Here is a 144,179-nt window from a genome sequence, read left to right as displayed (position 1 = left end):
GGCCGCAACACATTATCCCAACACCGATCCCGATTGGAACGTAAATGGTGCTGATATGGCTCAACTCAGAGCCTATAGAGACGCTATAATTGCTGGCATGAAAGCCGGAGGAAAGAAAGCTATTAACATGTCGAAGACAGTTGAGGTGATTCAGAAAAGCGATGAAGCGCCCAGTGTCTTTTATGACCGATTATTGGAGGCATACCGCTTGTATACCCCCTTTAATCCGGAAGACGCAGATAATTCCCGAATGGTGAACTCCGCCTTTGTCAGCCAAGCTTACGGAGATATTAAGCGCAAGCTACAAAAGTTAGAAGGGTTTGCAGGTATGTCAATCACCCAACTAATGGAGGTAGCGAATAAGGTTTATATGAATAGGGAAACAGAAAGTAAGAAAGAGGAAGAGCGCAAGATGCGTAAAAAGGCTGATATGCTGGCGGTAGCGATCGCAGGCGTAGATAGACGGGGCCCAGATAGAGGCGATAGTAGATGGAATGAGGAACCTCTAAGTAGAAATCAGTGCGCATACTGTAGGGAAGAAGGGCATTGGAGAAATGAGTGTCCTCGAAGAGAACAGTGTGAGAGAGACAGACCTAGGACAGGTTACGGAAACTTTAGAGGCAGAGCGAGAGGTAGAGGAGGCCCCGGAGGGAGTAATGGTAATAGAGGGAGTAATGGGAACAGAGGAAGTGTTAGGGAAGACAGGTATATTCCAGCAGCGCAAAGGTCCCGCGATAGAGAAGGTAGGGACTTTGTAGGATTGGCTGACACGGTCATGGAGGACTATTGATACCGACCGGGCTCCATCCCCCTTGGTCGAGCGGAGCCTATGGTCGATGTATCAATAGGGGGGAAAAGGAGTGCGTTCATGATCGACACTGGTGCTGAACATTCAGTGGTGACTAATCTAGTTGCTCCTCCATCTGGAAGGACTATTACTGTGATAGGAGCAACTGGAAGAAGTGCTGAAAAACCGGTTCTTAAAAGTCGACTCTGTACATTGGGAGGCCACGTAGTAAAACATCAATTCCTTTATATGCCTGAATGTCCAGTCCAATTGCTGGGACGTGATATGCTATAAAAATTACAAGCGCAGATTACGTTCCTACCAAATGGAACAACATCCTTAAAGTTTAATGGACCTTCAGGTATCATGACATTATCCGTACCAAAGGAAGAAGAGTGGCGACTTTATACAGCGTTGACTAGCCAAAACCCTAGGAGTGATGAGACATTATTTAACATACCAGGAGTTTGGGCAGAGAACAACCCACCAGGACTGGCCCGCAATATTCCACCTATAAAAATTGAACTAAAACTTGGGGTTTATCCAGTGAGCCTAAGACAATACCACATCCCGCAGAAGGCTAAGAAGAACATCCAATCCTATCTGGATAAGTTCATACGGTATGGTATCCTAAAATTCTGTACTTCCCCCTGGAACACCCCATTGCTGCCTGTTCAAAAGCCCGGTACAGATGAGTATCGACCTGTGCAGGACTTGAGAGCAGTCAATGATGCGGTTGTTAGTATACATCCAGTTGTACCCAATCCATATAACCTGCTTGCTTTAATTCCGGGCGGGGCTACTTACTTCACAGTCTTAGATCTCAAAGATGCCTTCTTTTGCCTCCGAATTGCCGCAGAAAGTCAATGTATTTTCGCTTTCCAATGGGAGAACGCTGTAACGGGCTCAAAACGCCAGATGACTTGGACAAGACTGCCCCAAGGGTTTAAAAATTCACCTACCCTATTTGGTTCAGCCCTAAGTCAAGATCTACTGGATTTCGAGTCCATCCCAGGAGAGTGTGTATTGTTACAATATGTATATGACTTGTTGATAGCAGCAGTTACAAAAGAAATCTGTCAGCAAGCAACGCACGATCTACTACACATTCTCTGGAAGGCAGGATACAAGGTGTCTAGAAAGAAGGCTCAGTTGTGTTTGCCAACTGTCAAATATCTGGGATTCCATATCTCTGAAGGTCAAAGAATTATGGGGCCAGAGAGAAAAGAAGCTGTCTGCCAAATACCAATACCCAAGAATAGAAGACAAGTGCGAGAATTCTTGGGGGCAGCAGGCTTCTGTAGGATATGGATTCCCAGCTATGCGATACTGGCAAAACCTCTGTACGCAGCTATCAAAGGTACAGAGCACGACCCCTTCTTATGGACCCAAGAACAGCAAACGGCATTTGAAGATGTGAAGAAGGCTTTGATGAGTGCCCCAGCATTAGGTCTACCTGATCACACACGACCATTCTACCTGTATGTACACGAGCAAAGAAGAATGGCTGTGGGAGTATTGACACAGTACTTGGGATCATGGCAAAGACCTGTTGCCTACATGTCTAAGCAATTGGATGCAGTGGCCAGCGGACTTCCACCTTGTCTAAGAGCCGTAGCTGCAGCCGCCCTGCTAGTAGCTGAAGCCGATAAACTCACTCTGGGTCAAGAACTTTATGTACGAGTCCCACATGCAGTACAGACGTTGTTGGATTACAAAGGAAATCATTGGTTTAGTAACAGCCGTATGACCAAGTATCAAGCAATGTTGTGTGAAAACCCAAGAGTGCATTTAGAGACTGTAAACACCTTAAATCCAGCTACCCTTTTGCCACAACCTACTGAAAGTCAACATGATTGTTTGGAAGTAATGGATGAAGTATTCTCAAGTAGACCAGATCTTCGTGATTTTCCCATCCAGAACCCCGATGTTCAATATTATACCGACGGCAGTAGTTATGTGAAAGAAGGGATCCGCTATGCAGGATATGCAGTAACAACAATAGACAAGGTGATAGAAGCTCGGCCACTGGCGAAAGGAACATCAGCACAAAAGGCAGAATTAATAGCACTAACACGAGCGTTACAATTGGCTGAAGGTTTAAGAGTGAATATCTATACGGACTCTAAGTATGCGTTTTTGACCACTCATGCCCACGGAGCTTTGTATAAAGAAAGAGGACTACTGAATTCAGAAGGAAAAGAAATCAAATACGCAGCTGAAATCCTACAACTATTGGAAGCAGTGTGGGAGCCGAAAGAAGTCGGTATCATACATTGTCGAGCGCATCTGAGAGGAGATGGTGATGTAACCAAGGGAAATCGGATGGCAGATAGTGCAGCTAAGCGTGCTGCTGAATCAGGAAGACAGGAGTATGTGGGGCATATAGCTGCTCTTATACCAACTCCACTGTCCCAATGGACTCCAGTTTATACAGCTCAAGAAGAGGAGTGGTTAAAGACTGAACCGGGAAAGTATTTGGAGAACAAGTGGTATCAGCTAGAAGATGGAAGAATAGTCATACCAGCATCACTAGCGGTAGAAATTGTCCAAAATTATCATAACGGGACACATTCTGGGAGAGACAGTACTGAAGAATCTCTCAGAAAACATTTCTACATACCAAGATTGTCCAACTTGACTCAGGCCATTGTACGAAGATGTGTAACATGTGCTAAAAATAATGCAAGACAAGGACCATTAAAGCCACCAGGAGTCCAGTTTATGGGGGGACTCCCCATGTCCGATCTACAAATAGACTTTACAGTGATGCCTAAATCGGGTGGACATCGTTACCTGTTGGTAATTGTGTGCACCTATTCAGGCTGGGTAGAAGCATGTCCTACTCGTACAGAGAAAGCAGGAGAAGTTGTAAGATTCCTGCTACGAGAAATAATACCCCGATATGGACTACCCTGTTCTATAGGATCGGACAATGGTCCAGCTTTTGTTCATCAGTGCCTACAACAACTGACTCATATGCTTGGTATAAAGTGGAGGCTTCATACTGCATATAGACCCCAGAGTTCTGGTAAGGTAGAGAGAATGAATAGAACTATTAAGAACCAGTTGGCTAAAATGTGTCAGGAAACCCAACTTAAGTGGAACGTTCTCTTACCCATAGCTCTATTGCGAATCCGCAGTACCCCTACCAGAAGGATGGGCCTCTCTCCTTTTGAAATCATGTATGGGCGACCACCTCCCGTACTTGGTAACTTAAGGGGGGATTTGAGTCAGTTGGGAGAAGGAATTACCCGGCAGCAGGTTGTAGAGTTGGGTAAGACTATGGAGGAGGTACAGAAATGGGTACAAGATAGATTACCTGTGAATATTTATCCCCCTGTTCATAGTTATCATCCAGGAGATCAAGTGTGGATTAAAGAGTGGAATAATGTACCGTTAGGGCCCAAGTGGAGAGGTCCTTATGTTGTTCTTTTGTCTACCCCTACAGCGATAAAAGTAGCCGAAGTGACTCCGTGGATACATCACTCCAGGGTTAAACCAGCAGCAGTCGATTCTTGGCAAGTTACAGCAGATCCAGAGAATCCCTGCAAGATCCGGTTAAAACGCACTACTCAGTCGGAGTAACGAGGAATCGTGTGGATTACAAATTTTATTGTTACAGGGATTTGGTGCGTGAGTGAGAAGGCCATAATAAAGCCTGTCCGCTTACCAACACATAGTATATAAGCCAGGAAAGTCTCGAAGGGACACCTGTGAAGACGAGCAGAACTCCATTCCCTGCAGCCCTCACATCCTGGAAGCTGAGGCGCCTTCGCACGGACGAAGACTGAGGATGACGGCGAAAGATGTGCTTTTGATAGTGTTTATTTATATGTGTTTTTATATTCAGGAAGGTAGAGGTACCGACACTCCTAGCTGTGAGGTATGCATTAAGACTACGAGAACAGGTAACCATATTTCCCAAACCCTAATTTGGCATTCACAATACGAGTGTAAAGGAGATGTATCGAGATGTAGATACTTAAATATAGACTATAGTGTGTGCCATTTAGGAGTAGGAGAACCTAAGTGCTTCAGTCCGGAGTATCAACCTCGTACAATTTGGTTGACTCTCAGGAATGGAGATCCTCAGGGGACCCTAATTAATAAGACGGTGTTAGAATCCGTACATTCTTCGGGTGTTCTGCTATTTGATGCGTGTAAAGCGATATCGAGTGGTAGAAAGCCGTGGAATGTATGTGGGGATTTTAGATGGGAGAGGACGTATGGGTCTAATGATAAATATATTTGTCCCAGTAGTAAAAATAAATATGTAAGTCCTAGATGCCCAAATAAAGACTATAACTTTTGCCCATATTGGTCTTGTGTGGGGTGGGCGACTTGGGGACAGACAGTAGATAAAGACATGATAGTGACTAAGTTGCCGACTAGCCCATATTGTAAGTCTATGGAATGTAATCCCATCCATATACTTATAAATAACCCCGATAAGTTCCTAGACAAATATGGCAATTTATTTGGGTTTCAGATATACGGGACGGGTTTAGATCCTGGGACATTATTGTTTATAGGGATAGAGACTTATACGGTATCCTCCCAAACTCATCAAGTATACCATTCCTTTTATGAAGAGATGAGTATAGATAATAAGATCCCCCATAATGCTAAAAACCTGTTCATCGATTTAGCCGAAAGTATTGCCGGTAGTCTTAATGTTACCAACTGCTATGTGTGTGGAGGTACTAACATGGGAGACCAATGGCCTTGGGAAGCAAAGGAGGTAATGTCCGGTTCTGAGGCAGTTGACCAATTAATATCTACACAAGCCGATTATCATATGAGTGTTAGAGGTAAATCTGAGTGGAGATTAAAGACCTCCATCATAGGTTATGTTTGCATAGCAAGGAAAGGAATAATGTATAACACTTCTGTAGGAGAATTAACTTGTCTAGGGCAAAAAGCTTATGATGATGATACAAAGAATACAACTTGGTGGTCGGCTTCAAATGTCTCAGAACCATCTAACCCGTTTGCTAGATACGCCAATTTAAAGGATGTGTGGTTTGATCTATCCATCACATCTACCTGGAGAGCCCCAGCAAATTTGTACTGGATCTGTGGTAAGAAAGCCTATTCGGAGTTGCCACAGGACTGGGAAGGGGCATGTGTGTTGGGTATGCTCAAACCATCCTTCTTCTTGTTACCGATTGAAACAGGTGAGACTTTAGGTGTTAAAGTGTATGATGTGAATCATAGGAAGAAAAGGGGACCCATAGAGATAGGCACCTGGGAAGATAATGAATGGCCTCCCCAGCGTATCATAGATTATTATGGGCCAGCCACGTGGGCTGAGGATGGTACCTTTGGTTACAGAACCCCTATTTATATGCTCAACCGTATTATAAGATTACAGGCGGTGGTTGAGATTATCACTAACGAAACATCACAAGCGCTCAATCTTCTAGCGAAGCATAACACCAGGATGAGGACAGCAGTCTACCAAAATAGATTAGCCTTGGATTACCTTTTGGCAGTAGAGGGAGGTGTATGTGGGAAGTTTAACCTAAGCAATTGCTGTCTTCAAATAGATGACGAAGGGCAAGCAATAGCTGAGCTTACTAGCCATATGGTTAAACTAGCGCATGTGCCTACTCAGGTATGGAAAGGGTACAATCCAAGTAGTTGGTTTGGTAGCTGGTATGAGTGGTTTGGAGGGCTTAAGGCAGTGGTAGGTGGAGTCCTACTAATTTTAATGTTGTGTCTACTCCTGCCGTGTCTTATACCCTTAGTAGTTAGGTCTGTGCAAAGCCTGATAGGAAATATAGCAGAGAGGAAGGCTGCTGCACAGATAATGGCGATTTATAAGTATAAGGCTTTAGATCAGGGAGAACCAATGCAGGAAGATGAGTGTTAAAAGATTCACATCATAAGATAAGTCTGGTCTGGTTCAAAGTAACTTGCGGTGTATGCAAACCAAGGTTAAGTGATGCCTCAAGTAATTGTGAAATATCAAGAGGCATCAAAGGGGGGAATGTGGTGGAATCTCGGTAAAAATAAATTTAGTAGGCCGAGATTACCACGTGGCATGTGTACGTGCATATGCTGACGTATCGATCAGTTGGTTGCACGAGGCAAGATACGATCAGTAGTGTACGGAGCATGTGCAAGAATACAGGATGTAGTATTCCCCCTCCTCCATTGTGCTGGACAAGCCATGCGGTCAAACAGGAAGTTAATTCTTATTTGTGTTGATTGGTTAAGAGAATGTGCGGGTGGAGCTTAATATGGGAGGAGTTATGTGCCTATATAAGGAGCCTGCACTATTGTCCGGGGCTCAGAATTTGCTGTATTTTGGTGACGCTAGTCCCTCTGAGTCCCGATCGGTGATCCAATAAAGAATCTCTTCCTTCCTGAAGAAACCTGTGTCCATCTCTCTGTGCTTGGCTTCCGTCAGTTTCTCCGGTATCACCTATACAACCAAGCATTCTGCTAGCATTTCCTGCTGCTCTAGTACATTGTCTTCCTGCCCAGTGCAGGTATATATTTTGTGAAATTTCCCTGAACATACATTAGAGGGATTCCTTGATCTGGTGCGTATGTCTATGTTCAGGGACATTTCCCCGAACATAGACGGGCACAGCAGAGCAGGGAATCCCTCAAATCTATGTTTGAGGAACGTTCCTGAGTTCCCCGAATTGTGAGTTTTCATAATTTTATATATCTACAGATAATGTTGAGGGTTTTGTAGGTTAGTGTTAGCATTTTTAATTGGATCTTGAAGGTTACATAAAGCCAAAGTAATATGGCAAAGGACTTATATGTAAGAGTAGCGGTCGGTCAGGAAAATGAGCATGGCAGCAGCATTTATTAAGGACTGAAGAGGAGCATTGTGGGTGAGTTGTATTGGTCAAATTGGGAAATGATGAATGCATGAACAGGTGTCTTAGTTGTAGCTTAAGTTTGAAAGGGTGTAATCGAGCAATATATTTAAGGTGCAAGTTACAGGATTTGGAGACAGACTGGATGCGAGAAAAAAGGTAAGACCTGAATCAAAAGTAACTTCAAGGCAGAAGGCATGAGAAATTGGGGTCATAGATGTCCCATTGATGTGCAGTTAGATAGATGGAGAAGCACTATTAAGGGGGTGATGAGGAGTTCCGTTTTAGATAACAGTAAGGCATGGAGATGGAATAGAGGCAGTTTGTGAAGTTTTCTAGGAGGACAGGAGAGTAGAGGTAAATCTGAGTAACATCTGCATATATATGGTATTCAAATCCAAGAGTTAATCAGGTTACAGAGGGAGGCAGTGTAAAAGAACAGAGCCCTGGGGAACACCAACTGAGACAGGCAGTGGAGAGGACATAGATACGGAAAAGTAGGCACTAATAAGCATTCAGAAAGATAGCATGAAAACCAGGAATATACAGTGTCACAGAGTATGTGGGATGCATTTCCTACAAACCTCACCCAGCTATTTGGCTGAATAGTAAAATAACCCTAAACTCCATTTTCCAGGACTTGGAGGTGGTTTAGCCCAGACTATTTACCCAAGAGTCTTTCATTGTCTCGTGGTACGTATAGTGCAAAGGAAGTGATAATATTGTAAATTCATGCTTATTTAGAGCTGGATTAGGAGTTTATTTGCGTACCATACTGTGTCCATCTTGTGCTTTGACAGTCACCATTTCTTTCATGACCATTGTCTATTCTGCTAATTGTATTTGTATGAATGACCAGAGTTTAAACATAGCCATAGTCAGGGCCGCCACCAGAAATTTTGGGGCCCCTGACAAAGCACAAGCTCTATCAGTAGATGTAAATGGAATTCATGGTGCTCTATCAATAGATGTACATGTAATTTTGTGGTGCTCTACCACTAGATGTACATGGAATTTGTGGTGCTCTATCAATAGATGAACATGGTATTCATGGTGCTCTATCAATAGATGAACATGGTATTCATGGTGCTCTATCAATAGATGAACATGGTTTTCGTGGTGCTCTATCAATAGATGAACATGGTATTCGTGGTGCTCTATCAGTTAATGTACATGAACGGTAAACTATTGTTTTTCTATCGATAGATGTAAATTAAATTTGTGGTGTTCTGTCAGTTGATAAACATGGAATTCGTGGTGCTCTGTCAATAGATGAACATGAACTCATGGTGCTCTATCAATAGATGAACATGGTATTCATGGTGCTCTATCAATAGATGAACATTGTATTCGTGGTGCTCTATCAATAGATGAACATGGTATTCGTGGTGCTCTATCAATAGATGAACATGGTATTCATGGTGCTCTATCAACAGATGAACATGGTATTCGTGGTGCTCTATCAATAGATGAACATGGTATTCGTGGTGCTCTATCAATAGATGAACATGGTATTCATGGTGCTCTATCAATAGATGAACATGGTATTCATGGTGCTCTATCAATAGATGAACATTGTATTCGTGGTGCTCTATCAATAGATGAACATGGTATTCGTGGTGCTCTATCAACAGATGAACATGGTATTCGTGGTGCTCTATCAACAGATGAACATGGTATTCGTGGTGCTCTATCAATAGATGAACATGGTATTCGTGGTGCTCTATCAATAGATGAACATTGTATTCGTGGTGCTCTATCAATAGATGAACATGGTATTCGTGGTGCTCTATCAATAGATGAACATGGTATTCGTGGTGCTCTATCAGTTAATGTACATGAACGGTAAACTATTGTTTTCTAGGGGTTGATGTATATGGAAAGACGCTGACTCTATAACAGTGAATGTTGGTTTATTCTTTCTACTCAGAATGAGTACATTTGTGGACAATTTCAGAGTGACATAAGGCTGACTAGTCCTGGGCTTAAAGAGGTAGGATATAGGCTGATATAGGCTGAAAGAAGGCAAAATATCCAGTTAAAGTGCTTCCAATTTTGCAACAAACTAGGAAAAAATTCCCTCTTGACCCTAGAGTGGAACAAACTAGGAAAAAATTCCCTCTTGACCCCAGAATGGCAGTCAGAACTCTCCTTGGACCAAGAAGCTATTATCCCACAAATTAAAAATGATATCCTTGAATATTATGATTTTGCAAATATTCATCCAATTGTGTACAGTGTCACGAACGCACCCTACTCCAAGAGTGTGCGTGACGTAGTTGTGGTGGTGAAAGGGTTAAAGTACACTATTTGTCTGCACTAGACCGGAAATAATGACAAAATCCCCCTTTTAACACCACCCACACTTAAACATAATAATATAACTATTACTATCTTAACGCTGCCACCACCAAGACAATTTATAAATGGGGTGCCTTGGTCCCCCAGGTAAATCAATAATAAAACCCACCAAATATTACTTAGCACAATATCTATGTAATTACGAAAATACTAACTAGTCTCTTCAGGTAACGTGATTCTTAACCAGACAAAGGTAGAACTTAATAAATGAATGTTTATTATGAGCAAAAATAGTCACAGTGCATATAACAATATATGATAAACAAGTTATTTACACCAACAACAGATAAAAACAAAAAGGATAAAATACAGAAGTCCTAATTACTCACTTAGGTTTTTCAAAGTACAACTTCTGTCCAGGGGGTCTCTGGCAAGGAAAGATGGTGACTCACTCAAAATTAGATCTTGGCCCCAAGCAAGTACAAACCACCCTTCAGGTTCACAGGAGATATACCCTGTGGAATTATCACACCCCACCCAGGGGCGTACCTATAGTGATTCCAAGTGACCACCTCCTTTGTTCCAGAAACAGCAAGCCAAATATAAACTTTTTGGTTTTATCTCCTCTACTGTACCTGCCACAGAAATAATAATTGCCTCTATGAATTTGTTATTGTTTTCCCATTCCATAGACATGTTGCACGCCCCACCTGCGATCCAATAGGACAGACCTCACAATTCCTGTCACACGGTTTAAGTTGTGCAACTCATGTTTAGGCTTAATTAAAAGACTGGGCTTGTCCCATTCCAAATATAATACAAATTAGGCTTTATTATTATTCTGTGGGGTAAATATGAATGTTTTTGTCCTTCCTTTGGGTATGATACTGGAGCAAAGCTAAAATGGTATTTACATTTCAAAGAGTTTCACTCAGCACTTAATGGTACAGGCCAAATGGATGAAGAGACATTCAGACTTTTCCCAAGTGTAGAACCTCACACCTTGCAGAGCCTTGATTACTTCACATCCATATTAGTAAAACCCTTTCAACCTTGCCATGCCATCCACACTTCCCCTTCTGTCATCCAACCTCTGTGGGGGTCCCAGCTTCAAAAGATGTAACCCCTGTTGACCTCAGCAATAGCATCCTTTTGTGCCATTTACTACACAAATGGCATTAAAGGATTATATTTCATAATGTAATACTAAATTATGCACCCTTGCCGTGACACCTCCCCCAAATAAGAGAAGCAATGGGAGGAGGCTCCTATGCCTCGACCTTGCGCATTAGGTGGAGTCTTCCCCCTGGCGGGACAAACCATCAGCATTGCCATGTGTACTTCCCTTCTTGTGCTGTATGGTAAACTCATATTGCTGGAGAACCAGACTCCACCTGAGGAGTTTCCCATTTGTCCCAGCCACCCTATGTAACCAGTGTAGGGGGTTGTGATCGGTAATCACGGTAAACTGGCGCCCGTACAGGTATGGTTGCAGTTTTTGCAAGGCCCAAACTATGGCCAAACACTCTTTTTCTACAGTGGCATAGGCCACTTCCCTAGGTAGCAGCTTCCGGCTGAGATACACAATAGGATGCTCATCCCCCTTCTCATCCACCTGACTCAGCACTGCTCCCAGGCCATAATTAGAGGCATCGGTCTGTACTAAGAACCGTCTGTGGAAATTAGGGGCCTGTAGTATGGGAGAATCAGTAAGGGCCTGTTTTAAGGAGTTGAAGGCCACTTCACACTCAGGTGTCCACTTAATCACTCGTGGAAGTGCTTTCTTAGTGAGATCGGTTAGGGGTTTGGCCAGGGTACTATAATGTGGTACAAACTTCCTATAGTACCCAGCAGTACCCAGGAATGACATCACCTGCTTTTTGGTCTGGGGGGCAGGCCAGGCCATTATAGCCTCTACCTTACTGGGCTCAGGGCGAAGCGTCCCCCCTCCCACTCTATGCCCCAGGTACTGAACCTCTGTCATGCCCAGTTGGCACTTATCCGGTTTTATAGTGAGCCCAGCTGCTGCTATGCGGTCCACAACTTGTGTTAAATGGAGCAGGTGTTCCTCCCAAGTATCACTGAACACCGCAATATCATCCAGATATGCTACCGCATGCCCCTCCTGTCCCTCTAGCAGGTGATTAACTAGACGTTGGAAGGTGGCAGGGGCATTTTTCATCCCAAAGGGCATCACCTGGAACTCATATAGCCCAAAGGGAGTGATAAAGGCCGATCTCTCTTGCGCTTCAGGGGTCATGGGGATCTGCCAGTACCCTCGGCTGAGATCCATAATGCTAAGGAACTTAGCTCCAGCTAGTTGGTCTAGCAATGCATCAATGCGTGGCATAGGATATGCATCAAATGCAGTTACCAGGTTCAACCGCCGGTAGTCCACACAGAATCTAGTGGTCTTGTCCTTCTTGGGGACCAGTACCACTGGGGAGGCCCAGGGGCTGTGAGACTTCCGGATTACACCCAGCTCCATCATTTCCTCTATTTCCCTCCTAATGTCTGCCTTCACTTCTAAGGATACTCTATAGGCAGCCTGTCTGAGGGGATGGTGATCCCCAGTGTCCACGTTATGGGTTACTAGGCGTGTCCTGCCAGGCTTCCCTGTGAAGAAACTATGGTAAGGTCTAAGGTCCTCAAATAGCTGACTCCTCTGTCCCTCTGTTAGGTGGGTATTAACCTGGGCTACCTCAATGCCCTCTAGATCCCGGGTTGCAGCCAGTAGATCCACAAGGGGATCAGGTTCTTGCTCGTCCCCAGGCAGACTACATACGGTTAACACCGTAGTCTCCCTGTCATAATAGGCTTTAATCATATTTACGTGATACACCTTTTTCCTCCTTCCCCCCTCATCCAGGGATACCACATAGTTCACATCATTGATCCGCTGCAGAATAGTAAATGGACCCTCCCATGCTGCCTGCAATTTGTTCTGCTTTGTGGGTATCAGCACAAGAACCTTTTGACCCACTCCATACACTCTTTCTCGGGCATCCCGATCATACCACCCCTTCTGCTTGGTTTGGGCAGCCCTCAGATTCTCACACACCTCCCCCATGAAAGTCTGCATTTTGTCCCTAAACCGGAGTACATAATCTACAATAGAGGTTTTTGGGGCCCCCAACTCTCCTTCCCACCCCTCTCGGATCAGAGCTAGGGGGCCGCGCACTCTACGTCCATAGAGGAGCTCAAATGGGGAAAAGCCTGTGGATTCCTGTGGCACCTCCCTGTAAGCGAACAGGAGGTGTGGCAGGTATCGCTCCCAATCCTTCCCCTGTGACTCTACAAAGGTCCTCAGCATCTGCTTGAGGGTCCCATTAAACCTCTCACACAAGCCATTGGTTTGGGGGTGGTAGGGGCTGGTCACTAGATGTTCTACCTGCACAATTTTGCAGAGAGACTGCATCAGATCAGAGGTGAACTGGGGGCCTTGATCGGTTAGCATTTCTCTGGGAAATCCCACACGGGAGAATATGCTTAACAGAGCATCAGCCACCTTGTCAGCCCTGATGGATGATAGGGCTACTGCCTCTGGGTAGCGAGTGGCGTAATCTACCACGGTTAATATATATTGCTTGCCCGAACTACTGGGAATGGCAAGGGGACCGACAATATCCACAGCTATTCTCTCAAATGGTTCCCCAACTATAGGAAGGGGTATTAGGGGGGCCTTACCTACTTCCCCAGGCTTTCCCACCCTCTGACACTCAGGGCAGGAACGACAATAATTTGCCACATCTGTGCCCATACCAGGCCAATAAAAATGGTGGGACAAGCGAGACTTAGTCCGCGCCACCCCTAGGTGCCCAGCCATGGGGATGGCGTGAGCTACCTTCAGCAGCTGGTCCCGGTACCTCTGAGGTACCACCAGCTGCCTTTCTGTTACCCAATGCTCCTGCCCCATAGTAGGAATGGTTTCTCTGTATAACCTCTCATTATCCCAGTACACTCTCTCCCTATCCCTGTCTGTGAGTGGCTGCCTAGCACGTTCCCTCAATACCTCTAACGTGGGATCTGTCTGTTGGGCCTGCTGGAACTCAGGACACCGCGCCTCGGTCTCAGAGTCAATAGGGGGCTCGGACACAGATTCCTGCCCCTGGACTACAGGAAGGGATGGTAACAAGGTGCGAGACTCCCTGGTTCCCCCATATGGGTGCCCTCCTGTTGACATACGCCCTGAGTCTGCAGGCTGCGGCAGGCCCTGCTCCCTACTCGGGTAAGACCGCTGCCGGGTTACCACAGCTACAGTGGAAACCTCTGTCTCCCCCTCCTCATGATTTGCACTTGGCACATCCTCACAGGGTACCACAGACAAGTTTGGTTCTGGCACAGACTGATACACACACTCACTCTGCCCTCCCTCCCAATGACTCTGTCTTGGCACACTCTCACATCGTATTGCAGACATATCTGGTTCTGGCACAGACTGGCACACATGCTCGCTCTGCCCTCCCTCCCAGCACAATTGTCTACATACCTTGTTACACAATTCCACAGACACCCTGGGCTCTGGCACAGACTGACATACCTTCTGACCTCCCTCCAAGCACAGTAATTTACATAAACATGTGAACCCTGTCCTTTCCACAGCAGGGCCCCTACAGGGCCTTGGTTGGTAACACAGATCACTCTCAGGCACATACTGGGATAACAACCTACCTAAGTCGGTACCAAGCAATACATTTGTAGGAATATTATCCGATACCCCCACATTTCTGAAACCCTTCCCCGCTCCCCAATCCAAATATACGCGTGCCATTGGCACTGCAGGACGTATTCCCCCAATCCCTTTTACGGCTAAAGTCCTGCCAGGAATGAAGTCCTCAGAGCGCACTAGCTCTGGACGCACAAGAGTCACATCTGCCCCAGTGTCCCTGAGTCCCACAGTTACCTTCTCTCCCACTGTAACAGGCTGCAGGTTCACATTATTGTTGCCCTCTGACTTGGTCACGAACAACACAGAAGATGGGGCTCTTGCAGGTTGAACCCCTCCGGATGAGGGTGCTGGCCTCCTTTTCTCTGGGCAGGTATTACTCAAGTGCCCCATTCGGTTGCAAATAAAACATCTGCGACTATCTCCTTGCGCAGACATGACACTAGCTCCCCCTCTCCCTGAGGTAGGAGCTGAAACAAAAGATGGCCCGCTAGGCCTGGTGATGGGGAGTCGTGGTGGTGTGGTCCTCCAGTTGGATGTTCCCTTGGCAAAACCTCTGCTCCGGTCCACTGTTGCTCGATTGGCAGTGTGGACATCCGCCAGCTTACCCGCTTCCAATGCTGTTTTGGGGTTCCGGTCCAGCAGCCATTCCTGTACATCGGCTGGGCAGAGCTGCAAAAACTGTTCTTTTATTAGCAGATCTTGCAAACCTTCTAAAGTGGTAATTTCCAGCCCTGTAGTCCACTGTCGGAATGCTGTCGCCAGGTGCCCCACAACTGCTGCATAACTTTCTGTAGGATGCTTTTGCAAAGTCCTGAATTTCTTTCGGTACACCTCAGGAGTGAGGTTGTACCGTTCCTGCAAGGCAGTCTTAATCGAATCATAGTCCTGGTCAAATTCTGCTGGAAGCGCAGCAAATGCTTCCAGGGCAGGACCTCTGAGACCAGGGGTGAGGTATTTTGCCCACTGGTCCTTTGGTAGCTGGTACTGCCTGCAAACCTTTTCAAAACTGCGCAGGAAAACATCCAGATCGCCATCTTTGTCCAAAGTTGGAAAATTCTCTGCACGTGGTTTGGGTGCAGAAGAGTCTCTGGAATTTATACTTATAGGGGAGGCAGTCAACCTCTCCAACTCAGCCATTTTTAGTTCATGCTCTCTGGCAGCTTGTCGCTCAGAGGCCTCTCTCTCAGCCTGCCGCTCAGCAGCCTCTCTCTCCCTCTCAGCTTGGCGCTCTCTTTCAGCTTGGCGCTCAGCAGCCTCCTGATATTTAAGGATAAGCTGTAGTCTTTGGTTTGTATCTGCTGAGTCCACATATTTCAACACAGTTTGTAAGTAAGCATCCAAAGGATCTCCAGATCTCGGTACATCATTGACAAAAGCTGCAGGTATCTCCTCTGCAGTGTTTGAGGCATCATTTTGCACCGCTTGTTGCATATCATAGTCCACCAGTGCTTGTAATAGTTCCTCTTTTGATTTTCCCCGACAGGGAATAGATCTCTCCCGGCAAAGCTGGTCTAGCGCTGCCTTGGACTGTGCCTGGTACTCCATTTAGTAAATAAAAGATAGCAAAGAAAAAACAGAGAAGGGGGGGGGGGACTGTTGAGGTGTAAATATATTATATATGCACTGAGTTCAGCCTTTGGAAATTGAGACACAATTTCTTTTAGTGCCTGGATTAACCAACAAATCCAGCAACGCTAAAATCTGGTATAAAAAGATGAAAAATCTTTCTAATTATCCCACCGCTATGCCACCAATTTGTCACGAACGCACCCTACTCCAAGAGTGTGCGTGACGTAGTTGTGGTGGTGAAAGGGTTAAAGTACACTATTTGTCTGCACTAGACCGGAAATAATGACAAAATCCCCCTTTTAACACCACCCACACTTAAACATAATAATATAACTATTACTATCTTAACGCTGCCACCACCAAGACAATTTATAAATGGGGTGCCTTGGTCCCCCAGGTAAATCAATAATAAAACCCACCAAATATTACTTAGCACAATATCTATGTAATTACGAAAATACTAACTAGTCTCTTCAGGTAACGTGATTCTTAACCAGACAAAGGTAGAACTTAATAAATGAATGTTTATTATGAGCAAAAATAGTCACAGTGCATATAACAATATATGATAAACAAGTTATTTACACCAACAACAGATAAAAACAAAAAGGATAAAATACAGAAGTCCTAATTACTCACTTAGGTTTTTCAAAGTACAACTTCTGTCCAGGGGGTCTCTGGCAAGGAAAGATGGTGACTCACTCAAAATTAGATCTTGGCCCCAAGCAAGTACAAACCACCCTTCAGGTTCACAGGAGATATACCCTGTGGAATTATCACACCCCACCCAGGGGCGTACCTATAGTGATTCCAAGTGACCACCTCCTTTGTTCCAGAAACAGCAAGCCAAATATAAACTTTTTGGTTTTATCTCCTCTACTGTACCTGCCACAGAAATAATAATTGCCTCTATGAATTTGTTATTGTTTTCCCATTCCATAGACATGTTGCACGCCCCACCTGCGATCCAATAGGACAGACCTCACAATTCCTGTCACACGGTTTAAGTTGTGCAACTCATGTTTAGGCTTAATTAAAAGACTGGGCTTGTCCCATTCCAAATATAATACAAATTAGGCTTTATTATTATTCTGTGGGGTAAATATGAATGTTTTTGTCCTTCCTTTGGGTATGATACTGGAGCAAAGCTAAAATGGTATTTACATTTCAAAGAGTTTCACTCAGCACTTAATGGTACAGGCCAAATGGATGAAGAGACATTCAGACTTTTCCCAAGTGTAGAACCTCACACCTTGCAGAGCCTTGATTACTTCACATCCATATTAGTAAAACCCTTTCAACCTTGCCATGCCATCCACACTTCCCCTTCTGTCATCCAACCTCTGTGGGGGTCCCAGCTTCAAAAGATGTAACCCCTGTTGACCTCAGCAATAGCATCCTTTTGTGCCATTTACTACACAAATGGCATTAAAGGATTATATTTCATAATGTAATACTAAATTATGCACCCTTGCCGTGACATACAGTTTCTGATAAAACCACCTCTTCAGGCAGAGAATTCAACATCCTTATTGTTCTTACTGTAAAAACCTCTTGACTTTGCCTTAGACAAAATCTTCTTTCTTTTAGTCTAAATGCATGACCTTGTATCCTATGTATAGTGCTGTTTATGAATAGATTTCCAGACAATGGTTTGCATTGGCCCCAAATATATTTGTATAATTCTATCATATCCCCTCTAAGACTCCAGTTTTCTAAGCTGGACAGGATTGAAATGTGTTAACCTTTCTTCATAACTAAAATGTTCTATTCCTTTTATTAATTTTGTAGCCCACCTCTCCACTTTTTCTAGTGCCATAATATCCTTCTTTAGCACAGAATGTGAAAATTGCACAGCATTTTCAAGGTATGGTCTTACCAGTTATTTATAAAGAGGTAACACATGGCTTGCATGATTAAATTTTGTCTCTGTATTTTGTAATTTTTCAGCTGCTTTTTATTACAGCTACTCCTTCCAAATACATATTTTCTGCTCATTAAAAAGAGCCACCTGTGACCGTGCGACCTACCCGCTCATAGACTCATCATGTTATAGAGTACATGTTTATTCCACCGCCGCTCTGTCTCCGCAGACATAGTTCAAACCACTCTGTTGGTGCTTGGCCTACTTGTGCATTCAGTATCCTGTAAACCCAAAATATGTAGAGCAAGCATGTAAAACTCGTGGCCTAGCAAAGATTTTCATTACTAATAGGGGACAGAGAAAATCACTCCTGAGGAAGTGGGGGGGTGCCACGAGGTGCTTATTGATGGAGTGTAACAGTGGACTGAAGTGGTGGCCAGCTAGCCACCTAGGGGCACCCCCAGAGCAGTCCTTACTGTTAAGGCAGAGTAGGCACCTGCTTTTCCCACATTGTAGGTGAATACGCTAGTGAAATTTACCAGGCCAGGGGGAGATGAAGTCTGTTCTTCCTGCTCCCTCGCGCGTCCTCTGTGGTGATGCTGGGCGCCGGACTATGACATAATTCTGGCCTGGCATCACTAAAGTGTGCATGTGAGGGAGCAGTGAGGAGCAGGAAGGGAGACCTCCAGAGAGAAAATCCCCACTTGACCACAGGGAGAGGCCCTACACCAGCTCCCAAAGGTAGGGAGGCTGGATGCGCCTCAAAAAATAAATCAGCAATAAATTAAATGATTTGTGAGTGTGTTTGCAAGAATGTGTAAATGTGTGTGTTTGTATGTCAGTAAGTGTGTGTGTGTGTCTGTCAGTGAGTGTATGTGTGTCTGTCAGTGAGTGTGTCTTTCAGTGAGTATGTGTGTCTGTCAGTGAGTGTGAATGTGTCTGTCAGTGAGTGTGTTTGTCAGTAAGTGTGTCTATCAGTGTGTTTGTTTGTGAGTGTCAGTGAGCGTCTCTGTCAGTGTGTTTCTGTCAGTGAGTGTCTGTCAGTGTGTGTTAGTCAGTGTGTGTCGGTCAGTGTATCAGTCAGTAAGTGTGTCTGTCAGTGTGTGTTTGTGACTGTCAGTGAGTGTGTCTGCCAGTGTGTTTCTGTCAGTGATTGTCTGTCAGTGTGTGTCAGTCAGTGTGTGTCGGTCAGTGTATCAGTCAGTGAGTGTGTCTGCCAGTGTGTGTTTGTGACTGTCAGTGAGTGTCTGTCAGTGTGTTAGTCAGTGTGTGTCGGTCAGTGTATCAGTCAGTAAGTGTGTCTGTCAGTGTGTGTTTGTGACTGTCAGTGAGCGTCTCTGTCAGTGTGTTTCTGTCAGTGATTGTCTGTCAGTGTGTGTCAGTCAGTGTGTGTCGGTCAGTGTATCAGTCAGTAAGTGTGTCTGTCAGTGTGTGTTTGTGACTGTCAGTGAGTGTGTCTGCCAGTGTGTGTTTGTGACTGTCAGTGAGCATCTCTGTCAGTGTGTTTCTGTCAGTGATTGTCTGTCAGTGTGTGTCGGTCAGTGTATCAGTCAGTGAGTGTGTCTGCCAGTGTGTGTTTGTGACTGTCAGTGAGCGTGTCTGTCAGTAAGTGTCCGTCTGTGTGTGTCAGTCAGTGTTACCGGCTCAGTGTTTGTCAGTGTGTGTCGGTAAATGATTCAGTCAGTGAGTGTATTATTCCAAAATGTGTCAGCTTGATAACTTGAGGTACATTTTAAACTTCAACACCATAAGCACACAGAAGAAAATAGATACTTATTTGAGCCATATAAAATATTGCATTTTGATCGACTGCAAATAATAGATTAGTTAACAAATTAATTGCATCCCCGAATGTTACATAATGATCAGTTTCTGGTGCAATTCAGCAAAAACATGCATCTCCCATAAAATTTGCACATACAGAGTTTTCAGAGAAGAAATAAACAAAAATAAATATTTCCCCAATTCGCTCTCAAATTTATTTTAATATCAGCTTTCTTAATGTACAGCTGGCAAATCTTGCTGTCAATCCATTTACAAACATACACTTCACATTAGTATTGCTAACATAAATGTGTACACATATATACAGAAATAGTAACTATTTATATCAAAGTACACTTGTCTGAATGACATAGCAGCTTATCAAATAGAAATTCAATTCTAACTTAGGAATCATTTCACATACTTAAAACTGCCAGTGATTTCTCTCTTTACACTTTAATAAGTTCTTGCTTATTTGCTTCACTCTAACCTTAACCTTCTGAGTGTCAGTCAGGGCTGAGTGACCCATGCACCAGCACTAAAAGGGTTAATGGTCAAACGAACACCAGCAATAAATAAAATACACAATAGCATATGGCATGGTATTCAAAGGTGAAACATTCAACAGCAAATTGAGTGATATGGTTTAACACCTTGTCACCAGGAAAGCACTGACAATAAATAAAGTAGTTGTTTTTTCTTTATATATATATATATATATATTTAATCTTTTTTTTTTTTTAACAGCAGCGACTACAAAATTAAAAGAACAGAAAATAGGCTTTTCACAGATATTATTCTCTCATAAACATCCTGTGTTTTTCTTTTTTTGTTATTCGCAATTTTCATATAAAATTAAATATGTACAATTATTTGTCTGCTTATAGAATAATTTTGTCTCTTTATAAGTTTTGTGCATGCACACACAGGCGGCTGGACACATGCGCACACATACACACTCTCGCGCACACACACACCTTATTGCAAACTTCCTTGATGCTCTGTGCCAGGGGTAGCCAATGAGTAGCCCATCGTCAGGTACTATCTGGCTATTTTACAAATGCTCCTGCCATATTAATCCTTTGCTAAAACAGGCTCTCTCCAGCTGTTTTGCATATACCTATTCCATTAGGCTTTTCCAGCCAAAAAGGTAAGCACAAGTCCCAAATGTTCTAGAAATACCCGTTACAAAATTATTTGCCAGCTAACAGGTTACCATCCAGCTGTTTATAAATAGTCCTTCCAAAATCCAGCTGTTTTGAGCATACCCCTGCTCTGTGCAGTCAACTCTGAATAACTCTTTTGGATGCAATACACTTAAAGTGAAGGAATTACAAAAGGGACTTTTATGATCCAGGCTTCCCCAAACCTCCGGCCCCCCAGATGTTGCTGAATTACAACTCCCATGATTCTCAGCTCTCTATTTCATTCATAGAATCATGGGAGTTGTAGTTCAGCAACATCTGGAGGGCCGGAGTTTGGAGAAGCCTGTTAAAAGTTAAAAAAAAAAAATGTAAATATAACATACTGCACCCCTTTTAACTGGATTGTCACTTCTCGAACAAATTATACCCTTGAGCAAAACCATTGAAAATCATTAATAGCTCACGTTAACATTATTTTATGTGATGCTTCTTTTTCTTTTAAAATGTATATTAAGGATTAAGCAAGTGATATCACACTCCTGTTCAGCCCAGGCACAGCCAGGGATAAACCTGACTCCAATAACTGAAGAGCAATTCTTCTATTGAGACAATTAGAAATATTCTTATCTCTTATATTGGCTCATCTAGCCCTATACGTAGATTTCATTTGGGTTGTAATTATTGGTTTACTGTTTGCTTTTAGTTTTTGTACTATATTATTAAGCAACTTAGTGCTTTTTGCTGTCATGTATGACATCACACCTACTTTGCAAGAAAGAGGCATGTGCTGTGTGTAGGATATATACTGTTCCTGTTCAGGGTTCTGATTGGTTATTGCAATGTTCTATTTATGAAGTTAATGTCATGTTTGTTTATGTTTGTTTTCTTTGCTGCAATGAAAGCAAGCAAATAAAGTTTAAACGGACACTACATTCACCAGAACAACTACAGCTTAATGCCGTTGTTTTGGTGTGTATAGCCTGTCCCTGCAGTCATTTTAATGTAAACACTGTCTTTTCAGAGAAAAAAGGCAGTGTTTATTTTCTGCCCAGGGACAGCTCCAGTGGCAGTCACTCAGACGGCCACTAGAGGTGCTTCCTGGATGCAGCACTGATGTTCAGCATCTCCACACTCTGCATGGACCTGCTGAATGAGTCAATGCTCTCAATGAGGAGATGCTGGTTGATGCCAAGCGGCAGTTTGCCGAGCATACGCGGAAGCCTTCTGGATTGGCTGAGATCATCAAGTTCATTGATCTGCAATTAGGCTTAGAACACTCTGATTGGTTGGTTTAAGCCAATCAGAGTGCTCTGTGTCATTTTACACAGCGTGGGAAAATTCCAAAGAACTTTCCCACGCTGTGTAAAATGACACGGAGCACTCTGATTGGGTGGCTTGATATCCACCCAATCAGAGTGCTCTGTGTCATTTTACACAGTGTTGGAAATTCCAAAGAACTTTCCCACGCTGTGTAAAATGACACAGAGCACTCTGATTGGCTTAAACCAACCAATCAGAGTGTTCTAAGCCTAATTGCAGGGCGTGGCAAGGCTTTATAAGCCTTGACCCGCCCTGCGGAGCTCAGTACGCGGCGTGCCCTCGAAGGGTGAAGAAGGATTAATTTTTTTTGCGCTCGTTTTTTTTTTTTTTTAAGTGCGACGGTTATATTGGCTTTTTATTTGGCCTTTTTGGGGGCTGAAGAAAGAAGATTTTAGAAAAAAGAAGACATCTAATGGTAAGTTTATTTTTATTTATTTACAGGTTTTTAGCTTTATTGACTCCCCCCTCATTATTTTTAGGGTGAGGGGGGTAGGTAGGGGGACCATTTTTTTGGGGGGTGGAGGGGGTGACTAGGGGTTTGGGGGCCCCTAGTCACCTGGGAGGGGACATTTTTTTTAGGGCCCCCACCCGCCACTCAGGGGTGGGGGCCGGGGGGGAGGACATTAGGTGCCCCCCTATTGGTATTTAGGGCCCCCACCCGCCGATCAGGGGTGGGGGCCAGGGGGGAGGACATAAGGTCCCCCCCCCTTATTCTTGTTTAGGGCCACCGCTCAAGTGGGTGGGGGTCCATCACTATTGTGGCCAGAAAGAGTCCCTGTGGGTTTTAAAATTCGCCTGCCTATTGAAGTCTATGGCGGTTCACCGGGTTCGCCCGTTCGCGAACATTTGCGATAGTTCACGTTCGCCGTTCGCGAACAGCAAATTTCATGTTCGCGACATCACTAGTGACATGTCATGATTCCCTTTTATTCCAGAAGTTTAGTCCTTAAGGGGTTAAATGCCTTTAGTGACTATCATACTGTCAGAAAGCCTCTAGAGACACTTCTACAGTTTACAGAAGAATGAAACTTGGCTATCTCAGTCAGATCGTCTCATAAAGACCATCTGATTGGCGCGTTTTGCTACGCATGCGCACTAACCGGCCAATGGAAAAGCATTGAATTGGCTGAGATCATTAACATTGATAAACTCAGTCAAGGAGGCATGGCCAGCCTGGAGCGTTGGATAAGAGGTAAGTAGAGTATCTTTTAAATCCTTGTGAGAAGGGGGGCGGCCACCTAAACGGTGACTAGGACACTATAGCACGTTTCTATTCCTAACGCTATAGTTTTCCTTTAAGATCTAAATAGCCAAATTGGAAACATAGGAAGAAGGCCAGAATAGTTATGTTTTTGGTACTAGACACTGTGCTAGCTATAGTGTACCCTTAACATTAGACAAAGTTTCTTGAATTGAATGGCTGGCAGAGGATTCTGGGATTTGTATTCCAATAACAGCTAGTGTGCCATGCTGTATAGCCCTATGCTATACATTGAAAATTAAATCAAATAGCTCCTGCATTTATCTCTGGAAATGTTTCTCCGATCACTAATTAATCTGTAATGGACAAATAATATGTAATAATATGAACAAAGGGCAGTAATACATAATTTAAAAGGTTAATAATGATGTGCAAATGATAAGATGATACCCCAGTGAGGTATGGAGCATAAATATCTCAATTTTCTATACAGCCAAAAATAAGATAGATATGTAGATAGAGAGAAATATTTTTTTTAAATTGTCTCCACTTATTCTAAATTGTGACATCAAAGTGCAGTGTGTGTGTGTTAACTCGCACACCCTGATTCTGGTAGAACATTCTAGAATATGGACCGAGTGACTGGCATCATGACATGCACACATGGAATGTCATGCCCTTTAGAATTATATGTCTTATAACCCCATGGTCCCCATGTTGAATATTAGGAGGTGTATTGTGAGCCGATAGGGGCGCTATATGATGATGTCATAAACAAGGCACAGGAACAGCAAATAGAATACCCCTAATTATTGATCTACCCACTGTTAACATATCTCAGCATTCACACTGGTTAGGTGAATGAGTCTCTTAATCTACCACATTTATTAGGACCAAACATTTACCTCTAAATTAGTGCTACATGCAGCAAGACCATTTTGTGCATTTCCCAAAGTGTTTTTAATTCATGATACAATGCTGCCAACAGGGTATTTCAGTGCTAACAGTATGTGTTATGTGTTTTTGAAGTGGAATGATGCATTTACCAATTTTTGATGATAGATGATGCTTTTGAAGAGCTACACACATCAAACTGTACTCCAGCACAGAGATAACCTGTTATTTCCTGTGATAGCTTCATGGGTTGTCTGTGATGGGCATATTTAACATGACAATGGCCATCTTTACAGTGTATGTTTCATGCCAAACATGACAAGTGCCCCTTTCTATAGTTCAATTGTTTGTACACAAGCATACTGTTCTAGGGTTTTTCAATGTTCACATTCTCTCTTTAAAGGACCACTTTAGTGCCAGGAAAACAAACTTGTTTTCCTTGCACTATAGGGTTATTAGGTACCCCCCACCCTCAGGGCCCCCCCTCCCGCTGGGCTGAATGGGTTAAAACCCCTTCAGGCACTTACCTTTCTCCAGCGCCGGGCTCCCTCGGTGCTGGGGAACTGTCCTCCCTCTGCCGATGTCAGCTCTGAATGCGCATACGCAGCAAGAGCCACGAGCGCATTCAAACAGCCCATATGAAAGCATTACTCAATGCTTTCCTATGGACGTCCAGCGTCTTCTCACTGTGATTTTCACAGTGAGAAATGTGGAAGCGCCTCTAGTGGTTGTCAGTGAGATAGCCACTAGAGGCTGGATTAACCATCAGTGAACCATAGCAGTTACTTTGAAACTGCTAAGTTTACATCTGCAAGGTGAAAACCTGGGGAACCTGACACCCAGACCACTTCATTGAGCTGAAGTGGTCTGGGTGCCTAAAGTGGTCCTTTAATCATGGGACCCATCTGGATACTGTTTAACACCAAAGTCAATTTAACAACAAGACACAGAAGGCAGTTCCCTTTCAAAGAGACAGTTGCCTAGGGCTCCATAGTTTTGAGGACATGACAAAAGCTTAGTAAGAATAATCCATCTCACCCATGATTACTTAAGGATTTCCATTTTTGTGTTTGTAGTTGAAAATGCTTTCTATTATAGTTGAATGCCAGTTGAGGTTTGGCATGTAAATAGTACAGTCCTAAGCCATAATACATATCACTCAGCACTTCCCATACATCTTGTGCCACATGAATCTCGTCGAGTGTCTATAAGTTCAGCACTGTCCAGAAAGTATTCATTAACATTTACACAAAATATTCCTATCTATATTTTGCTAGCTTTTAGAGCATCAAGGACTCTCTTTGACGCTGGTTTAGTAAACAAGCACACTCACAATTCAATGCAGCATGGTTTGTGAAGTCAAATCTAGCCACCACACCTCTATTCACTGTGCACTGTGGACTAGTCCCAATAGCAGAGCCATTTCACTGCGCAGATTAAATAGATGCATTGCAGATGCCAGGACATGTTGCAATGCGGCATCGGCTATTCAATCTCGTATACTTCATTTTATAGTCTGGGAGTTACATTGGTATTCACTGAAGGAGGTTTAAGCATGAAACTCCTCAAGTAGCAAATGTGGGCAAGATTTCAAAACGCTGGAAGAATCTCCATGGAAACCAATGGAATGTTCCTACTAATTATCCCACACTTATAACGTTTATCCATGGTTGTCCTTTATATGTGTGGCTCCCAGGGTCATAAAAAGGCAGGATAACTCTTGAAATATATGGCCTTAAAATATACGGACCAGCCACCAACAGTAGCTAGTGGAGTGTAGCTCTCCAGCTCTCTCTAAAGTAGTCATGTGGTGATATAATCTCTCCCAGCAAATAATAGTCTTAGAAATATTATTTTACATAGGGGTTTAAGTTGCACAAGGAAACCTGCAAGAACCCATTAAACAATGGGAGCTGTTGTCAAAAGTCTACATTAGAGTTATCCCAAATTTAAATGAAACACTTTATTTAACTGAATTTTGTCCCTCCGTAGACTAGTGAACCATTTTCATGGTATGATATATAAACTAGAACAACATTTAGCAACTCAGATCCTATGGGAGTAAAGACCTCTCCTAAGAAGCCACAACGCCTTTTACCACCTTTTGGTTAACAATTGGATAAAGTGAACTGCGGGACATCAGTGAAAAGTATTTTGATCCTAGATAAACTGAGATATGGGTGTTTATTAACCAAGCAAATTCATAGGTCATTTTGACCTTGTATGTAGAGAGCTTTCACATGAATATAGAGATTTCTATATGTTCTACTGCATCAGTTGTATTCACAGTAAACAGTGATTAGAATTCTTCAAAGTGTGCTAGATTTCATATCACATCAGAGCTTCCCTCCGCTAGCCAATATGGCTAAAATAACCCAGGATCCAAGTCACTTTGACCTTTTCCCATAAGTTCACCCCTACCACCCCCAAAACAAAATAAAACAGTAACAGTCACATAGCTGTATCCCGAAAGGGCTGCACAGTGTACTGACAATACCGGTAAACAGGACACTGAGAATGCCAATCGCACAGGGCAGTACCAGCGGGACAGGGCACCATATGTACTGTTAGTACAGGAGACTGGCAGTACCAGTAGGGAAGGGCACTGAGAGTGCTAAGCGTACATGGCAGTACCAGCAGTGACATATATTCATAAAACGCACAGGGTTGTACCCCAATTTCAGGGCGCACGAGCACAGGGCACTGCAAGTACTGACAGTACAGGCACTGGCAGCACCAGGCATCAGCAGTACAGGACATCGGCAGTACTGGCAATACAAGGCACCAGCAGTAGAGGTTACTGCCATTACCGGACGTTTAGAGCACCGGTACTGCATTGGCACCATAAAAACTACCAGTACAGGGCACCGGCAATACACTGCACTATGCAATGTGCTGTTCGCCTGGTAGGTAGAGAAAGGTGCAGTCAGAAGGGAGAACAGACAGAGAGCATTATCAGCGGCATAACAAACAGTATACCATTTTTCAACTGCAGTTGGATTACAGCAAGCACTCGTTCCTCAGCTCATACATCTCCTGAGTACTCAAAGGGCCTGCCAATTGCAGAACCCTTCAGTACAAAGAGATTCCTTTGAAGATTCTTCTCTGGCTAACCGTGAGCTGGAGTAGGTAGCACATGCACAGTGAGAAACTAGCTGTGTAGAGTAGGTCCATTTGTATTAGATCTCTGTGGACTCTATTCTCTCTAACCTTGAAGGTGTCCAGGGTTTTTTATCTTCAGCTGGTGGTGTAGTGACTTTATTGGTTATTTCATTGATCTTTTGCTCCAACTGTTGATTTTTCTGATACATCTCTACATAGTTGAGTTGTAGCTGTTTCTGATACTTAATCACTCTCTCTTTTTCTTCTTGCCAAGTACGCCTCTCATCTTCAAACTCTACCACCTGATGATCCCTTTGCTGTCTCTCTAACGACAACTCCACCTGAAGACTTTCTATATCCCTTTTCATGGAAATTACGCAGTCTTCACTTTGACGTTTCATCTTTGCCTCATCACTCTCACACGCAAGAGTGAGCTTCTCGTTCATTTCTGTGTTATATGGGTTTTGACCAAAGTTTGAGAGGGCTTCCTTCAAACCAGCGATTTCCTGTTCACATTGACTTAACTTTTCCTTCATTTGTTGGGCTTCACTTTGCTTCCTCTGCATCTCATTCTCGCAGATCTCCAGGCTGACACTCTTTGAGCTATAAGAATCCTTGATGGAAGCAATCTGTTCCTCCTTTTCCCTCAGGAAAGCCTTAGCTTCCTTAAGCTGAGTTCTCAGTCCTACTATCTCATTTAGTTTTTGAGAGACATCTGATTGAGAGTCCTTAAGCTGCTGCTTCAATAGGGATATTTCACCAGCTTTCTGGCATACCTGTGGTGGTGAAAAGCAAATGATAAAAAAAATTATTTAATACAAAATTTGTTCACTACCCAGCATAATCTAGAACCACCTTCCAACATGTTTATACCTAATGATTTACATGATTTAGAGTCTATATATGTTTCTTTGGTCTGAACTCTGACTGTTGATGGTCAATGGTTTAGTCTAAATTTTAGACTAAACCATTGACCATCAACAGTCAGAGTTCAGACCAAAGAAACATATATAGAACACTGATAGTTTACTTGATTAGAGATTGGCTAGAGCAGACTGGGCAAATGATAGATTACCAGGTGTTGAAGAACAGTAATTGTCATGCTTTGCCAGTTTAGATACTGTTCTATATCTGCTGGAGAGTATAGGGGAGACTTGCCAAAGAATGGTCATAGTGATTTGCACTTTAAATTGGCAATTGAAGCTCCGCCATCAGGGAAGAGGCTGCATCCCGCAGTGTCAATCACCTTGGCTACATCTTAAAGTCAACTCATAATCACCTTTCAGGTCTGCTATGTGGTCTGTGTTCCACAGGTTTCCCTCTTCTGTACCTCAAAGGGTTCCTCTCACATCATTGACTTTTATTACAACCTGCCGTATAGTTCTGTGAACTAATTCTGTGATCTGGATGGGGACAGCCTTTCTCTCATAACTAATATATATGCCCCTTAGTGAACATATGTAAAACCATGCAGATTTCTCTTTAATATGGCTCTGTCATGAGAATATCATGTATCAAAGTTGCAAAACTTGCACCATCATACAGCAAAAGAATATGTACAGCTAGCATCAGTCGGTTCAGATGTCGTGTTTCTATTTACATTGTACATTTAAAATTTACAGCTATCCTTCAGGAACAGGGGAGTTTGCGCATGATCAACAAGTTCAACACTGCATTCCCTCAACTGAGGAAATGACTGGGTCTGATTAAATGCTTATATGACATGCTCACAGCAGCATAACTGCAAGCAGGTAAAAGATAGTCACAACCCCTAATTACAGCTAACCGCATATGGCCTGTTTAAAAGTAAATAATAATCTGTTCGGAACATGGTTTTGAATCGATTTTGTAAAGAAGATCTCAAGTGATAGAACTAGTTTGATATGATTTAGTTTGTGGGATTATGCAAGGACCATATTTTATATTTATAGCTCCTGCATGGAAATCTAGCCCTACTGTTGAATAAAAAAAAATCGTAATATAAAAAAAACTATGGTTTTGATTTTTAAACAAGTATAGGAAGGAGTTGATAAGTGAATATATTTTGGCCTGACACTCAATAATTCTATGTTCCTAAGCTTTGATACATTACTCATTACAGTTCCTTGCATAAGTATTCAACCCCCATGGATATTTCCACATTTCCTAGTTTTACAACCTTAAAATAAAATTTAGAAATGAAAAATAATTAAAATTAGTTTGTTCCATAAACATTCACCTTCATTAATATGAAGTCATAAATAAATGTGTGTGCAACCAATAACGTTCATAGTCAGTGGCGTCTCCAGGATTCATATTTAGGGGGGGGGCACATGGTGGGCCAGGGACAAAGGTAGGGGGGCGGTTATAAAGTAAGTAAGAGAGAGAGAGAGAGAGTGTGTGTGTGTGTGTGTGTGTGTGTGTGTGTGTGTGTGCATGCGTGTGTGTGTGCGTGTGTGTGTGTGTTGTGGTGGGGAAAAAAGTGTGGATGAAAACCCTTTCCACCTGAAGTAAGTACTACTGCAAGGGATTCTGGGTAGGCATATGCAAGTGAGCTCAACAAAGAACTCCAATGAATCCATGTATAAAGTGGAATTATGAGACAAAATTGTTGTTCTTTGTTGAGCTCATTTCCATACTCCTACCCAGAATTCCGTGCAGTAGTGAGAGCACTGTTAAAGTGAGATTTCTGTGGCAAAAAGCATGTCTTATGGCTTGACTTGTGTGTGTATTTGTGTTTTGCAATGTATTTGCACATACACACACAATCCCTTAATCCCTCGGAGAAAGTGCAGTCTCAGCCAGGTAGGTAATGTGTCACACCTTAGATGTAGCATGTTCTGTTCAGCTCGCATCTACCCCATGGATTGAAGAATCCATGTCTTTTCTGCCCCCCCCCATCCCATTCCATTTATGTCTTTTCTTCCCCCTTCTTCCATGTCATGGATGATGTAGTGTGTATTGTAGGCAGTGTGTGTATGTGTGTGTGTAGTGGATGCAGTGTCTGTGTTTGTGTAGTGAATGCAGTGTGTGTAGTATATCTAGTGTTTTTTGTGGTGGATGCAGTGTCCGTAGCAGTGTCTGTGTAGCGCATGCAGTGTTTGATAAGTGCTGGGGGAGGAGCCGTTTAAATTAAATTGAGCTTATCCCCCCTCCCTGCCTCTTACCTGTGGGCTGTAAGGTGGAGACAGTGTGTAGGAAGGTGACAGTATATGGGAGCTGTGTGTAGGAGGGTGACAGTATAGGGGAGCTGTGTGTAGGAAGGTGACAGTATAGCGGGGCAGTGTGTAGGAAGGTGACATTGTAGGGGCAGTGTGTAGAAAGGTGACAGTATAGGGGGGCAGTGTCTAGGAAGGTGACAGTATGCAGGGGAAGTGTCTAAGAAGGTGACAGTGTGGCAGCAGTGGCGTACATACCGGGGTCGCAGGGGTCGCGGCTGCGACCGGGCCCGGCCCACCAGGGGGCCCGGCCGCCCTGCGACCCGGTATGTATGTCACTGGGCCAGCCTCTTCTTCTGGGGGGCCCAGGAGCCGGCCACCTCCGGGCCCCCCGAGGCTGGCCCTGCTGTCATCCGGCTGGCCGGTACTGCGGGCGCGCGAGGGAGCACTGTCTCCTGGGTGCTTCCTCTTCAGCTCCCTCGCGCACCGCACTGATACCGGAGCCGGAAGATGACGTCATCTTCCGGCTCCGGCATCAGTACGCGGCGCGCGAGGGAGCTGAAGAGGAAGCACCCAGGAGACAGTGCTCCCTCGCGCGCCCGCCATCCTGCCTGCCCACCGGGTGACCGGCCCCCCAGGAGCCCAGCAGCACCACTGGACCCCAGGGAATCCCCTCAGCTCTCCCACAGGTAAGGAGGCTGGGGGGATTTAAAAAAAAAAGTGTTTGTGAGTGTTAGTGTTAGTGAGTGTGTGTTAGAGTGTGAGTGTATGTTAGTGTGTGTTTGTGAGTGTATGTTAGTGTGTGTTTGTGAGTGTATGTTAGTGTTAGTGAGTGTGTGTTAGAGTGTGAGTGTGTGTTTGTGAGTGTGAGTGTATGTTAGTGTTAGTGAGTGTGTGAGTGTGTGTGTGTTTGTGAGTGTGAGTGTATGTTAGTGAGTGTGTGTTTGTGAGTGTGAGTGTATGTTAGTGAGTGTGTGTTTGTGAGTGTATGTTAGTGTTAGTGAGTGTATGTTAGTGTGTGTTTGTGAGTGTTAGTGTGTGAGTGTATGTTAGTGTGTGAGTGTGTGTTAGAGTGTGAGTGTGTGTTAGTGAGTGTGTGAGTGTATGTTAGTGTGTGAGTGTGAGTGTGTGTGAGCGTGTGTGTGTTAGTCTTAGAGTGTGTGTGTGAGTGTATGTTAGTGTGTGTGTGTGTGTGTGTGTTAGAGTGTGTGTTAGTGTGTGTGTCTGTTACTGAGTATGTTTGTGTGCATCTGTTAGTGAGTGTGTATGTATGTCTGTCACTGAGTGTGTGTCTGTCAGTAAATGTGTGCGTCTGTTCATGAGAGTCTGTGTGTGTGTGTCTTAAGCACTTACCTTTCTCCAGCGCCGGACTCCCTTGGCGCTGGGAATCTCTCCGCCTCTCAGCTCCGAATACGCATGCGTGGCAAGAGCCACGCGCGCATTCAAACCGCCCATAGGAAAGCATTATTCAATGCTTTCCTATGGACGTTCAGCGTCTTCTCACTGTGATTTTCACAGTGAGAATCGCAGAAAATCCTCTAGCGGCTGTCAATGAGACAGCCACTAGAGGCTGGATTAACCCTCAGTGAAACATAGCCGTTTCTCTGAAACGGCTATGTTTTCAGCTGCAGGGTTAAAACTAGAGACCTGGCACCCAGACCACTTCATTGAGCTGATGTGATCTGGGTGTCTGTAGTGGTCCTTAAAGTGTATGTGTTTATGCATGCACTGGCGTACATACTGCGGTCACACAGGTTGCAGCCCTGCGACCCGGTGCCCGCCGCCATGTGTTGCGGCCCCTGCCCGCGCAGCGTAAGCGCGCGCGCGGGGGGGCCCACGGATCAGTTTTCGCACCGGGGCCCCATGGGTTGTGTGTACGCCACTGTGTGGCAGTATGACAGTATGGGGGGCAGAGTGTGGGGTTAGTAGTGTGGATAGGCAGACTGAAGAACAACATGCCCTCAGACAACTTGAATGGGGTGTGTGTATAGTGGATGTAGAGTTAGAATGTGTGTAATGGATGCAGAGTGTGTGTATAACGAATGCAGTGTGTATAGTGGTAACAGATTTTACATTTGTGTAATGGGTGTAGTGTTTGTATTAGATGCAGTATGTGCAGCAGATGCAGTGTGTGTGTTTGTGTAGTGTATGTAGTGTGTGTATAGGGAATACAGAGTGTGTTTGTGTAGTGGATGTAGTATGTCTTTGTGTAATGGATGTAGTGTGTGTAGTGGATGCAGTGTCTGTGTTTGTGTAGTGGATGTACTGTGTGTATTAGATGCAGTGTCTGCGTATAATGAATGCAGAGTGTGTGTTGTACTAGTGTATGCAGAGTGTGTATAAAACTAGTGTATGCAGAGTGTGTGTTGTACACACACTGCCAAAGCAGTCCGAGCCCTCCAGGACCGCCGGGCCTGTGCCAACTATCATGGTTGTTACCCCCTGATGGTGGCCCTGCACACACTCACTGACAGACACACACACACATTCACTGACACACTCACTGACAGACACACACCTACTGGCAGATACACACTGACCATCACACACACATTCAATGACAAACACACAGACGTCAATGACAGACATAGACTCTCACTGATTTGTCATACATACATTAACTGACAGATACACTCTGTCACGATTCTGGGAACCCAACACGCGAACACACACACACACAGAAAAGGTGCAGTACCGGACGCAGGTACAATAGGTTCAGGAGTCGGGCTAACAAATTCTAACGGTTCATGCTGTTGAGAGATAGCGTCAGCTTTGGCATTACGGCAACCAGGTCTATAGGTAATAACGTATTGGAAGCGTGAAAGAAATAGAGACCATCTAGCCTGCCGGGCAGATAACCTTCTAGCATCATCTATATAATCTTATAACCATAACTTTGTGTCTAGAACCCTCTAATAAGTACCTCCATTCCTTAAAAGCTAACACAATAGCTAATAGTTCCCTGTTCCCAACATCGTAATACTTTTCTGGATCAGACAACCTTTTAGAAAAATAACAACAGGGATAAGGGGTTTGTCATACGACAACCTCTGTGACAGCACTGCTCCCACACACGACTCAGAAGCGTCCACTTCCATTCCATAACAAAGGGAAGAGAAGGATTAGGGTGGTGCAGTACTGGAGCAGAGGCAAATGCCTTCTTGAGAGTTTCGAAGGCCTTAAGGGCTTCAGGAGTCCAAACCCTAGGGTGTAGACCTTTTTTAGTCAGCTTCGTTATAGGAGGGATAAGTGGTGAAAAGTTTTTTATACATTTCCTATAATAGTTGGCAAATCCTATAAAACGCTGGATAGCCTTCAATCCTTGGGGAAGTTGCCAGGACAGTATGGCTTCCAATTTAGCAGGATCCATACTGAAACCCTGTTATATCCTAGGAATTACACAGAGGTCTGATCGAATAAACATTTTTCTAACTTACAATAGAGTCCGTTCTGTAATAACTTTTTAAGCACCATCCTAACATGGTTATGGTGTGACTTCAAATCAGGAGAATACACAAGTATGTCGTCAAGATACACCACGGCACAGACATGCAATAGATCCCTAAGGACATCATTTCTGAGGTCCTGAAACACAGCAGGAGCATTACACAGTCCAAAAGGCATGACCAGATATTCGTAATGCCCACTGCGCGTATTGAACGCTGTCTTCCACTCGTCATTCTCCTTTATACGGACAAGGTTATAAGCCCCCCTGAGGTCTAATTTAGTGAAGAACTTAGAACCTTTAACACGATCAAACAACTCAGTGATGAGGGGGATAGGGTAGGCGTTTTTATATTGTTCAGACCCCTGTAGTCTATACATGGCCTCAAATCGCCCTCCTTCTTTGCCACAAAGAAGAAACCAGCACCAGCAGGGGAGGAGGACCTTCTAATAAAACCTTTACTTAAGGATTCCCGTATGTACTCCTCCATGATCTGGTTTTCTTTCTCAGAAAGAGGGTAGACCTTACCCCTAGGAGGCATAGTACCCGGTAACAGGTTTATGGCACAGTCATACTCACGATGTGGAGGTAGCTTATCTGCCTCCCTTTTTTCAAAAACCAAGGCAAGGTCTGCATTTACAGAAGGGACATAAACCGAAAGTGGTTTAGCCGTGGGCACGTTGAGTAAACAAACAGGACATACATGAGCCATACAGTCTCGTTGACAAGATTCCCCCCAGGAGAGTATATCTAAACAACCCCAATCAAGTACAGGGTTGTGTTTAACCCCTTAAGGACCAAAATTCTGGAATAAAAGGGAATCATGACATGTCACACATGTCATGTGTCCTTAAGGGGTTAACTAACCAGGGAAAACCCAGAACGATGGAGGCAGTAGGAGAGTCAATTATTTGGAAGGTTAACCTTTTCTTGTGCAAAGCACCCACAGACATAGCTATTTCCTGGGTTTCATGGGTCACCAGAGGTTTCTCAAGTGGTCTACCATCTATGGCCTCAACGGCCAAGGATGTGGCCTTTCGGATCAAAGTCAGGGCTGCGGTTTTGGCAAAGTTCTCATCCATAAGGTTGTCTGCCCTGCCTGAATCGATCAAGGCTTTGGTTGTTATAGTGGTTTTATTGACCAAAAGAGAAACCGTAATAAACGGTCTGGAGATGGACACATGAGGGGACAAATTCATAACACCCGAGGCCGACCCCTCTCTAGGCCTTAGGTGCTGCAGTTTCCCTGTACTTTAGGGCAGGCATTACAGTGGTGCCCCCTCTTCCCACAATAAAGGCATAACCCCTCCCTTCTACGGTACGCTCTTTCGGCCTGAGTTAACCCCGTAGCACCCAATTGCATGGGTTCAGGGGATGGTTGCCTAGGAGCGGGTAACGCTAGTAGTGCAGTACTGGGTAGAGCAGGTAACACCCGTGTATCCAGCCGTCTTTGACTACGCCTCTCTCTAATACGGTTATCAATAAGAATCATATAGTCTATAACATCCTCTAGAAGAACAGGCAATTCCCTGGATGCTATTTCATCCAGTATATAAGCGGCCAAACCCTCCTGAAAGGCTGTTACGAGGGCGTCATTATTCCAAACCACTTCAGCTGCTAGAGTGCGGAATTCGATAGTGTAATCCGTTACAGATCTGTTACCCTGTTGGACCCTAAGCAGAGCTTTGCCAGCAGAAGCAACCCTACCGGGTTGATCAAACGTGCGTTTGAATGCTGTCAGAAAATTTGCAAAGGACATAGGAGACGTATTCTCCCACATGGGGTTGGCCCATGCTAAAGCTCTCCCGGACAAGTGGTTTATCAAAAAGGCAATTTTAGATCTGTCAGTGGGATAGGAACGTGGATTCATCACCAAATGGATGTCGATTTGGTTGAGGAAAACACGACACAATGCTGGGTCACCGCTGTAGCGCTGTGGCGGCGTCATATGAACTACATGAGCAGGAACGGGTACTGGAGTGGGAATGGGTTCGGGCACAGCAGCAGTAGTCTCCTGAACGGCAGGCTGTAAGTGTGCAGTACGAGCCAGTATGGTTTGCAAAGCTTGAGCAAACTGATCCATCCGGTGGTCCAAGCCATCCATTCTAGCCTCCTGATTAACTAGCAGCTGTGGTATGTCAGCAGGTTCCATTACGGCCCTGTTGTAATGTCACGATTCTGGGAACCCAACACGCTAACACACACACACAGAAAAGGTGCAGTACCGGACCTTAGAGTGGCCGGGCTAAGCACACAAAGAATAGTCAGGAGACAAGCCGAGTAAGGGGAACCAGAAGACAGAATAACGAGAAACAAGCCGAGGTCAAAGGGTAGGAGAAAGTCACAAAGTCAGATAAACAAGCCAGAGAGTAGTTCAGTAGCAATACTAGCAAGCAAAGACCACAACAGGGCAGGGAGGAACAGGAAAGGTAAGTATTTAAACCATAAGGTTAATTCTGATTGGATAATTTCCAATAAGAATTAACAATCACACGTGGGAGATATCTAAACCTCCCACTGTGATTGAGGCACTGTGCCTTTAACGCCGGGTCAGGTGACTGACCCCGGCATGTAATATATTGGGCGGTCTCCCACCGTGCAGCGTCATGCATGCTGCCACTGGGGGACGTGGAGGAAGACGCGGACGGCATCCGAGGCTGGAAGGATGCCGCTCGCCGAGCCCACGAGGAGGAGGGAACCGCGGACGGCTGGAGGGTGAGTACCGCAAGCGGAGTGCAGCCTCCCCTCGCAACCGCCCGCGGGATCCCGACACACTCAATGACACACACACATTCACTGACAGGCACACAAACATTCAATGACAAACACAGACTCTCACTAATGTGAAAGACACTAACAGACAGACACATACATATTAACTGACAGACAAATACACACACACACACACTCACTGACAGACACACACACACACATTCACTAACAGACACACACACACATTCTCTGACACACCTTCACAAATTATTAATATTATTATTTTAATTTGTCCACCCAGCCTACTTTTGGGAGAACTGGAGTGGATCTGTCCCTGGGGTCTACTGGGGCAGCTGTGAGGCAGGCAGCTGTAGGCACATCAGAGGCAGTGAGGGAGCTGTAATCCTCCTGCTATGCTACCTCGCACGCCGTCTACTGATGCAGGGAGACGTAATAGGATGTCCTATTCCGGCTCCCGGCATTAGTAGATGGCGTGTGCGAGGGAGTAGAGCAGGGGGATTACAGCTCCCTCGGAGCCTCTGAGGTTCTTACAGCCGCCCGCCTCAGGGGTCCATAAACAGCTTCCTCCATGACAGGAGGGAGCACTGGGGATGTCCATGTGGTCATTTTGGGATAGATACAGCCAGGGCTAGCCTTAGGCCATTAGGGGCCCTGTGCGAAAAATAACACACAAAGGCTTACAGTTGATATTGTTTTGATAGCTCCATGATCTTTTCTTGAAGCCATTTGTTTAGACCAGGGGTGCCCAAAAGGAAGATCCCCAGATGTTTTAAAACTACAGCTTCTGTGTTTTCCTTTATCATTGGCATTCTAAAGATATGCAAAGCATTATGGAATTTGTACTTCTACCACATCTGGGGATCTACCTTTTGGGCACCCCTGATCTAAACAAATGGCTTCACGAAAAGATCATGGAGCTATCAAAACAATATCAGTATAAAATTCTAGAGAAGCACTAGTCAGGGTTAGGTTATAGTAAATGTGCCAATTCTTCCTAGCAATACCTCTAAATACTTATTAAAACAAGGAAAGACTATGGCACAATTGCATCTCTACAAATCCCATTTCTAGTTTGACCTAAGGTATGTAGAAGACACCACAAAGCCTAGATCTCAATCAAGAGAGCTGCGAGGCCAGAGGTAACTGTAGTGTAAGGAATACAACTTTGTCTTCCTAACACAATAGTGTCTGCGTATAATGCGTATAACTTTAACTAGTTGTAAATTACATATAGTTGTGTTTCTCACCTCCCACTTTGTTTCTTCTATCTTAGGGAGGAATTCAGCCTGTTCTTTCTTGAAAACCATGCACTTCTTCTCCATTTCCTCCCTTTGTTGAAGGAGCTGTGCAACATCTTCTTGAAATTTTTTCTTTTCCTGTTGAAGTTTAAATACCTGCAACTGTAAAGCTTGCTGGGCCCTTTGTGCTTTCTTCGAGACCTGTTGAAGTTTGTTGGCATAATTCTGTCTCAAGTCCTCCATTTCACGTTCCCAAATTTTCTGCTTCTCCTCGAAGACTTGGAAAATGGCCGCCTCACTTTTGTCCAAGTTCCTCTTCATCTGAATGACTTCCTGTTCCTTCTCCCACAGTCGATCTTCCAAGTCTTGAATAATGTCATCGCTTGAAGGCGAGTGAAAACGCAATGTTTCATTGAGATGATTTATTCTGCTGAAAGAGGAAGTGCTTTTACTGGAAGATCGTACACTTTCTGAGGTAGATATGCCGTTATAACCCACTATATTCTTTTCAACATAGTTAGTCCCAATACGATTTATATGGCTTGTTGACGCACTCATTGGGCCAACATGTTGGCTGTAGCCAGTCCCATAAGTTGGTAAGCTTGTTAGTGAATTTCGACCAGAATCTGACAGACCCCCTACTTGGTTGGATGACCGATTGTGGCTACTCTTCTCGTGTCCACTTTTCATTGCAGCTGCACTGTTGCTGTTTCCGTGGTTAGAACTTTTACTGTTATCAGTTGCTGAATTGTTCAGGGGTGGACACAGATTTTGCATGGAGTGAAAGTTTTTTGGAACCACAGGTTTAAAAGCAGAAGGTCTTACCAAAGTCTCATTGCTCTGTAAAAGACAAAATACTCAATTAACATATAGTAGCCCAGTGACAAGAACACATTCTTCTACATATACTTCCATATACGTTACCTGTGATTATCAAATAATATTTTAATCTTTGTATCATGATTTTTTATTTTTGCAAAAGACAATAAAAGTCAATTAAGGGTCTCCTTGTCAAAAATACATAAAGACTCTAAAAATTGTTCTGCTGGTGCAAAGCTTTGGAATCAGAAAAAAAGGTCCTACCAAAAATTGTTTACGTTTAAGTTAAAGGAACAACACTCTGAGCTCCATAGCAGCTTCATCAAAATTAACTTGTTATGGTGCCAGGAGGCCCTTGGCTTTACCTTAAGTAGCTAAACCATTCCCAAATGGTTTAACTCCAAAGTTTTTGTTCCTGCTTAAAATGTCTTTGCCTCTCTGACTTTCTGTTTTCTAAAATTCTCTAAACCGGAAAACTGTTGCAGAATCAGGCAGCGGCACCGCTTATTGGTTGAGAGCGGTCCGCTGACACGGTCAGTGAATCCCCATTCATAAAACTGGCTTTTAAAAAGTAAGTTTCTTTTCAAGACAGTTTTATGAATATAGATTCACTGATTGGCTGGGTGCTGACCGCTCTTAGTCAATCAACATCACCACTGCCTAATTCTGCAAGTGTCTTCAATTTTCGAGAATTTTAGAAAACAGAAGGGCAGAGAGACAGGGAGAGTTGGCGCTGGAACATGGGCTTTGGGGTTAAACTGTTTGAGAAAGGTTTAACCCCTTAATGTGAGCCAGCACCAGGGACCTCAAGGCACCATAACAACTTAATTTTGAAGTGTCTAAGCTGTCCCTCTCATGCTAACAAAGAAGACAAAAACAAACTGACTGCAGACCTCCACGCAATGAAGAGCCAGAGCCGAAGAGGGGTTTATTCACAACTAGTAGAAAAAGTATAGTGTTGAATTGACAACACAACTGAACATTTTTGGCCGAAGTAGCCAAACTGGAAAGAAATAATTTTGTTCTGTTTTTTTTAGATATTTTAGCTTAAAACGTTGCAAACATTTTGTCAATTATCCAGTGTAGTGAAGACACCCTTTAGAAATGCTATAAACAGTCAGTGAATGCTATTTTTACCTGACAAATTTGTAACTGGAAAAATATTAACTTTGTTTGTGCACTTTATGTTCTGGAAAGTAAACTGAGACAGTTTTGCAGCTTTTTGGGTAATATGAAAGCAAGTTTTTTTTGTATCTGTCAGCATTCATTGACACTTGTTCATTCTTTTAAACAATGCAATATGACAAGTTTATAATACCTGCTGTAGAAGCATTTCTGCTGGCTTTTGTCCTGTCCTTTTCTTTTATAAAATTTGATGAAAACAAACAAATGTCTAAATGATGAAACACCATTGAAGGGTTCTTTGTGTACAATTTCCTGTGTAGAATTCTACATGTAGGGCAATTATTCCACCTCTAACATCCCACCCCTCAGCGCTCTTATGTCTAATAAAACCATACATTATGCTTCTCGCAGAGGAGATCTATGTGGCTGAGCTGCAGTGCGTCGTTGGTCTGTGCAGGCTACCGAGCTGGCAAGAGCTCCTGACAAAAGCTCCAAGCACACAACCTCCTGCCCCTCCTTATAATCTGACTGTATCTCTCACATCTCCTGACTGCTGCTAACATAGCACTGCCTCTCATAGAGTTATAAACTATTTAAACAAGGGTCACCAGCCTGATTTTTCTTCTTTCCTATTCTTCATGTACTCTTTACTTCATTACTGTATCACTCTCTGACTATGAATTCTATTTCCATTCCCAATCTAAAAGCGTTACGTCATAGCTATAGGGCAGCGATGGGGCAAACTAACCATGATAAAGCTAGCTGAGTATCACATCAAACACGGGGTCTCCTGGTGCTGAAACTGACCTGGTCGTGGAGATGTATTTATTCGGAAAGATAGAAGCTGGCAACATCTGTGTTACGTTTTACTGCAGTCATAAATGACCACTAACCACCTGCGCAGTCTTATGACGTAGCACTTCTTCACGTTTCTCAAGGGATGCTTAAGGAATGAGTAAATAAAGGAGTTTTATTAAAGGAATATCTACTCTGCATGATCCATGCTTCATAGGCATTCCTAACTGAATAGGGGTCATACCCTATAAAAAATGTAGATCGGAGATACAGTATCTCACAAAAGTGAGTACACCTCTCACATTTTTGTAAATATGTTACTATATCTTTTCATGTGACAACACTGAAGAAATTACACTCTGCTATAATGTAAAGTAGTAAGTGTACCGCCTGTATAACAGTGTAAATTTGCTGTCCCCTCAAAATAACTCAAGACACACCCAATAATGTCTAAACCGTTGGCAACAAAAGTGAGTACACCCCTAAGTGGAAATGTCCAAATTGGGCCCAAAGTGTCAATATTTTGTGTGGCCACCATTATTTTCCAGCACTGCCTTAACCCTCATGGGCATGGAGTTCACCAGAGCTTCACAGGTTGACACTGGAGTCCTCTTTCACTCCTCCATGATGACATCACGGAGCTGGTGGATGTTAGAGACCTTGCGCTCCCACACCTTCAAGGATGCCCCACAGATGCTCAATAGGGTTTAGCTCTGGAGACATGCTTGGCCAGTCCATCACCTTTACCTTCAGCTTCTTTAGCAAGGCAGTGGTTGTCTTGGAGGTGTGTTTGGGGTCGTTATTGGGGCCCAGTCTCGAAGGGAGGGGATCATGCTCTGCTTCCATATGTCACAGTACATGTTGACATTCATAGTTCCCTCAATGAACTGTAGCTCCCCAGTGCCGGCAGCACTCATGCAGGCCCAGACCATGACACTCCCACCACCATGCTTGACTGTAGGCAAGACACACTTGTCTTTATACCTGGTTGCCCATCTGAACCAAATACGATTATCTATGTCTCATCGGACCACAGGACATGGTACCAGTAATCCATGTCCTTAGTCTGCTTGTCTTCAGCAAACTGTTTGCGGGCTTTCTTGTGCATCATCTTTAGAAGAGGCTTCCTCCTGGGACGACAACCATGCAGACCAATTTGATGCAGTGTTTGGTCTAAGCACTGACAGGCTGCCCTTCCCCCCCTTGAACCTCTGCAGCCATGCTGGCAGCACTCATACGTCTATTTCCCAAAGACAACCTCTGGATATGACGCTGAGCATGTGCACTCAACTTCTTTGGTCGACCATGGCAAGGCCTGTTATGAGTGGAACCTGTCCTGTGAGACCACTATATGGTCTTGCCCACCGTGCTGCAGCTCAGTTTCAGGGTCTTGGCAATCTTCTTATAGCCTAGGCCAGGCATAGGCAACCTTCGGCACTCCAGATGTTTTGGACTACACATCCCATGATGCTTTGCCAGCATTATGGGTGTAAGAGCATTATGGGGGATGTAGTCCACAACATCTGGAGTGCCGAAGGTTGCCTATACCTGGCTTAGGCCATCTTTATGTAGAGTAACAATTATTTTGTTCAGATCCTTAGAGAGTTCTTTGCCATGATGTGCCATGTTGAACTTCCAGTGACCAGTATGAGAGAGTATGAGATCGATTACACCAAATTTAACACACCTGCTCCCCATTCACACCTGAGACCTCGTAACACTAATGAGTCACATGACACCGGTGAAGGAAAATGGCTAATTGGGCCCAATTTGGACTTCTCCACATTGGGGTGTACTCACTTTAGTTGCCAACGGTTTTTAGACATTAATGGCTGTGTGTTAAGTTATTTTGATGGGACAGCAAATGTACATTATTATACAGGCTGTACACTTACTACTTTACATTGTAGCAGAGTGTCATCTCTTCAGTGTTGTCACATGAAAAGATATAATAAAAGATTTACAAAAATGTGAGGGGTGTACTCACTTTTGTGAGCTACTGTACCTTTTTAGCTTTTTCAGCAATTAATTAAAACGGGAGAAATATATTGATTGTGCATGGGAGTCCATGTAAGAATAATTGCAAAATGAACTAAGGTTCTGAGAAATATATAGATCTCTAAATACGTTTGAATCACAACTCCCTGGATTCTTGGCTGATCTTTCACTGAGGTTCATGGGAGCTGTACTTGAAATTCATTTGAAAAAAATCTGAGTTTAACAAATATCCCTGTAGGTTACCACCACTGATCCTCTCCTATTGCTCTTCCTTTGTCTTCTTGCATTACCAGCAAGTCTTCCAGAAACATACAATAAGAGTAATTGTAGCTTCCCATCTGGGAATCAGATGTTCCTATTCCAGCTTTACACAGAGTGGCTACTGGGGTTAAAGACTCTAAACTGAGAATGGACTCTAAACTGTTCTCACTCACATTCCCACACATGTCAGCTTTCATCTTCTCATTCTTGCGCTGCTCTCCGTTGATGTACATGGAACTGGAGTTCTTCTCTGTCTTGTAAGTTTTTTCTTCCCCCGAGTAGCGGTTGGAGTACCCATTCCTGGAGCTGTCATTCTGCTTCAAGCTGTTCTGAGTCCTGGTTCCTACACTCTTCATTGCAAACTCTTGGTCATTGGCTACGCCGCTGCCGACACTTCCCATAGTGCCCTGGGATGGAGAGTCAGATGATCTACTGGCGAAAGAGTGGAAGGACTCTTGGCTCTGGAAGGCTGTGTCACTGTGGACGGATCTTGCCTCTAGCTTTGCCATGGCTGCACCGATGGAGAGATATGATGTGAACCAGTGGCACTAAAAATAAAAAAGACACAAATACGAGTCTCATTACTTATTTGTTTTAGGAAATTGTTGCAGCAAATGACCATTACCAACAATTCCACTGGAAATAATTCTAGCTTAATACTAGGATACAGGACCAAGTTTAATTTTTAGCATAAATAGGTGTGAACGTTACATTAAGATGTATTTTTTTTTCCGTCTGTCTTCTGTGTCTATCAAAGTACTATTGGAGTTTGTGAATCATTAAAGATGTTAATGATTTGCAGAATGTTCAATGTTAATTCCCACATCTGTTAATCATTTGTTGGCTGAGAGGAACACTGGTCACTCAATACAGTGTCAGAAATTCAAAGGAAATTCAAAGCTATTTTTCCTAAAATTTAAAAATCAACTTGAATTCACACTTTTGTGAATAATCATGCAGGCGATTAAAGCAGCCAAAAACCAGACATAAACAGCTTATTGTACAGCTTTCTTCCAAGCAATTATAGATCAATATTTCAATATACACAAGAGCAGCCATAATTCAGTGATAGAACACCAATAATTATCGCCAGGGGCGTTGTTAGGTGTCAGAAAGATCTGACTTGCTAGATATCAGAAAAAGTTCATTTGTTGTTTCCTCCCACATATATTGACTTAAAATCCCCCCAAACCAGCCATTTACTATGCCCTAAGTTCATCCTGAAAATGTAATGTGTTCTATGAATCACATTTTTTATTGAATTCAGAGCAGTACATGACATATTTATATACTGCACACCTGTAATAACCACACACAATGCTGTATTGACCCTTCAACCTACTGTATTAAAACCCTGCATTCACAGTAATACCTCCACATTGTGCTGTTTAGTTAAAGGGTAATCAGTATTCCAAATACAGTATAGTGCCCTCTGGTGTGTGTCCCCGTTGCATCCCACCCATCTCCGCCATACAAAGGTTTCAAAAACTATTTTGTCACCTAGTTTTGGGTTGGCGCTGCGCCTCTTCCAACATTATCCGACAGGGTACCTAATGTACATGGGCGGCGAGCGCATTAGGTCATCCCCATAGATAATTGCCTTAATGCTTTCCTATAGGGATTTCACTGATACTGGGTGTCCACATGCAGAGTGTGAGGAAGTCCAGCGTCGCTTACAAGGCTCAAAGTTCATTAGAATGCTGGAAGCACTTCTAGTGGCTGTCTGACTGACAACCACTGCAGGCAGTATTAGTCCTCCAAAGTAATCAATGCAGTTTCTCAAAACTGCAACGCTTAACATTCCAAGACTAAGTGGGGCAGGGATACTGCACCTAGACCACTTCAATGAAATGAAGTGATATCAGTGCCTATAGTAAAATTTAACTCCAAATCTCTCCAAATCGAAGACTCTCTGAGTATTACAGGAGACTCGGGGCTAACAATGATTTGGTGCCAAAATTCAACTCAGGGCTTTTCGAGACCCCACTCAGTGCTCCAGCCCCTGTCAGTCCACTGCCCTGCAATGCTCCTAATTATCACTTAGCGTCTAAACTCATCTGGTTACTTTGGTTTCATTTAAAATATGTGAAATCTGTAAGTGCTAAAGAAATGCAGTGTTGGACTAATTATAACGCACTAATGAAATGCAAAGATTTTGAGGTTTATTAACAATGTACTCAGCACAGTGTAATAATTTTAATGCTGTATTTACTAAGAATATTCAGTGCTAGAATGATTTATTACAGTGTACTTTGCAAATACAGCACTACAATTATTAATAGATGGTTATAGGCTGTAATAAGTGGGGGGATGTAGTAAGTGGGGGGACTGATTAACAGCCAAACTGTATGCTAATGAAGTGTTATTGTGTTCTAATACAGGTATTCAAGACCCATTCTACCCATAGGCAATAATGGAGTCCACTGTGAAGCACATGGCCTTTCACCAGGCAAAACCAGTTGGGTTGTTGATTGTAACAGATACCCTGTGCCTGGTCATTAGATTTATAACATTGTTACAGTTGAACTCTCAGTACTATACCCCAAACATACGAATTTGGAAACTACCAGCTATGTTAATTTGTTCATATAACCGAACAAACAACCGAACAAACGGTCGAACGAGAGACCACCCAGACCAGTCATTTGCCGCCAATTGACTCACTGACTCTGTGTCAAACCGCAACTTCAACATTCTAAGTGGTTCACTGGGTGGCCGTCGATTCGTATGTACGAACACGTGGCGGCGGCCATCTTGTTTTGCCGAACGCGTCCAGTGGGATTTGGTCGTCGAGTATCTGGAACTGTTTCCAGGCACTTGAACTCCCGAACACCGCTGAGACTTCCAGGACCATTTATATTTGTGCTAATTCATCTGAAGGAGGCAGCGTTCGGTAAAAACACTATACGAAGGAGGCGGCACACGACCATCAAACTCATGAACACTGTGAATGGTTGTTCTGTATTTTTAAACATACGAAAAGGGACCAGCCGCACCAACTGAATGCATGGAACTATTTTGGGCAGGAGCCTCGTGTGCGGCCGGGCATAAATGGGACTTCCACCTATCTCCCGAACCCTTGAACCAAATCGTATGATTTTTCAATATGTTGGTCCCATAATTATGCCCTATCAGAAAATATAGGTTTTATGGGTATTGAATGTATGTTTATAATATTTCAGAAAATGTGTAAAAAGTTTAATTTTTTCGCTTGGAGATGATTGATTTGATACAGTAATTAACTCAATTACAGTTGCAAGAAAAAGTATGTGAACCCTTTGGAATGATATGGATTTCTGCACAAATTGGTCATAAAATGTGATCTGATCATCATCTAAGTCAGAACAATAGACAATCACAGTCTGCTTAAACTAATAACACACAAAGAATGAAATGTTGCCATGTTTTTATTGAACACACCATGTAAACATTCACAGTGCAGGTGAAAAAAGTATGTGAACCCTTGGATTTAATAACTGGTTGAACCTCCTTTGGCAGCAATAACTTCAACCAAACGTTTCCTGTAGTTGCACATCAGATGTGCACAACGGTCAGGAGTAATTCTTGACCATTCCTCTTTACAGAACTGTTTCAGTTCAGCAATATCGGGTTTAGGTCGGGACTCTCACTGGGCCACTTCAGAAGGCGTATTTTCTTCTGTTTAAGCCATTCTGTTGTTGATTTACTTCTATGCTTTGGGTCATTGTCCTTTTGCAACACCCATCTTCTGTTGAGCTTCAGGTGGTAGACAGATGGCCTTCAGTTCTCCTGCAAAATGTCTTGATAAACTTGGGAATTCATTTTTCCTTCGATGATAGCAATCCATCCAGGCTCTGACGCAGCAAAGCAGCCCCAAACCATGATGCCCCCACCACCATACTTCACAGTTGGGATGAGGTTTTGATGTTGGTGTGCGGTGCCTCTTTTTCGCCACACATAGTGTTGTTTGTTTCTTCCAAACAACTCAACTTTGGTTTCATCTGTCCACAGAATATTTTGCCAGTACTGCTGTGGAATATCCAGGTGCTCTTGTGCAAACTGTAAACGTGCAGCAATGTTTTGTTTGTACAGCAGTGGCTTCCTCTGTGGTATCCTCCCATTAAATCCATTCTTGTTTAGTGTTTTACGTATTGTAGATTTGCTAACAGGGATGTTAGCATTTGCCAGTGACTTTTGTAAGTCGTTAGCTGACACTCTAGGATTCTTCTTCACCTCATTGAGCAGTCTGCGCTGTGCTCTTGCAGTCATCTTTACCGGGACGGCCACTCCTAGGGAGAGTAACAGCAGTGCTGAACTTTCTCCATTTATAGACAATTTGTCTCACCATGGACTGATGAACAGCAAGGCTTTTGGAGATACTTTTATAACCCTTTCCAGCTTTATGCAAGTCAACAATTCTTAATCGTAGGTCTTCTGAGAGCTCTTTTTTGCGAGGCATCATTCACATCAGGCAATGCTTCTTGTGAAAAGCAAACCCAGAACTGGTGTGTGTTTTTTATAGGGCAAGGCAGCTGTAACCAACACCTCCAATCTCATCTCATTGATTGAACTCCAGTTTGCTGACATCTCACTCCAATTAGCTTTTGGAGATGTCATTAGTCTAGGGGTTCACATACTTTTTCCACCTGCACTGTGAATGTTTACATAGTGTGTTCAATAAAAACATGGCAACATTTCATTCTTTGTGTGTTATTAGTTTAAGCAGACTGTGAGTGTCTATTGTTGTGACTTAGATGATGATCAGATCACATTTTATGACCAATTTGTGCAAAAATCCATATCATTCCAAAGGGTTCACATACTTTTTCTTGCAACTGTATCTCCTAAGCAGAGGGGAGGAATTTTATGTAATAAATGGAAGTGTTTAACTTTGTACACTATTGGCTGTTAAGTGTATTTTTCGGTGCCCCACAAGGTCCAGTAACCTTGTGGGAAAAGTTGCATAAAAGGCCAGCCTAGCATATTAAACTCTCAGATCTGCTTAACCCTCAATACGTAGCCTCGTCTCATGTTTGTAGGGAACCTGCTTCCAGCTAAACACTAGCTCTTGTAAGAGCTCTGCTATTCTTTCTCTACTGCAGCACAGTCTCTCGCAAGGGAAAAGGACGTCTCCAACGGCATACACCCTTCTGATACACAGGGTGGCCGTTACATTGATAAACTCCTCCTCCATTCCCTTCCAGTGCAATCACCCTTCCCCCAGGAGGCACTCTGGTTCTGTTACATCCTAAGGGATTGACTGAGGGAAGTGTGTCCGGCAGAAGGAAGGGCTAACCTGTTAAAAGCCCTGTGAATAGCACATTCTCTCTCTCTTTGAATTCACCCTCCTCACTCTCTCTCTATTCCCTCCCCCCACTATACACACCCTCTCTCTCTTACTCTCAGCTGATGATCAATGGAGTGGTAACTGTATCACGTGTCTATGCCTGTTTTCTATGTTAATTTAGTTTACTTTCCATTCAATCAATGACTAGTTTTGGTAGCAGCATTTACTAGCCTAATTCAAATGTATATGTATTGTTTGCTCTGTTGATTAGCCTCTTAATAAATATTATTAAATTGCCTAAAGCAAGGAGTGTGGACTCTGACTTTACACTCGGTTTTTAAGTTATTATTTTTTGTTAATAATGTTATTATTAATTCCAAATTTACTCCAACTTACGTATTACAGTTTATTTCATAGGCTGCAATGTAAACACTAGCATTTCTCAGAAAAGGTAGTGATTACAGTGCTGAACTTGCAGAGTTGACATATTTTATAAGGAAAAACAAACTGGAAGAAGGATCTCTTAACATTATTTAAGAATCCAGTAGAACAGTAGAAACCAGTAGTTTACAAAACTTCTGTAAATATCCACTTAAAGAATTTAAAAGGTAGAGGCAAACACCTTTTGTAAACGCAAACCTTTTAAGGGCAAAACAGCTTCCAAATGGATTAAAAAGTTCAAAATGGGGGCGGGGCCAAGCAGCCGAGCTGAATGGCCGCAAATTCTCTGAACTCCTACCAAGGAACCCACAAATATACCTCACAAGACCCTAAAACCGAGCAATCCACAACTGGGGAACCCCCCATGAGACAGTGAACACACCATGGGTCGCAAATCTAAAAAGATTAAGCCTGATAAGCCTCGGATGGGCTTTGATATCATCGACATGCTGCGGCAGGCAAGTGGAACGACAAGGCCAAAGATGGCCGACTACCCAGTAACGTACTCTGACCTCTCCCACGATATGTCCCCTGATGAGGAAAACGAGAATTCCCCTACGAACCCAAGGGTAGTACAAAAGCACAACAAACAAGACGGTGCACCAGTAACGGCGGCAGTGCTGAAGGCACTCCTGGCTGATGTCCAGAAGAGCATCCAAACAGACGTCGCTTTACTCCGCACAGACTAGCAGACTAGCGGTAGTAGAGGCCACGTCCGATAGCCAAGCCCAACAGATTGCCACACTTCAAGAGGCGGTCAAGGGGCTCCAGCGACACAGCGAGCAGACTGAACGCCGCTTCTCCGCCTTAGAAGACTGGAGGCGGAAAAATAATATTAAAATTAGGGGCATCTTGGCCGAAGTGCAGACAGCGGAATTACCGCACTTCCTAAGGCGCCTTTTGGGCACTATCCTCGCCCCACGGCAAGGCAAACTAGTGGGAATAGATGGATTCTTCCAGGTGCCAAAATCCCCACGAGCACCGGAAAAGGTACCAAGGGACCTGGTTCTCCAGCTGATGAGCGGGAAAGACAAAGCAGCGGTGATGGCGGCGGTCAGAAACCACGCGCCATACAAATTTGAAGATATGTCTCTTACCTTCTTCCCAGACCTGTCGGGGAGCACGCTGGCTTGGAGAAGATCGCTCCGACCGTTTACATCACTCCGTTTACATCACTTCCGTACCTTAATGTTCCAGCATAGGGGAATCAAGCTCCAGATAAGGGACCTCGAGGAGGCAAAGGCCACACTGCCCACCCTTAACTTGCCCCCTGATGCCCTGGCACCGGCCGGGGCAGGAGAGGCAGCCCGCACTCCACACCAGTGGAACCCGGAAACAGTGATCCCCTTCTCCCCCCGACGGCTAAAAAAGGGAGGATACACAGCAGCCACCACTTGAGGACACTATGGGGACGGACAGTTATCTGATACCAAGTCCTCAAACACTGCCTAGGGCAGCAGTTAACATTACTGATTTCTCTGTTAATTTTTTTTTACACATTTTGGTTCCAGCATAGCTAAAGCACACACATATGAGAGCTCACATACAAATAGCTCACCCAAAGCTCGACAGCCTACCTTGAGCCGCACACATCCCCCCCCCTCCCCCCCCCCTCCCCCACATGCCTCTGGTAACCGGTGTACACAAAATATCAACTTGATTAGTGCTGGAGGCACACATCAGTGAACCACTAACCCACTCCGGAACAAACACTAGCCGAGACGGATACTATAATGCGAATGACAACACCTCTGCAACCTAGTTAGACCCAGGTCACAGCACACCAGTGATAATTACTAGAGTCCGGAGATAGACAGCCAACTCTTAATCATCACACATAGCCTGCTACACATAATACTCCACCACAGCGACAACACCTAACAATTAAAAATGTGCTATTCATATGCATTCCATGCTACCGTTGTTCTTTGAATGTTCTTAAAACGTTTGGTATAGCTATTGTGGCATACCGAATTTGTCTGTTAATATGTGCACAACATAAATAAAGAATAAAAAAAAAAAAGAAAAGTTCAACTTGCATTATCAAAAATATTTTCAATCACCATAATACTTATGATAAAAAATATTCCTTCCTGGATACAGACAAGCCTGATACCTCACGTAGTCAAAGCAGCTGAAGCACCTGTTATAGAAGATCCCTGATTAAATGGGATGATCTTCTTGTGGTTTTGCTATAAGGAGTTTAAAACTTTAATTGTCAAAGGGGCCAGGGTATGCCGCTGTTGACTTCTTAATTAAACCCTCCTGGGTGGCTAGTACTTGGCAAGCCACTAGACTCCCCTAAAATATTACCCTACCAAACCCTGAAACTCTGAAAGTCTCATGTGAAGCAAGACTTGCTAGTTAGAGCACTTTGATTGGGTGGTTTTGATGCCAACCAATCACAAGGCTCTTTATGATCATTGGGTGCGGTGGGGGGTGCTTTATAAAGGCTTTTTTTTTTCCTTGAGAGCTCAGTCTGCATTGAGCCTTCAGCCAATCAGGTGTGAAGGTGAGAAGATTGTTTCTTTTTCAGAATTGTTTTTCAAATTGTGTAGATTCTGTTTTTTAATTAGTTGAGTTAGGATATTTAAAGGGTTACTCCAACCCTTTGCCATTATATATACACAAGATCCGGCGCACTCACTTATCCACTAAACAGCAACTTCAAAGCGCACATATTGCATTCGTTTTTTTTTGTTTTGTTTTTTTAAACACCTAATCTAGGCAAAAATAATGGGAGTTTAATTACAGCATATGATCACACATTGCATAAGCCTGCCACAACGTCAATGTACCCCATCTTTGGCAGGGCATAATACTGCAGGGCATGATCTATACATAAGCTCAAGTTGTTTTGGTGACTATAATGTACCTTTAACTAATTAATTTGTCTGTTAACAATTGTGTAACCTTGTAACATCATAATGTTCTTTTAGCATCCCCAGAAATCTTTATAAATGTAAAAGATGGAAAACAGATCACACTACAGCTTAGTTTCAAGCTGACATTCCCATTGAGTTTTTCTTTTCACAGAAAGTTACTCCAGACATTTTTTCGCTTTAATAACTTTCCAAGTGCGCAAAGTTTAGAGTCTTTTTAGGTTTTTCACAGCTATGAACTTTTGGCTTCCCTTCTCGTACACCTCCCTGCCATGTACCAGTCTCTGTGCTGTCAGAATCAATTTCTCTGACTCGAGATTCCTCCAGTTAAATGTCTTGAGAAATTGCTGTGGATGAAAGCGAGTTGAAGAAAAGGTTATGTTTGCTCCTGTTGAGAGATTTCTCATCTCGCTTGAAGGTGGGGGATTTTGTCAGAACTTAAAATGTGCTGATGTTGAACATCGCCATTACCCAATCTCTGCCAAAATTAACAGGCTCTTCTGAGAGAAAGTAGGTTAAAAATGCAGTCTAGTGTATAGATAATTGCATCCATTTTTCATTATTTCAAGGCAAATATAATCCCACTTGGCTCACAGCAAAGACAGACGGCAAATCAATTGAAGACAGGAAAAAAAAATAACAACAAAAAAAAAACAATAAAGTAAGCAAAATTAACACAGTTGTTTAAAATTCAATTGTAACAATAGATTTGGACATTCTGTATTTACTAAGACAAATGAAATAGGAAGAGTTTCTTTGTGGACCTAAGGCTGGCCAATGTGCTTTGTGGAGTAAAGGCTAGCCAACGTGCTAACACATCTACAGATTTAAAAAAAAAAAAAAAAAAACTGTCAAAATATCCACAGCCATAGGCTGCATGTGGGACCTAGTACATTAGTATTCATGTCTCAATACTGTCGTTTATCTGGATAAACTATATGAAACATCCAACAAAAGTAAATTAAATTTTACAGACATATCTTTACAATGACCAAATAAGGACCCCACCAATGGACATTTCAAGTCTGTATCACCACTGGCTGCAAGTGGGAAATAGTATATTGCTGTTCAAGCCTCATTAGCCTTTTTCTGGATAAACTACATGGAAAATCCAAAAAAGTCAAATGCAATATGTGACCGAATACCCCTGTCACTTGTGCCCGTACCAGAAACAACAACCTGCATGCTTGTCACTTGTTTTATTTCCCCATTGTCGTCCAAAGACTATTGTCATTACCCCTGGCACACATCACCTTCCCCTCCTGGCCAACGGACTAACAGTACTCTTTTCCTAACTATAACCGGAGTCCAGACACCGAAAATACTTCAGCGAGACCTAGGTACAACTCCTCTGGAACTCCGGTCCGGCCGCGGTTAGCCCCAAATCCCGGTTAACTTCCAGTCTAGTTTATCCCCACTTTCCTTGCAGCCACAAGAGTGTTTTTTGGAGGGAAGGTGCCTCAGACTATGTATTAGAATTGCTCCTTGGGTTGGGAGCCAGAGGGAGCACCCCTTACTTCATCCGCAGGAGCTACTGACATTTGACAGGCCACAGCCTTATTTATTACGGAACTCTTTTGGGCATGGATCACGTGTGCGGTCATTTCAAAACTTTACCCCGGTGGCGTTTTGTTATTTCTTCATGGATCTGGGTGCTGTTTGGTCAAAAAGGGCGCTTAGACCAGGGCTATCCAGGGACATATAATGTGTGCATGTTTTATTATGTTTTGGGGGCATTTTTGTATGAGGCTCTCAATATTTTTTACAATTACTCAATAAGCTCCACACCAGCTTTCAAATGTATTGAGGACTTTGCTTTGTTTTCATTGCATGTCCTATTTCCTGGGGCAGTGGGCTTTTAAATTTGAGTATGTTTTTAAAGGTTTCTTCAGGATCAATTTTTTTAAAGTGACAAGATAGATTTATTACCATTTTATGCATTTTAAGGAAAATATATTTCACAGAATGCCACCTGTCCAACAAGCCCCATGTGAGCCACAAAGCAGTAGGTCACAAAACCTCAGAGAACATGCTAGTGTTGCAACATGCGTCAAACTACCGGTACATCTGGAAGCAATATCAGAACAAGAACTGTTTGATTGCGAACTTAATGAAATTGGTTTCCATGGTCAAATAAACACACGTGACCCCAATTTCACTGCTGAACCCTGCCATATGCATAATTATTGGCAGTGAAGTTCAGTAGATAGCTTTTTTTTTATTATTATTTTTTGGGCAAAGCTGGTTAATTAATACAGAGAATGAATAACCCTAATTTGTTGACCTGGGGAAGGAACGAACTCCAAGGAAATCAGGGAAAACTAGAAGTTGCTTAACAGATTTTTATTTTATCTCTGAATGCTGAGCACATTAAATACTACAATGGGACTATGAATAGCAGGGACCTTTGGAAGATAGATATTCATAATAACCCAATTTACACAGTCATTAGTTTTCAACCAAGTGTCCAATACAGTTACAATAACACACACTAATATTCACAACTAAATTGACCACTGAATTTCAAATCTGGCACGGAATCTGTAGCACTTGTGGAGCCAGAGCAAAGCAATGCAGAGGCTTCTTCCCAACTTTCCAGTTTATCGACCAACAGAAGAGTTAAAGTATGAAAAATATTTTGTACGTTACCTGCCATCCAATGCCACTGGAATCAAGATATCATTAAAGAGGCAAAATCTTAAAGAACAGAACTCTTAAAGGAACACTATAGGTACAGGAACACAAACATGTATTTCTGACCATATAGTGCAAAACCCACCATTTAGGTTGCTTACCCCCACTTAGCCCCATTAAAAGTTAATACAACTCACTTTATTTCCAGCGCGCATCCGCTGGTGCTGGCCCCGCCCCTTTGGTGACATCATCAGCATTGCCGGTTTTTAGCCAATCCAATGCTTTCCCATGGGAAAGGGGGCAGGGCCAAATATCATTTCACTGAAAAGACAGTGTTTGCATGAAAATGCCTGCATAAAATGATTATACTCACGAGAACAACTACATTAAGCTGTAGTTGTTCTGGTGACTATAGTGTCCCTTTAACATATGTTAGCAAAGTTTGCCACTAGAAAAATAGAAATCACATTATAAAGACATGCTACATGCAGTAACACTGAACTACGAGTTTAAATACATTTCAATATTTTCTTCTTAAAATGGAGTTGGAACTGAAAGGCAAATATTTTATGATCCTGGAACAGTCATACACAACAAATATAACATGGGGCAAGGGGTAAATGGAAAAAAAAGGTTTTGTCCAGGGAAATACAGAGGAATTGGCAACAATGATAATCATTGCATTACTAGTTAAAGGAACACTATAGGCACCAAGATGACTTCATCTCATTGAAGTGGTCTAGGTGCAGTGTCCCTGTCCTCCTGAACCCTCACTTCCTCAAGTCGCCCAAAGTCACACTGGTCTATGCCAATTCTGCTGACTGCACTGGTGGACATCTTATAATTTTGAATTGAAGCAAGTATGTACCTTTCATCTACAGCACTTGGCTGACCACTGCGTCTACGTTCCTCAACCTTACCCCTTTCTTGTGGTTCTTCAGAAGATCATTACAGTGCAGTGTTAAGACTGTCTCTAGTGGCTGTCTACCAGACACCAGACACATCATGGTTTGTTAGGATTAAGATACAATATGCAGTCATTTCTGGAGAGTGGATTAGCCATAGTGCTTGTGTCCCTCTCTCCAATTTAACTACAGACACAAATGTAGAATGTGCAAAAAGATTCTTAGTCGATAAAACATTTTCTTAATGTTCCAATTTAAAAATGTTGCAATTAGGAAGTTAACGTCCTCAATAAACATTTTTTGTAAACAAAAAAAAATTACAAATGTTGAAACTTGGATTCTTTCGCCAGCACAGTTAATGTGTAAACCATTCATGCCTAACACATTGATCTGGGAAGAAACTCGTTTTTCCAGCTTGACACACGAACACATCAAACAGATTTAGAGTAACCGAGAAAAACTGAGCTAGTTTGTTCTAAACGAGGCAAGCTAATAAAATGGCAGACATGCCCCCAATGAGGACATAGATTCAGTATATATTTTTTTTATAATTATCTATTTTATGTCTGGCACAATATACAGAGAAATGCACATCTCATAATTATAGATTATTGCTATAACGGTTTTATAGTCTGACAAATTGTTGTGAAAGAGGATTAGTATTATAAATTGTGAGGAGCAGATAAGGCTGCAAATTAAAGAGGGAATAACAGAAAAAGGAATGGTGGGGAGAGAGAGAGATAAACCTTACTTCTGGAATAGGGCTTTCATTAGGAGACACTAAAGGAAGTGTTACGCTATTCTGAAATATCAACTGTGGTAAAGCTCACAAAATAAAATGAACATCAACTGTCAAAGACAATATCACCTCCTCAATTATTAGATAATACAAAACATGAACTGACAAAGACAATTCTTTACATATTTTGCCATTTATTTTGTTTAATGTTTAAAGTGGTAGCAACTACCCTTTTATATGCGGATCAGAACACTCTGATAAATCACCTTTTTCTGTGTCCATAAATGTAACATACCGCGATTAAAGGGTTACTCCAACCACCATGAGCACTTCTGCTTTTAGCCGGTACAAGAGTAGTTGTACACCTCAGCCTCCATCTCAAAACTCAACATCTAAAGTCTGCAATACAACACAGAGGTCTTTTGGAACCAAGTGCTTTGGTCTGATGAAGTAAAAGTCAACTCTTTAGTTACAGTCATCAATGGTACATTTAGGGGAAAAAAGAGGAGAAACATTACCAAGTGGAAGGATCTTTAAGGATGTTGTGACTTCTGGTGGCACAGGAATATCGTGGCGGTGGATGGAGGAAAGGATTATACTAAATAGCAACAAACCCTTTAAGCTAATGTCCCAGGGAAGAAACCGAAGCTAAAAAGGGTTGGATATTCCAACCAGACAATGATCCAAAACATATGTCAAAATCAAACATGAACCATTTCAAGATATAAAAGATAACTGTTTTAAATTGGTGTTCGCAGATTTGAATGTTATAAAATATTTCTGAGTTGATTTCAAAATACAGTGAATGAGAGACATCCTAATGATATTTCTGACCTAGTATTCTGTAAAGTTGAATGGGGATATATTTTTAAAAGCCATCTCTTTAGAAGTAACTTCTATGTCACAAACCTATCTCTTGCTTTCTCTTAAAGGGACACTACAGGCACCCAGACCACTTCATCTCATTGAAGTGGTCTGGGTGCAATGTCCCCGTCCCCCTTAACGCTGCAATGTTATTTATTGCAGTTTCTGATAAACTGCAATAATTACATTGCAGGGTTACGACTACCTCTGGTGGCTGTCAATCACCCACTTGAGGCACTTCCTACTTGTTAAGCAACGTTAGGTACGCTGGACATCCTCGCACACCATTGCAGCACCTCCACCACCTCCCTGTCAGAATGCAGTCATTAAGTTCGATCAACAAAATTTGCTGTAGAGTGTACGCGGAACAATTTACAGTTCTAATGCAGAGATGCCAAGAGACAGAATGGAAGATGATTACGTTTCTGTGCAGGGTAACAACCAATATCCAATCAAATTAAACTTTATATTTCATTGCTCAGTCCAGAAAAAAGCAGGTTGTTGGGGACTTATAGACAGCACTGTCTCGCAATGTACAACACATCCATTTGTTTATCTGTCTTATCCATCTGTCTTTCTGCCATCCTAGCTAATTAAATCCATTATCTAAATTTAACGAGCATATACTTTAATTACATACAATAATATAAAGTAGATTTTAAGTATTTCAAGTATCAATGATTGCTCCCTGTTCCTTCAACCTGTATTTAGGATATCTGGAATAGCCCACATCTGTACATAATGTCTTGCATTCTTTTTTTTTTCTTCCAAAAGTTGCTATGCCAGAACAGTACTGTTCTCTGGTTACACTAATCCCCTGGGTACCTACCTGCCTGCACAGGAGATCTCTGCTGGTTAAACCCCGTAAGAGCAGGTGGTCCTTCCTACTGCTTCCTTCAGATGTTCTGTACTGGAGGGGTCTACGTTAGGCACTAACTGGACCTGTAATATTTTTACATTGTGCTCATGTACATACCACACATTCTTTGGGCCTCAGAAGGGTCACGTGTCTGGCACAACTGAGAAAAAAAAATTCAACGCTAAACAAAACTAGAATAAACAAGAATCAAGGTGATGAGCACAGATAACAAAAATACACACATGGAGTGTTATTTTTCCCAGGGCTAGTTCAAGTAGGAGTTCAACGTTCTAAACAGAAATACACGAATTTCAGAAACATTTCTGCTTAGAGTAAAACAGTAGCAGAAAGCAGAATTCTGTGATCGTATAGTAAGCAGATAAGGGTGAGGACTCAAGGGTAGCACTGTACAAACATTTAAGATTAACTATTAAAAAGGCTCACAGTGGGAGCATGTACCAATCTACATTCAGTTTATGACATAACAGTCATTATTATCAGCATATACCGCAACACCTTACTATTATAGAGAGGGGATATTAGAGGTAAAGAAGAACCTGATGAAACAAGCTTATAATCTATGAGAAAGGGAGATACATTATTATTATTTATAAAGCGCCAACAAATTCCGCAGAGCTGTAAATGGTTAAATAAATATATATTATATCTTGCCCAAGACTCTTACTGGGATTCAAAGATAGATTTTCCAGTTCGAAGGCAGTGATGTTACGAGTGACCTAACCAGTGAGCTGCCGGTAAGTGCTTAGAAGTTTATTTTTATCTGCATGACTGCAGTTTATTTGTACACCCCAGATGTGTTTGACTCACACAGCCCCATGGGAGTCATTGCATAGTGTTTTAAGACTTATGTTAACCTGTATGTCTCTGTCACCATGGTGAAATAATTATTATGGATGTGGTTAAAAGAGATTAGAACACTGAGGTACCTTGTCCATCTACTTCAAAACAAGCAGAACACATGCCAATACTGATCCAATACAGACTCAAGAAACATGCTAATATTCCTCTCCTGTTGTATTTAGATTGGGAATACCATATATACTGTTGTTTTGTACTACATTGCATAGTAGCTTTGCACCTGTATTTTTATAAATAATGGTTCATAGTTCATAAATTACTATTATGGTATCTGGAAATGTGGTGAAACACACGGCTTGTTATGCACGAATTGTGGAATATTTATAGCACTCCAATTGGTTGTACAGTGGGGCATTTTTTGTATTATGTATTTCTTTTTACATTCTTAATTTTTCTAGTGCAGTGATAAACAGACAAGCTTGTATTGACAAAAACAGACAAGCTTTACTAAAAACAAGTTTATGTCAAACATGCCGCTCTTTGTTGTTTTTTTAAATTAAATAAAAATAAAATAGAATCAAGCAAAATAAACAACTTGTTAGAGAGCATAAGAAGTAAATGTATAACATATTGTAACGTTGGTTGGGTGTCGAGAACACAGCTAGATAAAGTAGACAATTATTTCAATTATTCCCACAAGGCCCTGTAGAGCATTATATGAAAAAGAGGAACTGTGTCGATAGACCAAATTATTACTTGATGCTAAAAGGAATTTATGCAAATAAAGTGCCCCAGCAATACTATCCTGTCGGGAAAGGATCAGAGGCCAGGGAAGTGGAGAGTTCGTAAAGAGATACCCATTGTGTCCCCATCACTGGGCCCAGAATCTCTCAACATTGAAGGACAGGGCTGCCCAACTCCTAGGACTGCTCCCATTTTGCGGTGTTCCAGGCAACACCCTTGAGCCATAGCTGTGTCTGCTTGATGGTTTGTTGCGGTATTCCTTCCGTTTCTTTAGGGCTGTCTTGGTGCAGGTGAACCCACATGCCTGAAGCCTGCAGAAAATCAGCCCTTTTGTGCCTTTGCATCCCACGCCAGCTAGCAACGGGGCACTGGAATCCTCCCCGACTCCTGAATTGGTAAGTTGGTAAGAGGCATGAGCGGTTGTTGGACATTTGTCTTAGGGTGAGATAGCCTAGATCTTGTGGCCATTCTCTGTCAGAATGCTCACATAGGCAATAAAAGGTACTCAGCAAGTCTCAGTCAGTATGAACATGGATGGCAGCCATCTTGGGATCGCCAGGTAAGTGCCTTATCAGGCAGCGATTAGAGAGGTGACTAAACTGTGGCAGACCTTGTGGTTTGCTGGTCTTGGTCAGCTAGGCCAGGATCACCCCCACCGGCCCAAAGTTGGGGGGTGGGGTGGAGCCAAGGCAATTACTGGAGATCTGTGGAATGTGGAATGAGGAATTGGCTGTCTCCCCCACCTTGGTCACCCAACAGACTTCAAAGAATCTCACTGTGGATTGCACCTGGCTGATAAATAAAGATCAGTGTTGAGCACTGGTAAACACTTAGTGGACCTATTTAAGTCAGTAAGCTGCAGAGAACAGACATATATTGTGTCTTTTAGGCTTAAAGTCCCCAAGAATTTGAGGCACTCCACCACCATGCGATTGCTCAGTCAACAGCCAGGCACCGCCCCTCTATTTTTTCATTAATATTCTCAATAATTATTAAACTGTGGTAAATTCCTGCTTGTAATTTTCCTTTAATCTTGAGCAGATGTTTGATCACAGCTGCAGTATAGGCATGTAAGTAAAGAACTGGTATACGCGAGGCACAATCAAGGCAATCTGACTTGACAGAACCGCAGTAACAAAGATAGGGAAAGTAGGAGAAATATGTGAACTTCAGAAGATCCATAGAAGCAGAAATGACTCGCAGTATGTAAAATATTTGCATACCATCATTGTACATAACATAGCACCAGAATTATTATTTTTATTTTTTTAAATGGCAATGAGAATCCAGAAAGTATAGCTAAGGATACATTAAGCATTTTAAACTTTCAAACATATTCTGATCAGAAAAAAAAAATCACTTGATTGGAACACGATCATGTTTACTTCTAGGTTTTGAGGTCTGTTCAGTAAGCTGTGTTGATACACTGACATTTTTCAGGCATTCTCTCCATCTCAGTTGCTGTGCAGGTGGTTTTGACGATAGGGAAGATATGGCTACATCCCAGAATTGAAAACTCTCATATTGAAAAGCTGTTTACTGCTACCCATTATGTTAATCATTCTGTTAGATCTCCCACGGAAAGCGCAAAATGCATTTATTTTAGGGATCTTGTTTTCCGTCGGATTCCCTCCTACTCTGTGTTCCATGCAGTTAATCGTCTTTGGGGTGTAATATTTGGTCAATGTTGCTGTTTTCCCACTAATCACTTATTATAAAAACCGAAGCTGCTTTATTCACACCACAACCAAGTAGTGTCAGAGCCTTGTCTGGAGCTGCTAACAAGTGTTGGCCAGGCCAAGATGGTCCCTGACTGCGAAGGCACCGAGAGAGCATGGGCGTAGGAACCGGGGGGGATGGGGGGGACGCATCCCCCCCAGCAAATCATGCGGGGGGGGACAGGTAATGGGGAAATCCCCCCCAGCTCCGCCGGCCCCCCTTTTGCTGCAGCCGCCCGAGCGCTCTGCAGAGCGCCTCAGGCGGCTGCAGCTTTGCCCGGGCTGGTGCGTCCTTGAGGGCGCACCGCCCGGGCGCAGCCAGAGGAGAGGGGCTGACAGGAGGGAAGCGCTCAGCGCTCCCTCCTGTCACTCCGTCAATGTAGCGTGGCCTAGCCCTGTATAGTCCGCCGGTACAGGGAGCATCTGTCTCCTGTACCCGGCCGTACTAAAAGGAAGTGAACACTGAGTGTGCACTTCCTGTTAGTCGGCCGGGTACAGGAAACAAAAGCTCCCTGTACCCGTGGACAGTACAGAGCTCGGCCACGCTACAGCACAGGTAGGGGAGGGGGGAAGAAAGAAACCGGGAGGGAGGGGGGGGATAAAGAAACAGGAAGGGAGGGGGGGGGATAAAGAAACAGGGAGGGAGGGGGGGGGATAAAGAAACAGGGAGGGAGGGGGGATAAAGAAACAGGGAGGGAGGGGGGATAAAGAAACAGGGAGGGAGGGGGGGATAAAGAAACAGGGAGGGAGGGGGGGATAAAGAAACAGGGAGGGGGGGATAAAGAAACAGGGAGGGAGGGGGGATAAAGAAACAGGGAGGGGGGATAAAGAAAGAGGGAGAGGGGGATAAAGAAACAGGGAGGGGGGATAAAGAAACAGGGAGGGAGGGGGATAAAGAAACAGGGAGGGAGGAGGGGGTAAAGAAACAAGGAGGGAGGGGGGATAAAGGAACAGGGTGGGAGGGGGGGATAAAGAAACAGGGAGAGAGGGGGGATAAAGAAACAGGGAGGGAGGGGGGGATAAAGAAACAGGGAGGGAGGGGGGATAAAGAAACAGGGAGGGAGGGGGAGAAAGAAACAGGGAGGGAGGGGGAGAAAGAAACAGGGAGGGGGGAGAAAGAAACAGGGGGGAGAAAGAAACAGGGGGGGGAAGAAACAGGGGGAGAAAGAAACAGGGAGGGGGGAGAAAGAAACAGGGGGGGGGAAGAAACAGGGAGGGGGGAGAAAGAAACAGGGAGGGGGGAGAAAGAAACAGGGAGGGGGGGAGAAAGAAACAGGGAGGGGGGAGAAAGAAACAGGGAGGGGGGGAGAAAGAAACAGGGAGGGGGGAGAAAGAAACAGGGAGGGGGAGAAAGAAACAGGGGGGGAGAAAGAAACAGGGGGGAGAAAGAAACAGGAGGGAGAAAGAAACAGGGAGGGGGAGAAAGAAACAGGGAGGGGGGAGAAAGAAACAGGGAGGGGGAAGAAAGAAACACGGAGGGGGGAGAAAGAGTGAGGGGGAGAGAAAGAAACAGGGGGGGAGAAAGAAACAGGGAGGGAGGGGGGGAGAAAGAGTGACATCCATCACACACTCACACAATCATGCCACCCTTACACACACAGAACACACAATGCACCCCGTGCACACACACACACAATCACACAATCATGCAATCCTTACACACACAGAAACACACAATGCATTCCTTACACACACTCAATGCACCCCGTACACACACTCAATGCACCCCTTACAGACGCACACACTGCATCCCGTACATACACAGAATCACACCTTGCAGCCCTTACACACATATCAGGACATCCCCTACACAGGGGCGTATTAGCCGCGAGGCAAACAAGGCATTTGCCTTGGGCGGCATTTTCCAGGGGGCGGCAAAAAAAGCCGCCCCCCAAATGCCCAAGGCAAATGTCTTGTTAGCCTTGCGGCTAACAGACATGCTGGGCTGCTGCTGGGCAGTCGGGCGGCGCTGCTGGGCAGGCGGCGAGGGAGCACTTCCTTTGAGCTGTCTGCTCAGCTCCCTCGCGCGCCGCACAGTGAGGGTGGGAGCCGGAATATGACGTCATATTCCGGCTCCGCCTCCCAGCCTCACTGTGCGGCGCGCGAGGGAGCTGAGCAGACAGCTCAAAGGAAGTGCTCCCTCGCCGCCCGCCCAGCAGCGTCGCCCGACCGCCCAGCAGCCACTGGACCACCAGGGAAAAAAGAAGGCCCCCCCCTCAGCATTCCCAAAGGTAAGGAGGCTGGCGGGGTTAAAGTAAAAAAAAAAAAGCCACTGGACCACCAGGGAAAAAAGAAGCCCCCCAGCATTCCCAAAGGTAAGGAGGCTGGGGGGTTAAAGTAAAAAAAAAAAAAGCCACTGGACCACCAGGGAAAAAAGAAGCCCCCCCCCCCCCCCAGCATTCCCAAAGGTAAGGAGGCTGGGGGGGTTAAAGTAAAAAAAAAAAGCCACTGGACCACCAGGGAAAAAAGAAGCCCCCCCAGCATTCCCAAAGGTAAGGAGGCTGGGGGGGTAAAAGTAAAAAAAAAAAGCCACTGGACCACCAGGGAAAAAAGAAGCCCCCCCCCCCGCATTCCCAAAGGTAAGGAGGCTGGGGGGGTTAAAGTAAAAAAAAAAAAAAAGTGTTAATGTGAGTGTCTGTTAGTGAGTGTGAGTGTGTGTGTGTGTGTCTGTTAGTGAGTGTGAGTGTGTGTGTCTGTTAGTGAGTGTGAGTGTGTGTGTGTGTGTGTGTGTGTCTGTTAGTGAGTGTGAGTGTGTGTGTCTGCTAGTGAGTGCGAGTGTGTGTGTGTCTGTTAGTGAGTGTGTGTGTGTCTGTTAGAGAGTGTGTGTGTGTCTGTTAGTGAGTGAGTGTGTCTGTGAGTGAGTGTGTCTGTTAGTGAGTGAGTGTGTGTCTGTTAGTGAGTGTGTGTGTGTCTGTTAGTGTGTGTGTGTGTCTGTTAGTGTGTGTGTCTGTTAGTGTGTTTGCCTGTGAGTGTGTGTGTGTGTCTGATTGTGTGTGCCTGTGAGTGTGTGTATATGTTAGTGAGTGTGTGTGTCTGCTAGTTTGTGTCTGCTAGTGAGTGAGTGTGTGTCTGTTAGTGTGTGTCGGTTAGTGAGTGTCTGTTAGTGAGTGTGTTTGTCTGTTACTGAGTGTGAGTTTGTCTGTTACTGAGTGTGAGTTTGTCTATTAGTGTGTGTGTTTCTGTTAGCGAGTGTGTGTTTCTGTTCGCTAGTGTATGTGTATCTGTCAGTGAATGTGTGTGTGTGCAGGGCCGGCCTTAGGGGTGTGCGAGCTGTGCGGCCGCACAGGGCGCCATGTAGCAGGGGGCGCCGTGCGGCCGCACAGCCGATTTAAAAAAAAAAAAAAAAAAAAATTTTTTTTTTTTTTTTTAAATTTGCAGCGGGGGCGGAGCTTACCGTGCGGCGGGGGCGGAGCTAAAAGCGCCGGAAAACTGCTGCAGGGGAAGCAGGAAGGAGTCCCTGCAAGGAGTCCCTGCTTCCCCACCAGTCACCAGGAGCTGCACTGCCTCCACAATTAACTCCACAGGTAACTGTGTGATTGTCATGTGAGTGTGACTCTCTGCCTATGTGTATGACTGTCTGCCTCTGTGTGTGTGTGTGTGTGTGTGTGTTACTGTCTGTGTGTGTGTGTGTGTATGACTGTCTGCCTCTGTGTGTCTGTGTGTATGACTGTCTGCCTCTGTGTGTGTGTCTGTGTGTATGACTGTCTGCCTCTGTGTGTATGACTATCTGCCTGTGTGTGTCTGTGTGTGTGTGTATGACTGTCTGCGTGTGTGTGTGTGTATAACTGTCTGCCTCTGTGTGTATTACTGTCTGCCTCTGTGTGTTTGTCTGTGTGTATTACTGTCTGCCTCTGTGTGTGTGACTATCTGCCTGTGTGTTTTTCTGTGTGTGTGTGTATGACTGTCTGCGTGTGTGTGTATATGACTGTCTGCCACTGTGTGTCTGTGTGTATTACTGTCTGCCACTGTGTGTCTGTGTGTATTACTGTATGCCTCTGTGTGTTTGTCTGTGTGTATTACTGTCTGCCTCTGTGTGTGACTGTGTATGACTGCCTCTGTGTGTATGACTGTCTGCCTCTGTGTGTATGACTGTCTGCCTCTGTGTGTATGACTGTCTGCCTCTGTGTGTCTGTGTGTATGACTGTCTGCCTCTGTGTGTGTGTCTGTGTGTATGACTGTCTGCCTCTGTGTGTATGACTATCTGCCTGTGTGTGTCTGTGTGTGTGTGTATGACTGTCTGCGTGTGTGTGTGTGTATAACTGTCTACCTCTGTGTGTATTACTGTCTGCCTCTGTGTGTGTGACTATCTGCCTGTGTGTTTTTCTGTGTGTGTGTGTGTGTGTATGACTGTCTGCGTGTGTGTGTATATGACTGTCTGCCACTGTGTGTCTGTGTGTATTACTGTCTGCCACTGTGTGTCTGTGTGTATTACTGTATGCCTCTGTGTGTTTGTCTGTGTGTATTACTGTCTGCCTCTGTGTGTGACTGTGTATGACTGCCTCTGTGTGTATAACTGTCTGCCTCTGTGTGTATGACTGTCTGCCTCTGTGTGTATGACTGTCTGCCTGTGTGTGTCTGTGTGTGTCTGTGTGTATGACTGTCTGCGTGTGTGTGTGTATGACTGTCTGCCTGTGTGTGTGTGTATGACTGTCTGCTTGTGCGTGTGTGGATGTCTTCCTGTGTGTGTATGGCCGTCTGACTCTGTGTGTGTGTGTGTGTGTCACATACAACCAATACACGCATATCACACACTGTTAATATACCCATTACAAATATCACACATAGCATACATATCACACACAGTCATCACACGTACTATTACATACACAGACAACACAAACATAACAGCATACATGGATGACGGGGGGGGGGGGGCGCTGTGAAGATTTTTCGCACAGGGCGTCTAAATGCCTAAGGCCGGCCCTGTGTGTGTGTATTTAGAATGCGGGGCGGGGTAAAGGTTGGGTGGGGGTGGCGCGTGGGGGGGGGGCGCCTGAGTTTTGTTCTGCCTAGGGCAGCACAAAACCAGGATACACCACTGCCCCTACACACTCCACCCCCTGTGAACAAACTCATTGGTGGAACCTGAAGGTGGACCCTGAGACCCAGACCTTGAGCTGTGTAAAGGGCCCCCAAAAAATGGAGCTGCTTCCCGTTCTCACAGAACATTGATTTTTGGGACCAGTTACAAACAGCCTCCAGAGAGCCTGCTCTACACCAGACCAGTGGAGCCAGACTGCAGCTAGAGCCCATCATCATCCTCATCTGGTTGTAAGTAGGCAATCTAGCATATTATTCGTAGCACTAATCTCTAATTTACCTCACATTAAAGAAACACTATAGTCCCCAGAAGCACTGCAGCTTAATGTAGTGGTTCTGGTGTCTATAGCCTGTCCCTGCAGGCCTTTTAATGTAAACACGGCGGCACTCCAGCACTGGCGTTAGTTAACATGGCAGAAAAATAATTGGAAACAGTTAGGGGGGCTACTAATAAGGATAGGGGGAGAGGGGTAGGTAGAAAAATAATTGGAAGGGTTTAGGGGGCTACTAATATGGATGGGAGGAGGGGGAGGTAGAAAAATTATTGGAAGCGGTTCGGGGAGTACTAATATGAATGGAAGAGGTAGGGTGGGTTCGAATATGCATGGAAGGGGTTAGGGGGTACTAATATGCATGGAAGTGGTTAGGGGGGTACTAATATGCATGGAAGGGGTAGGGGGTTAATATGCGTGGAAGGGGTAGGTGGGGTTCTTTTGTGCATGGAAGGGGTAGGGGTGGTTCTAATATTCATGGGAAGGGTAGGGGTGGTTCTAATCAGGAGGATCCCGGCGCTGTATCCGGGTAAGTAAAACCCCTTCCTTGTAGTGACCCTTTAATGTTATTATTTAATCATTGATATAGCGACTGCAAATTCCGTAGCGCTGTACAATGGGATAAACAACTCCTAATTTACGGAATAAGAATATACCCGGCGAGTAAAAATGCTATCCCCCCCAGATTTTTTTGGGTTCCTACGCCCATGCGAGAGAGTGGTGGAATTTTGCCACCCTACCTGCAGGAGCCAAGCTAGGCATGCCGATTTACAATAAAAAATATACATTTCTTTTGTGTAGAGTTGGCGAACAGTAGAGTTCGTCTCCATGTAGATTCTCTGCCAGGAATGTTCACGATAAGTGCTGTGATTGCTGATATATAGAAATATAACTTTGTTATTGCTGTGCATCCATGTCTGCACCCTGTCGCAGCACCCAACTGACAAACTATCTGTACAACAAAACCAGTCATTGTGACTTTAATTGAAACACATTAAAACATTGTTTTTATATTACTATTAACCCCTTAAGGACATCTTCCACTGAGTGTGCGTTAAAGCCATTAGGACAGCATTGAAAGAGATGAAAAGTATTCTGACTGTCAAAGTGTAAGGAAAATAAAAACTGCCCAAAGCATTTAAAGAATTAGTTCGTACTGTGTCTCTGTCAGGTTGGAATCACAAGGAGGTTTAATTAGAGTCCAATAAATATTTCCATATTTTCTACACTACATTAGGGCCAAAACCCAAAATCTAAATATATAAACAATGTATTTGTAAAAAATTCAAACTAGATTAAAATTCTTCATAGAATTCAAAGCAGTTGATTGATGGGAAGTTTCCTGAGACTCACATACATAGATACTTCCTCTAGTTGCCATGGTAACTGATAAATAGGTATAGCCTCTTTTTAGAAATTACCATTTTAGGGTGATGGGAATAGATGGATAGTTTACATTTGTAGAGCTTGAGCTTCTCATTATTAACCCTTGAATTTTAATTAACTTTAGGGTATAGAAAACACCCTCATGTCTAATTTATCCTTGTATATTTCTTATACATCATACAACCACATACACTGATCAGATCAGACACAACATTAAAACCACGGACAGATAAAGTGAATAACATTGATTACATGTTTACAAGGGTATCTGCCAAGGGGTAGGATATGTTAGGCAGCAAGTTAAATGTAAGTTCTTAACTTTGATGTTTTGGAAGCAGGAAAAGTGGGCAGGCGTAAAGATCTGAGTAACAAGGGCTAAATAGTGATGGCTAGAAGACTGGGTCAGAGCATCTCTAAAACGGAAAGTCTTGTGGGGTGTTCCCTGTGTACAGTGATTGGTACCTACCAAAAGTGGTAGGACAGCGGGTGAACCGGCATCAGGGTCATGAGCACCTAAGGCTCATTAATGCATGTGGAGAGCAAAGGTTAGTCTGTCTGGTCCGATCACGCAGAAAAGCTACTATAGCTCAGATTGTTGAAAAACTTAAAGGGACACTATAGTCACCAGAACAACTACAGCTTATTGAGTTTGTTCTGGTGAGTAGAATCATTATCTTCAGGCTTTTTGCTGTAAACACTGTCTTTTCAGAGAAAATGCAGTGTTTACCTTACAGCCGAGTGATAACTTCACTGGCCACTCTTCAGATGGCTGTTAGAGATCCTTGCTGGGTCATGGCTGCCTAAAATGCATCCAAACATTCAGTATCTCCTCCCTCTGCAGACACTGAACTTTCCTCATAGAGATTCATTGATTCAATTCATCTCTAAGGGCTGTGTTTGAATTGTGCTGGCTCTGGCCCTGATCTGTCTCTTTGTTAGTCTCAGCCTATCCTATGGGGAAGCACAGTTATTAGATCAGGCTACCATTTCTGCTGATGTCAGAGGAAGTTCACAGGCAGAGGCAGCAGCTTCAGACTTGAATACAAGTAAGATTTTACTATCTTTAGGGAGGGAAGGGGAGGCAGGGGGGCTCTATAGGGTCAGGAATACATGTTTGTGTTCCTGACCCTATAGTGCTCATTTAATGCTGGCCATGATAGAACGGTGTCAGTACACAGAGTCCATCGAAGTTTTGTGCGTATGGGGCTGTGTAGCTGCAGACCGATCAGAGTGCCCATGCTGACCCCGGTCCACCACTGAAAGCACCGTCAATTAGGGCACGAGTATTAGAACTGGACAATGGAGCAATGGAAGACGGTTGCCTGGTCTGATGAATTGCGTTTTCTTTTAGGACAGGTGGATAACTGGGTGCGTGAGCATCATTTACCTGGGGAAGAAAGGCAGCAGGATGCACTATGGGGAGAAGAATGGCCGGTGGAGGCAGTGTTATGCTCTGTACAATGTTCTACTGGGAGACCTTGGATCCTGGCATTCAATCGGATGTTACTCTGACATGTACCACCTACCTAGAGATTGGATTGTTGCAGACCATATACACTGTTTGATGGCAATGGTGTTCCCTGATGGCAGTCGCTTCTTTCAGCAAGATAATACAAACCTGCCACACTGCAAAAATTGTTCAGGAATGGTTTGAGGAACATGACAAAGAGTTCAAGGTGTTGCCTTGGCCTCCAAATTCCTGTGATCTCAACCCGATTCACATCTGTGGAATGTTCTGGAACAACATATCCAATCCATGGAGGCCCCATCCCACAACTCACATGACCTAAAGGATCTGTTGCTTATGTCTTGGTTCCAGATACAGGACACATTCATTGCTCTTGTGAAGTACATGCCTTGACCCATCAGAGCCGTTTTGCAGCACTAATATTATATTAGGCAGGTGTTTTTATGGTTGTGGTTGATCAGTGTATGTGCATTCAGCTGGCACAAGCATAACATGTAGCTGTTGCTTTCATGAAAACCATGGACAGAAGGGCTGAACAAATTCCCCTAAGACTTAGGAACTCAGAAAATTGCCATTAATCCTTTGACTGTCAGAGATGTTTGCAATCAGTGTGCTGGGCGCACTGTACGCTTGTAATGGACATACTGAGCTTTTCCCATGCTCAATACGAGCCTGTGTTTGTGAGAAGACAGTGCAAGGCCCTGGCTGGGGATTCCAGTAAAAACCTGGAAGATAAAAACTTTTTACATAGAAAAGGTCCCCCCTTAACAAAAAAAAAGGGTTGAAGTAAAAAACATATTAGCCGTTTTTATTAGCTGCACACAACAATAAACACACATACACACACACACACACACACATCAAACACTATCTTCTCACACCATCACACTAACACTTGAAATTAATTTTATTCTCCCTCAGCTGTCCAGAGGTGGCGAGACAGCTTTTAATAATATCCCTTTGCTCTCTTTCTGACTCCCAACTAGGAAGGAATGATATTTGAACTGTGAGTCAGGAAGGATGCCGTACCAGAGAATCTCAAAAGTTATCCAAAAACAATTCAAAACACACATGAAATGTGTCTATATTTATTTGTCTAGTGGACCCAACCCTTCTTTTCCAACTCTGTAAAAGTTTCTGTCTGCTATAACATTTGCAATCTTTCTGTAACTTAATTTTGAATAAAGCTTCGTCAATAAAAATCAAAATAATTTTGTATTATTTGTGAGAAGAGAGTACGGGCATGTATGACCTGGACAGACTGTTTCCTACATTGGACAATCAAGAAACACGCTCCCTGGACCATTCTTTCATCCAACAGACAGCTATAAGGTGTTTGATACCAGGTGTGAGATTTAAATTTACTTTTATCATACTCCTCTACATACTTTTATTTCCAGAGTAGACCTTGCTGAACGGAGAGCAGGGGTCCATCAAGATGTCTATGATATTTAATAATGCAGAAGACAGAGGCCTTGTCAAAAGATACCCTGTTTTTAAATATCATCCTTTTTTTTTTTTTTTTTTTTTACCTGGAATTGTATGAAGAATGTATGTGAGACTTTGTATTCTCTCCTCTTGGCATCAGCTTTGACTGTTAACGTAATGCATTCACACAACACACATATGCATAGTGTTTGTAAGGCTTGATATGAATGTGTGGGGGTGGGAATCCCAGAAAGCTAAGGGGTAGTCAGCATACCTCAGGGCAGGTAATTTCATTCAACATTGGTGCAAGTTGGGAACTTATATATTATATATTTTATTTGTTTGTTTAAGTATGTGGTGAGTAGCCTATTTAATGGACCACTAAAGGCACCCAGAACAAATCGTCTCAATGAAGTGGTCTGGGTGCAGTGGTCCTGTTGTTCTAATCCTGCAATGTAGAATAATGCAGTTTTTTTTAGTAACAGACAGACAGGCACTAATGGCAGTAATCAATCGGTCATGTGACCAAATGCAGCTCATAGGAAAGTATAGAATTCAATGTTTTCCCGTGAGAAGTATTTGATTGGATGATCGTACGGGGCTCGCTGTGCATGCTCATCAGTCCCCAATGCACCTCTATGAGCCTAGGATTCAACACCTCCACAATGAGGTCGAAAGAGGCGGAATGCCAGTAGAACCAAGGGAATTTGATTTAATTATGCTATAGTGTTCCTTTACGCAAGCAAGCAAGTCTCAATCATATATACATATATAGCAGTAGGAGAGCAGGACATTAAACATATCAAAAGCTCCAGTTACATTAATTACCCAACATGAATAAGATAATGTTATTTTAGTTGATGGCTACCTGTAAGGATATACAGGTATAATAAAATAAAGGATCAGCACTAACAAATCCACAAATAATAATATTGACAAGGCAGCACAACTAAGATTATAGGGTTCCCTAAACAGTTATGCATGATATTTGTAGAAGATGTTTAATTGTAATTGTTTTATTATAAAATGATTATTGGTCACTTTTATACTATATTTGTGCCACACTCCTTTTATGTATTTTATCTGTTTTTATCAACTGCCTGGCATCCTGAATATTAACTCCAGTGAAAGCCTCGCCAAAGAATCCAGGGTGGGGATCATACCACCTGCGTCCCATACATTGAGCAGTGAGCCTGCTCGGCTAAGTGTGAGTACAATACATATACTGTTATTATTCCTGGGTTCTATATATACAGAGAGCACTACTTCCCCTTTTAAAAAAATCTGTTTTATATTACCCTGGGCTCCTTCTACGATACCACACTGAGAGACCTAAGAATTCCACCTACCCATATATCCTAGAAGTTATGAGTTATTACCACTCTACGCTGTGCATACCAGAGCTGGCCTTAGCTCCGGTAAGTGTGAGTAGGACCTATCTGTTATTATACAGCTTTAACATGCTGTGCCATTGGAACTTTTTCTTTTGTCTTTTTTTAGGTATGCATGCTTGGACTCTGAGCCGCACCTGACTCAGAACCCCATGTAGACACTTACATCTATTAAAATCCTGCTATTCCCCTACAAGTTGTATTTTATTTCCTTTTGGTTGGACTGTTTACTGTGGACTTTTTATTTTATTTTATCTTATCCCATTGTATTATACATTTTCATATTTCCAGAGATTTTTTATTGGCGCTACCTTTTTTTTTGAGTTTAGGATAGTCGAAACAGTTGCTTGCAGAGCATAGAAGCATAGAGTAGATTTCTTCTACTGTACAAAAGCAGTTTCTCTCTTTTCCTCCTACATATACACATTCCATCTACTCTACAGTATAAAACAAGTTTATCTCCTCATCTATAGTATAGAGAACAAGCTCATCTCCTCTCCTACAGCATGGAGAACCAGCTCATGTCCTCTCATACAGTATAGAATAAGTTCATCTCATCTCCTAAAGCATGGAGAACCAACTCATCTCCTCTTGTACAGTATAGAACCAGTTCATCTCATCTCCTACAGCATGGAGAACCAGCTCATCTCCTCTCGTACAGTATAGAACCAGCTCATCTACTCTCCTACAGCATGGAGAACCAGCTCATTTCATCTCCTACTGTATAGAACCAGTTCATCTCCTCTTCTACAGTATAGAATCAGCTCATCTCATCTCCTACTATATAGAACTAGTTCATCTCCTCTCCTACAGCTTAGAACCATCTCATCTCCCCTTCTACAGTATAGTACCAGTTTATCTCCTTGTCTACAGTATAAACCAGCTCATCTCCTCTCCTACAGCATGGAGAAACAGCTCACCTCCTCTCCTACAATACAAAAACAGCTCATCTCCTCTTTTACAGTATAGAACAAGTTAACCACCTTTCTTACAGTATAAAACCAGCTCACCGACTTTCTTAAAGCATAGTAGAAGTTGAACTACTGCAGAGAATATAATCCCCCGGTGACAGGATAATATAATATTTACATATACAATATATGTTAGTTCTGATTTTGTTTTTAAATTAATACTGCATCAGCAGAGTATACGTACATATGCTGCTTACACGTGTCCCACATTTTCCACAGATTATTAGCATTTATTTTGGTTTCCAGGAGCCGGCTACATTGCAGGTTTCTAGACAAGCTGCCTAATGATAGCAGACAGGAAGTCATGTGAAGGGCGAGGTATCTATCAGTGCTGGGAGGGCTCTCTGACCCTAAACGTATTAATCTGCACAATGGAATTTAATGTGGCTCAAAAAACATCATATAAAATAACAGAATGGCAAGAAATAACGTTTTGGGTTTTTAACAAATGTAATTGTCTTTGGACTGACTGCACACGCATTAAAAGTAGCTGGAGTATGGTTGATATCAGGCGTAAGGTTTTATGTTGGAGTCCGTAACACTACAATTTTATGGTTAGTATCTTGCAGTAACACTAGTGAAAATTCCGTCATTCACATCCGTCATGATTGATGGTTGTGGAATTCAATCATGGTCTCGCTCATCGCAAGATGTCATCTGTGGAAGCTCCTGTGCTATCATGGGATCCTCCATAAATTTCCCTGATGAGGCTATTGGGAAGTGAAGTGCAAGGAACTGAAGAAGACCTCAAGGAAAAAGATGGCAGTGGGCGCAAGGGACAGTTTTTTGTATGTAAACCTACCTTCTACTGCATCCCGCAGCCAACATACCCTAACCAGAAATTTCACAGATCTGCTTTAATAACTGGGAGCAGTGCTGCCTCGATTTTCCCTCACAGTGAGCAATGGAACTGAATAAAAATGTACATGGGTTACCAGAAAAACATATCACTTATAGTATAAAAACAAAACAAAAAAAAAAAACAATTGGCTAACCAAGATTGGCTAAAAAAAAAACATCAGTCACGTGGGGTCTCTATTGTTATCATTGTAGAAGTTTTAAATTCTCTGAATTTGCAGCAAATAATGACGTTTGGTTTTTTTTTATGCATGATCTATAATCTATATAACATAAAAACTGCTGTTCAACAATGACTTGGTGTGTCATTTTAAATGTTTTAATGGCTTTATATGCTTTTTTGGAACCTGTTAGAAAGCCGTTGTGTACTGTAATAACATTCTTTAGTTTTAATCCTTAGGTCAGTAAGGCTTTACTTTTCCTTTACCAAGGGCAATACAAGTCGAAAGCAATTTCTAATGACTATTTTTATCTTAGGATTATGAAGTCTGTGTGATTTAATAGCTGGTAATGGTTTATATTCATGGCATCTGGCTGACGAGATGCAAAAAAACAGAGATAAAGGAACATATTCTACGAATAGGATTTAACCAGTGAGTGCTCAGAGGCCAGCAAATTATTAAACCAGTTATTAGCAGATACTGAAAGCTTAACTATAATAGGCTGATGGTGAATCTGCATCGAGGTTTCCATTTTAAGGACAGGTAGCCAAAAAATATATAAAAAGGCTGCATAATACTAACCATAATGACAGGTTCACTCACCATATCAGATAACAGGTCCTAAAGCAATGAACATATAATTTGTCTAACGTGCCTGCATTGCCATGATTGCATACCCCTGACATCTGCATCTCGTGGATCACCTCGCTGGCACTGCCCAAAGAGGGTAGTCTCGCCCAGAAAGGGGGCAGGTCCGCATGATGAATTGATATGCCAGGCTGGGATGAATGCATGCCAGGCTAACTGTCATCCAGGTTCATCCAATGTGTCCCATCACCAACTTGATACAGAAGTAACCTATACATTAAAATAGTGACGTGGTAGAAGATATAACATGAGACTCTCCAGGAGACTTTCCCTGACAGCCTGTGAATGGTCATTGTCACAGCCTGTGAATGGAGATCTGAATGTTAGAAATAACGCCCATTCTCATTCAAGGCTTGGTCTTATCGACATCAGAATGAAGTGACATATGCAATCTATTTCTATATTCTCCCTTGCAAGCACAAGACATGCTTGCTAGAGGAATACATGTGACAGGGAGTAGGACAATCGTCTGCAGAAGGGTTCTCCTGCTCTGTTTTGTCATACATTTGTCACCATTGACCTCTACACCACCAGCATAGTATTTCTGATAACCCAATTTATGGATACATTTCATTTAATACTAAGTTGTTTGTACCATGAGTGATGTAATGTGATTTATTGATGGATAAAAAAATATATATGTTTATAAAAGTATATATGGAAATAAAATTAATATACATTTTATCTGACTATTAAGTCTGAATAATGCAAAATGCAGTTTTGCTTAAAATGTGTTTTTTTTTGTTTGTTTTTTTTAAATTCCTCCTTATATGGGCATGCAGTGTTCTATACAAAGTAATAGCAGGAAACAGTTTTAATTGTTTGGGTGCACACACCGCACAGGCATCCTGAATTGCTGAATTATGTCCCATGACCTCCTTATTCTGACATGACCCGACTGAACCTTATGTATGGATTCTGTGTAAGTAGCCTGAAACCTGTTCATTATTTCCCTTTGTCTACTGTATGGGTACCTCTTGAACCCTCTTTCTAGTTTATCTGCTGCATGAGCACCAAAATCTTAATCTTTATCTTAATAGAGTGGTATTGGTGTATGGATCATGTCCCTGCAGTTTCACTGCTCTATCATCTGCCTTTTATGAGTTATATCACTTTTGTTTCTGTTCATTCAGTCCTTGCCAAATGTGCCCTGGCTAATACAGTCTGCATGGAAAAAATAGTTATATATATTTTTTTTTAAATCAGGTGTTAACTTGCTTTAGAAATGTTTAACTTCTGCTCTGTAAATTGAACTTTAATCACACACAAGAAGCTCCTGCAGACTCTTGAATGCCATTAACAGGGCAGGAGATAAATTCTAAGTTAAACAGAATGTGCAATAATGGAAGTGTAAATATTAGACCTCTATTTACAGGAAGTGTTTAGGGAGGTTGTGTAAGTCACATGCAGGGAGGTGTGACTCACTGCATAATTTAACTCCTAAATGGCAGAGATGGAGCAGTGAGACTGCAGGCGCATGATCTATACATCAAAACTGCTTCATTAAGCTCAAGTTGTTTTGTTGTCTATAATATCTCTTTACGGCACACCCTAAGCAATAAAATCACTACAGCTTAATGTAGTGGTTTTGATGTGAAACAACTGTCTCTGCGGTTGGCCAATGTAAACCCTGAAAAGGTACTTCTGGTGACTGTCATTCAGAGATCCACTAGATGTGCTTCCTACTGCATTCCTGATTTACAACAAGAGGATTAAGTATTCTTAAACATTTAAGGAACTGATCTAATTAAAAAATATTGACATGCAAATGAAAACAGACAGGCATTAAAGGACCACTATAGGCACCCAGACCACTTAAGCTCAATGAAGTGGTCTGGGTGCCAGGTCCAGCTAGGTTTAACCCTTTTTGCAGTAAACATAGCAGTTTTCAGAGAAACTGCTATGTTTACATATGGGTTAATCCAGCCTCTAGTGGCTGTCTCACTGACAGCCGCTAGAGGCGCTTCCGCGCTTCTCACTGTGAAAATCACAGTGAGAAGACGCTGACATTCATAGGAAAGTATTGAGAAATGCTTTCCTATGGACTGTTTGAATGTGCGTGTGGCTCTTGTCGCGTGTGCGCAATCAGCGCTGATGAAGGAAGAGGGAGGAGAGTTCTCCAACAAAATTTGTTTGTTTTCCTGGCACTATAGTGGTCTTTTAAGGTTCAAACTTCACAACTAATTGCAATGGACGCTCATCTGAAAGAGATACATAAGTAAGTCTCCTTTAATCTACTGACAAACAAACCATCCTGGCTTCTTGCCAAAACCATCCTGGCATTTAGAAATAAGAATGCCATAACATCTTGACCAGTCTGTGATTCCGGGTCTAAAGTGGTCCCACCAGAAGCCTCCGTATTGTTGGAGCATAACATTCCTTCTCATTACACGCAGACCTGTATCACATGTAAGAGATGGTGTGATGAAGTGTGTATGTATTGCTGATCCTAAATCAGTATGTAAACCCTTAATGCATCGCTAATAACCTTGTATCAGTTCTAATGAAAGCTTTTTGCTGTTGTGTGAATTACTAGAAAAGCCTGTGATTCAGATCTCCATCTCTAGCTGAATGAGTGGGCTCCTGCTGAAGGAAGATAGCTGCCATGGTTACAAAGTTTCGTCCGTTGCTGCGTGCCAACTTACATGCTTCAAATAATCTTGGGAACTTTGTGATTCTCTTTTCTCTCACTTGCAATCTGTAACGATGCTGGCAAACACACAATGCCTTTCTCCTATCTCTCTTTCCCCTTTCCTGGAATGGCTACAAGTGTCAGGATTAGCGGTACTAACACCTACAGTAAATCTCGGTCTTCAATTTATATCTTAAAAACAGAGGAAGAGATTAGAGAAATCACCACACACTGATTGGGCTTGTTACTAGCAACCTTCTTCTGCCAAGTCATTCGGGGAAAAATAAATACTTATTAAAATTCAAATGTTGTGATTGTGTAGCAATTAAATTACTTTTAATATAATGGGAAGAACATTTTTTACAAAACCCACCAGCCTCAAATGTTATTCATAATGATAAGAGATTCAGTAATCAACAGTTAGCAAATACCCTGCAAAGGTTTGGAAACATTGCAGCTGATAACACAAACTAAATCAGCTACATGAATAGTTATCATGGGGAATATAGCAATATATGGTGCTTTTTTGACAGCTGAAGTGAATAGCATTGGTTATATCATTACAACATTGGTACATGCCAATGGGTGAGATATATTAGGCAGCAAGTGCACAGTCTATTTTTGAATGTCATGTGTCGGAAGCAGGAAAACTGGGCATCGAAAAGATCTGAGTGACTTTGGCAAGGCTCTCATAGTGATGGCTAGACAATAGTGATGTCCCGAACAGTTCGCCGGGAACCGTTCGCCAGCGAACATAGCGTGTTCGCGGTCGCAAACACGCGCAATGTTCGGTCCGCCCCCTATTCGTCATGGAGGTGGGAGGGTCTGGGAGGGAGGGTCTGCTGCTGATTGGCTGGAATGTGTCTGCTGACTGTGAGGTACAGGGTCAAAGTTTACTCAATGATGATGAATAGGGGGCGGACCGAACATCGCGCGTGTTCGCGACTGCGAACACGCTATGTTCGCGACCGCGAACACGCTATGTTCGCCGGCGAACGGTTCCCGGCGAACTGTTCGGGACATCACTACTAGACAACTGGGTCAGAGCATCTTCAAAATGGCAAGTCTTGTGAGTTGTTCCCAGGATGCAGTGGTTAGTACCTACCAAAAGTGGTGCAAGGAAGGGCAACCGGTGAACCGGCATCAGGGTCATTGGCAACCAAGGTTAATTGTTGCATATGGGGAGCAAATTTCTAGAATTATTTAAATGAAGTAAGGGTTGCCAAGTCGGCAGATAAGGGATATACCCCAACATTTAAAGCTTTAGAAAAACTGAGATCTTTTTTTTTTTAAATATGTAATCACATACGTCCCAACATTTTAAACGGACAAAGATGGACACTTTAATTTTAGGGGTGTGACTGTGTGTGTGGCCAGGGACAGGGCTGTTCTGAGTAATTTTAGGTGATTTACTAAAAACAATTTATGCAACTAAAATGTAATTTAGAACAAAAACAATGTATCTTCTTTACACAGACTGATTTCTAGGTATATAGTACTGCTGTGACTGGGAGTATCATTGCTGTGGAGCTCTGTTATACACTCAAACAAAGAATACTGAGCTCCTCGAAAAGAGGGGAAAGAGACATTAGAGTAAATAAGAGTGACACTAGCATGGAAAGAGGGACAAATGGCTTTTTGCTCAAATTAGGGACTGTTCCTCCTACGTAGGGACAATTGGAAGGTGTTTAGTCATATAGCTGTCATCACTTGAAAAATGTGTTTAGGGAAGATCATTGCTCTATTACAGTCAATCTTGTCATGCCGTGTGGGATTTCTAAAGATAGTTTACTCTTTAAATGCTCTTATTAATATCTTTTTTTTATATATATTTTTTTCTTTAAATGTCCAGATTTAAATCTATCTAATAACTCAGGTACTACTTTAGTTGAGGGGCTGTCTTTTTGAAGGCTGTTCTACAGGAGTTTCTGCTGTGTTTGCCTTTTTTTTTTTTTTTTTTTTACAACTCAATACATTATACTTGATTTTTGGCTGACCTCAGCAATCAGCCACGTTACGTCGCAGGAAAAGGCAGTTGAAACTCTGGTACTGTTTCCAGGAAAGGATGTTCGTAGCTTTAGATAATCGACACACTTATACAATAGCAAAACTGGACACATTTTGTAGATAATTATTAAGACATAGTATGCTAAAACACAAATACTGCTTATAACATCCATTAACAATGTGTCCTGAACATTTCCATTATTTAAACTAAACCTTATTCAGCAACGACCACTGATCACATATGTAGCGGCCATTTCCCTGCAAGACCGCTATGGCACATGAATGCAACGTGTCTTTCTAATAATTATCCAGTTAAGCTGCTGAAAACCTGGGTTTTCTTTTAATAAGAACATCATTCAGCACATCACTGAGCTCCCTTGGAGGACTGCAGTAAATGTTTACTTCAGAACAACATCCATGAAAATCACATGCAAATCTCCACAGGTATCCTGGTAACGGAAAGCACATTGTGAGATCTGCAGCTGTGGAGGCTAGCTCCTGGAAGATGCCGTACTCGATACCATTCTACGGTTACCATAACACCAACTCACAAACACGTTTTAAAAAGGCTAGTTCCAGGCATTGAAAGGCACAATGTAAGGACTTTAAATAAAATGTCTGAAATAAAAAAAGAAAATGTCCCCAAAGAGCTAGAAGGGATGTCCTGAACAAATGCTTTCACCACCTCCTGATGCTCGCCTTCAAGACTTCTCGAGGGCTGCACCGTTCCTGTGGAACTCACTTCCCTCCCCTAATGCGGCAGGGGGAGGAAATGTGATGGTTATTGTTAAGTTCTAACCCATTAATACCCATTAAGAACTTTATTCTGACAACCTTTGCTAACTGCCAATGATACAAAATACTTCCATCTAAATGTCTAAAGATCTCCAGACCCATCACCAACAAACAAACATGTTCCCAAATAGAAGATGTTAGACAAAAGGATGCACTCAGATGGGAATGTATGACTGAATATGGCATGCACTGGAAAATGGGCACAAAAAAATAACATGTATAAAAAAATGTAATTAAAAGGGAAAATTTGATGCAGCAATTATTTGTGTCATTTTATTGCTGGGGTAATTGGACCTGATTTTGCTTAAAATTTGTGCTTTGTGAATATACAGAATCCTATACATTGTAAAGGATTCAGATGCCAAAAGCACAGATTTTAATCCAGACACTGACTACACTCAAGCAAATGTTGCAGATTCCCTCAAACCGGCCGAATTCCAACTGGATTTGGCTTTAGTTAATATGAGAATTGCCATTCTGGTCGGAATTCGGACACTGCATTTTAATTTAGCCTGGCAATTTAGATATATTGTATACAGAATGATAAAATTATATCCACAATGGACTTATTTCCCCCAAAATTTCCATTGGTTACATGGCCTCAAGGATAATATGAGTAGTAAAAATGACAAAACGGATGTAAGGTAACTGACAATGAGAACAAAAGAATAAAATGATAAATGTAATCACCAAAAACAGGGCTGCATCACATACAGGAGAGCGACTTAATCATCCATATAAAAAAATAATAAAAAATGGTATGTGAGCACTCCAAAAATAAAATAATGACCACTGGAACACTATACACCAAAGCAGCAGCCGTAATTGGGGATCAGACTAAATCTAGTACCAGCACTGGGTTAGTACAAGTGAATGAAAATTACTAAAAATATATACAAAGTATATAAAACATAATTTATTGAACCTAAGAAAAAATAATAATAACATATGAATCAATATTGTAGCAGTAAAATTGATCACATAAATAAAAACACCAAAAGTCCAGAGCAAATGTCAAAGAAGTAAACACAGTGTGGGGCCCCTTACACTGCTTAAATAGCAACTGGAACTAGGAATGTGCACATGTAAAAAAATATTGTGTAAAAACCAAAGTAAGATGAAAAATAGAAAAAACGAAGCCAGATTAATACATTATCTCTACTGGAGGGAGCTCATGAAAGAGCCAAACCACCCGGTCAGGACTAAGGGAGTATATATATATACCCCCCTCTCTCTCTTTTGATTGATCAATTATGACCACTTTAAGAGAGAGAGGGTGTGTATATATACCCTACCCCTGGATAGCTGAACTTTGTCTTGAGAAAGTCCTCTAGTAAGGACGAAACGCGTAGACGTGTTTCTATCCCATCTTCTTTGCTGTATCTCCAACCCGGTCCTTCATTTACGGTCCTGGAGTGATTTTCGACTGCTGTTTTGGCGGGATCAGCATCCTCTGCACTTCTCACTTCTAGGAGTTTGCGTGCTCCCATCACCTTACTCGAAGGTCGGACGAACAGGGTACGTTGCTCTGGCTGACCCCCAGAGTATTTTTTACTCTGGGATAGTCTCACTGCAACTCCCTTAGTAAGGGGCCCCGCACTGTGTTTACTTCTTTGACATTTGCTCTGGACTTTTCGTGTTTTTATTTATGTGATCAATTTTACTGCTACAATATTGATTCATATGTTATTATTATTTTTTCTTAGGTTCAATAAATTATGTTTTATTTACTTTGTATATATTTTTAGTAATTTTCATTCACTTGTACTAACCCAGTGCTGGTACTAGATTTAGTCTGATCCCCAATTACGGCTGCTGCTTTGGTGTACAGTGTTACAGTGGTCATTATTTTATTTTTGGAGCGCTCACATACCATTTTTTATAATATGAGTAGTAACATGTGTTTGGATATATTTGCCATATTGCATCTACTGTTAATTCTACCCATCAGTTTGGTGGGACCACACTGCATTCTCAATGTGTATCTCCTCTCATGGCTCCTTAAATGGTCCCAGTAGACCAGAGTTGACCCCCTTCTTTTTAAGTTTATCATGGAGATATTACATTCATAAAAAAATAAAAATAAAACATGTGTACAAATGGGAAACACTGAAAATATATTCTGTCCATAAAGTAAGAATCTACAAATTTTTGTTTGGGGCTTCAACTCGTAAGTAAGCCGTGATTAGAAGTTTAACATAATTAAAAACCACAACCAATTACATCTTCTCACAAAACCTTACTTTAATGAAAAGGTCAGCAAACAGCACCCCTGGAGAGAGATGCACTTGATGAATATTAAATATTTTTGAAAATCTCTAAGATGTTTTTCTCTGGTTATTGAAGCCAAGAAAAAAAAACAAAAAAAAACGTGCATATAAAGGAGAAAGTCCAGTGAAATAATCAGCTGAAGTTTGAAACGGAAAACTCATAGAGTAGCAGTACTTTAATTATCTCCCCGGTGGATATGCGCTTTCTGGAAAAGTTCTGAAAGTCCCGAGTAGAATACTCTATGCTTATAAACACTCTATACATACGTGATTGACAATTTACAGTAAAGCAGTCTACTTCTCCTAAATTAGGGGAATGTACGTGCTACAGCTTATTATACTGGTTATGGTGCTACAAGATGATGAGTGTAGGACTTTGGTTTTTGAATAAACTCTTTTCACATATTTATGCAAAAAATTGAAAGATTCCCTTTCACACCCCACAAACCATCTTAAATTCATCATAATAAGTAAATTTTCACTTCTTCATTATCCTTCCAGGTGTTTGTATGGCATGAGCACACATTTAGCTATGACCACTGGTTGACACATTGAATTGGTTGTACCAAGCCACCCTAGCTGTCAGGGTCCCGCGGGCGGCTGTAAGGGGAGGCTGCAATCCGCTTGCAGCACTCACTCTCAGTTCTTCGCCGCCCGCGGTCTCCCCTTCCCCTACCTGTTGGCAAGCGGCGTCCTCACAGCGCCGGACGGCGCTCGCATCCCCCTTCTCGTCTCCCGGCGGCAGCGTGTATAACGCTGCATGCTGGGAGACCGCGCATTCATAGTTAAAGTCACAGCACTACCATCACAGTGGGAGGTATAGATATCTCCCACGTATGATTGTTAATTCTGATTGGAAATTATCCAATCAGAATTAAACACAGGATTTAAATACTTACCTTTCCTGTCTCTCAGTGCCCTGTTGTGGTCTTTGATACCTGTATTGCTATTTGCTCATGTGTCTCTCTGGTTACCGAATATTTGGCTTGTTATTCCGATTCTCCTGTATTCTCCATTCCTTTGACCTTGGCTTGTTTCTCGTTCTTCTATTTTCTGGCTCCCTTTACTCGGCTTGTCTCCTGACTATTCTTAGTGTGCTTAACCCGGCCATTCTAAGGACCGGTATTGCACCCTTTACTATCTGTGACCTGTTAGCGTGTTAGGTTCCCGAATCGTGACACTAGCTCTTCATCTTCATGTGACGATTTCACAGTATTGAAGGGGTCAGCAGCAATTTGACTCCATAGTAAGCCTTCCACTACCTTATCTCACTGTACTTTAGTAAATACCAGTGGCATGTTCAGTGGCAGGAGGAATTGACAAGACATCTTTGCTTGCAAGGCTTGCACTGTCAAGGTGCCTTCATGTTACAATGCTATGTGTAGGGACCTTATCCTCTGCTATCCATATGGTAAAAATAAAGGCTCATCAAGGAACCATGGGTTGTAAGTATGGTGGTGAGGCCACTCAAATATTGCACCGAAGCATGTGTAAGCAAGTGGCCGCTCTTGGAACATAATATTCAGAGATACATTCTAATACTGAGGCAGACTGATAGCAATGGAAGGGGCACATTGCTCACTGGCCAGAACTTAAAGGAGACATCTAGTAATGCACGTATTTATTTATTTATTTATTAAAAATTCTTAAGAAACGCAGTCTTATTACCCATAGGGTCTCGATGCGCATACCAGCAATAAAACAGACAAAACAATATCCAGCAAACAACAGCATTATAATCACATGCATTTGAACCAGGTTAAAAGTTTCATGTCATCCCATACGCCTGAGCAAATAAAACTGTTTTTAAGCTCCGGCGAAACTTCAGTAGATCATTCTCAAGTCTTAATGTCAGAGGCAGGGAGTTCCAAAATTGCGCTCCCTGAACATCACTCGTTCTCCCTCCGCACTTTTTCTTTTTAAAATTTGGAATCTTCAATAAGGCTAAATCAGCCGATCTCAAGGATCGACTGGGAGTATAGCGTGTGAATTTATCCTTCAGATAGTCTGGTCCCATACCATGGACTGCCTTATATACCAAACAACCATTTTTAAACAGAACCCGTTCACGAACGGGCAACCAGTGCAAGGCTCTTAATGATGGAGTGATATGGTCATTGCGGGCCACACCCGTAAGTAGCCTTGCAGCTGCGTTCTGTATCAACTGTAGCTTGTGTATGATGTTCTGAGGCAGTCCAATGTACAGAGCATTGCAGTAGTCCAATCGGCTACTGATGATGGCGTTGACCACCGAGATTTGATCGGAGGGGGCAATGAATCTGAAAATAGACCTCAGAAGCTTCAGGTGGTAGTGGCAAGAGCTTACCACCTGATTAATCTGAGGCTTCAGTGTCAACCTGGAATCGAGAATGACTCCCAGATCTCTGACCTTAGTGGCAGGACTCGGAGATGGAGAAAACGAGTCCGGCCATGAGGGAAAGATACTATTCACCTCCTGGTTACTGAAGATGATGCATTCAGTTTTGGAGCCATTAAGTTTTAAATAATTGGCTCCCATCCACGACTGGATATCCTGTAGGCATGAAGAAAGATTGATTTGATCCTCCTTTTTCTTGGCCAGGCGAAAGTACAACTGGGCATCGTCGGCATAGATATGATAGGGAAGCATGTGGCGGCGGATGATATGGGTCAGTGGCCTCATATAGATGTTAAACAGGATTGGAGATAAAGCCGAACCCTGGGGGACTCCACACGTCAGGGAGATGTTAGAGGAGTAAAATGTCCCCAATTTTACCCTTTGAACCCTGTCGTGGAGAATATCTCAGATCACAAACATATAGAACAGGTATAGTCGTAGTTCAAGAGGGAGGGAAGAGGAAGGTGCACTTGCAAGAGGGAGGGAAGAGAGTGGCCAGTTCTGAATGCCTCCACTTCAGAAGAGCGGAGTGGAGATGGCAAGAATGATGGTTACAAAGCAGCTGTGGTAGAGGAATTTTAGCATGGATTGGATCCAGAATGCAGGAAAGAGAAGACAGGTTACGGTGGTCGGGGACTAAATTATTAAGAGGACAGACAGGTCAAACCGCTGATCTCTAATCATATCAACCAAGCACTTTGCTTTTTATTTATTGTTTGTATTCATCACTTCTCTGAACAAGGGAAAAGATTATTGGGAGCAGTAGGAGATAAACCTTGAACCATACTGTAACAGTAATGAAGGCTGTTGACGGTGAAAAGGTCCTAAAGAATGAGTTCGCAGGGACTAAATGTGCTTCATCCAATAGTAAAACAGCAGTACGAGATCACAGAAATTTGGGCATAGCTAAAGTCTTGGTATAAGAAGGAGAGTTTGGGTGTTTTTAGAGAATTGTGGTCATGTTACACTCAGGTACAATATTTACATTCATGATAAACTGAACCTGCTTCACGCACATTTGCGGCTGAATGTCTAGAGACAGCTTCAAAGAAGGAAAACAAAACAGAAGGGACAAAGAATGTCTAAGAAGGTAGGAGGAACTGAAAGGGGGTAGAACTGAGGGGAACCTCAGTAAGGTAAATAGGTGATGAAGGATAGTTTCAAATATAGGAAGGAACCTGGGAAAATGTGCATGTACATCATTTAACTTAATTTTTGGCGATTTGCTAGTCTATGAAAATTAAACTTGACCTTATTAATCATAGTTTGTTGGCCCCGGGAGACATTTCTGGTGCCATATTGTGGTCAAGCAGGATTTAAATGTTTGATGCACCCCTGTAAATCACTTCAAGACGGATTTATTTTGCCTTCCTTGGGGTCAACAGCAACAAAAGGCATGCATGAACAGATGACCTTAACGGATTTAAGTTTTTTTCCCCAACCTATACTACTATGCATATTATGAAGGTTTTCAGCCGCAACATAAACTGAAAATTGATGAGAGCCCAGGCGGAAGTAGCAGTCCTTGCAGTGAAATCATTCTAATTAACAATCTTGGTAAAATGACTGTTCCAAGCTTTGACAGCTTGTTGTCTGGTACAAAATAAAACATGGTGAACAATATGCTACATATCAATACACAACGGAAAACTAAGAGCGTTATTGATTCAGCCATGAAACTTGTTACTGTGCAATACATGCCAATCATATTGATGTTTAACATAACAACAATTCTTACATGATAGTTCTACTCACAACAAGAATACTTTAGAAGTTTATATTAAAGGAAATAGTAAAAGGAAGATATCACCTGCATGAAATGATTTATATAATGCAGAGACACTTTTTTATGTATTCACTTCCAAACATGTCACAATTATATGAATCAAATATTAGATATGATATATGCAATTTCTTAAAACAAAATCTTTTCATTTCAATTTTTATGTCTAGTTCTTATAATTCAGATGAACTTGGCATTACATTAAAAGGACATTATAGTCACCAAAAGAACCTTAGCTTAATGAAGCAGTTTTGGTGTATGAATCATGCCTCTCGGGTCTCAGTGCTCAATTCTCTGCCATATAGGAGTTAAATCACTTTTGTTTCTGTCCATGCAGCCCTTAGTCACACAGTAACTGTGACTGACACAACCTTCACGGGAAAAAAAACAATTGTTTAATTTTCAGATGTTAACTTACTTTAGATGTTTTATCACTTTGTTTGCACATTGAAACTTTAGTCACACACAGGAGACTTCTGAAAGGTATATTAGGCTATTAACAGTGCAGGGAATAAGAAATTCTAAACTAAACAGTCAAAAAAAATGAAGGTTAAACATCAGATGTCACTTTACAGGAAGTGTTAAGGAAAGCATAAACGAAAAGATTTAATTCCTAAATAGTGATGTACCGAACTGTTCGCTGGCGAATAGTTCCCGGCGAACATAGCGTGTTCGCGTTCGCCACAGCGGGCGAACACATGCGCGGTTCGATCCGCCCCCTATTCGTCATCATTGAGTAAACTTTGACCCTGTGCCTCACGGTGAGCAGACACATTCCAGTAAATTAGCAGCAGACCCTCCTTTCCAGACCCTCCCACCTCCTGTACAGCATCCATTTTAGATTCATTCTGAAGCTGCATTCTTAGATAGAGGAGGGAAAGTGTAGCTGCTGCTCATTTGATAGGGAAATTGATAGCTAAGCTAGGGTATTCAGTGTCCACTACAGTCCTGAAGGACTCATCTGATCTCTGCTGTAAGGATAGCACCACAAAAAGCCCTTTTTAGGGCTAGAACATCAGTCTGCTTTTTTTTTATTTTATTTTTTTCTGTTGTATGTAATTGCAGTTGCCTGCCTACCAGCTTCTGTGTCAGGCTCACAGTGGATACTGTGCACACTTGCCCAGTGCCACCACTCATATCTGGTGTCACAATAGCTTAAGCTTGCATTAAAAAAAATAATAATTTCACTGTAATAGATTGAATAGCAGTTAGTTGTCTGCAAGCGTCTGGGTGTCAGGCCTTCAGCGTGTACTCTGCCAACCTCTCCCAGTGTACTTTGCCACTCATATCTGGTGTCACAATAGAGTGCCTTTAAAAAGAAAAAAGTTTTTCACTGTAAGCTAATAGCAGTCAGTGTCCTTAAAGCGGGTGTCAGGCCTTCAGCGTGTACTCTGCCAACGTCTGCAAGTGCACTTTGCCACTCATATCTGGTGTCACTATAGCGTGCCTTTAAAAAGAAAAAACGTTTTTCACTGTAAGCTAATAGCAGTCAGTGTCCTTCAAGCGGGTGTCAGGCCTTCAGCGTGTACTCTGCCAACCTCTGCAAGTGCACATTGCCACTCATATTTGGTGTCACTATAGCGTGCATTTAAAACCCAAAAACTTTTTCCACTGTTATAGATTGAATAGCAGTTAGTTGTCTTCAAGCGGGTGTCAGGCCTACAGCGTGTACTCTGCCAACCTCTGCCAGTGCACATATCTGGTCTCACAGTAGCTTGCATGCATAGTACCACTAATCCCCCAAAAAATGACAGGCAGAGGCAGGCCACCCCGCAGGGGCCATCGTGGTCGTGGTGCTGTGATTCCCTTTTGCCCTAGAATAATGCAGTTTTCAGAGGCCACGTACCCTGAACTTGAAAAGTTATGAGGACATAGTTGACTGGCTAACACAGGACACCCAATCTTCTACAGCTTCCGCTCGGAACCTTGACGCACCATCCTCCTCCAGCTTAGCTTCGGGCAACTCTCAAGATACCACTCACCCGCCTGCCGCCACCACCAACACTAGCACCACAGCCGCTTCACTTGGTATGTCAGAGGAGTTATTTACACATCCGTTTGAAGAAATGAGTGATGCGCAACCATTATTGCCAGAGGATGTAGATAACAGGGATATGTCTCAGGCAGGCAGCATTACACACATGGATGTATGGTGTGATGATGATGATGTTGTACCCGCTGCTGCTTCCTTTGCTGAGTTGTCAGATACAAGTGAAGCGGTTGATGATGACGATGCGTCCATGGATGTCACGTTGGTGCCTGCTCGGCAAGAAGAAGAACAGGGCGAAAGTTCAGATGGGGAGACAGAGAGGAGGAGGAGGAGATGAGTTGGAAGCAGGGGGAGGTCGTCGCAAGGAGCTAGTGGCACAGTCAGACAGCATGCATCGGCACCCGGGGTCAGCCCGACAGCACGCCAATCAACGCATGCTGTGTCCACCACCAGAATGCCGTCATTGCAGAGCTCAGCAGTGTGGCATTTTTTTTGTGTGTCTGCCTCTGACAACAGCAATGCCATTTGCAACCTGTGCCAAAAGAAACTGAGTCGTGGGAAGTCCAACACCCACCTAGGTACAACTGCTTTGCGTAGGCACATGATCGCACATCACAAACACCTATGGGATCAACACATGAGTACAAGCAGCACACAAACTCAAAGCCGCCATCCTCCTCCTGGTCCAGCATCTTCAGCCACGTCAACCACTGCTGTCCTCCTTGCCCCCTCTCAACCATCCGCCACTCCGTCTCTCGCCTAGAGCAGTTCCCGCTCATCTGCCCACAGTCAGGTGTCTGTCAAGGACATGTTTGAGCGTAAGAAGTCAATGTCAGAAAGTCACCCCCTTGCCCAGCGTCTGACAGCTGGCTTGTCTAAACTATTTCTTTGAAACAAAATTTCTTTGCACAAAAGGCAATCCCCAACCTGTACTCGATTGTGCAAAAGGAAGTAATGGCATGTCTGGCACACAGTGTTGGGGCAAGGGTCCATCTGACCACTGATACCTGGTCTGCAAAGCATGGTCAGGGCCGGTATATCACCTACACTGCGCATTGGGTAAACCTGCTGACGGCTGCCAAGCATGGAATGCGTGGCTCTGCAGAGGAGTTGGTGACACCGCCACGACTTGCAGGCAGGCCTGCTGCCACCTCCTCTACTCCTCCTACTCCATCCTCTTCCATAACCTCCTCGGCTGAGTCCTCTTCTGCTGCTGCGTCTTGCTCCACATCAACGGCACCCCCCCAGCTTCCCAGGTACTATTCCACATCCCGGATACGGCAGTGTCACGCCGTCTTGGGTTTGACTTGCTTGAAAGCAGAGAGTCACACCGGACAAGCACTCCTGTCCGCCCTGAACGCACAGGTGGAAAAGTGGCTGACTCCGCAGCAACTGGATATCGGCAAAGTGGTTTGTGACAACGGAACAAATTTGTTGGCGGCATTGAAGTTGGGCAAGTTGACACATGTGCTGTGCATGGCACATGAGTGTGATCTGATCGTACAACGCTTTGTGCATAAGTACACAGGCTTACAGGACGTCCTGAAGCAGGCCAAGAAGGTGTGTGGCCATTTCAGGCGTTCCTACACGGCCATGGCGCACTTTGCCGATATCCAGCGGCGAAACAACATGCCAGTGAGGCGCTTGATTTGCGACAGCCTGACACGTTGGAATTCAACACTCCTAATGTTCTACCACCTGCTCCAACAAGAAAAAGCTGGTAATGACTATTTGTATGACCGGGGTGCTAGGACAGCCTCTGGGGAGCTGGGATTTTTTTTGCCACGTTACTGGATGCTCATGCGCAATGCCTGTAGGCTCATGCGTCCTTTTGAGGAGGTGACAAAAATAGTCAGTCGCACCGAAGGCACCATCAGCGACATCATACCCAGGGCCGGCCTTAGGCATTTGGGCGCCCTGTGCGAAAAATCTTCACAGCGCCCCCCCTTCCAGTCCCACTCTCCCCCACTCCTTCCCCCTTCCTACACACACACACACACACAGGCAGACAGCCATATACACACACACACACAAACACACACAGACATAGAATGTGACGGCAGATAAGAACCATTCGGCCCATCTAGTCTGCCCAGACAGGTCACACATAGGCAGTCACACACACAAACACACACACAGGCAGACAGTCACAGGCAGACAGCCACACACACAGAGGCAAACAGCCACACACACACACAGACAAACAGTCAAACACACACTGGCAGACTGCCACACACACACACACACACACACACACAGACAGTCACACACACACACAGTCACACACACACACACAGACAGTCACACACACACAGTCAGACACACACACACACACACACACAGGCAAACACACTAACAGACACACACACACTAACAGACACACACACACACACTCACCCACATTAACAAATTTTTAAAGATTTATTTAAACACCCCCCCCCCAGCCTCCTTACCTTTGGGAATGCTGGGGGGGTCTATTCCTCCCTGGTGGTCCAGTGGCTGCTGGGCGAGCGGTGCTGGCTGGCTGGCGGGTGGCTGGCGAGGGAGCACTTCCTCTGAGCTGTCTGCACAGCTCCCTCGCGCGCCTCAGAGTGAGGCTGGGAGCCGGAGTATGATGTCATATTCCGGCTCCCAGCCTCACTCTGCGGCGCGCGAGGGAGCTGAGCAGACAGCTCAGAGGAAGTGCTCCGTCGCCAGCCTGCCCACCAGCGCCGCCCGACCGCCCAGCAGCCCGCCGGCATGTCTGTTAGCCGCAAGGCTAACAAGACATTTGCCTTGGGCATTTGGGGCGGCTTTTTTTGCCGCCCCCTGGAAAATGCCGCCCACGGCAAATGCCTTGTTTGCCTCGCGGCTAATACGCCCCTGCCGTGTGAGCTATGTCGCCGCAGGGCGCCCCCTGCTCCATGGCGCCCTGTGCGGCCGCACAGCTCGCACAGCCCTAAGGCCGGCCCTGATCATACCATTTGTTTTCTTCCTGGAGCGTGCCCTGCGAAGAGTGCTGGATCAGGCCATAGATGAGCGTGAAGAGGAAGAGGAAGAGTTGTGGTCACCACCAGAAACAGCCTTATCAGCATCGCTTGCTGGACCTGCGGCAACGCTGGAAGAGGATTGTGAGGAAGAGGAGTCAGAGGAGGAATGTGGCTTTGAGGAGGAGGAGGAAGACCAACCACAACAGGCATCCCAGGGTGCTCGTTGTCACCTATCTGGTACCCGTGGTGTTGTACGTGGCTGGGGGGAAGAACATACCTTCATTGAGATCACTGAGGAGGAGGAACGGGAAATGAGTAGCTCGGCATCCAACCTTGTGCAAATGGGGTGTTTCATGCTGGCGTGCCTGTTGAGGGACCCTTGTATAAAAAGGCTGAAGGAGAAGGACCTGTACTGGGTGTCCACGCTACTAGACCCCAGGTATAAGCAGAAAGTGGCGGAAATGTTACCAAATTACAACAAGTCGGAAAGGATGCAGCATTTGCAAAATAAATTAAAAAGTTTGCTTTACACAGCGTATAAGGGTGATGTCACAGCACAACGGGAATCTAACAGGGGAAGAGGTGAAAGTCATCCTCCTCCCATGACCACGCCGGCAAGGACAGGACGCTTTAAAGACGTGTTGTTGATGGAGGACATGCGGAGCTTTTTAAGTCCTACGCATCGCCACAGCCCTTCGGGATCCACCCTCAGAGAACGACTCGACCGACAGGTAGCAGACTACCTCGCCTTAACTGCAGATATCGACACTCTGAGGAGCGATGAACCCCTTGACTACTGGGTGTGCAGGCTTGACCTGTGGCCTGAGCTATCCCAATTTGCGATAGAACTTCTGGCCTGCCCTGCTTCAAGTGTCCTGTCAGAAAGGACCTTCAGTGCAGCAGGAGGTATTGTCACTGAGAAGAGAAGTCGCCTAGGTCAAAAAAGTCTCGATTACCTCACCTTTATTAAGATGAATGAGGGATGGATCCCGAAGGGACTGACAGTGGGCGATACATTCGACTAAAAAAGGCCTGATGAGATGAGCTGCCTTAGGCTAAAAATGGTCCACACGCTGCTGTATTTTAGCTCTGAATGCCGGTTGACTTGCGTGACTTATCCGCCACCAACTAGGGTTCAAGCCGCAATGTTTTAGGGCACCTTCTGCCTGGGAAACAAACATAAATTTTTATGGCCGCTGCTATAGCAGCGGCTGCAACAATACCTAATTGTTCAGGCATGTGTACATGCCTGTAAAATGTCGTTTGGAATCGTCACAGTTAAATCTTCTTAATTTCTTCTTGTCTTCAGTTGATTGATATATATATATATATATACGTCTTTTGTATATATAGTCTTGGGCCAAATGCTCGCCACAATAATATATGTCTATATTATTGAAAAGTAATAATACGCAATCTGACTTACGGTTTCTTCAGGTTTATTCTTAGTTACGGATACATAATAAAACAACAAATGATGTTACAGGATAATGGACATTTAACAGCAGATGGTAATTGCTGGACTTCTTTACATCCTTACATCTTTACATCGAGAGAGAACCAGAGAGAGCTCAGAGAGCCAAGAGCGAAGAGCTAAGAGCAGAGAGAGAAGAGAGCGAGACCTCGTGTCCCTCTGTTACTATATAGAAGTGCCCATACTGACGTCAGAGCATACTCTTGCCATATAAGGACAAGACCCCGAAATCCACATTCCAGAGCTCTCAGACAAAGAAACCCTTGTGACTTATTGATACCATCTGTTTCTTATGTCAATCCACACATCCATATATATATAATCAATAGAAACATAGAATATGCAATATTCTACAATGCCTAATTTTTCGGGCCTCTGGTGCTGCACTGTGGCTTCAAAAACCAAACCAAAAAAAGGCACATAACAGGGATTAAACTGATAGGAATAGTACTACTTAACACACCACTCCTATCTGGTGGCACATTAGAGTGCACGCGCAGTGCCCCAAATTTGAAGTAGGAGGACCGACCAAGCATCTTTTTCCATCTCCCGCTTCCTAAAATCAATGCCATATACACGTCCCCTGAAAGGGCGCCAGCTCGTTATTCTCTTGGGCGCCAGCTCGTTATTCTCTTTTTCACTTCACTAGGGACACTTTACTGCACTTATGGACACTTAGACCCACTCTTTGTCTTGCACAGTGTTATTTCTAGCCAGCATCTGTGATGGGAAATCAGGCAGTCATCTAAACGTTTAGATTGAGCTTTAGCTTAGAACACCCTTGAAGGTGTTTAAGGAGATTAGGGCTAGTTTAGAGGATTCTTCTTAGACCTCTCTGTGTCTTTATAGCCCTTCTACCTATCCAGCATTTCTGGAAACTAGCTAAGAGAAAGGGTGGCTGTGTGTCTGTGATACATTTAACTTTATATCACCTTATTGACACTTTATCACTCCGGTCTCCATACTCTCTGCCTATACCCATCTATTTAGAGGGAATTTCCTTGCCCCTGCCAATATTATATAATAGGTAATAGTATTACCATTATTACACAATTAGCCACTATAGGGGAATGAGTATAGTATCCCTTTGTTATTTATAAATGATACAATAAAGACTTTTGTCCATTACTCAATTTACTTTAACATAGGGTACTAACCACGGTATTATGAAGCATTACTCTGCTTTCCCTTTTTTCCTCTATTATACACCTATGCTCACTAGGATTTGTAGGTATCACTTTATTATAGTTGTCTAACCTTTTCCTATGCCAGTTTTAGATCTCCTTCTTGGGAGATTTTTTCTTTTTTCAGTTTATTAGGATACTTTCGGGGACCCTTGGTGTTGTACGTGGCTGGGTGGAGGAAGAGACCTTCAATTACATCAGTGAGGACAAGGAACGGACATGGCCAGCTTGGTATCCAACCTTGTGCAAATGGGGAGTTTGCGGTTGTGCAAATGGACTGTTTGCAGTTGTTTGCGGTGCGTTAAACGGGGAGTTTGTTCTGTTACTGTGAAGCGGGCATATCCCTTACACTACCTGATCGATATAACATCATACAGTAGGTCCCAACCCTCATTATTTTTATGGCCCCCACCCACCGTTCACGGGTGGGGGCGGGCGGGAGGACAGTAGGTCCCCCATTGTGATTTATGGCCCCCACCCACCACGCAGGGGTGGGGGCCGGGGGGGAGGACAGTAGACCCCCTTATTCTTATTTACTGAATATTCCCCTGTATAACAATGTTTGGCATTTAGTGAATATTCCCAATTCTGCTCTGTGTCAGTGTGTATCAGGGTCTCTGAGGACAGGTGTCAATCCATATCTGCCAAGTGACCCTATGTAGGGGAAACAGTCCCTATATTGCTCTGTGTCAGTGTGTATCAGGGGCTCTGAGGACAGGTGTCAATCCATGTCTGCCAAGTGACCCTATGTAGGGGGAACAGTCTCTATTCTGCTCTGTGTCAGTGTGTATCATGGTCTCCGAGGACAGGTGTCAATCCATATCTGCCAAGTGACCCTATGTAGGGGGAACAGTCCCTATTCTGCTCTGTGTCAGTGTGTATCAGGGATCATTAGGATAGGTGTCAATCCATATCTGCCAAGTGACCCTATGTATGGGTAACAGTCCCTATTCTGCTCTGTGTCAGTGTGTATCTGGGATCCTTAGGATAGGTGTCAATCCATATCTGCCAAGTGACCCTATGTAGGGGGAACAGTCCCTATTCTGCTCTGTGTCAGTGTGTATCAGGGTCTCTGAGGACAGGTGTCAATCCATATCTGCCAAGTGACCCTATGTAGGGGGAACAGTCCCTATTCTGCTCTGTGTCAGTGTGTATCAGGGGCTCTGAGGACAGGTGTCAATCCATATGTCAAGGTGTCAATATGTCATATGTCAGGTGTCAATCCATATCCATTGTGATTTAGGAATGTTAGGTGATTTATGCCCTTTATGGATTAAAACCAGACTCTGCATCAACTGTGTAATTTTCTATGGGAGTTTTGCCATGGATCCCCCTCCGGCATGCCACAGTCCAGGTGTTAGTCCCCTTGAAACAACTTTTCCATCACTATTGTGGCCAGAAAGAGTCCCTGTGGGTTTTAAAATTCGTCTGCCCATTGAAGTCAATGGTGGTTCACCCAGTTCGCCGGTTCGCGAATGTTTGCGGAAGTTCGCGTCCGCCGTTCGCGAACCGAAAATTTTGTGTTTGCAACATCACTATTCCTAAATGGCAGAGAATTAAGTAGTGAGACTGCAGATGCACAATCTATACATACTAGAACTGCTTCATTTAGCTAAAGTTGTCCCTTTAATCTTCTCCTGTTTTTGGGGGTTTATTCACAAAATCTCAGATTTGTAGAGTTCTAGTTATATCAAAGTGAAATGTATTATTAAACATACCTGCAAAATATGAAGAAAAAAAAATACATCTCGTAGCTCGTCCTTCGTCTCTTTCGAGATAAACACAGACAAACTGGTATGAAACGATTTATAACTGGCGTGCCCCCATCCTTGGGTTTCTTGTAGAAATACAAAACTGGACTGTCCCTGCTTGTGAGAGCACTAGTGACATTTCAAAGCATGGGAAAACCATTATAAAGTTTTTTTCCCTACATCGGGCTGAACTGTTGGATTTCAGGTAGGAAAATGCCTTAATCCACAGGAAAAGGGGGGAAAAGGAAATTTATTCAAGTAAAATTACATACAGCTAGGGACTGACAGAGGGATTTGCTGATTCAATTCTGGCGTGCTTTGTGACAGATTTTGCGCATCTCTGCAGTGTTTGTTGCCTCAAGCCATTTATTATAAAGGCTTTTACCACCTTAAAATCTCAGTCCTCGCTGAGCACAAACAGGTACATTTATTTTGCAAAGCTTTTTTTCAGTCACCATTTGTGTCCACCCCTTGTGGCATTAACACCCTTTGACCCAAAGCCCATGGATTAGGTGGAAGGGTGGGCAATAGCATACCCACTCTCTGTTTGCTTTAGTAGCCCCCCTTCTTGATTTTTTTTAGTTGCCCTCACCCACTGCCTATAGGTGGGGGCTGGGGGCACAGTTGGATTTCAGACATCCAGACAAAATCTGGTGTTTAATGAAAAAAAAATGCCAGTGTTCTATGGCTGAAACAATCACATTGTCTTTGTGTTGTGCTTGGAGAACAGGTTTTTTTTTCCAAACATCCATTTGTATGATGAGATTGTACCCGTAGGCATGTAGTCTACTAGGTCTTCTGTAAATAAGCAGCAAAATAGTTTATCAAGACAATGAGCAGTAGTGGAAAACATTCCTGATTATCATGGCATGGGGATCAGGTTCAGTAGCTGAAGAAGGTCCAAAGACCATGACAGGAAACTCAGAGTTAGTAATAAACGGTGGCCCTGTAATTATCCAGGCTTACTGTAACAACCCTAGGATGTGACAAAATACACAAGAGCTCCTCTCATCTAGAGGCACAGGGGAAAACTCAAAATGAAACACAGAAAGGTAAATTACGTAGAATAATCAGTCACTCCAAAGTCCAGAGCAGATATGGTATCATAGTATGTAGGACTAATACACTAATACACTCTGGAACTTAGTATCACAGATACTGGGTATCCAGTGCACCAAATTATCAGCCGACCACTGCTGCTTTGTGTTTTTACTATGAATAAATACTTTTTTTTTACCTCTGTTTCTCCGGGGGCTCTTCTATAGAAGTTCCTCTCTGGAATCCACACAATTTGTGTAACAACTTATAGTGACTCCTCACTTCATAAGAATTCCCACAACAAATGAAAGGTCCCAATTGAAAGTATACTAGGCAAACTACACAGTATTACAGATTGTATTTATGTTCACGAGGATATGCACTGAAAGGCACATTTTAGGATTTTTCTTTTTATTATGGGATCTTTCATCCATGGTCACAGTGATAATATGTTATTGTGTTGCCAACTACCCTGATCTCAGATTTCTTGTAGATAAATAACTGAATTGATATATAGAAACTACCCTCTTTAGGTGTAATTATAGCAATATGGGTTTTGTATATTGCCATTTCACAGACGATGAAGGAGAACTCTTGGTACAAAATATCTCCTATCCCTTTCTCAAACCAGACTCTGCAAATGCACGTGTCCAATGAGACCTCACAAGTGAAAGCACATTGTATATGGGTGTATACGTACGTGCATATGGCAGTCTGTCATGCTACATTGCTGCATGCTACGTGATATGTATGTAGTTTGTCAGCTTGATGACAGCTGATAAACATCTACAGTAGCACCTGCCACAGAGGTCCTCAATATATGAAGTTATTTTTTAATTCCCGTGCTTATCTGCAGCGTAATTAATTAAATTGTAGTAGTGAGATAGTTTGGTGTCACTATCAAGCGATGAAGTAAAAATAACTTGCATGAGTCAGTGATTGACTCTCCTCCAGGGAGCTGCAATTTCACAATCCCAGGTGCAGTGAGTGTAGAATCAGCTACGTTTGACTGCACTGACCTACACACCTGCAGCTCGAACAATGGCTGAGGACTGTAGGAGTTAGTCAACGAAACTCTTCAATGTACCTCTCTCTGATGTCAGGGGAAGTAGAATACCATAGGGTGGTGATAGATAAAATTGTTACCCCACTAGTTTCTGGACAACATTTACCATGATGCTCAGAAGACCCATGTAGAACATACTTGTATGCGGCGGCGGGTGGTGGCACTAGTGTGATTAGGTACTAGTGATACAATTTGTATTATTGGTGATGAGGGTGTACATGAAAAGAGCATGCCATCATGGCACAAAACAGCTATTTATGCAGCCACATAGGTTTGCCCATATACACAGCACTAAGAAAGCAGTCTATGAGAACTTCGTCACTGTTGGCATGTATAATTTAGGCCAGCTTGGCCAATTTGCCAGGCACTGAGTCATTCAGTGGCGCTTACGTGATAGAAGGACACACCAACTTTGCACCCGGGTGAATTTCCTGTGAAGCAAACTGCATGAAAACTTGCCAAAGTATTGTATGATAATATGAAGTTACTTTTAACTACACTTGCACAATAAGAGCACAAAGCACAAAATATACTGTTAATTCATTTTTTACTGTTAAATTTCTATTTATTTTTTTTACAAAAATTAGTAATTAGACATCAAAGCACAGCAATGATAAAATCACAGGTTAGTATAAGGCGGAATTAAGCTAAATTAGTATTACTATACCATGACGGCGTACCGAAGAGCTTGCAATTCACTATACTTCAATAACAGCACTATAAGAAACAACTCTGCAAAATGATGGTTAAGTATTCCTCAGACCTGCTGGACATTGTCTACCATACTCAAACGGAAAATACCATTTCACTGCACTAAAACAAATCCCCCAAAACCCTAGCTTGTGATGAAGGATATTTCACTAATCAACGAGGCAGCTATGGAGTGAAACATTTCTGTGCTTTATCTAGATCACAGCTAAATAAGTCACAGGCAATCGGTTAATGCAAATCATACAGACACATGCCTCCTCTTCCCAGTAGACATGATCCATCTGCTTATGTAATATCACAGTATCTCACAATCGCTATATAAACCAGTATATATATAAATATATATATATATATATATATATATATATTAGTTCCTGTATAATATATAAATATATGGGGATTTATATGACATATACATAAATTTGTCTATTAGTTCTATACACACATACTGTATATATGAAGCATACGTAGAAATATGCACGCAATAACATACAATTCAAACCTTATGTGTCTGATCTCAACATTCTGTTGAGTTTTCAGCCACGATTTAGTTAATTTAACCGTTGCTTAGCCCCCCTGCTCGGTTCCAGGTATCCTCTCTGCTTACCCCTGCAGACCGTCTTTCCCTGGCCCCTATTACAAGGCCCACTCCGTCGTCCCCACTGGCTTCTCCTTATAGCACTGTTTTGTCATCCTTCCCCAGTACCGCAGCCTGAATGAGGTTCTGCCAGCATCGTTATCAGACAGCAATGATCCGAGTGCTGGAGAATGCTCCCAGCACAGCATCAGCCAGCTGTATCAGCCGCTTGCCTTTCATGGCTGTATGTATGTATGTGTGTGTGTGTGTTTCTTTTTCACATTGAGTCACGTTGCTGTGTAGGACTCCGTGTTCAGCTGGGCTGCCTGCCTGAGTGGGTAGATAGGTGGGTGCAAGGCTTCTGTACCCAGCAAGATGTAATGTGTCATTTTGAGAGCTCAATTATTTCAAGAAATTATAGAAAAGACTGAGGAAATGTAGTAAATAGTAGAGAAATAAACGATGCAATTGCTGCAAAATCAAACCAAGTCAGGCATGTCCAAAATACGTCTATAATCGAGCGTTAGCAAACAAGTACTAAAAAATGTAGTAAATGCACCAAAATAGAAGTTTAATGTGAAAAATCAGAAGACCATTTTGTAGTTAAATCTGACACATCAAATGTTCGCAAAGGCAAAGCACAGCACAATGAAAGCCATAAAGCCATACTTACATCCTCCTTGCACAGTGTGATTTTAATGCAGCCGGCACAATTATTGTCTCACCAGGACCCCATTGTGTCCTCTACTGAGCTGAGGGTTTGCTGGGCACAGCATGGATAGCACCGCCTGAATCTCCCAGTATTATACAGGGGTACTATAAACCTTTTAGGTGGGTGACCCTTTCAGGGTAAAATGCCCTATTGGGCACTATGGAGAACGTCCCCCATCTCAATTTGCAGAAAAAGTTTTATTGACCCAGAGTGCATGTGCACGCTCTGGGCTGGCAAGTGGAGAGAAGGGAGTGGATAGGAGGGAGGATTAAAGAAAAGAACAGAAAACAAATATGCAAAAGAGGGAGGAGGTATGGAGCGCTTTGTGAGAGGGAGGGTGGGAGAGGGTTCAGGCAAAGATGTTCACCTCTGTAGGCATTGTGCAATGCGTGCTGATGACAGATGATTTTTTATGCACAGAATTGACAAAGGCAGCCCGGAACAGAGATCATTTGAATTTACATTAATTAATTAGTACTCTAAAACAACAACCATTATGTGAAACAGCTGTTTATCTTTCCTCTATGTGCCATCTAGGCACAACACGTTTTAAATAAATGTTATGATAATTTTTATTCTACCAGGGCACTCATAACCTATTGTTCCTTTAAAAATATTTATACGTTTTTATATATTGTCAATTCCCCCCCTCCACCCTTTTTTAAAAAAAAAATGTAAAACACTGCAGGGTAAGTTGGCACAAAACAAATGCCAATAATAATACAGGTGGTCCTTATTCAGCGACCTATGTGTTGTACGATGGCTCTCACTTACGACCAGGTGTAAGTGCGAGCCGTCATGAGGACTCCCTGCTCTGGTGCGCATATCTATGTCCGGGGAAACTTCCCCAAACATAGATGAACGCACCAGAGCAGGGAATCCCTTAACTCCTCACTTACCGACCAATTCGTTCTACGACCGGGTAAGTGAGGAGTGTCTGTAGTATATTTTTAAACAAAACTAACTTGGTGGGTGTGACGGACCACTGGCACTCCAACTGAGTACCTCCGCCAATCGATGCTCCTAGTGCTTGCCGAGTTCTCCGAGCACTCCAACCAACACCATCAGCACTGCGGACCCCACTTCCAGCAATGCAGCTGCGCCGGGGTCTCGCCGTCTCTCACCCACCCTGGATCCATGACCAGGATCCAGCTCCCAGTGGGTGAACCTCTCCTAAATCCAGAGAGCGTAGCAGGAACAATTCAAGCTCTTACAAGAGCTTACTCTGGGGAGTAAGTGATTATAGCAATCCCCACAGTGTAGGTATCCCTTCCCCTAAGCATGAGCCAAGGCTTCAAGAAAGGTGCAAGTAGGTCTGGTTTATTGAGGGCTACCTGCCCGGTATTTATGCAAGTGTCCACCAGGTGGACACTCCCCTAGGGGACCTGATGGAACAATGGGACACATATCGGATATTAGCCAATCACAGACAATACAAACAAAACACTACCACAGTGACATCACAATCCCTCCTCTCTATCCTGGAGATAATTGGGTAGTAATCAAATTATCTCCCAGGACAGAGGCAAGACTCCATTAACCACATGGTTGCAAAAAGACATAAAATTACACAATGTTACAATTACTACATAAAACATATACATGCAACATATCCCCAGACAGCTTAAATCTGAGCGCACATTATTACCGAATGGCGCTCAATCACCTACATACAGTTCAATCGCCATGGAGTCTTTTCCATAGTCTTTTGTTACACGAATAGGCTCCATGGCATTGCTATCTGGGGTAGCACTACTCACATACTGAAAGTCCCGAACGCCCTGGCAGAAATACACAAATAAAAAAGTTTGTAGTGGGACAGCGCAGCACTCTCGGTCTCTCTGGTGCAGCTAGGCAAACTGCTGGTGTTGCTTGGGGGGCAGAGGCCAGCGGCACTCTGCCCTGCTGCCAGCTCTTCCGCTGGGGTAACCCGTGGTAAGTCAGGCTCTGGACCAGGGGAAAAGGGGGGGCAGAGGCTAACAGCGCTCTGCCCAGATGCCAGCTCTGCTACTGGGAGGGTGTCAGTGGTTGGTCCTGGGGCAGTGGATGGGGAAGTTTCGCTTACCTCCTCCTCCTGGCATCCCTGCGGGGTTGGTTGGGGATCTGGACCGCCAGTCCAGCATCCCTGTAGGACTGGCACAGAGACCGCTGTCCCATCTGCGCCAGTGTGGTTAGGATTGTCTTCCCCCTCTCCCGGTATCTCCGGCTGCTGTTGGAGGGGGAGGCCGGTTGCCCCCACTCCCCAGGACGCTGGTTGCTGTAAGGTGGAGGGATCGACCATCACCTCCTCCTGGAACTCAGGCCGCCGCTGGGGAGAGAGACCGGTTGTCTCCTCTCCCGGCAAAGTATACTGCTGCTGGGGATCTGGGCAGGCTGCCCAGCATCCCTGTAGGGCCGGCTGAGAGACCTCGGTCCCATCTCCGCCTGCCATCTGTGGGTCTTCCCAGGCCAAGTCTATGAGGTCCCTCACCTCTGGTACCTCTGGCTGCTGTTGGAGAGGGAGGCCGGTTGCCTCCCCTCCACTCCCCAGGATGCTGGCTGCTGTATGGTGGAGGGATCGACCATCACCTCCTCCTGGAACTCAGGCCGCAGCCGGGGAGGGAGACCGGTTGTCTCCTCTTCCTGCAAAGTATACTGCCGCTGGGGAGCAGGACCGACTGTCCCTACTCCTGGTAGTATACTTGGTTGCTGTGCTAACCTGAACAGATGTTGGTAGCTCTGCTCCAGCTCCCATTCCATTGTGACCAGATGAATCAGGTCTGGCCCCAGGTTGTCCACTCGGGGAAGATCCAGCAGAGTTTCGTTGATGTCCCAGAGCCGACATTCTGCGGGGCATCCAAAGTCATTGCCCTCCTCAAAGGCCTCCCACAGTAAGCCCGGCCCATTATAACCCTCTCCTTCCGGCAGATTGTGGTTAGTCATCCAGGGGTTGCGCTGGGTGGCGTACCACTTTAGTGCCCAGTAAGCTCCATCCAGCTACAACTCCTTCCAAATCAGGTCCCACAGTTCCATTACCCACTCATCCAGGGGTTGCTCCCCCAGGAAAGGTGACCGCAGGTTCGTCACTGGGAAGACTCTCTCTCCGCCGCCGCTGTACCTCCTCTAAGGCCTCATACCACAGCTCCTTCCGAGTGGCATCTCTCCAGTCCAGTATGCCCTCCTCTGATACAGGCCCATCCTTCTGGGCCAAGTGTTGCTGCAATCTCCAGAGGAACTCCTCTTCACATGGGGACGCTGCACGGTCGCTAGGTCGCTCTATTTTCTTGAGTTCCTCTATAGACAGGGGCACTGCACAAGTGCTAGCGTTGCCCTCAATTATAAATACGTAACTCTACACGTTACCGGTGTCTCCGAGCTGCTGGTCCTCGCACTAGGACGCCATCCCGCCGCTGCCACCAAATGTGACGGACCGCTGGCACTCCGACTAAGTACCTCCGCCAATCGATGCTCCTAGTGCTTGCCGAGGACTCAGAGCACTCCAACCGACACCATCAGCACTGCAGACCCCACTTCTAGCGAGGCAGCTGTGCCGGAGTCTCGCCGTCTCTCACCCACCCTGGATCAATGACCAGGATCCAGCTCTCAGTGGTGAACCTCTCCTAAATTCAGAGAGCGTAGCAGGAACAAATCAAGCTCTTACAAGAGCTTACTCTGGAGAGTAAGTGATTATAGCTATCCCCAGAGTGTAGGTATCCCTACCCCCAAGCATGAGCCAAGGCTTCAAGAAAGGTGCAAGTAGGTCTGGTTTATTGAGGGCTACCTGCCCGGTATTTATGCAAGTGTCCACCAGGTGGACACTCCCCTAGGGAACCTGATGGAACAATGGGACACATATTGGATATTAGCCAATCAAAGACAATACAAACAAAACATTCCCACAGTGACATCACAATCCCTCCTCTCTATCCTGGATATACTGTATATACTCGAGTATAAGTCGACCCAAATATAAGTCGAGACCCCTAATTTTACTCCCAAAAAATGGGAAAACTTATTGACTCGAGTATAAGACTAGGGTGGGAAATGCAGCAGCTACTGGTAAATTTCTAAATAAAATTAGATCTCAAAAAATTATATTAATTGAATATTTATTTACAGTGTGTATGTAATGAATGCAGTGTGTGTATGTATGAGTGCAGTGTGTGTATGAGTGCAGTGTGTGTATGAATGCAGTGTGTGTATGTGATGCAGAGCCTTGGTGGGGGGTGGGCATTTTTATTATTATTTTTTATATTATTATTATCATTTTTTTATATTATTATTATTTTAATATATTTATTATTTTATATATTATTTCAATTTTGATGTTATTTATTTTCGTCCCCCCTCCCTGCTTGATGTGTTAGTTAGTGTGTATGCGTCTGTTCATGAGAATGTGTGTTTGTCTTCAGCACTTACCTTTCTCCAGCACCGGACTCCCTTGGCGCTGGGGATCCCCCGCCTCTCAGCTCCAAATGCGCATGCGCGGCAAGAGCCACGCGCGCATTCAAACCGCCCATAGGAAAGCATTACTCAATGCTTTCCTATGGACGTTCAGTGTCTTAGAATTGAGAAAGCTCTTCTAGCGGCTGTCAATGAGACAGCCACTAGAGGCTCGATTAACCCTCAGTGAAACATAGCAGTTTGAGGGGGGTCCACTGATCAATTTTCGCACCGGGGCCCCATGGGTCATGTGTACGCCACTGAGGGTGTAGTGTTTGTATAGGTGTTTAGGTGTATAGGTGTATTAGATTAATAATTATTAAAAAAACAAATATTCATTTCCAGGTCACAGGTGTTACCTTGCATGGAAGAGGGCATGCTGATCTCTGGTGGTCCAGTTTGCTGGGAATCTGGTCTGCACCTCCGCTGGATGCAGACCATGAGTAACTGTCTCGTGAGCTCAGACACTTCCAATGTCAGAGTTTGCTATGGTAACCGTGGTTTGGCCAGAGCTCAGGAGACGACTACTCATTGTCTGCAGCCAACCGAGGTGCAGGCCAGCGGTGCCAGACTGCCTCCCCAACATTACAGAGGGGCAGACTAAGGATTATATGTCTCTGTCAAATAATAGTATGAGTCGTTTTGCTTTGGAGCTCTAGGTTTTCCTTATGTAACTTGACATCCGTGGAATAAAAGCTGACAGTAATGGACGATTTATTCATTTAACACTGAGCTACACAGTAAAAAAAAAAAAAAAAAGCCCTCACAGTACTATGTAGTGTGTATCAGTTTTATCAAAGAACTCCACAACAATAAAACTCACAGTAATGTGCAATGCATGAGTATGTCAGAGTTCCACAACAATAAAAAAAACAAATTAATGTATATTTTGTATAACAGAGCTCCACTCTATCAAATCTATAATAATAATATCATGTAATGTTTGTATGTGTGTTTGTTATCTGTGTGTGATAGGTGTGATGGCTGTGTGTGATCAGTTCTGTATTTGCCGTGTGTCTGTGCGTGAGTGTGTGTCTGTCAGTGAATGTGTGTTTGTGTCTGAGTAATTGTGTGTGTCTGTGAGTGTGTGTGTGTCTTTGAGGGAGCATGTGTGTCTGAGTGATTGCGTGTGTCTGTGAGTGAGTGAGTGTGTCTGTCAGTGAATGTGTGTGTGTGTATGCCTGTCAGTGTGTGGGTGTCTGTCAGTGAGTGAGTGCGTGTATGTCAGTGATTATGTGTGTCTGTCAGTATGTCTCTGTGAGTTAGTGATTGTGTGTCTGTCAAATTGTGTCAAATCTGTGAGTGTGTCTGTCAGTGAATGTGTGTATGTCTGTCAGTATGTGTCTGTGAGTGTGAGTGTTTGTGAGTGAGTGCATGTCTGTCTGTCAGTGTGTGTCTGAGTGATTCTGTGTGTCTGTAAGGGAGCCTGTGTGTCTGAGTGACTGTGTGTGTGTGTGTGTGTGTGTCTGTCAGTGTGTGTCTGTCAGTGAGTGTGTTTCTGTCAGTGAATGTGTGTTTGTGTCTGAGTGATTGTATGTGTCTGTGAGTGTGTGTGTGTGCATCTGTGAGGGAGCCTGTGTGTCTGAGTGAGTGATTGTGTGTGTCTGTGAGTGAGTTAGTGTGTCTGTCAGTGAATGTGTGTGTGTATCTGAGTGATTGTGTATGCCTGTCATTGTGTGTGTGTCTGTCAGTGAGTGATTGTGTATGTCTGCATCATTGTGTGTATGTCAGTGAGTGTGTTTGTGTCTATCAGTGATTGTGTGTGTCTGTCAGTATATGTCTGTCAGTCAGTGACTGTGTGTTTCTTTCAGATTGTGTCAAATCAGTGATTGTGTATGTCAGTGTATCTGAGAGTGTGTTTCTGTCAGTCAGAGTGTGTGTTAGTCTTTAACAGGAAGAGGTGTGGCATTGACAGGAAGGGGCGGGGCAAATGTAAATTAGGGGTGCCCGAGTTCCTAGGGCAGCACAGATTCAAAATACACCACCGTGTGTGATATGAATGCTATGTGTTGGCTGTGTCCGATGTATGTGTGTATTGACTGTGTGTGATATTTGTGATGGGTATTTAATTCAAATTTTTAAAAATGCATGTAAGCTCATGTGTAAATGCAGAGTCAAAAGCACAGTCCCACAGTCCGACACACAACCACATGCACACAGTTATACACATACACTGTCAAATACAGTCACATGCACACAGTCACAGGCAGACTGTCACACACAATGACAGGCAGATAGTCACACACAATGACAGGCAGATAGTCACACACAATGTTACAGGCATATGGTCACGCACACACACAGTTATAGCCAGTCACGGATATTCACAGGCAGACAGCTAAACACACACACACACACACACACATACACATACACACAAACTTTACACACACACAAAGTTACAGGCAGACAGTCACAAACAGACATTCACAGGCAGACAGCCACACACACACACACACACACACACACAGTTACAGGCAGACAGCCAAACACAAAGTTACAGGCAGTGGCACACACACAGTTGCAGCCAGACAGTCACACACAGGTACAGACAGGCAGACAGTCACACACACACACACACACACAAACACACACACACAGTTACAGGCAGACAGCCATACACATACACATGCAGTCCTTGGTGTCTAGTGGTTGTGAAATCAGGGGCTCCTTTCGGCTTCCTCCTCAATGTGCAGCAGAAACCAGGCAGAGGTTAGTTCCATCCCGCTGCCCATTTAGTTCTGCTATAAAAAGTTTTAACATTTTACATCAACTGCTTCTGTTTTTTTTTTTTTTTTATAAGAGTTCAATTTTTTCCCCTTATTTTTAGGTGACCTATTTTCTGAGGAAAAGACAAAAACCCTTGTGCATTGGTTGACAATAGTTGAAATGCCATAGAGGATAACTGCAGGTAAATGGAATGATTTTAAATCACTGAATGTCAGATGGTTGTGCAATGTACTTGAGTGCATTCCCCTCTGGCACTCAGAGTCAGAAGTTCAGAGAAAGGTTCTAGAAGATTTGCCACTTCTTGCACATATTTGTATAGTGGTCATATAAAAAATACAAATGAGATGAAGGCCAGGGCACCAGAGTAGCTCGCTGTGCTCCACTCACAATGCTATAGAGTAGCAGAAATATTGGAATAAGCAGCGGTTTCAGCAGAAATATAGATCATACAATGTTACCTGCAAATTCTGTGTATAGAATATAGTGATAGACTGGGTGTTTAATATACCAACACCAGTCAATAGGTGGAGCGCTCAAAGTGAGGTAACTTACCCCCCTCTTTGGCTCTTTAAATAACCTGGAGGTGGGGATAAAAATAAAAAGCAATATCGTGTGATACATTTAAATAAATAGTGGGATGGAAATAAAAAAATATATAGACCCACTCACATGGTTCTGAGCCTAGCAGGATAGGCTCAGATCACTTGGACAGGCGTGTTTGGGATGACACGGAACCTTACATTGGAGGAGGATCCCATTGTGCCTTTAAGAGATAAAATGCCAAATTTGGTGCAGTATGCAGATGTATATCAATAAGGAAGGCAAAATATATGAAACTGCTCACCTGGTTCAGAGCCTAGACCCTGGCTCTGAGTTAATTGGTGTGTGTGTCTATAAGGGGAAACAAAACCCTATAGATATATAGCAGGAACACAGGATATGTTACACAGGATATGCTATATATCTATAGGGTTTTGTGTCCCCTTATAGACACACACACCAATTAACTCAGAGCCAGGGTCTAGGCTCTGAACCAGGTGAGCAGTTTCATATATTTGTCCCACGACAATCTTTTTTAAGCGCCTGAACACACAATATTTCTCTTTTTGTCAAATTCTGTGTATCACTGAAGCCCCTCCAATGTTTTATGTGTCTGATGTCAATAAGAAGATGGATCATGTATTGTCAGTAAATAAAATCTCAGAGGCTTCAGATATCCAACAGTTGAGGCTATTTTGGGGTACAAGATACAGTCTGGGTACACATCATTTATGCCCTCTGCCTGGGACATTATATCAATATCCCTTTAACAGATGAAAGTCAATGGGAAGTTCTAAATGTTCAAATTGTTTGTTCTTTCACATGGAACATCTCCATTAAAGGGACACGGTGAAATGGTTCTCCTATCATCTGTTATAGGAATATTGGTGGATGGACCTTCAAGACATTTAGAACGTTGCAGTTTTATATACTTGACATTGTTTATACTCCAATGTATACAATAAAGTGCTGAACTTGTTTTAGCTAATGTATATATAAACAATTACAATATATAAACACTAGCCTGTAAAAATTATGCTTTTCTGAGGGTTGTAAAAACTCAAAATCATTTCAATAGTATAATCTAGATCAGTGGTTCCCAACCCAGTCCTCATGTATCCCCTAACAGTCCAGGATTTAAGGGATCGCCCAGTTGTGTCTAAGGTGTTTTTAGAAAAAGAAAAAAAAACTTTAGACACAACATGGTAATCCCTAAATCCTGGACTGGTAGGGGGTACTTGAGGACTGGTTTGGGAACCCCTGATCTAGATTATAAAAAATACAAAACATGAGTTGGGAGATATTGAAACATTCTGGTCTACACATAGTTATACAGGTATTATAGTGAACCTCCCTTTACTGTGTTACTGTAATATTGTTTCATTAGGTGTAGTATTGTATTGTGTCAGTAATTACAGTAATGTAACAGCAGTGAACTTATTACCATACGAATACAGGGAATCTGCTTCCATTCACACACAATAGAATTAGCAAGGCTGGGCATCGATATTGGATGATTAAAATTCATCGCAAGGAGGAGGATGAGATTGAAGGTAGGGCTTGGTACAGGCCAATCAAGTTTCTTCCACTCTACTCGTCAATAAGCAGTGCTGTATTGACCTCACTTGGTGCAAAAGGTTTATTGTCATTCTAAAGCAGAATAGTGACTTCCCTAGACATTACTACAAATAAATCCCATAAAATGTCATTTTATGCTGTTGATTTAACCCCTTAGTGACCAGAACGTTTTTCAATTTTCTTACCGTTTGGGACTAGGGCTGTTTTTTTACTTTTCTGCTGTGTTTGTGTTTAGCTGTAATTTTCCTCTTACTCATTTACTGTACATACACACATTATATACAGTTTTTCTCGCCAGTAAATGCTCTTTCTAAAGATACCATTATTTTCCTCATATCCTATAATTTACTATAATTTTTTTTATAAAATATGATGAAGAAAAACATTTTAAAACACACTTTTTCTAACTTTGACCTCCAAAATCTGTTACGCATCTAATACCACCAAAAAACACCCGTGCTAAATTTTGTCCTGAGTTTAGAAATACCCAATGTTAACATGTTCTTAGCTTTGTTTGCAAGTTACAGGGCTATACGTACAAGTAGAACATTGCTGTTTCAAAATATATATTTAAAAAAAAAACAATAATAATAACAAAGTATTTAACCAGGAAAGGTATATTAAGATTACTCTGGTTTTCAAGTACACCTTGGGGATGTTACCTTAGCCCTGGGGTGCCCAACTAGTCGATCACGATCGACCGGTCGATGGTGGGCTGATTCTCAGTCGATCACGACGGCAGGAAGTGGGCACACAGCGCTCCCTCCTGTCAGGCACTCTGTGTAGCATGGCCGAGTGGAGTAGTGCGCACTGTGGTACAGGAACTTATGTCTCCTGTACCCTGCCGGACTGAACGAAATTGCTCACTGAGAGAGCACTTCCTGTCAGTCCAACCAGGTACAGGAAACTGAAGCTACTGTACCGCTGTCCACTCCCCTCAACCACGCTACCAGAAAGGTAGGAGACACACCGGGGACATAGGGAAGGAACACTTTGGGACAGGGGAGGGGAGTGGAAGGAACACTTTGGGACAGGGGATGGGGGCGAAAGAACACTACAGGAGGGGGGAGGGGGAAAGAACACTATGGGACAGGGGAGGGGGTCTGTCTGTAGTGAATATAAGAAAATAAACACACTATGTGACACTAAGGCTTGAATATTTTTTTTCAGGGCTGTTCCCAGTCCGGCTCTGCTGCCACTGCTTGTTTGCATGCACACAGCGCCGCACGGTAGTTAGCACATACTGGGGTCGACCATGCAGTGCTCCTATTCGCCAAAGCACAATCTGCCAACATCCACGGTCCCAGTAGGCTCCAGGCTAACACAACCGTGTGCCCTATGACTCTGGCACCAAGGGGTACAAGCCAATGCCCTTTTTATACACCCTGAATTGCATGAAAACCCGCTGCAGGACCCGGGCCTACCATTCAGAAGGGAGCCCAGAACCTGTGTGTTGTCTCCACACGATGCCCATATATCAAGCAGGGAGGGGGGACGAAAAAAAAAATATAATTAAAAAAAATAATAATAATAATAAATAATAATACAAAAAAAATAATAATATAAAAAAAATAAAAAAAATAATAATTAAATAATAAATAATATAAAAAAATAATAATATAAAAAAATAAAAAAAAATAATAATTAATAATATATTAAATGCCCACCCCCACCCCCACAACACATACACAAACACACACTGCATCACACACACTCACACTTCATTCATATACACACACTGCACTCACACACACTGCACTCACACACACTGCACTCATACACACTGCACTCACACACACTGCATTCATACACACACTGCACTCACACACACTGCATTCATACACACACTGCATTCATACACACACTGCACTCATACACACTGCACTCATACACACTGCACTCATACACACTTCACTCATACACACTGCACTCATACACACTGCACTCATACACACACACACTGCATTCATTATATACACACACTGGAAATAAATATTCAATTAATATATACGCACACACACTGCACTCATACACACACACTGCACTCATACATGCACTGCACTCATACACTCACTGCACTCATACACGCACTGCACTCATACGCACACACTGCATTCATTATATACACACACTGTAAATAAATATTCAATTAATATAATTTTTTTAGGATCTAATTTTATTTAGAAATTTACCAGTAGCTGCTGCATTTCCCACCCTAGTCTTATACTCGAGTCAATAAGTTTTCCCAGTTTTATATTCGGGTCGGCTTATACTCGAGTATATACGGTATGAACGCTAACTTTGGCCAGTGTTTGTGACTAAGTGGCTACTAAAAAAGACTCAACATACCCCATTAGCAATACCTTGGGTTGTCTTCTTTTGCAAATGGTATGCCATGATGGGGTTAATTTTCATTCCTGGGCTGCTATACGGTCTCAAAGACAACATAGGCCCAGCAAACCAATCTGGCAAATATCAATGTGCAAACATGGAAAAGCCCTACATTTGACCCCTGTACGTTTGCAAAAACCCACAAAACCTGTACATTGAGGGCACTGTTGTACTCGAGAGATGTTGCTGAACACGTATTTGGGTGTTCTTTGTCAGTAACACATAACTGGAACTGAGAATTCATGCCTAAAGTACAATGTGAGAGAAAAATAACACAGAAAACGACTACCCAAAGGTTTGACAAAGACTGGTGGTAGAATTAGTGCATGGAAAGTGTTAAAATACCACCATTTGAAATATATGGTTTTGTGGGGATAAATTACATTGGTCGGCTTCAAAAATGTGCCAAATAGGACATGGGTGCATGATGACCAGCTGTGAAAATTCCAAGTTGGAAAACTGGAAAATGCACACCCTCCAAATAAGGTCTTTTAGCCGCCACACCTGTACATGGTGGGTATCACTGTACTCTGGAGATGTTGCTGAACACACGTGTTCTGTGGCAGTATCCCTTAAAGTTCTCTGTACATGTATTCTTAAATTGCTATGTACCGTATATACTCGAGTATAAGCCGAGTTTTTCAGCCCATTTTTTGGGCTGAAAAACCCCAACTCGGCTTATACTCGAGTCACTGTCTGTATTATGGCAATTTGCATTGCCATAATACAGACTGGGGGAGAGGGGGGCTGGCAGAGCTGTAACTTACCTGTTCTGCAGCTCCTGTCAGCTCTCTCCTCCTCCGCGCCGTCCATTCAGCACCTCGGTCAGCTCCCAGTGTAAGTCTCGCGAGAGCCGCGGCTCTCGCGAGACTTACAGTGTGAGCTGATAGAAGGAGCTGCACGGACGGCGCAGAGGAGGAGAGAGCTGACAGGAGCTGCAGAACAGGTAAGTACAGCTCTGACAGCCCCCCTCTCCCCCCCACTGAACTGCCACTGGACCACCAGGGAAGGAGCCCCCCTCCCTGCCATATATCAAGCAGGGAGGGGGGACGAAAACAAATAAATATATAAATAAAATTAAAAAAAATAATAATAAAAAAAAAAATTAATAACAAAAAAAAGGGGGATAAGGACCACTATGGGAGGGAGGGGGGGTATAAGGACCACTATGGGAGGGAGGGGGGGGGGGATAAGGACCACTATTGGAGGGAGGGGGGTATAAGGACCACTATGGGAGGGAGGGGGGTATAAGGACCACTATGGGAGGGGGTGGGATAAGGACCACTATGGGAGGGAGGGGGGTATAAGGACCACTATGGGAGGGAGGGGGGTATAAGGACCACTATGGGAGGGAGGGGGGGGTATATGGACCACTATGGGAGGGATGGGGGGGGGGATAAGGAACATTATGGGAGGGAGAAGGGGGATAAGGGCCACTATGAGAGGGAGGGGGTGGGATAAGGACCACTATGGGAGGGGAGGGGGAAGTAAGGACCACTAGGGGAGGGGAGGGTAAGGACCACTAGGGGAGGGGTGAGTCAGGACCACTGGGGGGGGGTGAAGGAACACGGGGGTGGGGAGGTAAGGACCACTGAGGGAGGAGGAGGGGAAGTCAGGACATATGGGGGAGGGGGCGGCAAAAATTTTTTTGCCTACGGCGGCAAACATCCTTGCACCGGCCCTGCACACACTGCATTCACACACTGCATTCATGCACACACACACTGCACTCATACACACACTGCACTCATACACACACGCTGCACTCATACACACACACATACGCACACACTGCATTCATTATACACACACTGTAAATAAATATTCAATTAATATATTTTTTTTAGGATCTAATTTTATTTAGAAATTTACCAGTAGCTGCTGCATTTCCCACCCTAGTCTTATACTCGAGTCAATAAGTTTTCCCAGTTTTTTTGGATGAAATTAGGGGCCTCGGCTTATATTCGGGTCGGCTTATACTCGAGTATATACGGTATGTCAAAAAAATCACCAATTTGTTTTTATTTCTTTTTTAATTTGGCATCGGTTGGTGGTAAAATGGTTGCAGGAAAAGAGTCAAAATACCGCAAGTTTAATACCTTAGGTTGTCTTCTTTTGAAAAAATATATACATGTGAAGGGTTATTCAGGGATTACTGACAGATATCAGTGTTACAATGTAACTTGCGTTCCAAACAAATGGTTTGGAAATAGCAAAGTGCTACTTGTACTTATTGCCCTATAACGTTCCAAAAAAAAAAAGCTAAGAACATGTTAACATTGGGTATTTCTGAACTCAGGGCAAAATGTAGAAACTATTTAGCACGGGTGTTTTTTTTTTTTGGCAGGTGTGTAACAGATTTTGGGGATAAAAGTTCGAAAAAGTTGTTTTTTTTTCATTTTTTTATCATATTTTTTTATTTTTTATAGTAAATTATATGATATGAATAAAATAATTGTAATCTTTAGAAAGACCATTTAATGGTGAAAAAAACTGTATATGAGTAAGAGGAAAATTACAGCTAAACACAAACACCGCAGAAATGTAAAAACAGCCCTGGTCCTAAACGGTAAGAAATTTGAAAAGTGGCCCGGTCACAAAGGGGTTACGAGAGTGTTCCCAATCTCAGCTCGTTACCTGTATAAAAGACACCTAGGAGCCAGAAATCTTGCTAAATTGATAAGGGATCAAATAATTGTTTCACTCATTAACATGCAAATCAATGTATAACTTTTTTGACATGCCTCTCACTGTTAAAATACACCGACCATTAAAATTATAGACTGATCATTTCTTTCTCAGTGGACAAACATTCAAAATCAGCAGGGGATCAAATACTTTTTTCCCTCACTGTATTTGGCCAGTTCCTGTAGGCTGAGCATTGTAAAGGCTGGCTTTTCTGAAAAAACACTGTGTTTGCATTGCTGTTTATGACCACCTTTAGTGGCTGTCACTCGGATAGTCATTAGAGGAACAACCTGGGCTCCACTGATTTAATGCATCTCAATGATGAAATGCTGATTGGTCAAAGCTTTGTGATTTGCCGTGCATGCACACTAGCCACCCAACTGGCTGAGATCATCAGGATTGATGATCTCAGATAAGTAGGTGGGGCAGCAACACAGGGACCTGCATTTCACAGGATATAAGGTAAGAAAATCTGCTTTTTTTAACCCCCATGGGGCGATAGTCTAAATAGTGAGTAGAACACTATAGCATTAGGAAAACATATTTGTATTCCTAATGCTGTAGTGTTCCTTTAAATGGTTTTCAAGCCACTTCAATGAGATGAAGGAGTGACAATGCCTACAGTATTCCTTTAAGATTCAACGTTGAACACCACGCTAGGTAAGACTTGGTAGTCAACTAGATTCTTCAGTAAGATTTAGCATTACCTTGGGAAAAGCTGGTGATATATGTGTGTTCCCACGCTTGTGATAGTGATGTATAATTTCACCTACGTATAACATCTGTGTCTATTAAACTAAACTATGAAGTCAAATCTATTTGTAAATATTGCCTTTCAAACATTGTTATAGAGTGATGATGTAATGTTGCCCACTGTAGTGTTATTGCACCTTTTATAATTGTGGGATACACAGTACAAGTCTGGATACACACCACACAGAAATAATCCTGAACCCACCTAACTACCTGTAAGTCTACAGATCACCTTCACATTCACTAACCGGCCCTAAAGTCAAATATCTCCCTAAGCACCACCCAAGCCTTACCTTACCCTTAACACCCACCGAGCCAAGCTTTACCCTAACGTCACCCCTTAGTGGTATGTTTTTAACATCATTCTCGTTAATTTCATGTAATGTAGCTGTGTTTTCATGAATGCAGCCATATTACTACTTCGCCGAAAGCCAAGTAGACGTTTAAAACTCGCCGTTTCCATGGTGATGCCTTAAATGTACATATGGAATATGCATGGTTAATCTAATCTGTTTCCGAGGACTCTGCTGACACACAATAATGGTATGAGACAAATTCAGGTCATGCTGTCAGCCCACCAAAAGATCCAGTGAAGAATCACAAAGATATGTATCAGTAATCAGTCACAGAACCTTTAATAGTACATGCAAAATATCTTGCTAAGAGCCCTATTGTCAAAACCATATGTGTCCCCCTATGCTAGCTCAGGATACTGTGTTCTATGTAGTTAAAGAGATAAGCAACAAAATAACTGAACAAGCTTATCTGTTCATGCACTACAGCCAAAGAATGCCAACAATTTGTGCTGCTCTACGTTTTGAAAAATGTTATTTCCCATTTTATTACCAGAATTTCCATCTGGTATTCAAAGCATTAAGCAAGATTTAGCACCTAGAAATAATTACATGAAGCAGGGTAACATAAGGTGTATATAACAGAGCTCTCTTGAAATGGTTAAACATATTTTAAAGGGACATTACAGTAAGATATTCATAGAATGTTTAATTTTGTTCATTATGGCAGGTGCAGGATTTTTTTTCAAACCATGCAAAGAAAGGAAAAGCAGAATACAGATATTTGTACCCCAACATTGACAGCTCTCTGACTTCAGTAAATTCTCTTGAAGTGCTAGTGGAACACTATAGGTACCAAGTGGTCTGGGTGCCATGTGCCCCCCGTTTTAACCCTGCAGTTAAATGTTTTGCCATTCTGCAGGAATGACAATGTTTTCTTTGCAGGGTTAACTTGCCTCTATGACAGCCAATAGAGGCGATTCTGTAAAATAGCAGTGAAAACGGCTACTATTTAATTAAAATGATCATTGGTACAGTGATGCATTTTTCCGCGCATGTGCACTAGTCTTCCAACGCTTTCCCATCATCGATGATCTCAGCCAAAAAGGCGAAGCTTCCCCGATGAGACCAGCACAGCAAGGGCTGAAAGGTATGTAAAATACTTTTTTTTTTTTAACCCTGGCAGCACTGGCCTGGTCACCTACACAGTTACTAAAGCACTATAGCGTTAGGAATACGTATTTGTATTTATAATGCTATAGTGTCCCATTATCTGGTGAATGACACAGTAGTAGTAAGTAAAAACAAAACAAAAAAACAAAAAAATTTCCTCATTCAGACAAAGTAGCGATCTTGAATTCTTCCAGCATGGGTTTGCAGATCAGCATAAATGAAAGAAAATATTTATGATGCAAAACAGCTTTTCCATAGGAAGATACGTTGTAGCAAACACTCACATGCTTAACCCCTTAAGTACACATGACATGTCTGACACGTCATGATTCCCTTTTATTCCAGAAGTTTGGTCCTTAAGGGGTTAAAGGGATACTATAGGCACCCAGACCTCTTCAGCTTATTGAAGTGGTCTGGGCGTAGTGTCCCAAATCCCTTAACCCTTCAACGGTAATTAATGCAGTTTTAAATAAACTGTAATAATTACCATTCAAAGGGTTAACTCCACCTCTAGTGGCTGTCTACCAGACATGCTATGCATTAAGGACATCCAGCGTCATGTAGAACCCAACAGGAAAGCATTATACAATTTTTTAATATTGGGGAAATACTCATGCGAGAGCGGGGGCAGAGCCCAAACCAGTGCCGAGGAACATCGGCGCTTGTCGTGCTTGTCTGGATCTGGTTATAACAAACAGGGTTGATCTTTTGACCAACTTTCAAGCAGGAGAGCTCTTGGGAAATAGTGATCACATTATGGTGTCTTTGGAAATAAACTCAACAAAGCAAAAGCACATCGGGTATACTAAAACATATCATTTTAAAAGGCCCAATTTTAATAAGATAAGGGCAGCTTTACAATATATTGACTGGCATAAACTCTAATGTGAAAAAAAACCACTGAGGATAAATGGAATATCTTCAAACAAATATTAAACAGGTACATTTCTCAGTATAGGTAATAAATATAAAATAAACAAACAAACCATAGATTAAAATTAAGAAAAGGACATTTAAAGCAGACAAATTAGAGGCAACCCAACAATGCAAACAGAAAGGCAATTAGAATGGCTAAGCTAGAAAATTTGTAATTAAGAGACAAAGAAAGCAAAACCAGCCCCTACATTTTTTTAAGGTAAATAATAAAAAGAAAAAAAAAAGAAAGTGTATGTACACTGAAAACAGAGATGGGTGTGTTAATTAATAAAGACCAGGAAAAGGTAGACATTTTATGTAACAATTTTTCCTCAGTATATATTAAAGAGGATCCTATGGTACGAGATATGCATATGATTGCTGCAATCCGGGGCCTGATGGTATTCATCCACGAGTACAAGGAGCTAAGTGTGGAAATAACTGAACCTCTGTATTTAATCTTTAAAGATTATTTTGTTTTAGGAATTGTAGGAAGGAAGATGTGGTTCCAATAATTAAGAAGGGTTTAAAAACTTTGCCTGGAAATTATAGACCTGTGTGCTTAACTTCTGTGAGTGGGAAAGTATATGAATGGTTATTAAGGGAGAATATTCAAGAATTCATTGGGAGGAGCAGTAATCAGCATGATTTTATGAAACATAGGTCATGTCAAACTAACCTAATTGTATTATACAGAGAGGTAAGTGAAAGTATAGATCAGGGTGTTGCAGTGGATGTGATCAACTTGGATTTTGCTAAGGCGTTTGATACGGTCTTCACATTAGGTTAGTGTTCAAACTAACATAAATTGGCCTAGATGAGATTCTTGTTCTTGGGTAGATCATTGGCTTAAAGATAGAGTATAGAAAGTTGTCCTTAATGGTACATTTTTAAGCTAAACAAAACTGGTATGGGTGTCCCTCAGGGTTCTGTTCTCGGAACGCTTCTATTAAACACATTTATAAATTATCTTAAAAGCCATGTTTCAGTATTAGCGGATGACACAAAACTCTGTAAAGTAATACAATGTGAGCAGGGTATTGCTTTGCTGCAGAGGGATTTAGAAAGATTGGGGGACTAGGCACTCAAATGGCAGATAAAAGTTAATGTAGAAAGATGCAAAGTTATGCACTTTGGGGTAAAGAATGCACAAACAACTTACACCCTAAATGGTAGTGAATCAGGGATAACAAAACATGAGAAGGATTTGGGAATTGTTATAGACAATACACTAGGCAACAATATGCAATGTCAATTAGCAGTTGCGAAGGCCAGTAAGATATTGTCATGTATAAATAGGGGCATTCATTCTCAGGATGAAAATTTAATTTTGCCTCTTTATAAATTGCTGGTAAGACCACACCTTAAATATTCTGTGCAATTTTGGTCACCTGTTCTAAAGAAGGATATTATGGCACTAGAAAACGTGCAGAGGTGAGCTAAAAAATTGATAAAAGAAATGGAGCATTTTAGTTTTGAAGAGAGTTTAATAAAGTTAAATCTCTTATTTGGAAAAACGGTGCCTTAGAGAGGATATGATAGCATTATACAATTATATTCGGGGCCAATAGAAACCATTGTCTTGAAATCTATTCATAAACAGGGCTATACAGAGGACACGAGGTCACGTATTTAGACTTGAGGAAAGGAGATTAAGTCTAAGGCAAAATAAAGTTTTTTTACAGCAAGAACCAGAAGGATGTAGAAATCTCTGCCTGAAGAGGTGGTTTTATCAGAGTCTATACAGATGTTTAAACAGCAATTGAATAAATAATTGAATAAATACTATGGGCTCTCTGTAAGATATGATGTTAATACTAGGGGCTATCTGTAGGATATAATGTTAACATTGTGGGCTATCTGTAGATATAATGTTACTACTATAGGCTATCTGTAGGATATAATGTTAATATTATGGGCTATCTGTATGATATAATGTTAATATTATGGGCTATCTGTATGATATAATGTTAATATTATGGGCTATATGTAGATATAATGTTAATACTATGGGCTATCTGTAGGATATAATGTTAATACTATGGGCTATCTGTATGATATAATGTTAATATTATGGGCTATCTGTATGATATAATGTTAATATTATGGGCTATATGTAGATATAATGTTAATACTATGGGCTATCTGTAGGATATAATGTTAATACTATGGGCTATCTGTATGATATAATGTTAATATTATGGGCTATCTGTATGATATAATGTTAATATTATGGGCTATATGTAGATATAATGTTGATACTATGGGCTATCTGTAGGATATAATGTTAATATTATGGGCTATCTGTATGATATAATGTTAATATTATGGGCTATCTGTATGATATAATGTTAATATTATGGGCTATATGTAGATATAATGTTAATACTATGGGCTATCTGTAGGATATAATGTTAATACTATGGGCTATCTGTATGATATAATGTTAATACTATGGGCTATCTGTAGGATATAATGGTAATACTATGGGCTATCTGTAGGATATAATGTTAATACTATGGGCTATCTGTAGGATATAATGTTAATACTATGGGCTATCTGTAGGATATAATGTTAATACTATGGGCTATCTGTAGGATATAATGTTAATACTATGGGCTATCTGTAGGATATAATGTTAATATTATGCGCTATATGTAGATATAATGTTAATATTATGGGCTATATGTAGATATAATGTTAATACTATCGGCTATCTGTAGATATAATGTTAATATTATGGGCTATATGTAGATATAATGTTAATACTATCGGCTATCTGTAGGATATAATGTTAATAATATGGGCTATCTGTAGGATATAATGTTAATACTATGGGCTATCTGTAGGATATAATGTTAATACTATGGAATATCTGTAGATATAATGTTAATACTATGGGCTATCTGTAGGATATAATGTTAATACTATGGGCTATCTGTAGATATAATGTTAATACTATGGGCTATCTGTAGATATAATGTTAATACTATGGGCTATCTGTAGATATAATGTTAATACTATGGGCTATCTGTAGGATATAATGTTAATACTATGGGCTATCTGTAGGATATAATGTTAATATTATGCGCTATATGTAGATATAATGTTAATATTATGGGCTATATGTAGATATAATGTTAATACTATCGGCTATCTGTAGATATAATGTTAATATTATGGGCTATATGTAGATATAATGTTAATACTATCGGCTATCTGTAGGATATAATGTTAATAATATGGGCTATCTGTAGGATATAATGTTAATACTATGGGCTATCTGTAGGATATAATGTTAATACTATGGAATATCTGTAGATATAATGTTAATACTATGGGCTATCTGTAGGATATAATGTTAATACTATGGGCTATCTGTAGATATAATGTTAATACTATGGGCTATCTGTAGATATAATGTTAATACTATGGGCTATCTGTAGATATAATGTTAATACTATGGGCTATCTGTAGGATATAATGTTAATATTATGGGATATATGTAGGATATAATGTTAATATTATGGGCTATCTGTAGATATAATGTTAATACTATGGGCTATCTGTAGGATAAAATGTTAATACTATGGGCTATCTGTAGGATATAATGTTAATACTATTGGCTATCTGTAGGATATAATGTTAATACTATTGGCTATCTGTATGATATAATGTTAATATTATGGGCTATCTGTAGATATAATGTTAATACTATGGGCTATTTGTAGATATAATGTTAATACTATGGGCTATCTGTAGGATATAATGTTAATACTATGGGCTATCTGTAGGATATAATGTTAATACTATGGAATATCTGTCGGATATAATGTTAATATTATGGGCTATCTGTAGATATAATGTTAATACTATGGGCTATTTGTAGATATAATGTTAATACTATGGGCTATCTGTAGGATATAATGTTAATATTATGGGCTATCTGTAGGATATAATGTTAATACTATGGGCTATCTGTAGATATAATGTTAATACTATGGGCTCGCTGTAAGATATGATGTTAATACTATGGGCTATCTGTAGATATAATGTTACAATATATCTGCAGACATGATATATTACTACCATGTGAAATCTGTATCACTGACAGACGGACAGGCATTCCGTTTAAGGTTTAATCAGCTCAGATGATACATTGTGGATATGGTGGTTCTGGGAGCTGTGATCTACATGGGTGAATAACTGCTAATATATCGATACAAACACCAACACACAGGATAAAAGAGCATATGGAGTGATATACAGAACCTAAAATGTCTAAAACAGCAAAAGATTGGGACCTGCATTGCATATTCCCTGCCAATCGATAGTGAGCTCTTCGGCTCAGCAGAAAAAAAAAACAAAAAACACCTGCACTCTTCCCCCACCCCCTTCCAAAATCCTAGCAAGGATTCTCCCCAGCCATCACAGGGTTAAGAAAGCTCTACATGCATGGCATTAATACAGCCGGCGAGCAAATCCAGCCTGCCCGTCATTCTTTCCAGATGTGGCTGGATTGCAACTCCCACAACCCTCAGTCTGCCATACTCCCTCCCAGCCAGCCGTGCCACCCATGGGTGGAGATGACATCATCCTGGGGAGCTGCTCGCCGTTTGCTGCACTGCAGTAAAGCTTCTCCACCATCCCTGTAAACCCAGCCACCAGAACATCCCTGGCTCGCAACATCTGGGGCCACACCAAGGCAGCCCCCCCTGGGAGGGAGCTGGGGGCCACACACTTACTTCTCTATCCTTGGGCTTCTAGCTGGCATCTTCCTGTTAGCAGCCTGGGGTGGGAGCAAAGCATTGGGTGAGCAGATAGAGAGGTCCAGTAACACCAGGATGGAGAGGGCAGATCTTTCTGACAAGCCCTGGGCTGGGTGTTCCTTTAAGCCCCTCAGTGGGCCCCCCAGCAGCAGTGGACTAGGTGGTGGGGCATGGAGAGACACTCAGGCTGTCCTCCTCCTCACCTGGCAGCCCCCTCCATCCTTTCCCTCTGCTCAGACAGGAATTGCTTCATCTGGAGAGAGGAGGGGCAGTGTGCAGCCTGGCAGTGTACACAGATACTCTCCCAGAAGTGCCCCTGAGGGCACCAGTCAGTCACTGTGACATACACTGCACTCCTCCCACAAACCAGCCCAAACTGGCATCTCTGGGCACACCTCCCAAATCCCAGCATCTTCACACCTGTGGTACCTTACATTATGAAATATCACCTCCTCCCCCCCCCCCCCCATTAAAAATAATTTCAAAACTGCCCTTTATATCGACTCCACATACTCTACATGAACCAGTTAATTGTTAATCGTGGCAGAATAACTTTTAATTAGGAAGATATTTATTAATCTGATCAGCCATAACCTTTTGTAACCATTAAGTAGGTATGCACCAAGAAAACCACTGGGAAATATACACTTTAACAATTGATATTTTTTCCTGTTTGTAACGCTACTCGAAATATATTTATCGAATTGCAGGCTGTTGGTAAATGTTGTCATTATTTTCACAAATATAGTCGTAAAAAAAATAGAATTAATCCAATTAATTATTCATCTGGGATCTCACATTAAATATACACGCTGTCCATTTAACACACTGTTTAATGTTCGTAATATTCTCTATGCCCATTCATGTTAAGTATGTTCATGGTAGGTAGTACAATATTATATACATTTTTCAATTCCAATTCTATGGTATTTTTTTTTTTTTCCTGTCTCTTGTTAGTAAAATCCTCTTAAAACGTAGGTGTCAGTAGTGAGATGTATTTCTTTTTTTTTTTTTTTACATTCTCACTATTTTTTTGGAGGGGGGATTTACATTCCCTTCCTGGCTGCCCATAATTGTAAATTAACTTAACCCATGTGGTGCCACGTGATCATGGTTCCTTCAATAGTATGGTACCCATGTGTATCATACTATTGAAGGAAGGCTTGAGCAAACAAATGCTCATTTGCCATTTATCTGTAGATGCCCAATCCTGCACAATGCAGCATGGGGCAATAATATCATGGACATGATGGGCACCAGAACCATTATTGGTTAATGTGATAGTTCTGGGGCAAAAAAATTGTCCCTGCAGCCTCAGCAGTGTAAATGTAAGAGAAAAAGCAGTGTTTACAATGCTGATTAAAGCCACCTCTAATGGTTGTCACTCAGACAGTCACCAGAAGTTCCTCCTGGATGCGGTCCTGCAAAGATTACAGGACCGACGTTCGCTGTCCCCTTGCGCTGCATGGAGACAATGAATGCTCCCTATAGAGATGTATTTTGTCACTGCATGTCTATGAGGAGATGTTGATTGGTGCGCATGTGCACTTTCTCTCTGATGCTTCCCTATGGGGAAGCATTGGATTGGCTGAGATCATCCGTACTGATGCTATTTTGTACATAAAAAACAAACAAACCCAGATTTAGATCCAGTGTCTTTTCAGACCTCCTCAGTCTCCTATTAGAGGGTAATCTCTACAGCCTGCTCAGCGTATAGCGCTTACACTGTAAGCATCGGGGGAGAAACACACTTGTTTCCATTGCTGTACTATGCGGCTAAACACAGTGACAGATCACAGAGCTTGCCACAGAGCTCCAGCTGCTTTCTGTGTGTCTGATCACAAACCATGGCTGAACACAGATGTTTGGGCACATCATTTTAAATGAACGTGACAGCACTCAGCAGCCAGGATTACATTATGGCCAGTGTAAAAGTCGCAGTAGTCACATAAGGGGATTGGGCTGGCTGTAGTTAAAGCCTTATGTAAGCAGTTCAGGGGGGATGTTTATCTCACAGCCAGGAACCCCAAACTGTCAAGACCTTGGAAAAGAAAGGATTGTCCCCCCTCTTCCACCAGTTGGACATCACTGACCTGCCCAGCATCCAGGCTCTCAGGGATTTCCTAAAGGACAAGTATGGGGGCATTGATGTACTCATCAACAACGCTGGCATTGCTTTTAAAGTTGCTGACACTACTCCATTTGGTACCCAAGCTGAAGTCACAAGGAAAACCGACTTCTATGGCACTAGGGTTGTTTGCAAGGAACTGCTGCCACTAATTAAGCCACACGGGAGAGTGGTCAATGTGTCCAGCATGACTGGCTACAATTCTTTGGGACGTTGCAGCCCAGAGTTACAGCAGGTCTTTCGTAGTGAGTCGATCAGAGAGGAGGAACTGGTCAAACTTATGGAAAGGTATGTAGAAGATGGCAAGCAAGATGTACATCAAAAAAGAAGGCTGGCCAAACACTGATTATGGTACATCTAAAATAGGAGTGACCGTGCCCTCTAAGATCCAAGCAAGAGAGTTAGACGCAACAAGAAAAGGGGATGGAATCCTATTTAATGCCTGTTGTCCAGGGTGGGTGAGGACCGATATGCCCCAAATGCTCCAAGCACCAGATAATGGTGCCTAGACTCCTGTTTATTTGGCTCTCCTGCTGCCTGATGCAAGGGCACCTCACGGGGAGCTAGTTAGCGAAAAGAAAGTGGTGAAGTGGTAACAATATGTTTTGGCTAACTAGTGGGTCAAATGAGCTCTGAAACTACAGTGTTTATATGCTAATTCCCATAAAACTGTATCAGCCACTTCATGACTGCATTTATTTTTTTATGGGTAAAAAAAAAAAAAAAAAAAAAAAAAAAAAATTGGGCTCCTGCTCACAAAGTGGGGCCCCAGGTATCAGCTGTTACCTGAATCTCTCCGGTATGATCAGGGATTTAACTCTGCTCACTAAAAACTGCCGGACATGCCGTGTGTATCGTTTTTTCCTGATGTAAAGGATCATTTAAGATTGGTCGTTTGTTCCTTTGCGGTCATATGTCGGAATACATCCGACAAAATACTTTTCCTCTTGCGGTCCAATGTCAGACTTTCCCTGGAGAGTACCGCCAACCCTGCCTGCCGAGTGCCTTGTTTGTGTTCGATGCGCTCAAGCTGGGAGGTCCCGGCATGAAGGATCGGCGGTACTCTCCAGGGAGAATCTGACATTGGACAGTAAGAGGTAAAATATTTTGTCAGATCACAAAGGGTTAAGAAGTTAGCCCATAAACAGGTTTTTCACTAAAGTTGGAACTGTTTGTAATTAAAAGTGAGTTCAAAATGAATTTTAAACTTGAAGGCCAAAAACACCAAACTGGAAAAATTCTCCACATCAGCTATGCTTCTATTTCGGCTACTTTGGCCTTGAATTTTATATTCTCATTGAATTCCCAGCTATTCTCACGTTAGTGAATAAACCTAATATTGGATAGCATGGGGTGTTTCCCAAGACAGTTAAACAGTGCAGAATATTATTAGTATTATTACTGACTTGTATAAAGCATTACATAATTCCACAGGGCTCTACAATTTCACAATGCTGCAGAGCCCCATTGTTTTAGAAGCTTGGCCTGTGTGTACTTCATCAAATCATGGCTCTGTGTTTGCTGGAAGCGGATATGTTAAAAAAAAAAAAAACTCTGTAAAGTACAAATATAAAAAAAAAAAAAAGTTCATCGTTTATTTATATCAATTAACAAAATTCAAAGTGAGTGCACAGAAGAAAAGTCTAAAAATTAAATTCAATATTTTGTGAGCACCTTCTACCTGCAGAACTGCATTGATTCTTATCACATGCACAAAGTCTGGGATTTGGTAGGCATACGGTCATGTACGCGATTAAGCAATTATACTAAACAGGTGCTAATGATCATTAATTAATATGTAGGTTGAAACACAATCATTAAGTGAAACAGAAGCAGCTGTGTGAGAGAAATAAAACTGGGTGAGGGACAGACAAACTGCTAACAAGGTGAGGTTGCGGAGGTTAGTTTAACCCCTTAAGGACCAAACTTCTGGAATAAAAGGGAATCATGACATGTCACACATGTCATGTGTCCTTGAGGGGCTAATGTGTGCGGTCATACGCCATGACAAGACTGAGCACAGTATAATAGTAGAAAATAAGCCAGGAACTCCAACTTGTTCCAAACAATGGGCAATTTTTATTGGACCCAAGACCCCTTAGGGCCTCCTAAATAAAGATGTTACATAAGGCTATTAATTGTGAATTTACATATATAAAAAAATTAATGGAGTAACACTTTCATTCTTTCAGTGCTGGAGGAATAATAGGAATAACAATTGGAAAAAATATCTGCATCCTTTTTAATCATATGTGTTTGTTTCTTTAATGTAGACTGTATCAAGGGGGAACATAAACATCATGTATCGTCTACAAAGAAGAAACACGACATTTTCATTGAGAAGGTCCGCGGCAGCTGATTGCTGTGAATAACAACAATATGCTTCATTCCCAGGATATGATAGGCGACCTGATATGGCAATTAATAAATATAGTAAGCGCTCCACTGTGTGGGTTACAATGCTGTGTGTATATCGTCTCCATAGGATGCTCAATAGGAAAATCCTATTACCAAGCTAGGGAAAATGATGTAGAAGGAAAAGAAACCCATAACACACAATAATTGGAATGCAAAAACTATTTTATTTATACATCATGTCGCATATAGCAGCACAAATAAAGTGCATAATGCAATTAATATAAATATTTATAAAAATTATAAATATCTAGCTACATATAATGAAAAAAAAGAAAAGATACCAAACACATAAATTAAGACAAAGTGCACGTATGTTAAAGGGACACTATAGTCACCGGAACAACTTCAGCTTAATGAGGTTGTTCAGGTGAGAACTATAGCTCCCTGCAGCCTTTCTCATGCAAACACTGTATTTTCTGAGAAAATACAGTGTTTACATTGAAAGCTAGGAACACCTCCAGTTGCAGTCACTCACAGTGAACCAGAGGGACTTCTGAGTTGATGGAGGCATAATTTGCCTCCATCCACTCAGATCTGCTGTGCATGAGCATCCTGTGATTCAGTATCTCCTTCCTCTACATGCAGACACTGAACTTTCCTCATAGAGATTCATTGATTCAATTCATCTCTATGAGGAGATGCTGATTGGCCAGGGCTGTGTTTGAATCATGCTGGCTCTGCCCCTGATCTGCCTCTTTGTCAGTCTCAGCCAATCCTATGGGGAAGCACTGTGATTGGATCAGGCTATCACATGTCAGCAGACTGCTTGTTTTTCCTGAATCTCAGCATGAAGATTTACAGCTTCTGATTTGAATCCAGTAAATTTTTTACTATATTTATAAAGGCATGAGCGGCCCAGGGGGGCTAGATGGTCCTGTTAACACTATAGGGTTAGTAATACATGTAGTTGCACTGGTGACTAGTGTCCCTTTAAACCTACAATTGTTACTTGAAGTACATGGACCGGAGGGTTGAGACCTTTCTCAAAGGGATACATTTTTTTTTTTTCATTTGGGCTATGCTAAATGTATCTTCATTACTACATCATACAGATATCTCACGGTCGTCTGATCCACCGTCATCAGCCTGACCCCCTAGAGAAGCATGCAGAAAATATGGCGCATGCGTGGCTATCGCTGCTATGTGCCAGTTCAGTGTTTCTTTATGAGACGCATTGAATTCACTGTGTCTTACACAGTACCATTTAGCACAGACTTAGCGCTTGGTGTCAGCATACTTTGCATGCTAAAGCCGGATATAAAATACATTGAATCTATTTAATTTGGAGGGTTTTAGTGCCAGTCTCTACAGGTATTGTGATTGAAAATGTAAACAGTGCTCTTTCTCAGAAACAGCATTGTTTTTAAAGGACCACTAAGGTCACACATGCCACTGTATCTTAATAAAGTGTTCTGGGTGCAGTGGTCCTTTAAATTGAACCTTGCAATATAAAACATTGCAGTTTTATGACATTGCAGGATTATAAGAAGGCCATACCATCTCCATACTGTCATGAGAGGCAGAGGGAACAAGCTAAAAAAAAAGTCAAAATCTTTAATTTATCATATTTTTGTAGGGGCGGTGAGGGGTCCATTGTAACTAAGGACAGAGACACAAAAGCATTAGGAATACAGGTTTTCCTTTAACTGCAATGCAGCATCTATACCCCCAAAATCACTTCATTAAGAGAAAATAATTTCTTTGCTTAGACTTTCCCTTTAAGTAGTTTTGCTTGTCTTACAAAGTCAACCTCTGATGTGAATTAGCCTATACTGGGATACACTTATCTGAGTCTTCTGGGGAAATACGGAGAGTCCATGCAATCAGTGATTAGAACCAAAGATGGTCAATAAGATCTACCGTATTGATACCGGAGAAACTGACGGAAGCCAAGCACAGAGAGATGGACACAGGTTTCTTCAGGAAGGAAGAGATTCTTTATTGGATCACCGATCGGGACTCAGAGGGACTAGCGTCACCAAAATACAGCAAGTTCTGAGCCCCGGACAATAGTGCAGGCTCCTTATATAGGCACATAACTCCTCCCATATTAAGCTCCACCCGCACATTCTCTTAACCAATCAACACAAATAAGAATTAACTTCCTGCTTGACCGCATGGCTTGTCCAGCACAATGGAGGAGGGGAATACTACATCCTGTATTCTTGCACATGCTCCGTACACTACTGATCGTATCTTGCCTCGTGCAACCAACTGATCGATACGTCAGCATATGCACGTACACATGCCACGTGGTAATCTCGGCCTACTAAATTTATTTTTACCGAGATTCCACCACATTCCCCCCTTTGATGCCTCTTGATATTTTACAATTACTTGAGGCATCACTTTAACCTTGGTTTGCATACACCGCAAGTTACCTTGAACCAGACCAGACTTATCTTATGATGTGAATCTTCAACACTCATCTTCCTGCATTGGTTCTCCCTGATCTAGAGCCTTATACTTATAAATCGCCATTATCTGTGCAGCAGCCTTCCTCTCTGCTATATTTTCTATCAGGCTTTGCACAGACCTAACTACTAAGGGTATAAGACACGGCAGGAGTAGACACAACATTAAAATCAGTAGGACTCCACCTACCACTGCCTTAAGCCCTCCAAACCACTCATACCAGCTACCAAACCAACTACTTGGATTATACCCTTTCCATACCTGAGTAGGCACATGCGCTAGTTTAACCATATGGCTAGTAAGCTCAGCTATTGCTTGCCCTTCGTCATCTATTTGAAGACAGCAATTGCTCAGGTTAAACTTCCCACATACACCTCCCTCTACTGCCAAAAGGTAATCCAAGGCTAATCTATTTTGGTAGACTGCCGTCCTCATCCTGGTGTTATGCTTCGCTAGGAGATTGAGCGCTTGTGATGTTTCGTTAGTAATAATCTCAACCACCGCCTGTAATCTTATAATACGGTTGAGCATATAAATAGGGGTTCTATAACCAAAGGTACCATCCTCTGCCCACGTGGCTGGCCCATAATAATCTATGATACGCTGGGGAGGCCATTCATTATCTTCCCAGGTGCCTATCTCTATGGGTCCCCTTTTCTTCCTATGATTCACATCATACACTTTAACACCTAAAGTCTCACCTGTTTCAATCGGTAACAAGAAGAAGGATGGTTTGAGCATACCCAACACACATGCCCCTTCCCAGTCCTGTGGCAACTCCGAATAGGCTTTCTTACCACAGATCCAGTACAAATTTGCTGGGGCTCTCCAGGTAGATGTGATAGATAAATCAAACCACACATCCTTTAAATTGGCGTATCTAGCAAACGGGTTAGATGGTTCTGAGACATTTGAAGCCGACCACCAAGTTGTATTTTTTGTATCATCATCATAAGCTTTTTGCCCTAGACAAGTTAATTCTCCTACAGAAGTATTATACATTATTCCTTTCCTTGCTATGCAAACATAACCTATGATGGAGGTCTTTAATCTCCACTCAGATTTACCTCTAACACTCATATGATAATCGGCTTGTGTAGATATTAGTTGGTCAACTGCCTCAGAACCGGACATTACCTCCTTTGCTTCCCAAGGCCATTGGTCTCCCATGTTAGTACCTCCACACACATAGCAGTTGGTAACATTAAGACTACCGGCAATACTTTCGGCTACATCAATAAACAGGTTTTTAGCATTATGGGGGATCTTATTATCTATACTCATCTCTTCATAAAAGGAATGGTATACTTGATGAGTTTGGGAGGATACCGTATCAGTCTCTATCCCTATAAACAATACTGTCCCAGGATCTAAACCCGTCCCGTATATTTGAAACCCAAATAAATTGCCATATTTGTCTAAGAACTTATCGGGGTTATTTATAAGTATATGGATGGGATTACATTCCATAGACTTACAATATGGGCTGGTAGGCAACTTAGTCACTATCATGTCTTTGTCTACTGTCTGTCCCCAAGTCGCCCACCCCACACAAGACCAATATGGGCAAAAGTTATAGTCTTTATTTGGGCATCTAGGACTCACATATTTATTTTTACTACTGGGACAAATATATTTATCATTAGACCCATACGTCCTCTCCCATCTAAGATCCCCACATACATTCCACGGCTTTCTACCACTTGATATCGCCTTACACGCATCAAATAGCAGAACACCCGAAGAATGTACGGATTCTAACACCGTCTTATTAATTAGGGTCCCCTGAGGATCTCCATTCCTGAGAGTCAACCAAATTGTACGGGGTTGATACTCTGGACTGAAGCACTTAGGTTCTCCTACTCCTAAATGGCACACACTATAATCTATATTTAAGTATCTACATCTCGATACATCTCCTTTACACTCGTATTGTGAATGCCAAATTAGGGTTTGGGAAATATGGTTACCTGTTCTCGTAGTCTTAATGCATACCTCACAGCTAGGAGTGTCGGTACCTCTACCTTCCTGAATATAAAAACACACATAAATAAACACTATCAAAAACACATCTTTCGCCGTCATCCTCAGTCTTCGTCCGTGCGAAGGCACCTCAGCTTCCAGGATGTAAGGGCTGCAGGGAATGGAGTTCTGCTCGTCTTCACAGGAGTCCCTTCGAGACTTTCCCTGGCTTATAAACTATACGTCGGTGGGCGGACAGGCTTTATTATGGCCTTCTCACTCACGCACCAAATCCCAAAAATAATAAAATTTGTAATCCACAATAGTTCCTCGTTACTCCGACTGAGTAGTGCGTTTTAACCGGATCTTGCAGGGATTCTCTGGATCTGCCGTAACTTGCCAAGAATCGACTGCTGCTGGTTTAACCCTGGAGTGATGTATCCACGGAGTCACTTCGGCTACTTTTATCGCTGTAGGGGTAGACAAAAGAACAACATAAGGACCTCTCCACTTGGGCCCTAACGGTACATTATTCCACTCTTTAATCCACACTTGATCTCCTGGATGATAACTATGAACAGGGGGATAAATATTCACAGGTAATCTATCTTGTACCCATTTCTGTACCTCCTCCATAGTCTTACCCAACTCTACAACCTGCTGCCGGGTAATTCCTTCTCCCAACTGACTCAAGTCCCCCCTTAAGTTACCAAGTACGGGAGGTGGTCGTCCATACATGATTTAAAAAGGAGAGAGGCCCATCCTTCTGGTAGGGGTACTGCGGATTCGCAATAGAGCTATGGGTAAGAGAACGTTCCACTTAAGTTGGGTTTCCTGACACATTTTAGCCAACTGGTTCTTAATAGTTCTATTCATTCTCTCTACCTTACCAGAACTCTGGGGTCTATATGCAGTATGAAGCCTCCACTTTATACCAAGCATATGAGTCAGTTGTTGTAGGCACTGATAAACAAAAGCTGGACCATTGTCCGATCCTATAGAACAGGGTAGTCCATATCGGGGTATTATTTCTCGTAGCAGGAATCTCACAACTTCTCCTGCTTTCTCTGTACGGGTAGGACATGCTTCTACCCAGCCTGAATAGGTGCACACAATTACCAGCAGGTAACGATGTCCACCCGATTTAGGCATCACTGTAAAGTCTATTTGTAGATCGGACATGGGGAGTCCCCCCATAAACTGGACTCCTGGTGGCTTTACTGGTCCTTGTCTTGCATTATTTTTAGCACACGTTACACATCTTCGTACAATGGCCTGAGTCAAGTTGGACAATCTTGGTATGTAGAAATGTTTTCTGAGAGATTCTTCAGTACTGTCTCTCCCAGAATGTGTCCCGTTATGATAATTTTGGACAATTTCTACCGCTAGTGATGCTGGTATGACTATTCTTCCATCTTCTAGCTGATACCACTTGTTCTCCAAATACTTTCCTGGTTCAGTCTTTAACCACTCCTCTTCTTGAGCTGTATAAACTGGAGTCCATTGGGACAGTGGAGTTGGTATAAGAGCAGCTATATGCCCCACATACTCCTGTCTTCCTGATTCAGCAGCACGCTTAGCTGCACTATCTGCCATCCGATTTCCCTTGGTTACATCACCATCTCCTCTCAGATGCGCTCGACAATGTATGATACCGACTTCTTTCGGCTCCCACACTGCTTCCAATAGTTGTAGGATTTCAGCTGCGTATTTGATTTCTTTGCCTTCTGAATTCAGTAGTCCTCTTTCTTTATACAAAGCTCCGTGGGCATGAGTGGTTAAAAACGCATATTTGGAGTCCGTGTAGATGTTCACTCTTAAACCTTCAGCCAATTGTAACGCTCGTGTCAGTGCTATCAATTCTGCCTTTTGTGCTGATGTTCCTTTCGCCAGTGGCCGAGCTTCTATCACCTTGTCTATTGTTGTCACTGCATATCCTGCATAGCGGATCCCTTCTTTCACATAACTACTGCCGTCGGTATAATATTGAACATCGGGGTTCTGGATGGGAAAATCACGAAGATCTGGTCTACTTGAGAATACTTCATCCATTACTTCCAAACAATCATGTTGACTTTCAGTAGGTTGTGGCAAAAGGGTAGCTGGATTTAAGGTGTTTACAGTCTCTAAATGCACTCTGGGGTTTTCACACAACATTGCTTGATACTTGGTCATACGGCTGTTACTAAACCAATGATTTCCTTTGTAATCCAACAACGTCTGTACTGCATGTGGGACTCGTACATAAAGTTCTTGACCCAGAGTGAGTTTATCGGCTTCAGCTACTAGCAGGGCGGCTGCAGCTACGGCTCTTAGACAAGGTGGAAGTCCGCTGGCCACTGCATCCAATTGCTTAGACATGTAGGCAACAGGTCTTTGCCATGATCCCAAGTACTGTGTCAATACTCCCACAGCCATTCTTCTTTGCTCGTGTACATATAAGTAGAATGGTCGTGTGTGATCAGGTAGACCTAATGCTGGGGCACTCATCAAAGCCTTCTTCACATCTTCAAATGCCGTTTGCTGTTCTTGGGTCCATAAGAAGGGGTCGTGCTCTGTACCTTTGATAGCTGCGTACAGAGGTTTTGCCAGTATCGCATAGCTGGGAATCCATATCCTACAGAAGCCTGCTGCCCCCAAGAATTCTCGCACTTGTCTTCTATTCTTGGGTATCGGTATTTGGCACACAGCTTCTTTTCTCTCTGGCCCCATAATTCTTTGACCTTCAGAGATATGGAATCCCAGATATTTGACAGTTGGCAAACACAACTGAGCCTTCTTTCTAGACACCTTGTATCCTGCCTTCCAGAGAATGTGTAGTAGATCGTGCGTTGCTTGCTGACAGATTTCTTTTGTAACTGCTGCTATCAACAAGTCATCTACATATTGTAACAATACACACTCTCCTGGGATGGACTCGAAATCCAGTAGATCTTGACTTAGGGCTGAACCAAATAGGGTAGGTGAATTTTTAAACCCTTGGGGCAGTCTTGTCCAAGTCATTTGGCGTTTTGAGCCCGTTACAGCGTTCTCCCATTGGAAAGCGAAAATACATTGACTTTCTGCGGCAATTCGGAGGCAAAAGAAGGCATCTTTGAGGTCTAAGACTGTAAAGTAAGTAGCCCCGCCCGGAATTAAAGCAAGCAGGTTATATGGATTGGGTACAACTGGATGTATACTAACAACCGCATCATTGACTGCTCTCAAGTCCTGCACAGGTCGATACTCATCTGTACCGGGCTTTTGAACAGGCAGCAATGGGGTGTTCCAGGGGGAAGTACAGAATTTTAGGATTCCATACCGTATGAACTTATCCAGATAGGATTGGATGTTCTTCTTAGCCTTCTGCGGGATGTGGTATTGTCTTAGGCTCACTGGATAAACCCCAAGTTTTAGTTCAATTTTTATAGGTGGAATATTGCGGGCCAGTCCTGGTGGGTTGTTCTCTGCCCAAACTCCTGGTATGTTGAATAATGTCTCATCACTCCTAGGGTTTTGGCTAGTCAACGCTGTATAAAGTTGCCACTCTTCTTCCTTTGGTACGGATAATGTCATGATACCTGAAGGTCCATTAAACTTTAAGGATGTTGTTCCATTTGGTAGGAACGTAATCTGCGCTTGTAATTTTGATAGCATATCACGTCCCAGCAATTGGACTGGACATTCAGGCATATAAAGGAATTGATGTTTTACTACGTGGCCTCCCAATGTACAGAGTCGACTTTTAAGAACCGGTTTTTCAGCACTTCTTCCAGTTGCTCCTATCACAGTAATAGTCCTTCCAGATGGAGGAGCAACTAGATTAGTCACCACTGAATGTTCAGCACCAGTGTCGATCATGAACGCACTCCTTTTTCCCCCTATTGATACATCGACCATAGGCTCCGCTCGACCAAGGGGGATGGAGCCCGGTCGGTATCAATAGTCCTCCATGACCGTGTCAGCCAATCCTACAAAGTCCCTACCTTCTCTATCGCGGGACCTTTGCGCTGCTGGAAAATACCTGTCTTCCCTAACACTTCCTCTGTTCCCATTACTCCCTCTATTACCATTACTCCCTCCGGGGCCTCCTCTACCTCTCGCTCTGCCTCTAAAGTTTCCATAACCTATCCTAGGTCTGTCTTTCTCACACTGTTCTCTTCGAGGACACTCATTTCTCCAATGCCCTTCTTCCCTACAGTATGCGCACTGATTTCTACTTAGAGGTTCCTCATTCCATCTACTATCGCCTCTATCTGGGCCCCGTCTATCTACGCCTGCGATCGCTACCGCTAGCATATCAGCCTTTTTACGCATCTTGCGCTCTTCCTCTTTCTTACTTTCTGTTTCCCTATTCATATAAACCTTATTCGCTACCTCCATTAGTTGGGTGATTGACATACCTGCAAACCCTTCTAACTTTTGTAGCTTGCGCTTAATATCTCCGTAAGCTTGGCTGACAAAGGCGGAGTTCACCATTCGGGAATTATCTACGTCTTCCGGATTAAAGGGGGTATACAAGCGGTATGCCTCCAATAATCGGTCATAAAAGACACTGGGCGCTTCATCACTTTTCTGAATCACCTCAACTGTCTTCGACATGTTAATGGCTTTCTTTCCTCCAGCTTTCATGCCAGCAATTATAGCGTCTCTATAGGCTCGGAGTTGAACCATATCAGCACCATTTACATTCCAATCGGGATCGGTGTTGGGATAATGTGTTGCGGCCCATGCTGATGGATTGGCTTGGTTTAAAGTACGGGCTTTATCCTCTAGTGCTTTAATGGCCGCTTGATTAATTCTTGTCCTTTCCTCATTGTTGAATAAAGTCATAAATAACTGCTGGCAATCAGCCCATGTCGGGTTATGTGTCTGTACTATTGAGGTGAACAGATCAGTCATAGCTTGTGGTTTCTCAGTATACGAGGAATTGTGGGTCTTCCAATTTAAGAGATCGGTTGTCGTGAATGGGATACAAAGACTGGGTCAGCATGTGCCATTTGGCCTGCGGCATCGATATAGGCTGGCCCAGGATTCAGACGAAGAGGCATCTGATAGTGTTTTAATTGTTGGGCACCGGTCAGCTGTCGGGTCTGTATGGGGCTACGTGGAGGGGCGTCAGTCATAGGTTCCAGTCGGGGAGAAATAGGGTATGGGGATGTGGGAGCTTGGTTTTGGGAAAAGGTTGTAAATAAAACACTTCGAGCCGAGCTAGATGAAGCTTGACCGGAAGTCTGAAGTGGCGCCAAATCAGGATATTCGTTTTTAATGGGGGTTGGTTCTGATTCCGGAAGGGGAGATTTAGTACGAGGGGGGGTGGATCCTGTACTGGAGGAGGAAGCGGAAGTGGATGGGGGTAATGAGGGGAGGGTTGCAGGACTTCCTGCATTTGCGTCACTTCCTCTTAACGGAAAGTAAGGGGGCGGCAAAGGGATCTCGGACTCAGGGGGCGTGTCCAAAATGGGCCTAACACCAGTCCTAGTGGACGAACAAGTCCTAGCTACCATGAGGCGACACTGCTCCTCGTGGCATGTCTGGAGCCATTTCGGCGAGTCATTTACGGCCTGTCTCCAACAATCAATATAAGGAAACTGGCCGTAAAGTTCAGGCCTACCTGATACAGCCACGTGTAAGCGCTGTACCAGAGTTGGATCCAAACTGCCACGTGGCGGCCATGCCGCAACCAAAGTAGGCCACTCCCTAGTACACAAAGTGACCAAACGTACAGGAGACATTTTAACCCCAAAATCTTTTTGAATCCCTTTTTAAAATTCTTCACCATACAACCTAAGGGATCCGGAATCGTTGACTGCGACGCACCCATACTTAACAATGGAACGTCGTCGACAACGAATACTATACACGCGTACTTATTCAACAGTCACACCCGTTTCCTCTGGCAACAGCACCACGTGGTACGGTTACCAAGTGAAACGTACACAATAACACAATAAACACTCAGGGAATTCCCGTACACACACAGCTGTTACACCAGTCACTAGATAATCAATATTATGCCCTTTGGCGTAACTATACAGTCACCCACGCTATAATTCTCTATATACGAATTACCCGTCTATAACACACCCCAGTAACATCGTCTTTTACAAATAGCGGTTACAGTACGGTTAGCATAGGTCAAAGCACAAGTTAAGGTCACAATACAATTATTAGTGGTTATGGTGTTAAACATGCAATGGACGACAATGATTAGTACTTATATACAGTGTCAGTAAATATACAGGGTTATGGTACCGTGCACTATGATACAGCAACACACTGTTAACACTCTCGCTAGACGGCTGAGCTCGCGCTATCTAACAAGATATACACTTTACTAAACAATCGTTAACACATTTACAATTCCCAACTAAACTATTGGCCAGTACCTTGAATGGACTACCTAAAAACAATCTACATACGTTTTGGTTAGCCACACTGCCCAATCACCATATATAGCGAGCTAGAGGACCGAATTTACACAGACGCCTCTTAGTCGCACTATCAAAAGTCTAGTGGGTTCCAAATTTACACGCCTTCCCACTTAGCCCAGATAGGTTGAGAGCTAGCGAACCGAATTTACACAGACGCCGCTTAGTCTCCCGGTCCCTCCGACCTAGCGAACAAAATATACACCCTAGAACGCTAGTCTAGACAAGACACCGGTGTCCGGCTAGGGCTATTTACACCAGAGCCCCGCCTGACTAACAAAATCAAACGGTCTGACTAAAGAGCGTTCGATCGAGCGGTGCGCCTTCGCTCCTTCCCTCCGACAGAGGGGGCAGATACACAGATTCAAACGCACAATCGGTATACCCCTAGTGGGTTCTGCCGTCTAAAACAGCAGTTGTCTTACCTCCTCGTTCCTGAACCTGAGTTCACACTCATCGACGGGGACACCCCAGCACTTCTCACGTAGAGGCCGATGATCTCCTGGACAACAGACCAGTGGCGCCGAGAAGTGCGCCACGCAGAAGTTCAGGGGTGCAGCCGTAGAGAACGTGGGCAAAGATAGACCGTCTCACGCCTCTGCCTCTCAGCTACCGTTGAACGATGAGCTTCCCGGCCAATGCACCAAATGATACCGGAGAAACTGACGGAAGCCAAGCACAGAGAGATGGACACAGGTTTCTTCAGGAAGGAAGAGATTCTTTATTGGATCACCGATCGGGACTCAGAGGGACTAGCGTCACCAAAATACAGCAAGTTCTGAGCCCCGGACAATAGTGCAGGCTCCTTATATAGGCACATAACTCCTCCCATATTAAGCTCCACCCGCACATTCTCTTAACCAATCAACACAAATAAGAATTAACTTCCTGCTTGACCGCATGGCTTGTCCAGCACAATGGAGGAGGGGAATACTACATCCTGTATTCTTGCACATGCTCCGTACACTACTGATCGTATCTTGCCTCGTGCAACCAACTGATCGATACGTCAGCATATGCACGTACACATGCCACGTGGTAATCTCGGCCTACTAAATTTATTTTTACCGAGATTCCACCACAGTATATGTATTTACAAAACAAAATCTGTGACATTGTTAATGCTTCCAAAGTACATCATTTTGTTTTGCTGTAGTTTTTTTTTGTTTGTTTGTTTAGAAAAAGGTCCTAACAAATGCAATAAAAATAATTATTGTAGATTATGCCTTAATTTCCAATATATTTTCTCCCAGGGTGGATCTAATGTGCCAAAAGGAGTAGTGGCCTGGGGAATGCAGGGGGTGGCAGAAGAGGGGGAGATGGAGAGGCACAAAGCTCAGAAATCGCCCCGAATTGTCAAATCCAGATTCCAGAATACCAGAACCAAATCCAGGCATGACAGCACTAAAACACAATATTATTTCTAAGTAGATATAACATAGAACTTTTCTAAATACCAACAACATTCCCAAAGATAGTGTGACATATTAGCAAATAATTGAGCTAGATAAGAAATGAATGCCAAAGCAATGTTGTTTTTATTTGTTTTTTAAAACTTATTCTGCTAAACGTTCTATATGATTTGCTTGTCATTCATGTCTTCTGAAACCTGCAGAACCCAGAAACAAACACTCAATATGAACCTTCCTTTGGTCTAATTTAATAGGCTGAGTATGTCTTTTATGTGAGAGTGTTCTGTCACTCACAGCTACATACACCGGAATGTGAACTCTTAATGAACCTGCATTTAAAATATTCTTTTTAAACTCTGTATTTCACATGTGATTGCATTTGTAAGGCAGGCTGTGAGAGATCCTCAAGTCAGCATTAGCTTCAAAGGGGATTGTGAGTTCTTGTAACATAAGGAGCCGGATTAAAATACAGTTTCTATTTAACAAATCTATGCAGCCATCCTGTAGGGCTGGGAACGTATGTGAGAGATTTTAACCCTGAGAATGGTTCCCATTAATGTGCCAGAATATATAACCCATATATAATACAGAATGCACACTATAACAACCGCAATGGTCAAATTCAAAAAAAGTTAATAAGTAAAGAAATAACAATACTTAACAAAAAAAAAATAATAATAAACAAAGTAACAGAAATAGAGGCAAACAGTAATTCAAAAGTACTATACCAACGTTATCAATCGATAAAGGCAACCAGTTGGTGCCAAAACGTTGGGGGAGTTGGTGACTTGTGTTTCTGCCTTGAGGCTTGAAAGATTTTGGTATAGTACTTTTGAATTACTGTTTGCCTCTATTTCTGTTACTTTGTTTATTATTATTTTTCTTAAGTATTGTGATGTATTTACTTATTACAGTTTTTTAAATTTGACCATTGTGGTTGTTATAGTGTGCGTTCTGTGTTATACATGGATCTTGATATTAAAGCACTTAAGGGAGTGTTTATATGGTTTGCACCTGGCTTTTGTGAATATTAATTTTGTCTCTCCATGGAATTTTGGTTTATAGAATATATAACCCAACCTTACCAGTACATGAAGGGGCTCCTGTTTGTACCCTCTCTCGTGAATTCTGGTGAATGCTGAATGGCCGATCAGGTGAAGTTCAGGTGGGTATATTGATTTTAAGCGACTTAAAAGAGTTTTATAAATCAAGCCACTAGCATTTTACTATAGCTCTGCTCAGGTCAAAAACAAGTTTTATCTTGCATAGGTCATTTCAGTAAGTACATATACAATTTGCATATCAAACCAAGATAAGGGGCATTATTTAAAAAAATAACCCCCAATCTTGACATGATTAGTTGCTCAGCCACTTGGGAAGGAAATGGGAAGGAAACTACAGAGCTAATCATAATGGACGCAACATGTTTCTTTTTAACACACTGTCATCTTAAATCCTTACTGTCAAGGACGCACCCTACTCCAAGTGTGCACCACTCCAGTAGATTGTATTTATTTGTTGCATTGCCCCACCTACCAGCATCAATAGCAGTCCAGAAGTAGACTCTAATACGACCTATCTACATGAGAGATACAGCAAGCCCAGAAGATCATTTTGACTTTTTTGGACATCATCAGTGAGGTAGGTACAGTGAGCAAGACAGTGAATGCTGGTCCACAGAGGTAGGTGGGGCAATGTAACAAATAAATACGATCTACTGGAGTGTTGCACACTTGGAGTACGGTGCATCCTTGACAGTAAGGATTTAAGATGACAGTGTGTTAAAAATCAAAATGATCTTCGCCTGTGTACCCAGAAATCATTGCACCAGCCCTGGCTGTTGTCTAGGGGTGTATACATTAATGGCAACATTAACCAATCATGGGCATCTCAGAAGCGAAAGTACAATTTTTCATATGACGTTTCGGAATGCTGTTAGTTAGTCTCCTGTTAACGGATGCAAGTGACATTATGAGATTTAGGAAACCAATTAAAAATTGCAGGTGTTAGGAAGAATGCTATGTTTTGCAAGTGCAGGATGTTATAAAAAAGAAACTGCAAGCTGGTGTCAGGGCAAGAACAGAATAATATTAATGTATGCTTATAAAATGCAAGTTCAACTCTTTCAAAGCACGAGTACCTTGTATTATTATCAAGCCTATTGACCATTTGGCCCTTACAGACACCCACAACAGAACCTAGTGTCAATTTACGTGGTGCTTTCATGACTGTACCATCGAGTTTTCTTGACTGAGCTACACATCCTCACCAAGACTGTGTCCATTATCCTTGTTGCAAGGCATACAAATGCAAGCACACCGTTCAGAGCCAGCTTCTGTCAACATACAGTGTATCAAGACACTAGCATGAAGAGATAAAAAAAAATTGCCTGCTTAATAACACCTATCTGACTCCAACATTATGGTTGTGAAGAGACACACGCCAAAGTGTACCTGCTCCCCCACCCCCAATTTAGTGGCCATGCTTGTAGTCTTTATCTTGATGCTTAGACCTCAAGAAAAAGGCCAAAGCATTCACCTTATGTGATGAACTAAAAGACTATGATCCACTAAGCTCCTACCTACCTGTCCAATATACTTGTCCCTTTCCTCCCCTCACTGAGAGCCGGAGCGTCCAGGCGCTATTAGCAGGACCAACCTCAGACCGTTCTGGAACTCCGGCCTGGCCTCTTGTTTCAGAATTTCCCGGTCCACTTGCCCCTTCCATTTCACCCCTCTCCCAGCGTCCTAGAAGAGAGCTTTTGGATGAATAAACTAGTTCTTGTACCCGTCATCAAGTCTCGACTGAAGTTTGGGTACACCGGAGTTAAAATCACTGCTTCACTACAGGATCTGGGAGAATCTACAGCGGAGGTACCACTCTGGGTACAGGTGTTCTGTAACACCCTAATTTGTAGAATGGGATACAGAAACTGCAGTCACACCAAACCAGATTAAATGCACAGAAAGGAGAGATGGACCAACACTTCTCCAGGTGTGTGCAACAATCTTTTATCCCTGAGTGAACACACCTCATTTGAATAGACCATGTGAAGGAAAGGATGTGTTAATTACCTCTAGCATGTAATAAGGTTGCTAAGCAACAAAATTGTGTTTACAGTTTACACACAAGGAAATAAATTAGATACAAACTTTATGACACCATTAAAAAATATCTTATCTACATAGCAGTGATAGGCAAATGCGTCATAATAAAGCACATATTTCGATAGCAGCAACTAATGTATTACTCTACGAATATGTAAGAGTAAATCAGTGGAAATGATCCAGCAATTTTTAGGCATAAATTCAGGTGAAACTCAATTCATTTACTGTCATAAAAATTAAACATATCAAGACAACATTGATCCAAATTAGCCCTGAACTGAAGCCCACTTGAAATGGCTCTCACTTGGGATAACATGAAATAGTTCTGTGATTGCTTCTGAATTACTTGCAGAACTATTCATGAATAGTTAGAGTGGCAAAGGTTTAAAAATAATATCAGGAAGTATTACTTTACTGAGAGGGTAGTGGATGCATGGAATAGCCTTCCAGCTGAAGTGGTAGAGGTTAACACAGTAAAGGAATTTAAGCATGCGTGGGATAGGCATAAGGCTATCCTAACTATAAGATAATGCCAGGGACTAATGAAAGTATTTAGAAAATTGGGCAGACTAGATGGGCTGAATGGTTCTTATCTGCCATCACATTCTATGTTTCGATGTTTACTAAAATAAAAATTAAATCCACTAGCTGACTTTGTAAACAAGCAAGGCAATACATTAAAAACTAGTGATGGCCCAAGTTTCAAATACCCAAGAAAGACCCAAACCACTAATTTCCTATTTCTTCAACTCGTGGACTTCACTGATGAGTTTAAAAAACAACTGCCAAACAGCAGAAAATAGATTTTTTTTTGGGGGGGGGGATTTTTTTGATGAGACCTTCTAACTACTGGCTGCGGCAAGATTTAGGGTTCTATCTCTGGCTTATCTTCATATTGATTACATTCCACTCGTTATAACGTCTTACTGTGTCATTACTTTTTATGAGAGGCACTCTTCCACTGTGTAACTAATTACAGTGGAGTATCTGGTATAGAAATCTAGCAGCGACCTATTGGGGTGCAACGCTTCTGTGAATTTGAGTCTCTTTGGAACATAAGAAGTTAACGTGGAGGCTATGAAGTTAGTCCACACTTGCTGAGAAATTGAAGGTATGCTGTTAAAAGCGTTGAATTTTTGAAGGTGACTCTGAGTATAATTTTCTCTTCTGCACCTGAAATGCTCTGTTTAAAATACAGTATTGAAAGCAGCATGGTGTCTTTTAACTTCGTAAGTACTTGTAATTTTGTGATGATTCCCAGCTAGTCTTTTGGGATTAGTAATGAAATTGCGGCAAAGCAGCATATCGCTTGTCCTTGTAGACGTGTACCCAGAAAACAGCATGGAGCAGTACTGTCAGTGGAGAGCCATTAAATGTCCCTCTTTTTATGTTCACACTTAAAGGGAAACCATATTTCAGATAAAATCAAATAGAACATTTTCTATTTACTTTGTAACATTCGCAAATGTATTGTAGATATTTTTGTTCACTAATTTAGGTCCTAAATCTGTGTGCTAAAGGGGGGCAGAAATATTTTCTGACGTCATTTACTCTGTTCTTTCAGATCCTAAATTTTAGAATATTAGAAAACAGGTTTTCGTGACTTCAGAAATGATTTTTGCCCCCCTTTATCATACAGAGATCCATTAGTTGCACATACTGGCTGCTTTTATTAGGAACTGCTCAAGGACCAAAGGCAAGGTTTGTGGACCATCATAGTAAAATATGGCAAATTTATATTTTTAAAGGAACACTATAGTCACCAAAATAACTTTAGCTTAATGAAGAAGTTTTAGTATATAGATCAGCGGTTCCCAAACTGTGTGTTGCGAGATATTTCCCCCGTGCTATGATCATATGATCATAGCACTGGTAACTGTGCTCTCCCCTGACGGCTCTGCAGGACCGGAGGGGAGATCAGAGATCTCCCTCTCCGGCCCACTCGCAGTGTACTGCTGGAAGCCAGCAAAGGAGGGAGCGAAAGAGGACCCGGAGGAGCTCTAACAGGGTTCTCCTCTGGCTAGCTCGGAGCATTGGCATGGTTACCACGGCAACACTCTGAATCTCGCAAGAGTGATCTCTAGCAGCTCCTGAGGCTGCTAGAGTTCACTCTCCCCACTTAAACCACCAGGGCTTCCCCACTAGACCACCATGGATTAGTACTGACCCCCTTCTAGGCAATGGTAAGCATGGAATGAGTTGCATCAAAATTATTATTTTTAATTTAAAAAAAGTA

The 144,179-nt window shown here is 42.8% G+C and overlaps 1 protein-coding gene and 1 pseudogene across 1 annotated transcript; one reads left to right on the top strand and one right to left on the bottom strand.

Annotated features, from left to right (window-relative positions):
• Positions 1-26,508: 26,508 nt before the first annotated feature.
• On the bottom strand, positions 26,509-122,357 carry LZTS3 (leucine zipper tumor suppressor family member 3). Its single transcript, XM_063457598.1, has 4 exons — positions 122,068-122,357; positions 43,183-43,557; positions 38,021-38,851; positions 26,509-28,234 (listed from the first exon to the last, which is right to left on the bottom strand). The coding sequence occupies exons 2-4, from the start codon at positions 43,516-43,518 to the stop codon at positions 27,536-27,538; spliced, it is 1,866 nt and encodes a 621-aa protein (XP_063313668.1). The 5' UTR covers positions 43,519-43,557; positions 122,068-122,357; the 3' UTR covers positions 26,509-27,535.
• Positions 122,358-124,010: 1,653 nt separating this feature from the next.
• Positions 124,011-124,865, top strand: LOC134615309 (carbonyl reductase [NADPH] 1-like; annotated as a pseudogene).
• Positions 124,866-144,179: the final 19,314 nt, after the last annotated feature.

The sequence above is a fragment of the Pelobates fuscus genome, chromosome 6 (assembly GCF_036172605.1).
Source record: "Pelobates fuscus isolate aPelFus1 chromosome 6, aPelFus1.pri, whole genome shotgun sequence".
NCBI lineage: Eukaryota > Metazoa > Chordata > Amphibia > Anura > Pelobatidae > Pelobates > Pelobates fuscus.
The sequence above is the reverse complement of the archived record's forward strand: the minus strand, read 5'-3'. Positions and strand labels throughout refer to the sequence as shown.

Coding starts and splice junctions, on each gene's coding strand:
- LZTS3 (XM_063457598.1), bottom strand. CDS start 43,518: ATGGCAAAGCTAGAGGCAAGATCCGTCCACAGTGACACAGCCTTCCAG. Junction 38,852..43,182: donor AAGCTGACATGTGTGGGAAT/GTGAGTGAGAAC, acceptor TGTCTTTTACAG/AGCAATGAGACTTTGGTAAG. Junction 28,235..38,020: donor TAGAAGAAACAAAGTGGGAG/GTGAGAAACACA, acceptor TCACCACCACAG/GTATGCCAGAAAGCTGGTGA.